General features: G+C 49.5%; 1 protein-coding gene across 2 annotated transcripts; it reads right to left on the bottom strand.

Annotated features, from left to right (window-relative positions):
• Nucleotides 1–44112: 44112 nt before the first annotated feature.
• On the bottom strand, nucleotides 44113–142909 carry BMP7 (bone morphogenetic protein 7). 2 transcript variants are annotated; one of them, XM_055265838.2, is made up of 7 exons: nucleotides 141973–142905; nucleotides 104503–104695; nucleotides 77962–78110; nucleotides 59094–59291; nucleotides 50352–50428; nucleotides 48585–48695; nucleotides 44113–46486 (listed from the first exon to the last, which is right to left on the bottom strand). In XM_055265838.2, the coding sequence occupies exons 1-7, from the start codon at nucleotides 142388–142390 to the stop codon at nucleotides 46337–46339; spliced, it is 1296 nt and encodes a 431-aa protein (XP_055121813.1). In that variant the 5' UTR covers nucleotides 142391–142905; the 3' UTR covers nucleotides 44113–46336. The 2 variants fall into 2 exon arrangements, with proteins under 2 accessions (XP_055121813.1, XP_055121814.1); XM_055265839.2 differs by lacking the exon at nucleotides 48585–48695 and having other exon boundaries at nucleotides 141973–142909.
• Between the last annotated feature and the right edge of the window lie 1270 nt (nucleotides 142910–144179).

The following is a 144179-nucleotide window of genomic DNA, read 5'->3' as shown; positions in this document are numbered from 1 at the left end:
TTTTGTTTTTCAAAAGCAACATCTCTGCTTCAGGGACATATTTAAAGGCCAGCATAGTCCCAGCTGGCCTGAAATCAAATCCCAATTCTTTGCCTATATATAAAATTGTTCCTGTGCCAACCTAAGGCCCCTGTACAGTAAGTGAGACACAAGGACTGTCTTCTCCAGCTGCTGGGGATGTCAGTGACCAAGGCCCTTGGCTGACAAAAGCCGTATCCCCAACATCACACCCTGTCCCAGGAGGCGACCTTGTGCCCAGTGACAGGTTATGGGGTAGGGAGGCCTGGTCTCTTGCTCAAGGTGGGACGCCTCTGCAGGAGCACAGGACCCGGTTGAGGCCCTTGTGGCCACCACATCCCCATCCGTCCCCATCCGCATCCTCTGTCCACCTTGCTGACATCCCCACCCCACTGATCCCGAAGCTCTTCCCCCAGCAACCTCTGCAGCAAATCTCCCTCTGATTTGCCGGGACACCCAACCTAAGATGCCTGCCCAAGATGAGTTCTGCTGTCAAGTTCTACAGCAGTGGTTTCAACCAGGCAACAATGTCTCCACAAGGGATGGAGCTCCATGAGACATTTTTGTTTATCAGGACTTGGGGTGTGCAGGTGCTACTGGCGTCTAGCAGATAGAGGGTGGGACACAGCTAAATATCCTACAATGCCTAGGACAGCCTCACTGCCACAAAGAACGATCCAGCCCAAAATAGCAGTGGGGAGGTTGAGAAACCCTGCTCTAGGGCAGAAGCTCCTTGAAGACAGGGTTTTTTTTTCTTTTTTCTGTCACGTGTCCAGCACATAGTAGCGGTTCAATTCATACTTGCAGAATAAATGAGTGAGGGACTGAATGTGAAAACCCACCGGGACACCTCCACCTCTCCTCAGGTGACGTTTCCTCAGAACAGACTTCACTGAGGCTTCCATTCTCTGCCTCCTCTTCCCCCGAGGACTTAAGGCTTTCTGTGGTCTGGCTCCTGCCTGCCATTTCGCCTCATTTCTTAGCATCCTCCTCCTTGCTCACAGTCGTACAGTTTCCTTGGCCTTCTTGGGTCCTCAAATACACGAGCTCACTCAGCAACTTAAGGGCATCAATCATGGGGTCCCTGCATCTCAGTTTCTTGCAGGGCAGGCTCCTTAACTGATGGTCTTTCTAAAATAAATCCTGTGCCCCTTCTGGTTGCTCTTACCACATTCTGTTTGTTTCCTGCACAGCCCTTGCTATCACGCAAAACGATCTTCTTTGCTTAGTTGCGCATTGTTTGTTCTCCGTCTTGTCTCCTGGGAAGATACCACAATGCAGTTTCTCTCCGCTTTGCTCTGTGCTGTGGAATTATCTGTTGACTGGATGAATATAGGAATTGGCAGAACAACTGGTACCCTGGACTTGTGATAACGGGGGCCCAGTGAACTGGGCCTCATGGAGGTTCAGGACCCGTTGAAAGAAAGAAGGAAGGGTGGGCCTGCTGGGGAGAGGGGCCGCCACATGCTCACTGGCCTCCGCTAACAAGGGCAAGTGTGGACGAACTCCTGGGGGCTGAGTCATCTCTTTCTCTGTAGCTGTGTGGGAGGCCGATGCCTCTAGGCTGGGCAGGAGAGAGGAGGCCCAAGATTTTGTGTTGGGAAGTTCAAGGCAGAGCACGGGCAGGATTTGTTTTCACAGGGAGATGTCAGCCCCATGCCCCCATGTCAAAGGACTCTTAATTACACTGCCAAAAGCAAGGCTCAGTGCTAACCTGTGACCCCAAAGGTGTTTATATTTCCCTCCAACATTCTCTTTTGATCATCCCCCTAAAGTCAAAAGTATCCCTAGGCTTGAAGATAAACTGTTAGTTTTATGGGGTCACTTTTACTCCTACCAGAAAATAAAACAAATGCACCGCATGGTGTTCGGGGGAAGCCATTTGCATTTCCATGCCTCTCGCCTGCTTTGTCCGCTACCTTCTGCACTGGAGGAGGCTCCTCTCGCCACCTGCACAAGGCTGTCCTGCTCTTTGCTGCCTGCTTCTTATCCAGATTTTACCCAAACTGAAACAAAAGGAAGCAAGATGAGATCTGCGTGCAGTCACCCTCACCTGCTGGCAGGGGAGAGAAGCAAACAGTGCTTTTCAAGTTAACAATGAACTTTCAGAAATCTGTAAGATGTGGCTCTCAAAAAAGGTACTGGTGAAAAATCTCCTCTTAATTAACAGAGATGAAAACCTGATATAACTGAATGTGGAACGGCAGGGGATGGTACCATCTCCCGGTATCATCCATTATGAGGCCCCGCTCTGCAGCTGTTAACAATGGATACTAGGAAAGTGTACTCATTGATCAGGAAAAAGGTTGGTTTTCCATCCAAAGGGAGGTGGCAGATAAATTAGTGAACAGGGCTCTAGCAGATGCTGTGGGGGACCTGTCCTTACCCCCTTGGCCTTCACTTTTCCTGGGTATTGGAACCCAACAGCTCCCAGTGCCAGGACATGTTAGTGCTCCCCAGAAGTACTCGGGGCAGAGGGGTTAACACTCTCCTGGGAGCAGCCCTCAGGCAATGATTAATGGGAGGAGTGAATGCACTGTTCATCTCCTCAAGGGCTAACTCCCAGGCACCTCCTGAGCCGCCTATGGGAAGCCCCCAGTGAAACTGACCCCCACGTGCCCACAGCAGAAACCTGCTCCCTTCTGTCTGCCCAGCTAATCCTTCCTGGAATCAGTTCCCAATTCACTCACTTGCCACCCTGGGGGTTAGAGGCTATAGAAAGGGGCAGGAGTTTGCCATTCCTGATACAGGAATGATAAGCACAGAGAGGACATGGGGCGTTACACGTGGGCTGCCAGGCACACAGTGGAGGCAGTGCCTGTGCCTAGGAATCTGAATATTAAATACGCACTCCTGCCCGGAGAGATTCCTATGCTCAGCCAGCAATGGAGCCTCCGCCTAGCCCACACCACCGAGACCACGGAGCTCAGACATCAGCCTGCTGCAAAGTCATCTGGGGAGCATGTTAGGAGGCTTGGATCTGGACCTTACCCAGAAAGTGGGACCCAGCAGGTATGCAGTGGGCCCAGGAATGGGCATATCACACAAGGACCCCGAGCAGTTCTGAGTTACAGGGTGAGAAACGCTGGGCTGGCAGAGTGGCAGTGTCTAGAGTCCACTAGACAGAGGCTGCTATCTAAAGAGAGAATGTGCTTGTATTCCTGACGGTGGCCAAGGATTACCCGTGTGATCTCCCCTCGGCTGCCCAGAGCAGGGGAAGGAGAAATGCTGCCTGTGTTTGTTTCCCAATGCTGCTGAAAGAGACTATTACCAATGTGATGGACTTAAACCCACAGCCATTTATTGCTGATAAGCTGATGCCCCTTCTGCAGGTGAGAAGTCCCAGTGGGCTCAGTGAGGTCTCGGCCTTGGGTCTCACAAGGCTGAGATTTAGGTGTCGGCAGGGCTGAGCTCCTTCCTGGAGGCTCCTGGGAGGAATCCAGAGCTGGAATTCCAGGCTCATTCAGTGGCTGGACGGATTCAGTTCCTTGTGTGTGAAGGACTGAGGTCCCCGCTCCTCGATGGCTGTGAGCCCGGACAGGTTCCGAGAGGCTGCTGCGGTCCTGCCTACGCTTTACATGTGCCTCCTCCAGCAAAGGTGAGTTGAGTCCCTCTCACGCCGTGAATGTGACGTCTCCTGCCACATCTAACTTTGGCCAGAGAAAGTTCTCTGCTTTTAAGGGCTCATGGGATTACATTGGGCTTACCTGGAAAATCCAAGATAATCCCCTACTGCAACATCCCCAGCCTTAGTCACATCTGCAGAGTCCCTTTTGTTATGTAAAATTACGTACTCTCGGGTTCCAAGGATGAGGGTGCAGACATTTGTCAGGGGACATTCCGCCTACAACAATGCGGTATCACAAACAAAGCCACCAGATTTCTGGTCTTCTTGCAAATGATTCTTTGCTTCAGGGACTGTGTATCTGTAGGCCTGAGATGGAGGAGGCAGGAGGCAGAAGAGTTGGGCCTGCATGGAATTGAGAGCAAAGATCTTCCTCCATAAGAACAAGGTGTGGGAGGAGAAGGGCCTTCCTTGTTTTTCTGCTCAGAATGTTGTCATTTAAGGATGCTCAACTCACAGCCTTGGCAGTCATCTGGCCACCACAAGACAGGGCCAAGCACAAAGGATGGCAGGCCAGGAGTCCAGGGGGAAGTCATTGCTGAATTAGTTAAGGTTGCCGGGTGTGGTGGCTCATGCCTGTAATCCCAGCACTTTGAGAGGCCAAGGCAGGCGGATCGCCAGAGGGCAGGAGTTTGAGACCAGCCTGGCCAACATGGTGAAACCCCATCTCTACTAAACACACACACACATACACACACACACACACACACACAAACACAAAATTAGCCAGGCATAGTGGCACATGCCTGTAATCCCAGCTACTCAGGAGGCTGAGGCAGGAGAATCTCTGGAACCTGGGACGCGGAGATTGCAGTGAGCCAAGGTCTCGTCTCGCCACTGCACGCCAGCCTGGGTGACAGAGCGAGACTGCATCTCCAGCAAAAAAAAAAAAAAAAAAAAGTCCTGGAACCATCTATCTCCACTATCTCCAGACTTCTTGTTGGTGAGATTATCAAATCTCTACTATTTAAGCTAAGTTTAGATGAATGTTCTGTTCCTCACTGATGGAAGCATTCCTAACAGATTCGTGTGATGTTTGCAATAGTTTGGAATATTGTTCAACACACAGTCACTCCCCTCTCCTTTGCATAATGGGAAGAATATGCCTCTTATCCTGCTTATGGTGGGCTTGGCGAAGTGACTTGCTTTGGCCAATGAACAGCAATGGATGTGACACATGCAGAGGCCTTCAAAGTCCTTGCAGATTTGGGCTCGGGTCTTGTGCCCCAGTGATCTGCCACGAGGAGAATACACCCAGGATAAGTTGCTGCCCCTTCAGCCTGGGCCCCAGAACAAACACATGTGCAGCTGTGTGAGCCCAACCTGTGTCCTATAACCAAGGCCAGCGGACCCTCAGCCCGAAGCAGAGACCTCCAGCAGGGCCCAGCTTAGATCACCTGCATCACGATCAACTGCTCTCATTGCTCCAAGAAACTGAGCTTAGTAATGTTGTGTTATGCAACATCAGCATGTCAATAGCTGACTTGCACAATGGTGAAAGTGCAAGAGGTCCACACACTCCTGTTCCCCAAGACCCCAAAGTCATGTGGGGGAGAGTGATAGAACTCTACTCTAGGGATACAACAGCACAGAAAATCTAGGTCAAGCATTCATAGAATACAGGAGCTGGCAAGCTCCCCACATCTCCCCGAGACACAGAGGAAGAGGCACAGAAGAAATGTCTGCCTGGGTGCCTGGAAGCCTCACAGGGTTTCATCGGCTCAGAACGCCCCAATATCCAATGAAATCTTTCCATGGGCTGGGTTCTCAGGCTGCTCTGGCAGTTGCGGCCAAGCACTCCCGGAGAGGTTCTGCTCTCAAGATGCAGAGGGCACAGTTGTGACTGGTGAGAACTGAGGACCACTCCAGAGGGAAGGAAGCAGTTTCCACGGATGTCTGGGTCACCTGGAGAGAATCCAGGCTGACACCACTCACATGCCTGGGCTACTTGGGTCTCCCCCACCCCCCACCACGGGAACTGGAGCAATACTTAGGGAAAGGCAGAACCCAAATCCCTAAAATTAGGTTTCTGCCACTTGGAACAGGGGCTTGAAAGATAAATTAACTTCCGTTAGACTTATATTTCTTGCACGCCATAGACTGCAGACTGAAATTCACGCCCACTGTGGACACAGAGAATGTATTTAGTCGCTGCGTATAGCGGTGAGCTTACTTCAATTCTGGGAGTCTCCATTCTCATTGGACTAAACCAGGGTCAGCAAACCAGGGCTGACGGGTCAAATCTGGCCCACTGCCTGTTTTTGTAAATAAAGTTTCACTGGAATAGCCACTCCCCCTTCGTTCACCGCCACAACGACCGGACTGAGTGGATGCGACAGAGACGGTCTGGCCCACAAAGCTGAAAATATTTATTATCTGGCCCTTTGCAAAAAAGCTTGTCAACCTCTGCACTTTCCCACCCGCTCCAAATCTCAATCTCCCTGCGCTGAGCTCTGCTTTCGTTATAGCAACTCAACCAGCGTTGGAGAACGAGGCACACAGCATTCAAGAAACCCAGCCCTCGAGTGGCCCGGGGAGCTATTCCCCACACACTACAAAATTCTCCAGACTTCCCCCTCCAATGAGCCAAAGAGACGTGACCGCACAGCACTATATCCTCTGGTGCCAGAGATCAATGACTTTTCCTCTTATTGCTCGCATGGCCTCCTCCCTCCTTCCCTGAGACTTCTTCCCAGCTTCCCTCACCCTGGTGCTCCTCAGGAGAGGCCCAAATGAGAAGAGAGGTCTCCGAGTTTGAGTTCCACACAAAACTCTGCTCTGGTCAGACTCCGCCCAGCACCGTGGATGCCAGCAGAAACCCCATGTTTGTCTCCATTAATCACAGGCGGAACCTGCAACTTGAGCCCCATCCACCCAAAATGAGTGGAAAAAGTGCAACCTGACCACAAAAGTATTATTTTATAAATAAGGCCCTTCAGTAGTGGTTAATTGGATACACATTTTGTAAGATTCAGGGAACATGAAAGCTATCATACTCACATTGACTGGCTGCGTTCCTGTTAGACCGCAGTGGCCATTTTCTGTGCAATGTCAGGCCCCAGGCTGAAAGTCCTAGCTTGGAGACTTTATTTTTCCCTTAGGGATATTGCTTCTCCACCCCCACCTTTACAAAAAAAGAGCAAGATTGATTTAGTGTATGTTTAACGGCTCCATAAATCACTCAACATGCCCCAATGTCATCAAAATTCTGCCAGAAATGATTTCCACTGAAGCAGATGGCCTGTATGGGAAACTAATCTGGCATGCTTTTATTTCCACCGAATTTCCATGAGCTCCTACTGTGTGTCAGCACACACCTGGCCCTGGAAGAAGCTGAGGGGAGTGCTCCAATCCACGGCCCTACATCCCAGAAGAGGGAACATGGCAGGAGCTGGAAGGAGATGTTCAAGAATACAGGGAATCAGCCTGGAAAACCGTGGGCGGGAAGGCCTGCCCCTGTTTGTCTGAGGTGGTTTAAACTTCACACCCTTCTTATGAAGACAGAATAAGAAATCCAAGGCTAATTTTGAATGCTCTCTCCTGCTATGCTTGTGCTCTGTGGGTAGTCTGGGGACAGTGATGGGACCTAGCTGTGCCTGCTAGAGAGATGACTGGACAGAGGGATGGCAGGTTGGGGAGGTGGCCTCCCCTCCCCAAGTGGTGCGGGCAAGCTGACAACAGCCAGCTCTGTTGAAGGCTCACCAGGGAAGGCTGAGGGCCTGATCTCCAAATGGAATGGTCAACCTGGACAGCCACAGGAGGCCAAGTGTCTGCATTTGTGTGTGGCGTAAACCAGCACATACACCAGGGAGAGAGAGGAGCGGGGACTGAGAAATCGGGAGAGCTTCAGAGAGGAGCGGGATGGAGTTCAGCCGAAGAGAACGAACAAATGGGAGAAAGTGAGAAATCCCTTGTGCTTTCATGACCCAAACAGCTCTTGGGAGCACCATGGCGTTGTTTCTAAGGAGTAACCATAGTAATAATCACAGCTGAAGTGTACTTAAAGAGTCAGTCCGGCCGGGCGCAGTGGCTCACGCTTGTAATCCCAGCACTTTGGGAGGCCGAGGCGGGCGGATCACGAGGTCAGGAGATCGAGACCACGGTGAAACCCCGTCTCTACTAAAAATACAAAAAAATTAGCCGGGCGTGGTGGCGGGCGCCTGTAGTCCCAGCTACTCGGAGAGGCTGAGGCAGGAGAATGGCGTGAACCCGGGAGGCGGAGCTTGCAGTGAGCCGAGATTGCGCCACTGCACTCCAGCCTGGGCGACAGAGCGAGACTCCGTCTCAAAAAAAAAAAAAAGAGTCAGTCCATGCCAGGAAGTCCGTATGCACTATTATCTCTCTGATCACTCAAAACCATCCTAAGAGGTAGTTACAATTATCACACCTAATTCACAGATGAAAAAACCAAGTCTCTTAAGTTTCTCAACTTTTCCATCAAAATGCTCCAGGAAGCTGAAGAAAAGGAGCCTGTGAGCTGAAGACTCGGAGGGGTTCCCCAAGTCTACCGCTGCCAATGCAAAATTTCTTTGAAGTTCTGTTTTTTATATTCCTTTGTTTTTTTACCCTCTGCTCTATATCTGTTTTAATATCAAAATGATGTGCTTAATTGTCTTTGAGTCAAATTTCACAAACTTTCTCCCCTAAAATGCTTCTAATCAAATTACCCTTCCCAGAGGATGAACCTTATTTCTTCTGAGGCTTTTCCGACTCCTTCACCCACTGACTTGGATCCTGAGGCTAAACATGCTCCAGTTTAAGCAGCTCAGCTGGGGAGCAGGGCTTGGACACAGCTGGCCTCCGGCCCTCTGTTTTTGTTTGGCATGCATAGTGTCTTTCAGTTTTCATACACACACACCCACAAAATCCAGATTTCCAGATTCTCCTAAAATTGGTTCCACTGTGGCCACAATTGTGTGGCTCTGAGTAGTGACATAGGCCAGGTACAAGACACTAGGGAGTGGTGGGGACTGTAGCAAAACTGCCACCACTCCCTAAAGTCTTGTAGCTAGCCTATGTCACTCTATATTTCTCTAGACCCTGGAGGTGTTTGAAAATATGCTCTTGTCTTGGAACTCTTGGTGTTTCAGGTACAAAATGCAGAAAAGCCATGGGGGCTTGGTAAGACAGGAGAGGGCTCCAATCAAAAGAGAGCAAGAAAAGTCCATTCACAAAATGACCCTGCAGAGCCATGTCCGCACGGAGAGGGGAGAAAAAAAACAAAAAACAAAAAAACAATGATGCTCAGTGAAGCCTTTTTATTTTCCACTCTACCTCTGATGCTGCTCAAAGTGATGAATTAGAGAAGCTCATTTCCTTTGGTTAAAAAAAAAAAAAAAATCCCCAGAAAGCAAAAGAAAAAGCCAGTGTTCAATAAAACGTGGAGGAATGACGCAATGGTGTGCAGAACCCTCAGAGCAGAGCTGTTAATTGCTTCCTTCCCGGGACGCTGGCTGGCCCCTTTCTCAGGGACTCGGATGCATTTGTCAAGGAAAGTATCAGCCCCCCATAACTCTCCAAAATGATACAATACATCACTTGAAAGTAAGCTAGGATCAACACGTTGTTAACTGTTTGATCTCGCAAGTCAGAATTAATGATAGGTATTTTGCACAAAGAGAAAAAAATGAATGTTAAAAGCCTATTTACGTTAACTAAAGACATCCCTGCACCATCAGGGTTGAGTTGGAGGCGATTTCCTGCGGCACAGCTGTTCTACGTTTGTTAGTCTGCGGGTGGGTGGCAGCCCAGTAATCAGAGCCAGACTGAGGGTGTGGGGAGCTGAAGAGCTGGGGGCGGAGGTCAGGAATCTTTACACAGAAAATCTCAGTGACCACCTAGAGAAAGAGGATCCGGGTTAGAGCTCAGAGTGCAGTCCTTCAGGGCTTTGGAAAAAGCTGCAGACCAGTTTCTTCATCCGAAAACTAGACTTCATTCATTAATTCTGAAAATGCTTACAGAGTGTGGGCTGAGCACAGGGGGTCCATTGGGGAGCATTAAGGACCAGGTCCTTGCCCTCATGGATCTTACAGTCTAGACAAAAAACTTTAGCCAATAAGGAAACAAATAGATTAACAGACAAAACTTCAGGTCATGATAATACTACAAAGAGAACAAACAGGATGTACCCAAAAGGGACCAGGGATAGGGCCACTTTAGATTGATGGCCAGGGAAGGCCTCTCTAAGGAAGCAACACTGGCCTTGAACCCTGGATGTAGTGAGCCAGGCAAACACTCAGGGGCAGAGTGTTCCAGCAGAGGCTGTGGCCGGTGCAAAGGCCCTGGAGCAGGGACAGGCGTGGAGCGCTCCTGCTACAGCAAGGCAGTCCATGTGCTGGAACCAAGGGACGGAGGAGAGTGGTGGCAAAATAGGGACCACAATGTGTACGGCTCTGGGGCCAAAGAGTCTAGCTATTACTCTGAGTGTGAAGGCGTCCATTTGAAGATTCTGAGTAGGAGAGTAATGAGATTTAATTTGCGTTTTAAAAATCTCTCTGGCTCTGGATGGAAAATAGATGGTGGGCCAGCGTGGGGAGAGGAGTCAAGAGACCAGGTATGGGCTATGGGAGGTGTCCAGGTGGAAAGGAGGATTAAAGTACATGAGGCTGGCAGCCCAGGGCCAGCACACAGTCAGTCAGGGCTGGCAAGAGGACAGAGCAAGTGAAGTGTTCACCTAGAGTGCAAATGTAAGATGGGGAAAAGGAACTGCCAAAAAACTCAGTAATCAAAATAAATAAAGATACAGTTTGTATTACTTATTTTCCCTTTTGCCTCAGGCTCCAATGTGGCTCCACACGCGCTGTGAATGACCCTGTCTTTCTGTTTTTTTTTTTTTTTTTTGAGACGGAGTCTTGCTCTGTCGCCCAGGCTGGAGTGCAGTGGCGCAATCTCGGCTCACTGCAAGCTCCGCCTCCCGGGTTCACGCCATTCTCCTGCCTCAGCCTCTCCGAGTAGCTGGGACTACAGGCGCCCGCCACCACGCCTGGCTAACTTTTTGTATTTTTAGTAGAGACGGGGTTTCACCGTAGTCTCGATCTCCTGACCTCGTGATCCGCCCGCCTCGGCCTCCCAAAGTGCTGGGATTACAAGCGTGAGCCACCGCGCCTGGCCTCTGTCTTTCTTAAAAATGTTTAATTAAAATATTATTTATCTGGATGACTTTTTTGGCACCCCCTTAAATTTTGTGGCTGAGGCAAGTACCTCCCTCGTCATACCCTAATCCCGACTCTGCACTAAGTATTCAGCACCCTACAGCAATTGAGGCCATTGCTGTTGTTTTTTTGGCCTCCGAACCCCTAAGTAAATGTGTAGGTGGACACCAGGGGAGGCAGGTTCAAGGTAGGTTCTGGAACCTTCCCGTGTTCCCAGCTGACCTGATTTATGATGGAGGTGGAAATGAACAAAGCCACCTTAGGAGTTTGTTGGTTGCAGATTCTACTCCCACTGAGCTCAAGCTGATGGGAAATTTGTGGGAAGGAGCCTGAGGTATCTCAGAAAATCTCCAGCCCCAGGCTCTGGGTCTGTCAGGGCAAATTCCCCAGGAAGTGCCTTTGATTGGCCCAATGTGGGTCACATGCTGCCCCTGAGCCAAATCAGCTGTGGCCACCCAGGCAGCGTGGTGATGCACAAACGTGGCTGCCAAGAGGCCCACCCTCTTGGGTAGGACAGTTCTCCCCAAAGAGAGATGTGGGCTGAGGTGGGGAAGGGGTTGTACTCATAATGTTGTTTGTTCGTACAACAGTATTTCCTGCTGCCAGGGAGCTGGAGTTAGGGTTTAGAAAAGGCTGGGGAAGTCAAGAGGAAGCCATAGCTGAGTAGCGAAGGGGGGAGTTGAAGAAGCCCTGAACGACATCTTCCGGTCGTTGCCTTCTTGGAAAAGCAAGCCCGCTTCTCCTGTGTGCGTTGCCCGCTCTGACCGTGAGGGAGGCTCCCTCGAGCACCCTTTAATTTCTCGGATTATTCAAATTTGCCATGCCCACCCAAACAAATGGGAGGTTTTCTAGAGAGAATCAGGGACCATCAGAGGGGGGTCTCAAAACCAGCTCAGCTCTCCAGTGTGGGAAATGAGTTTCTAGGCCACCAGACAGCTTCTTACCAAGCACAGAAGGCCCGTCACCGCCCCACATGCAAGTGACGGAGGCGGAGGAGCAATGAACCACAGCAAAGCAGAACAAGAAGCAACTGGTCTCCTTGCAATGTTCAATGAGAGTTGAACATCAATTCTGTTACCAAGTATTGGTTCAAGCAAATCAAAGTCATGTCTAGCATCTATAATTTTTTTTACATTGCAAAGGATTTTCCCCTGTAAGAGTTTATTTTGATGTTTCACAAAGGGTGTTCTGAACATTCCTGGTAGCACATGAGATGATTTTAGGCAAGACACCAACAAACATTTTTATTTTATTTATTTATGTTTAAACATATTTTAAAAACATAGCAAGCATATCACACATGACAAAGACAATTGCTTAAGTCGGGGCTAAAGTAAGTATTTAAATGAGAAAAAAGGGGTACGGTTGATTTAAACAAAATGTTAAAGAATAATAGTCATTTGGTGGGTGAAGGTAAAAATTGTGAAGGTGAGTGAAGTTTAGGGAACACTTGCTCAGCTGACGGCCACAAGTTCTGGAGAAGCCATTTGATCTGCTGCGATTGTCTCCAGGTGACAGATGACAGAGTGGAGACGGAGAGTGGCACCAAGTATGTGCCTCAAATCACACATATACCCATGTGGGGCCAGGGCAAAAACACTGGATTTTATTTTATGTTATTTTATTTTATTTTTATTTTATTTTATTTTTTGAGACAGAGTCTCACTCTGTGGCCCAGGCTGGAGTGCAGTGGTGCGCTCTCAGCTCACTGCAACCTCTGCCTCCCAGGTTCAAGCAATTCTCCTGCGTCAGCCTCCCAAGTAGCTGGGATTACAGGTGCACGCCCCCACACTTGGCTAATTTTTGTATTTTTAGTAGAGAAGGGGTTTCACCATATTGGCCAGGCTGGTCTCGAACTCCTGACCTCAGTGATCCACCAGCCTTGGCCTCCCAAAGTGCTGGGATTACAGGTGTGAGCCACCATGACCAGCCTGGATTTTAAGCTTAGTTCAAAAGTCTTTTCACTCCCTCAAACTGAGACGTCATCTGTCACTCTAAAATGTGATCTTTGAAAACTCACGCCAATGTAGTATTTCTCAAAACTTCTCTAGAAACAGAGAAAATACAATAAAATGTAATAACTGTCTCCTTTTTTCCATTTGTCTTTCTATAGCAGTGGTTCTCAACCAATGCATATTTTGTTCCCAGGGGACGTTTGGCAAGATCTGGAGACATTTTTGATGTCACATTTGAGGGGTGGGGAGGCAGGTGGTGGATAGAGACCAGGGATGCTGCTAAAAGCTTCCTACAATACCCAAGACGCTACCCTCTCCCCCGCCCAACAAAGAAGTATTCAGCCCCAAATGTCAATAGTGCCCAAATTGAGAAACCCTGGTCTGTAATCACCATGACCCATTTCATTCACAAAATCAAATCTCAGGGCCGAGCGCGGTGGCTCACGCTTGTAATCCCAGCACTTTGGGAGGCCGAGGCGGGCGGATCACAAGGTTAGGAGATCGAGACCACGGTGAAACCCCGTCTCTACTAAAAATACAAAAAAATTAGCCAGGCGTGGTAGCGGGCGCCTGTAGTCCCAGCTACTCGGAGAGGCTGAGGCAGGAGAATGGCGTGAACCCAGGAGGCGGAGCTTGCAGTGAGCCGAGATCGCACCACTGCACTCCAGCCTGGGTGACAGAGCAAGACTCCATCTCAAAAAAAATAAATAAATAAATAAAAATCAAATCTCAGACTGAAGGATCAGAAATCTGTCTCTTGGCTGGACACAGTGGATTACACCTATAATCCCACCACTTTGGGAAGCCAAGGCAGGAGGATCCTTGAGGCCAGGAGTTTGAGACCAGTCTGGGCAACATAGTGAGACTCTGTCTCTAAAACAACAACAACGACAACAACAACAAAGGAAAGCTGTCTCCCTGTTGTGCTCCTGACATTTGCCCAGAAATTAACATTTTGGTGGCTTAAAAAAAATAGGAAATGTTTTCTCAGGAATAGCTGTTGTATAATAATATCTCTAATACACACTAGCATTTATGGAGCCCTCTTGCTGTGCCAGATACCAGCCCAACAACTTTGCATGAAATTCTCACAACCACCCCATGAGGTAGGTACAGATGAGGAAACTGAGGCACAGAGAGGTTAAGCAATTTGCCTGAAGCGCCACAGCCTCTGTTTCAGAGACAGGATTTGACCCCAGGCAGTCTGGCTTTGGAGCCTGCACTGTTATTCAAAACAGTATGTAGTCTATGTTGTAAGATTATATATTTTCTATGGGACACACTTTAACGACTTTCATTATTAAATGGGAAAAAGAATGCCACACATAAGATTTTTATTTTTCCTGAGTCGGTCTTCATGAAGAAAGAGGACTCACCACTGTTTCATATCATTCTCCTTTACTGCAGTTACTTCCCCTGCAATTTCCCTGTTTGGCCTTAATTTCCTTTGAGTCCTCGAGTGCCACGTAAACTAGGATTGGAAGAGTTCATGGAGAGGGCTTCTGTTCAGCTTCCCAGGCCCAGGACGGACTGCCGGCTTCTTGGAGCAAAGCTTTCAGGCTTGGAGTAAAGGGCACACTTTAGAACTGTGCACGTCTTCACTTTTATTTCCCGGGAGCTAAGTTCAGCTGGCACTTCTTCTATGCCAGGGGCTGTGCAAATGCTTCACAGGTGCAACTTCATTTCAGGCCCAACTCTTTTTTTTTTTTTTTTTGAGACGAAGTTTTTGCTCTTGTTGCCCAGGCTGAAGCGCGATGGTGCAATCTCAGCTCACTGCAACCTCCGCCTCCCGAGTTCAAGCAATTCTCCTGCCTCGGCCTCCCGAGTAGCTGGGATTACAGTCGACTGCCACCACGCCTGGCTAATTTTTGTATATTTAGTAGAGATGGGGTTTCAACATGTGGACCAGGCTGGTCTTGAATTTCTGACCTCAGGTGATCCACCCGCCTCGGCTTCCCAAAGTGCTGGGATTATAGGCGTGAGCCACTGCGCCCGGCCTCAGGCCCAACTCTTTACTTTTTTTTTTTATCTTTTGCTTTCTAGTGAGGTAAAATTCATATAACAAAATTCACTGTTTGAAGCATATTAAAATGTACGATTCAGTGGCTTTCCATGCATCTACAAAATTGTGCAACCATCACCATTATTTAATTCCGGAACATTTCATCACCCCAGAGAGAAATCTCATATCCATTGAGAAGTCACTGCCCATTCCCCGCTTCCCCTAGCCCCTAACAGCCACTAATCCTCTTTCTGTCTCTGTGGATTTGCCTGTTCTAGACATTTCCTGTAAATGGAATTGCACAATATGCAGCCTTTTGCATCTGGCTTTTTTCATTCAGCAGAATTATTTCCAGGGTTCATTCATGCTATAGCAGGTAGCTGGACTTCTCTCTTTTTTATGGCTAAAAAATATTCCGTTGTATGGACAGACCACAGTTTGTTTATCCACTTATTAGTTATGGATGTTTGGGTTGCTTTTACCTTTTGGCTATTGGGAATAGTTTTGCTATGAACATTCATGTACAAATTTTTGTTTGAACACCTTTGAAGCATAATTAACACTTTTAATTACCTTGGACATATATTTAGGAGTGGAACTGCTGAGTCATACGGTAACTCTATGTGACACACAGTTGTGGGCCCACTTTACAGATGAGAAATCTGAGTTTCAGTGCAAACTTGTCCAAGATCATTGAGTGGTAAACATTAGGGCTGGAATTTGAACCCAGCCACAAGGCCATAACCACTGGTCTCCCCATCTGTCATCAGTGAGCCTTGGGAGAAATTGTAGATGGAGTTATGGCAAGAAAAAAACTCCTCATTTATCTAATTCAACGTTTATAATTTCTTGATTTAATTTTATTTCACTATGAAAGTAATGTGTGACCAGGTGCAGTGGCTCATGCCTGTAATCTCAACACACTGGGGGGCCGAGGTGGGAGGATTGCTTGAGGCCAGGAGTTTGAGAGTAGCCTGGACAACATGGTGACAACCCATCTCTATTTAAAAACAAACAAACAAAAACTTATAAAAGTAATGTGTGCTCCTTGCAACATGCCAAATAACTTTTTAAAGCGAATATATTAAAACACACACACACACACACCTGGTTCAAGGTCCACATGCACTAAGCAGCTCTTACTTTTGAAGCTGTTCTCTATCCTCAGTAAAGTCAGTGACAGAGCAGCACACGGACAGAGTGACAACTGAGGTTTCATCAAACTAACCCGAGGAAGGGGCCACTGCCCCACAGTGGCCTAGGGCTATGCTGTTCCCACAGACAGGAGTGATGGGGGCATCAAGGGCTGGAGCTGAACCATCCTGGGAAGCTGTTGTTCCCTCTACAGCCACAGAGGCTTGGCCAATAGTAAGGGTGACCCTGAGCCAATAGCATCATCTCGCAGGTGAGGGCAACACTGGCCTACATTTGATTATTAGGGAAACTGCTATTTTCTTCCTCTTTTGCTTTAGATGAGGAAACTGAGATTCCGGGAGGGGAACTGACTTGCTGAAATAACAAGGAAGTGGCTGATCTGGGTTCCAATCTAGCTCCTTCTCACCTTCAATCCAGAGAAGCTTATCGGCTACACACGCTTTGCTTTCACACTCATGGCCACCTTTGATTCACAACGTCCTGGGTAGGTTCTTTTATTATCCCCATTTTGTAGATGGGGCAACCGAAGCTCGGAGACAGGGAGTGATTTAACTGAGGTCATTTAGCTAAAGGTGGAGTGAGGCTTGAACGGAGCCGGTCTGAGCCTGTCTTTACTGCAAGAAAGCATTCTCTAGCAATTTAGGTGTTTACTACATGCATTTGGTTTCTTTATTGTTGTTGTTTTGTTTTGTCTTGTTTTCGTTTTTGTTTTGGCTTTTCGTCCTAATGTTAAAAGTTTCTAGGTTTTCACCTTGATTAGCTCAATGGGCTTTTTTGATTAGCTCAAGGCCATACAGACAGGCGTTGGTCCAAACCCCAGCTCTAACTTAGGTTTTGGTTGTTGTTGTTGTTGTTTTTGGTCCTTCAAGATGCTTGCTCCTCCTCCTTTTCTTTTTACCGCCCTACCTTTATTGTTAGTGGTCACAAAATGACCGTGTATTATGTACTTTGCTATAAATAAAAACTGAACAAAAAATAAAAAGAGAATATAATTAAAAATTTTAAAATTTGCTTGATAAGTCAAACTAAATCATATCTATTCCACAGATAAATAATAAAGGAATAGTCAATTAGAAGGAATTAGAAGGAATCAATTAGAAGGAATAATCAAAGAGAAGGCGTATCTATTCCATGGATAAATAATAAAGGAGTAATCAATCTGTGTAAACATCTCTCATCCTGCCAGAAACAGGGCAAAGCATTTTCTACATATTAACTAATTTAATTCTCACAACAATACTTTGACCTAGGTATGGTTTTTGTTCTCATTTCATAGATGTAGACACTGACACACAGAGAGGTTAAGTGACTTGCCTGAGATCACACAGCTTTCAATTGCCAAAGCTGGTATTTGCAATCCAAGCAGCTTGGCCCCAGAGTCTGTGCTCTCAGCTACCTAGGCTCACAACTGCCCTGTAGAACTACATCCACCAGGATGGCAAATTCTATGAGTTCATGTTTAAAAGCAGGTCACAAGTCAGCATGGCTGTCCCTCTTTGTTTTAAATTTATACATAACACTACTTTTTTGTAATATTGACTGTGTGTTGGGTGCTAAGGCAAACACTTTGAGTATATTGTTTAACTGAATCTTCAAACAGCCCTGCAAGTAGGGCATTGCCATGGACATATTCAAATGCAGAATGAAGGTTCAGAGGGGCTCGGTCACTCAGCCTGGAGACACTCGGCCTGCAGAATGCCCACGTGTGGATGCGCTCACTGGCCGATGTCACACAGCTGCTTGTGGGAGCTTCACCACGGGCTCCAGGAAACAGCGAGAGGCCCTAGCTGCAGACTGCGACCCGTGGATGGGTGGTGTGTGGCCTATTCTAGCCTAGAGACTCACCCCACCAACCCTTGCCCATTGCTTTGCAAGGATGTTTTACAAAATATTTAGCAAGGCATGGATGGAGCAGGTGTTTGAAAGTCCCCACTGTGTGGGTGCTGCTTTTTTAGATGCTGGATGGGGGGAGCATCTAGGGCAATGGCGGGAGGCATCCAGCGGGCTCAGGGCCAGCGTTGCCAACTTGCAGTTTTTCATTGCAGCCACAGTGAACACCAGCCCTGTTCTTTTGCCTGGAGAAGAGGCTGGATGCCAGGGTTTCCTGTCTCCCCTGGGAAGCCTCCTCCAAGCTCTGACTCTCACTCCCACCCCCAAATACAGAGCTCCCAATGGGAAGACTGAGTCTGGAGGATACTGGGATCATGAGCAGCTGTGGAGAAGTGGCAGAAGGGACATTGTGGGGACAGGCTCAGATGCCTGCCCTGCCATGTGCATGCCAGATGCAGGACAGGGAACAGGAACTACATCAAAGGGGCTGGAGCGGGAGGGGACCGAGGAAGTGTATGGCACGGTGACAAAAACCAAAGCCCTGCAGAACTGGGGACAGCAGGGACGGTGGTCTGAGTGGGTCCAGGTCCAGGATGGTCTAAGAATTTGGGGGAACTCATGCTTCCTGCATCTCCTGGCCTGAGGGGATGGGCCAGGCTCATGGGTCAGTGGGGCCACAGCAGGGTGGCAGCGCCAGCATTGCAGGAGGGAGTGTGTGTGGCCAGGCCATGCAGAGGGCGGCAGCACAGGCTCTGGACCAGAAGGCCTGGGCTGGAAGCCTAGCCTCACAAATAACTGGGAGGTGTAGCCTCTCCGGCTCTCTGGGTCTCAGTTTCCCTGTCTACAAAGTAGGAGCAATAGTGCCTACCATACGGTGTTGCTGGGAAGCGAGGGTGTGTTTAGCACAACATGTGGTGCATAGCAGCACTCTTTAAATGTTATTCAAGTACTGAGAGTCGCCCTTGACTATGATGGACAGAGTTCTGGATAAATACCTCAGCCACCATGCTGCTTGGAAGGGCCACACTCTTCCCCAGAGTTCCCCAGCAAGAGGGAAGCTCCGCTCCCCACAGCCATGGCCTGTCCCCGAGTGCACCCTTGATGGATTCCTCCCTTTCTTGCCTCAATTCCCTCCTCTCCTGCCTCCCACATGCACTCCTCATTGCAGACTCAGGATCAGCTGAGCCTCATAGATGGCTCAGACTGCGCTAACAGCATCAGCCCTCGATGCTGTTGGTCAGATCTCAGCGGGATCCCCACTCTGCCACTTGTACCTGCAACCTTGGGCAAGCAAGGCAATGCCTCTGAGCCTCGTTTCTCGTCTGCATGATGCAGACTAGAGTGGCAGCCACCCCGTAGGTCAGGTGTAAAGACTCACTACATTCTATAGGTCATGTCTAGCACAGATCCTGGCACACAGTAACCACTCCACAAAGATTATCTATTAATATTTCGATTACAGGAGATTAGACCCAGGGGCTGCTCTATGAGCCAGAGCGCTCTGCAGCCACTCAGGGCTTCCGTGCCTGGTTTAGTGCTCTCCTTTCGCTGTCTTGAAATGCTTAACGATTTTTTAATTAAAGGCTCTGCATTTCCACTTTGCACTGGGCCCTGCAAATGATGCAGCTGGTCCTGGTGAGTGCTCTCTGGGCCTCAGTTTCTTTAACTGTAAGATGAGAGTGATAACACAGTCAGCCGACCCTGCAGGAGCATCATGGGGCAGAATAGTGTGCGGCTTTAAAAATGCTTCGCTAATAAAAGACACACAACCCAATTAAAACACTGGCAAAGGGTCTGAATAGACATTGCTCCAAAGGAGATGTACGAATGGCCAATAGGCACATGAAAAGACACTTGACATGTTTAGCCATTATGGAAATGCAAATCAAAACCACACCAACTACAATGGCTATGGTCAAAATAGCCAGCGTTGGCCAGGATGTGGAGAAACCAGAACCCTTATACAATGCTGGTGGGAATGGAAAACAATGCCAGCCCCTTTGGAAAAGTCTAGCAAGTCCCCAAGAATAGTTACCATCTGATCCAGCAAGTCCATTTCTAGGTACACACCCAGGAGAAATGAAAACATATATCCACACACAAAAACTCATACACAAATATGTACAACAGCATTATTCATAATAGCCAAAAAGTGGCAACAGCTCAAATGTCCATCAACTGATGAGAGGATAAACAAAGTGTAGTCTTTCCGTACGATGGATTATTATTCATCCATAAAAACAAAGGCAGTACTGATGCCTGCTGCAACATGGATAAGCCCTGAAAACACAATGCTAAGTGAAAGCAGCCAGACACAAGACTGTATAAGTTTCCACTTATACGAAATGTCTAGAATTAGAAAATCTATAGACACAGAAAGTAGATTAGTGGTTGCCAGGAGCTGAGGGTAAAGTGGGTAGAAATAGGGAATGTCTTCATCAGTTCGGGCTGCTCTAACAAAATACTGTGGACTGGGTGGCTTGGAAACAACAGAAATTTATTTCTTGCAGTTCTGCAGGCTGGGAAGCCCAAGATCGAGGGCCAGCTGGGTCGAGTTGTGGTGGGAGCCATCTTCTCGCTACATCCTCACGCAAAAGGCCAGGGGTCTCTCCCCAGCCTCTTTGATGAGGGCACACTAATCCCATTGAATCACCTCCCAAAGGCCCCACCTCCTAAGACTATCACACTGGGAGTTAGGATTTCGACAGATACATTTTAGAGGGACACAAACATTCAGTCATAACACAGAGTGACTGCTAATAGATACAAGATTTCTTCTGGAGTGATAAAAATATTCTAAAAGCGAATGTGGTCGTGGTTGCCAACTCTGGATATACTAAAAATACTCAATTGTTCACTTTCAGTGGGTGAGATGTGTGGTATGTGAATTATCTCTCAACAAAGTGAGAGAGAGCAGCTTTATATATCTATACATATGACATGCACATATATGTAAATAGAGACATGTGTAAGTTTAAAAGTGCTTTGCAAACTCTAAGGTGCAGACACCTGTAATAATGCATGATCACAGCACACTCCTGTGCCCACACCATGCAGACACACATTTGCACACTTCACATGCACACACACAACACACACACACAGACACGCATACATACATCCACATACACACAGACACACACTCATGTGCCCTGGCCGCTAGAGTGCCCAACCTGACTGCTCTCCTGCTGGGTTCACTGTGTCTAGTCCTCATTCTTGGGAAAACACGTTCACTGCCAACTCCTGCGGGGAGAGATCCCAAATAAATACACCAGCAAGGAGCGATCAGGGGCCCTGCTGGGGCATCTTCCTTGCTGCTTACTGCACCCTGCATGAAACAGAGGTCAGAAAGAGCACCCAGTGGGACAACATGTGACATGGCCCTTCCTCAGGGCAGAATCAAATTTCTGACTGTGCCAGAGGCAAAGAGTCGTCATGTCTTGGTTCAGAATATGGATGATAGAGGGCTCAGGACAGCGGTGGCCAGATGGAGGGCTTCCCAGGACAGTCAACATTCAAATAAATTTGTGGTGACTCCTGTGGCATGGTCTTCACCTCCCTTTTCACCCCCCACCCCAGTGTTAAGGTGTGTCCCTCTCTGATCTTCTGATTCTCTCCTCATAGCTTCAAGATGGCAGCTGTGCCTCCAGACATTACATCCACGTTCCAAATAGGAAAGAAAGATTGAAGGAACATTAATCCATGCCTCAAAATATCTTTCCAGATATTTGTGACAGGGACAAAAATCTGACAAATGTTTGAATGCTCCTTCTTCTGCTTACGCACTCCACAGCTACCACATCCAAAGAGAATTTTCTATTTCACCTGCCCAATTTTCTGCTCTCTTCTGTGCTCCATAAACAGCCCAGCCTGTTTCTGGGCCTTTGAGAAATATGAGTGAGAATTGATGGATAGGGACAGAGAGACTGGTGAGGTGAGAGTCACAGGAAATGAGGAACTAACTCAGCTTGCAGAATCTTTGAGGTTGTGTTTGTTCTGGTCCTCTGGGCTTCCACCAAACCTGTACTTATTCTACCATATCAAGTATTTGATTTCTTCTATTCATTCATTCATTCATTCATTCATTCATTCATTCAAACATTCCTTCCTTCATTCCCCTTGGTTCATACATTAATTCATACATTCATTCATTCATACATTTATTCATTTATACATTCATTCTACATTCATTTATACATTCATACATTCATTCATTCATGCATTCATTCATTCATACATTTATACATTCATTCATGCATTCATACATACATTCATTCACGCATTCATTCATACATTCATTAACTCACAGATGTGCTCATTTATTTATTCCCTTTTCGATGTCAACAAAAACCAAGGGGCTTTACCTCATCAGCTGCAGTGTGATTGCCTTATACTTGTCAGTGTCCTCCATGAGACTTGAGCTCCTTGAGTCTCTCAAGGACCAGGCGGCTGGTGTGCTGCATGTTTGTTAGACAAAGGAACAGATGCAGGGACCACGTCATGATGCTTCTCCGGGAAGGACCCTGGCTGGGCAAAGCTCAACTAACCAGAAATCTCTGGATCAGAGGAAATGGGGATAGTGAACATTCCAGTCACATTTCTCCATGATCCCTTGATGGTGGATATCTTGCTGAGATACCTTGACTTCTCTCTCTGCCATGGTCAAGATCCATGAACTTGATTGACTTGATTGGATCTCTCTTTAGCACCTGTGGCTCTTACAAGGCTTAGCACATCACCTTGAGAGTGGCTGCAGATGGAGAGGCTTCTAGGAGATTGGCTGGACTCTGTCCTCTCCCAGGACCTGCTGGCCCTCAGCTTGTTCTCCATGTGTTGTGAAGAGTAGATGTGGCAGTGCAGGGCAGGTGCAGAGCAGAATCTGTTCAATGGGTAGGCTGATGAATTGAATGCCAATTTAATTGTGGTCTCTGCTATGGTCTGAACATGGTTTGTCCCTGCCAAAACTCAGGTTGAAATTTGGCCATGTTGGGAGGTGGGGTCTGGTGGGAGGTGTTTAGGGCATGGGGATGGATCCCTTGTGAATAGAATAACACCCTCCCTCAAAGGTGAGTGAGTTCTCAATCTCCCGGAATGGATTCACTCCCATGAGAGCAGGTGGTTAAAAACAGCCTGGCTTTCTCAGTCTCACTTTCTTGCTTCCTCTCGCATCGTGTGGTCTCTTTGCACACACCTTCTCTCTTCCTCTTTCTGCCATGAACGGAAGCAGCATGAGGCCCTCACCAGATGCAGCTGCCCAGTCTTGAACCCTCCAGCCACTAGAATCTTGAGCCAAATAAACCTCTTTTCTTTAGAAATGACCCAGCCTCTCGTATTCTTTTACAGCAACACATATGGACTAAGACAGTCTTGCTTAGCTGAAGGTTGACTGGCGGTCTGCTCTTTCCTGCACCTCCCAAATCAGACAGCGGCCACCTACAGCAGAGCAGGGATAAGTCCCACTGACACACAGTCGATTATGTTTCTTGAAGAATAACAAAATAAACATGGTAATAATAATAAGAGCCATAATAATACCAGTCACCATGTACTTTAATTATGTGCATATTATCACAATATGCTAAGTACATGACATTTATTTCTCTTTTACATCTTCACAACAGCCCTATGGAGTAGGTGCTATAATTACATCCATTTTATAGATGAGGAAACTGAGGCTCAGGGAGGCCAAATAACACAGGCAATGAGTGGGTGGATGTGGGAGCTAAGCATCAAGCCACACACCAGATGGTCCTTTTTCCCCACCAGCCCCTCCTCTGCCATGTCGCCCTCCTGCCTGCCCTCCAGCAACTGCCTTGCACTGGACTTTCCTTCATCTCTGTGTAAATTAATTTATTCTAACATGTGAGTGACTGCTAAGTTCAAGTCATCCTAAAGATATTTGCCTTTTTAAGTCCTAATCCAAATGTGTGCTTTATTCGTAGAATGTGGAGAAGCACCAACCGAATAAAAGGGCATCTCCTGATGCCATCCTCATGGCATGGGGTGGACAGGGTTCCTGAGAAAGGTCAGCTGCCTCCCACTTCCAGCTACAAACCCCACTGCAGCAGAGACGGCGAGAACACCACCTCCAGCCCTGCCCTTGGCCATGAGTAAGTCCTCCCAGGCTTTTCCATGGTGGTTGTTAATCTTCAGCCCTAACGACCAGCCTGCTGTCTGCACTTCCAGGTCTTGTTTGGACTGGAACCATTTGAAATGCTGTCTTATAATTACAGAGGTTGGGCGGGCGGGGGCTGTGCTGCCAGGCGGCCGTTGGACTTGCACGTCTCTGCTGCAGCCAGCAATTTCAGTAATGATAGTCATGCACACCGTTTATCTTTGGGGTTTCCAGAAATACAGGGACTTTTCCAGACACTCACGGGTGTCTGATGTGAGTGATTCCGTCTGCATCGTTCTCTGAGGGCGCGCTTCCTGAATGAGCTGGGATGATGGCAGGGGCTGTTTGGGGAACACTGAACGTGAACAGGTTCAGAAATCCATGGAGCATGGATTGAAGAAAGGGTCTCCCCTGGACTGAGGGGTTTCCTGGGAGGTAGAACTTCCGGTTTTAAAACCAGCGAGTCCTGGGCAAACCTGGACAATGGATCACCATGTTCGCGTTAAACGCAGGGACTGGAACACAGGCATTTTTCTTTGCTCCATCCAGAGACCTTTCTATAAAGGGAACAAATTGTTAAGCAAAGGTATAAGCCTGACGAGCAATAAACAGGAAAAGAGGAGGCAACAGCAGCAGCTGAAGGGCCCCACCAAATGCGGGAAGGTGGAAAGCAGGTGGGAGGGGACCTCCCATAGCCCCACGGAAAAGCTGACCGTTAAGAAGCATGGGCTGGGGGACAACAGCAGGAGGCCCAGATAATCAGGCCCCCAGTACTATTGCTTTCCCAGAAGGAGCTGGGAGGACTGCCCCGCAGAGGCATTGAACCTGAGACTCCAAAGACTGAGATGCGGGCACAGAGAAGGGTGGGGGCCACCCTGCAGTGAAAACAGGACCTGGGGTGTGCGGAGGACTCCAGCCTCCCATCACACAGAACCAGAAGCTGAAACCCACAAGCAGAAAATGAGGGAAGGCGCAGGAAGCAATGATGCAGGGAAAGGAAAAGCTAGAAACATTTGTCAATGAAAAGAGTCAAACTCTGTACAATATTTGAAGAGATTTATTCTGAGCCAAACATGAGTGACCAATAGCCCAAGGCACAGTCTCAAGAGGTGCCGAGAACATGCGCCTCCAGGTCGTGGGGCTACAGCTTGGATTTATCCAATTTAGGGAGACGTAAGACACCAATCAACACACGTAAGCTGTACATTGGTTCCGTCCAGAAAGGCAGGACAACTCCAAGTGGAGGAAAGTGCCCTCCAGGTCATAGGTGGATTTAAGAATTTTTTAGATGGCAACTGGTTGAAAGAGTTAAGTTATTGCCTAAAGACCTAGAATCAATAGAAAGGAGGCTCTGGGTTAAAATAAGGGGTTGTGGAGACCAAGGTTCCCATTATGCAGATGGAGCCTCCAGGTAGCAAGATTCAGAATCGATTGTAAATGTTCGTTATCAGACTTAAAAAGAAAACGTGCCAGACTCTTAGTTGATTCTCTCCTGGATCAGGAAAAAGACCTGGAAAGGGAAGGGGATTCTCTACACAAGGCAGATTTTCCCCACAAGAGACAGCCTTGCAGGGCTATTTCAAGATAGGGCAAATAAATGTATTTGGGGTTATAATATTTAGATTTCCTTCTTTATCTGTCATGTGAGGTTATGCCAGCGTCAGGTTGGAAAGTGAGCCACGTTACACAGGGTTAAACAAGACAGCTCTGATGAGACTTTATGGTTTGCTGAGGGGGACTCCCCAGGCCTCTTAGATAGAAATCTGGGCAAGAGAAGAAAAAGGTCAGAGTTTAGGCCGCACATTGTTAATACCCTCACAGAGACGACAGAAGATTGAATTCATGAAACAAGAAGGAAATGCTATTTTTTAAAAAGAAGATCCTTCAGAGAAGCAAGTGTTCACTCTCATAAAATTATTAGTCAATAGGATAGTCAGAAGGTAAAGGTGAAGGAATATTCCAAAATTTTGCAAAAGACCATGGAAATAGAAAACAAGAAGTAAGAGGTAAGAAAATTAGAGGATCCATCCTGGAACCCAACTTCCAACTTGTAGGAGTTTCGGAAAAAGAAAACAGATTGAATGGAGGGAGAAATTATCCTAATATTAAAATTCTTCAGAAAACTGAAAACAAAGAAGATACTACAGGTTTTTAAAGGGAAATAAGGGAGAAAGTTTACATGCAAATTAACAGAAATTAGAATAGCCCTGAATTTCTTAACAGCAATGCTAGAAATATTGCAACGGTGAACAGTGTAGAGCCAAACCTTGTTAGCCTTCTAAAGGAAAATTACCCTCAAACTAGAATTGGGTTGACAAAGTATGAGATAAAATAACGAAGTTTTCTGATTTTAAATGCTTCACAAGTTTGCCTCCCTTGTATCTCTTTGCGGACATCTCCTGGAGAACTTGTGAGCCATGAAAGAGGAAGGCACAGGATCCGGGAATGGGGACCTGTCATAGGAGGGAAGTGACAGCAAGTTCCATGAGAATTTGAAGAGAAGTCCTGTTACAGGTTGGGGTCCTGATCCAGACCCCAAGGGAGGGTTCTTGGATCTCACACAAGAAAGAATTCAGGGCGATTCCACAGGGCAAAGTAAAAGCAAGTTTATTAAGAAATTGAAGGAATAAAAGAATGGCTACTCTATAGACAGAGCAGCCCCAAGGGCTTCTGGTTGCCCATTTTTGTGGTTATTTCTTGATGATATGCTAAACAAGGGGTGGATTATTCATGCCTCTCCTTTTTAGACCATATGGGATAACTTCCTGACATTGCCAGGCTATTTGTAAACTGTCCTGGTGCTGGTGAGAGTGTAGTAGTGAAGACAACCAGAGGTCAGTCTCGTGGCCATCTTGGTTTTGGTGGGTTTTGGCCGGCTCCTTTACTGCAACCTGTTTTATCAGCAAGGTCTTTATGACCTGTATTTTGTGCTGATCTCCTATCTCATCCTGTGACCTTGAGTGCCTTCACCGTCTGGAAATGCAGCACAGTAGGCTTCAGCCTCATTTTACCCAGCTCTCTTTTAAGATGGAATTGCTCTGGTTCACATGCCTCTGACAGTCCCAGTGGTACAGCCAGCCCGGGAGCCACGGAGAGAGAACCACAAGAAATAACTTAAAAAACTAAAACAAAAAGAAAATTACTCAGTAGGTTACCTGATGTGTTTGTGCAGAGAAAAGTTTTAGGGTACTTTTGGATAGTTGGGGGAAGAGATAATGATGGATACGAAGAAAACTAAGCAGATTGTTTTCGAAAGCAATTATAAACTCCAGGAAAAACAAAAGCTTGTGCAAGAAAGGAAATGATGCCATAAAATACTATATGGTATAGAGATAAACATTATTTATGCGACCATAATTATGTAAATACTGAAAAATCACTTTACAAAAAATTATGATCAGTATATCAAGAGCACGTGGGAAAAGTCTATGTATGGAGGTGGTGTAAGGTTTTCGGTCATCATTTTTCACAGGAGTGGTCAATAAATATTTCAGTCTCTTCAGGCTGCTATAACAGAATACCACATTCTTGGTGATTTATAAAAATCACCAAGAAATTTACTGCTCGCAATTCTGGAGGCTGGGAATTCCAAGACCGAAGCTCCAGCAGATTTGATGTGTGGTGAAAGTCTACTTTCTGGTTCATAGATAGGGCCTTTTTGATGTGTCCTCACATGGTAGATGGGATGAGGGGTCTCACTCAAGAAAAGCATTAATCTTACTCATGCCCTCATTCCTCAATTAGTCTCCAAAGTCCCCCCACCTTTTAATCTTTTTTTTTTTTTGAGATGGAGTCTCACTCTGTTGCCCAGGCTAGAGTCCAGTGGTGTAATCTTGGCTCACTGCAACCTCCACTTCCCAGGTTCAAGCGATCCTCCTGCCTCAGCCTCCCAAGTAGCTGGGACTACAGGCCCGTGCCACCATGCCTGGTTAATTTTTGTATTTTTAATAGGCGACCAGTACCTCAAGGTGATGGTATTAAAAGGTAGGGGGACTGGCCAGGACAGTGGCTCATGCCTGTAATCCCAGCACTTTGGGGTACTGAGGTGGATGGATCATTTGAGGTCAGGAGTTTGAGATCAGCCTGGCCAACACGGTGAAACCCCGTCTCTACTAATAATACAAAAATTATCCAGGTGTGGTGGCGCTCGCCTGTAATCCCAGCTACTCAGGAGGCTGAGGCAGTAGAATCGCTTGAGCCTGGGAGGCGGAGGTTGTGGTGAGGCAAGGTCGCGCCATTGCACTCCAGTCTGAGTGACAGAGTGAGACCCTGTCTAAAAAAAAAAAAAAAAAGAAAAGAAAAGAAAGAAAAAGAAAAGAAAAAAGAAAGAGATAAAAGAGTAAAAATAAAAAGGAGTTACTTCTGGAGGATATGAGTCCAGATTCAAAGATTCCATCAAGTGTCTAGTATAATAAATTGCAAAATGATAGATACCAGTTTGTATCCCCACTGGGAGGAGGAACCAGCTGCTTTTTATTATCAATCTTGTATTAAAGTTGAACTTTTTATTTACTGTTGTACACATATAAATTCAATTTAAAAAGTAACAAAAGGACAGTTTGCTACAGGGAAAAAAAGCATCGAAAGGCATTCACTGGTATACACACCCCAAAACCCTGGAGTGGCCTGCTTTCAGGTACAGCTGGATTCAGCAGCTCAAATGATGTCACCAAGACCTAGGGTGGCCAACTCAATGCCATTTGCCTGGGACTTTCTCAGTTTTAACACTTAAATTTCTGCAGCTTGTGAAAACCCATAGCATATCTTGTCTGAATATTCATGTCCCCTCACCCCCTGCAAATTCGTATGTGGAAATGTTAACTGCCAAGGTGATGGTATTAAAAGGTGGGGGGACTCTGGGGAGTGATTAGGGTGTGAGGACAGAGCCCCCATGAATGAGATTAGTGCTCTTATTTTAAAAAGGCTCAAGCAAGTCCCCTCACCCCATCTACCATGTGAAGACACACCAAAAAGGAGCTGTCTATGAACCAGTCCCAGGCAAACCACAGTGCCAGTCTCCTCGTCAGGGCCCCGTTTTCCTTTCTCTGATCTGCTTTCTCAGCATCAGCAGCATTGTGCTCAGATCCCCCGCAAGGTGGCCCTTCAGCAACATGGTGTGACTCTCCTATCCCGATACTGACCACCACCGACTTCTCTGCTCCCTTTAAAAAGCATCTTACTCCAATTTCATTTTCAACCTCCTGCTTTTCACGTTTAAGTTTTGTAGTAAGTCTTCCTCAAAACCATTTTTTGGAAACAGGCCATCTATAAATCCTAAATAAATAAACGCCTCCCTCTCCTTCCCACAGCTGTCATGGTGTGGGAAGGGGGCAGGGCAAGCTGGCAGGCTCCCTGATCGGTGGGGACCACCAGAGCACAGTGAATTTTTTAGCCTAAATGATCAGGTTTGCTCATCTAGAGTGGCCAGAGAGCAGGAAAACGGCCAGATCTCCTCCTCATGCTGCGCTCAGTGGATTACCAGTAAAGTCACTTGTTTTTATTTTAATTCATCCACATCCAGACTTGGGCACGAGGCTCTTGCCTGGGTTCCAGTTCAAGTTCTCTGATCAAGAGGCCCCACGTTTGTGATGTTCAAGGCCTGGAGCAGAAGCCAAGAGGAGAAAAACAAATTGCTGGTCTGTGGGAGTAGAATCCAGGTTCTCTCTTACCTGGGCAGGGGAACCATTCCAACAGATGGAATAGTGCAGGAGTTAGCAGCAGGAGTTGGGGTGGGACAAATCTGGCCTCAGACCCTGCACTGGGCTGTGAGCCCCTGGCAAGTTACTGTCTCTGGGCCAATCCACTTTTCTCCTGGGCCGTCGATAAGCCCATCCCGTGCCTTTGTGTGGGAGGAGGAAGGGTCCTACATTTCTGGGTAGATGTGACCCCACACACACCTTGGGAGTGGAGCTGGGCTGGGTTTCAGCCCCCACTGTCAGTTGGGGCCAATAACAGCATCTTCCCTTGCAGGCTGGACTGTGATAAAGGATGGAAGTGCTCAGGCCACACCTGGCTCACGGAAGGTTTGCAATGCACGGCAGCAAACTACTAGCAGAGAGCTTGCCCCTTTTCTGTCTCTAGTCTTGACCGTATCCTCATATACTTACGTGTGTTTGTGAAGCCCCCCAAACAAATTCAAATCAGTAAATGCAAAATTCAATAAAATAGCTCACCAGAAAATGTAAAATGAAAAAGACAGTATCGCATGGTGGCAAGGATGTTGAGCAAATGTGTCTTCCACATGCTGCTAGTAAGGGTGTAAAAGTTTCAACCACCTTGGAAAATAGTTAATGGGCAGATTCAACTAAAGTGGATCATTTACATATCCTATGGTCCAGCTATGCTATTCCACTTCTAGGATTAGACCCAACAGAATCACAGACATATGTTCACCAAAAGATGTGTTCAAGAATGTTCATGGTAGCATTTTCTCATTAGCAAGAAGCTAGAAACTACTAAATGCCCATCAACAGTAGAATGGAGAAACCAATTTGCTCCATTCACATAATGGAATATTATACAGGAATGAAAATGAATGAACTACAGGAAACACAACCGCATTGGTAAACCTCACACAAACACACCATTGAGAAAAATTTCAGCCACACAAGAGCATATATTATGTTATTTTGTTAACATAACTTCCTAAAACAGGCAAAACCCATTTGCAGGGTGAGAATTCAGGGTAGTGGTTACCCTTGCAGAGGAGGGGACGAAAGCTGTGGGGGGCACAAAAGCACCTCTGGGGACTGCGATGCTGTTTGCTCATCTCTCTCAGGTGTGGAGGGCTCACTTTGGGAGTATTCATTCTTATAATGTTGTGCTCTTTTGTAGGGGTATCACATTTCAATAGAAAATTAAAAATAAAATACAATCACATAAACAGGGATCATGGCTCCCCTGTGAACAGGGGTTGTGGGGACTTGGTTAACGGTGACTTCCCTTGTTGCTCTGGTCTCAGCTGAAATGTCACCTTCTCAGAGGAGCCACCTCTGAAAACTGTCCCCAAGCATTGTCACAATCGCCACTCCTCTGTAAATATATGAGAGGGCTTGTTTCTCCTGAGCGGCACTTCCTTTGTGGTGGGCTGTCTTGGGCTTGTCTGGTTGTGTTGGCAGATGGTGTCTCCTCTGTCTCACCTCCCAGACGGCGAGCCCTGAGAGCGGGGCCTTGTCTGTCTTGCATCCTGCTGCATGCTAGTTTCTAGAACAGTCCCTGGCACAGAGTAAGGAGCTAAGTGAGTCCTTGTGAGTGTGGATGTTGAAAGGGCTAGTCACACGTTGATCAACAGAACAGAGGCGTGGAAAGGCACATGCCCAAGTCAGGTTCTGGGGCCAAGCAAGCCCTGAACAGACAGGAGCGTCAGAGGCCTGGGAGATGAGGCCGCGCGGTGGGTGGATGAGGCTAGACCATGGTGTGAGAGGCCCCGGGGTCTCCGGGCCATTTGAGACCCCACCATGAAGGCAATAGGAGGCCACCAAATTGTCTTTGTGCTGAAAATATATTTTCAATTTTTACATATTTTTTACTTTATATATTTATATTTCATGTATATGTATTTTTCTGGTGCTATAAGTATGTACTCATTGGAGAGTCTTAAAACCACAGAAAATCATAAAGAAGGAAATAAACACTTATAATCCCACCAACCTAATATAATCAATATTAACATTTCATGTGTTTTTCTTCCATTGTATTTACTTATTTATTTCTATCCAAAACCCAGCTGTGACCAAGGTCATGAATCCCAGGCACTGAGGCAGAAGGAGATGCCGTGCCAGGTGGATCTGGAAGATGCAGCTGCACGGAGGACTGGAGAGTAGCTGGGGGACCGCCAAGGAAGAGGCTGGGATGGAGTCTGAGGAGTGGGCTGGGGGCAGTGAGGCCGGAGAAGAGGGTCCACTTGGACTTCTCAATGAGGAGCTGATTGGATGGGATTGAGGTTGGGGTAAAGGGAGAAGCCAGGGGCCAGTCTCAAGAGACTAGGAGATGGTGGTGCCTGAAACTTGGGGAGGGGAGAGGATGGCTGCAGCTTCATGCCTGTTGATGTCAAGGGGCCAGCAGGACCCTGCAATGAAGACGTCCACGTGTCCAGAAGGGCAGGCTCTGCTGGCCAAGCGAGGAGAGAGTGCTCACGATTCGTTATAAAAGTGAGGAAGTGTCCTCTGAGCTCGCCTCCAAGGTGGTTCTGCACAGCTCCTGCTGGGGCAGCTGGGAGTGAACGATGTGCTGAGTGAACTCCTGAGATTCAGCAAATCTGCACAAAGGTTCCAGGGACCCATCTTCTGAGGGGCTTCTCCTGCAGGTGGTCCAGGCAGCCATCAAAGACGGGGCTGCAGGGGGGTCTGGGGCCCAGGACAACATTTGTGATTCAGTAAGTGAAGAGAGAAGGCTACAAAAATTGAGTATAATCCCTTTTATATTAAAACAACAGCAAAACAATGTAAGTATGGATAGAAAAAAAGTCTAGAAATAAGTATAGCTAATATCTAGTGGAAGGAGAGGTCAGATTTAAGGACAACTTTTTTTTTTTTTTTTTTTTTTTTACCTTTTCCTGTGTGCTGTTCTTTATTTCCAAATCTAGGACCAAGAATAATAAATGTGAACAAAAGAAGCATTCTGATGATGAACTGTGGGCAGCCAGAGAAATGCTTAAGGCACGATATTGAAGGTGAGCACCCTTCAATATCCCTGTCCCTGAAACACGGACAAGGAGGTCACAGCTGGTTAAGGCTGGGAGGAGGAGTTCACAGGGCCCACTCTGGCTGAGGACATGGTGGCAGAGGCAGCAGCAGGTGTCTGTGCACCGTGGCTTTGGTTGGGTGTCACATACCAGGTGTGCCAGGCTCCGCCACTGCCGCCATGCCTGCACAGTCAGACGTGGAGCCCATCGGACTATTTATACCCCTCGGAACATCAGCAGGCCAGCCAGGAGGCAAAGACCTTCACAACACGTCCAAGGCCCACAGCTGCTACCCCTCCTCACCCAGGGCTTCCGTGAGGACCTGCTCAGTGTTATCAGTGCACCCACTCCACAGATAAGAAGCTGTGCCTGGCCCCACTAATGGTATTATTTTAGGGACCACTCAAAGGACAGGCCAGGATTGGGGCCTGAGTCATCTGTCATTCCTTCCTTCATCGACACGCTAAATAAGGGTCAAACAGAGACCAGCACTTGTTTGCAGGGCTGGAGGAGCTCTGCCAAGCTGGAATATTATCCTCCCCAGAGACTGCTGGGAAAGGCATTTGCTCAGAGCAGCTATTTCTGTCCCACTCACAGCACCTCTGGGTGACCCACCCACAGGTCGGGGTGACCTTGCAAGGTGGAAGGACAAAGACATTGCTGCCTAACTCTTGGTGAGAGGGAATGTGTAAGAGGCTAAAACCTCCCACAATAGAGATGCCACAGATCTGGATTCTGTTAGGAAGGGTCAGAGCTCAAATATGTAATTTCTCTGCTGGCTTTAGCATTCAAAACCGTTTTTATTCAGCATTTCTTTTTTCTTTCTATTTTTTTTTTTTTTTCGAGACGGAATTTCACTCTTGTTGCCCAGGCTGGAGTGCAACGGTGCAATCTTGGCTCACCGCAACCCTTCCACCTCCCGGGTTCAAGCGATTCTGCTGCCCCTGCCTCCTGAGTAGTTGGCATTACAGGCATGTGCCACCATGCCCGGCTGATTTTGTGTTTTTAGTAGAGATGGGGGTTCTCCATGTTGGTCAGGCTGGTCTCCTCCAACTCCCAACCTCAGGTGATCAGCCCACCTCGGCCTCCTAAAGTGCTGGGATTACAGGTGTGAGCCACCACACCCGGCCCAGCATTTCTATAATTTGATTGTGTTAGATATGCACCACCGAGGGTCAAGTACAAGGGTGTGGACCTTGGAGCAAATTGTGGCCAAAGTCACCACCCACCATCCATCTCCACCTTCATCCCCACAGATACCCCCTGCCAACACACACACATGCACGCACACACACACACATATATAAACTTTTCTTGGGAATTATTTAGTCTGTTACTCAGTGACTTGCTTGTGGCATTAAACAATGATGTGAGTTTGAGCAAACATGCATCTAAGGTCAGATTCATCACACGTAATTTCCTTCCTAAAGCCACTTCCTTTTCTAGAACAAAAAAAGAGCAGAGGAAACAGCTACAGGGTTTGGGATGAGGGTCAGCAGGTAAGGTCACTGCTCTGTGGGGGCACGTGCTCCTGGGCACACCTGAGAACGCTTTCACTGATGACCCAAAGATGCCGCCCAGCACTACCGAAGGGGCCAATCAGATGAAGCCCACCCACAGGCCCCTGACTGTAACCTTGACCTGAAAGTGGGAGGCCCAGAAGACCAGGGTTAAGGCCCTTCCCAGGGTCACTCAACTGTGAGGGGCAGAGCCCACGTGTCCTGATTTCCAGCCTGTTGGTAACAAGAATGACATTTATTCATCAAAACATGTCAAATAAGCTCTGCTGTGTGCTAAACACTATGCTGGGAACTGGGGACACACAGTGACCAAAATGGACAAAGTTGCTGCTCTCCAGTCTTCTGTAAGGCATTCCATCGTTGGGTGACAATCAGTATTAAGGAGAGAAAGCAAGTGACATGGGAAAAGAGATGGTCAGGAGGAGACTCAGGGGTCAACAGGGGTCAGAAGACTCTGGGCAAGGTGACTTTGGACAAAGACCTCAAGAAGCCGAGGGAATAGCCCTGCAGCTGTCTGCAGAAACAGCATTCCTGGTCCCAGAACCAACCTGCATTCACCAACCTGGAAGCTCTCTGAACCCCTTCTTTCAGGGAGGGGTATACATGACTGATTAAATCTTTTGCCATTGGTGATTAGATCAACCTTCAGCCTCTCTCCCCTCCCCAGGGTCAGGAGGTGGGGCTGAAAGTTCTAACCCTCTAATCACAGGGTTGATTCCATTGGCCATTCAAGTGTTACCTAATTAGCATAAACTCAGGTATGGTCAGGAGAGGATTGGTCTGAGTGACAATCGATGCTCCCATCACCCCTCTGAGGAAATTCCAGGGGTTTTAGAAACTCTGTGCCAGGACCAAATATTTATTTTTTATTATATCACACCTTGCACAAAAGACTTTGCAGGTGCAATGGAGTTCAAGATCTTGAGATGAGCAGACTATCCTGAAATATGTGGGTGAGCCCCATGTCATCACAGGGTTCCCGTAAGACGGTCAGAGAGAGATGACAAGACTGTCGGGAGCACAGGTCTGAATGTGAACGAGAGGGGAATGCTTCAGTGCTGGCTGTGAAGATGGAGGGAGGGGCTGTGAGCCAAAGAGTGGGGGTGCCCAGAAGGCTGGACAAGGCAAGGTTCCTGGGAGCTTCCCGAAGAAGCCAGCTCTTCCGAGATGTCTGACCTTAAAAAAATAAATATGTGTCATTCTAAGGCACTAAGTCTGCAGTCATGTATTACAGCAGTCATAGGAAATGAAGACTGGGTTGGAGGAGGCAGAACCAATGCCAGCGGGGAGCGGGGGTGTGTCCTGTATGGCCTTTCTGGTGATTTTACCTGAGTGAGGGGGGAGCCCTTGGAGGACTTTGAGCAGAGGACCCTAGTGTCATCAGATCACGGTGGCAGCTTCAATAAGCCAGCTCTGTGATAAATGCTCTGCTGACATCACCTTAATGAATGACCCCAGCAACCTAGAAGGTTATTATGACTGTGCCCATTTTGCAGAAGAGGAAACTAAGGCTTCAAGGAACTACGTGATGTGCCTGTGGTCACGCAGCTCACAAAAGGCTCCAAATTGTTCCTTTAAAAAGACACACAAGGTCCTTTGTCCAGTGGCCTTGTTTGTTATAGGAGTTTCCCTTCAATAAATTTGCAGCTCTCCATGCCCCTTCCCAGCCTCCTGTAGGTCCCTGCAGCTCTCATGAGGAGGCAGATGCTGGCACACACAGGCTCCCGATGGCCAGCCCAGCAAGCTGGATGTCACTGGGGTCTCCAGGAGGCAGGACAGGGTTCAACCCCAGCTCCTTCACTTGTCCACCTGAAGATCCTTGAGTAAGTGGACCCCAACCATCGAAACCCCGGGCTTCGCCCCAGGCCTCAGGCTCCAGCCTTATCGTGTGACTCCGGCTTTTCTGCTGCAGTGGTTCTCAACTGGGGGTAATTGTGTCCCCCAGGGGACACATGGCAATGTCTGGGGGATGTTACTGGTATCTGGTAGGTAGAAGCCAGGGCTGCTGCTAAACACTTTACAATGCACACGATGGCCCCACACAAACAGTGCTCCAAACCCTAACGTCACTAGTGACAAGGCTGACTTCTCTTCTCCAGCTTTACTGCCTTTCCCCAGGAAGGGTCTCCTCTGGTTCTTTCCCTCGGGGTCTCCCTCATCCCTTTAGGCTTGGGGGCATTTTACATGGATTCCGTGCACTCCGCCTTACACAACTTTGTACACGTCCCAGCCCCTTCTCTTCCACCTTCCGCCTTCGGTTGGTCCTAATTTGAGCCAATTTTATTTCCTACAGGGATTCTTTGTTAATCCTTTTGTTTTTGTTTTTTTGAGACAGGGTCTTACCCTGTTGCCCAGGCTGGAGTGCAGTGGCATAATCACGGTTCACTGCAGCCTTAAGGACCAATGATCCTTACCTCTCAGCCTCCCACGTGGCTGGGATTACAGATACATGCCACCACACTTGGCTAACCTTTGTATTTTTGGTAGAATGGGGTTTCACTATGTTGCCCAGGCGACTTTTTTTGTTTTTGGTTTTGTTTTTGAGACAGTTTCGCTCTTGTTACCCAGGCTGGAGTGCAATGGTACAATCTTGGCTCATTGCAACCTCCACCTCCCGGATTCAAGAGATTCTTGTGCCTCATCCTCCCGAGTAGCTGGGATTATAGGCGTGCACCACAACACCCAGCTAATTTTTATATTTTTAGTAGAGACTGGGTTTCACCATGTTGGCCAGGCTGGTCTCAAACTCCTGACCTCAGGTGATCTGCCCACCTCAGCCTCCCAAAGTGCTGGGATTACTGGCGTGAGCCACCGCGCCCGGCCCACTTTGTCACACACCTGCCGCTGCCTGAGGGTTTCCTTGACGATGCACTCAGGAGCCTGTCCAGGCAGGGGGACACGTCACCCCAGAGCCCGGAGCCTCCTCCCTCCTGACCCCAGAGCCTGGGCTTCCTCCCCACTGACTCCAGAGCCCGGGTACCCCCTTCCTCCTGACCCCAGCCTATCCCTCTGCCCAGAACACTGCCTGCAGCTCGCAGGTGCTCAAGACGGACTTGTTGAATGATGAACGTGGCAGACGCCGAATTGGACTCTGAGTCCTTGCTCTGTCCTTTGGGCACAGGACCAGCTAGAGAATCTGCATGGCCCAGGGCAACATGAAAATGCGGGGCCCTTGTTCAGAAGGTATGAATAAATTCAAGGCAGCTAGAACAAAAGCATGAAACCCAACCCCAGGCCCTCTTGAGCACAGAACCTGAGGGACTCTTGGCCGGTTCGTACCTGTCTTCCAACTCGGGCTGCCGGTGTGGGCTGGTGATCTGTGGACACCCTCAGTCCTTACACCAGTCTCCAAGCCACTCAGAGCTAGGCAAGCTCTGGGCCTTGCATTCTGCAGAGTCCCGGGCCTAAGATCTGGCCCCATCTCGTCTACCATGAGAGCCGTGTCTGAGAGGGGCTGGGAGAAGCACTGAGACTCAGTCAAGGGACCGTGGCTCTTCCAGCCCAGGTGCATGCTGCCTCCATCCAGATGGCTGCAGCCACTCCAAATCTTTGGAGAGTTCTGTGTTTTTCCTCTTCTATTTTTATCTCCTCAAATCTGAGACCAAGAGAGATCAGCACCAGAGTCCTGGAGGGGTCTAAGCCAGGAGGAATTGATCCACAGGCAAGAAGAAAAACATGTCCGAAGGAGGTCACCGTGAGTGTCCTTGTTAGGGATAGATGGGCACCAACCCCAGTGTGGGCTGGGCCCTGACAAGGGCTGGGTCCCGTGCGAGAGGGTCCGTCCTGCCATCAGATGCCCCGGCCTAGGGCTGCCCAGGACCCCGTCTGCACCGCCCCACCTTGGAGGAGCTGTTTCCACTGACGCTTGTGTGAACAGCTCCCCCTGGGGTTGTGAGGACACAGCCCAGCAAACATTTAAAGGTCCTGTTTGGTCCACAGGGGTGCAAAGGCAGTTTGTGGCACAGCTTTCAGGTTTGTGAGCGTTCAGTGAGTGAGATCAAGTGTGAAGCACTTGTTATGCCTCGAGCAGGGTCCTTGGCCCAGAGGGGAGGCTCAGAAGCTTTTACTGTGTTTTGCAAAGATTCAGACCAGTCATCCCCATCCTCCTTCCCAGGCACATGTAGGATAACTGGGGTGACAGTTGACTCTATAAAGAATTGGGGGCCTACAGATAATAACGCCAAGCACATAAAACTCAGGCCTCAAATTGTTGAAATCATCGGATGGGGTGGGGGGATGCTTAGTGGGAGGCCCCTGGATTCCACTGCAGTCCCTGTTGTTTTATTTTGCACCTCCTCTCTACCAGGTACTTTATTCTTAGTGCAACCTGCAGTGTGTAGTGTAGCTTAGGTACTGTGGGAAGCAGAATTCTAAGAGGGCCTCAAAGATTTCTGCCCTCCATATAATCTCCACCGTTTGAATGAATACAGTGGGTATTGCTCCCCAAAGTGAAGGGATTCTGCCCATGTAATTAAGGTCCCTAATCAACTGACTTGGAGTTAAACAATGGGAGATGATCCTGGGTGGGTCTGACCTCATCAGGTGAGCCCTTACAAGAAGTAAGAGATATTCTCCCACTGGCTTTGAAGGATTCGCTGCCAAGTTGCAAGAGGGCCACATGGAAAGGACCTGAGAGAAGCCTCAGGAGCTGGAAATGACTTGGCTGACAGCCAGCATGAAGATGGCCTCAGTCCTTCAATTCCAAGAGACTGAGTTTGGCCAAAACCTGAATGAGCTTGGACAAAGACCCTGAGCTGCAGATAAGAACACAGTGCTGACACCTTGCACTTAGCTTTTGTGGGATCCTGAGCAGAGAACCCAGGGAGGCCACACCTGCACTCCCAACCCATGGAAATTGTGAGAATAAATGGGTGATGTTTTAAACCACTTAAGTCCATTGTAACTGTTACAATCATGGGAAACTAATACAGATAGGTAATTGCCAAAGTCTTTAAAATTCTGCTGGCAATAGGACTTGGATTTCTGATTTTTGGCTGTGCCTAGTGTCACCCAGAATAAAAACCTATAGTTCCTAGTCTCCCTTGCAGCTTAGTGTGACTGCATTTGTGCTAAATGAAAGGTAAGTGGACCTTTTGCGTCTGATCTTTGGGTTGGCTGCTTAAAGAAAGCACATAAATCTAGAACACAGATGATATGGTCTGGCTGTGTCCCCACCCAAATCTCATCTTCAGTTGTAACTCCCACAATTCCCACGTGTTGTGGGAGGGACTCGGTGGGAGGTGATTGAATTACGGGAGTGGGTCTATCCTGCACTGTTCTTATGATAGTGAATGAGTCTCATGAGATCCAGTGGTTTTAAAAACGTGAGTTTCCCTGAACAAGCTCTCTCTGCTGCCATTCATATAAGATGTGACTTGCTCCTCCTTGCCTCCTGCCATGATTTTGAGGCCTTCCCAGCCATATGGAGCTGAAAGTCCATTAAATCTCTTTCTTTTGTAAATTTCCCAGGCTCGGGTATGTCTTTATCAGCAGCACGAGAGCAGACTAATACAACAGATCTGACTGGTGCTCCAGCAGCAATCTTGGACCATGAGGTGGGTTGTGAGGATGAAGCCATGAATTAAGATGGCAGAGCAGAAAATTAGAAGCCGAGATCCTTAGGGGCAGAGTAAGACAACTACCATCCTGTCTTTGGATGGCTGACCTTCAGACTTCTTTTAGATGAGAGAAAAACTTTTATCTTCTTTAAGCCACTATTATTTGGGGTTTTTCTGTTATATGCAGCTGCTCTTAAATATCCTAAGTATAGGTAGGCACCATACCCATGTCACAGATGAAGGAACTGAGGCACAGAGAAGGTGATAAGGTGCCCAAGACCAAGGTCCCACAGCTGACTAAGTAACTGGGTTGGGCTCTGAGCTGGAGCCAACCCTGGCCCCTCTGCCCAGCACATGCTGCCTCTTGCCTGGTGGCATGAGAATTCTCCTTTGTCCCAGATAATAAGAAGGCAGCAGATGTCTTCCCCAGGGGAAGTCAGTGTTTGCCCTCTCAGCCGCCTCCACATACAACCTTGACTGGGTGCCACTTCCCACTCTAAACACTGGACAGAGTGGGCTTGTGCACCCATCCCACAGCCAGTCTCTGGAGAGCAAACTCCCAGGACGAGGAGGAGGAAGGGGGAGCAGCTTGATTGGTGCAAGGTGGGATTGGAACCCTGCTTCCTCCGGGTACCCTTAACCCTCCCCACCATGGCTTCCCCTGGTCTCTGCATTTCCAATGGCCCCCAGTGCACTTTAGATGAAACCCAGGGTCCCTCTGTGGTCCTCAATGCCATGCACAACCAGCCTGCTTCTTCTCTGCTAACGTCCTGCCTGCCTCCCTGTTTGGAAGCCACATGGCCTTCTCACTGTTCCTCCCGCCTACCACCCCAGGGCCTTTGCACACACTCCTCCCTTAGGTGGAAGAGCTCTTCCCTGCAGTACCTCTGCCCCTGTCACAGCCCACGTGGCCTGCATTCAGGTCTCAGCTGAAAGGGCCTTTCTCAGGGTCTGTCACTGACCACCCTGTCCTCCCTGTCCCCCTACATGCTGTGGCTTCCCGACACATGTCATTCCTTGGCATTAAATGGCTCGATCAGGTCTGGCTTCTCCACTAAACACGGTAGACACAGTGCCTGGGTCCATGGGACTTTCAGGGGCCCACAAACATATTTTAATGTCTTTTAAAGTCAGAACAAATGAATATAACTATTCCTGGTTGATATTCATCTTTATGCCAACACAGTCAAAAATAACAATTTGTCTTATTTCTGGATGGAGGAGGGGCCACAGCCATCCTGGCGTGGGGCTGGGTCCTGTTTGTTTGCTGTATGCCCTGATCAGGACCCACTCCCCTAAACGCAGACACCTGTTACCTGTACCCACTGCCCTCCATGGTGCCTGGTGCACGGTGGACACACAATGAATTAGTGAGTGAGCAGATGAAGAATGAACACTTCCGGCCAAAGAGGAAGCTTGTGCTGTCCCCAGATCCCACCCTGCTCCTAGAAAGGGCATCACATTGCAGTTTGGCTGCCCCAAGCCACCGTGGTTATCCTTATTTATGGCCACCTGCTCCTGGATGGGGGACACTGGCCTGGAGCCCCCGTCCAGCTGCCAGCCCCCTCGCAGAGAGTGCCCCCCAGCAGTGCACGTCAGAAGGGTTGGAGCTAGTGGGAAGCTGAGGTTGGGCTCCAGCCGTGGGAGCTCCAGAGTTCACTCTGCCCAGCATGGGCAGCAGCAGTGGCACCAACCAGGAACAGTGAGGACCAACTGAGGCTGGACGGAGAAGCTCTGTGAGGCCTGAGAACCCTGTGGTGGGAAAGGGAGAGGGTCTTGTGGTGGATTGAATGGTGGCCTCAAAAAAGATATGCCCACGTCTGAATTCCAGCAACCTGTGAATGTGCCCTTACTTGGAGAGAGGGTCTTCACAGATATCATTAAGTATCTAGATCTTCACAGATATTATAAAGTATCTAGAGGAGGAGGTCATCCTGGGTTATCTGGGTGGACCCTAAATCCAATGACAGGTGTCCTTATCAAAGCCAAACAGAGGGCCAGGTGCAGTGGCGCATGCCTGTAATCCCAGCCCTTTGGGAGGCCGAGGCGGGTGGATGGCAAGGTCAGGAGATTGAGACCATCCTGGCTAACACGGTGAAACTCCATTTCTACTAAAAGTACAAAAAATTAGCCGGGCGTCATGGCAGGAGACTATAGTCCCAGCTACTCAGGAGGCTGAGGCAGGAGAATGGCCTGAACCCAGGAGGCGGAGCTTGCAGTGAGCCGAGATCGCGCCACTGCACTCCAGCCTGGGCGACAGAGCGAGACTCCGGCTCAAAAGGAAAAAAAAAAAAAAAAAAAAAGGCACACAGAGGAGCGATGGAGAAGGCCATGTGTAGACAGAGGCAGAGACTGGGATGATGCAGCCACGGGCCCAGGAACACCTGGAGCCACTAGAGGCTGGAAGAGGCTGGGAAGGGTCCTCCCTGAGAGCCTCCAGAGGGGGCACAGCCCTGCTGACACCTGGATTTTGGACACCTGCCCTCCAGAGCCACAGGAAGGAATCTGTGCTGTTTTCAGCCAGCAGTTTGTAGTGATTTGTTATGGCAGCCCCAGGAAACTCACATGCTCACTGTCTCCAAAAGATCTGAACAGAGGGCAGGACTCAAAACATGCCTGTGAGAATCCACTCTGTAGATGGCCCCGGTGACCACTGCTAACCCTCCCAGCCCCCCAGCATGGTCCACACACTATTGTCACCAGGCGATGGAGGAGAAGACAGAGGGAAAGGACTACCCATGTGCAGCGTCCACGGTACAGCAGGCTGGCCACTGGCCCCACCCACCAGGGAAGCTAACACTCAGCATTGGTGCGCACGGAGGAAGGCCCTCGGGCAGTTTGGAAGCGGGAGGGAGACCGAGCCCTGAGTAATGGTCCAGGAACTCAGTCGTCAGGGCCCGACACACAGGACTGCGGACGGACACTGGCAGGCTTGGAGCTGCGGGCCAGGAATCCCCATGTTTCTCCAGCAGCCCCGAGAGATTCCAGCTTAGGAAAGTCTGGGGTTGAGCCCAGGTTTTGAGGTTTAAATTTCAGTTCCAGTAACTATTAGCTGGGGGACTTTGAGTAAATTCCTTCACCTCTCTGTGCCTGACAGTGAGCGGGACTGAAAAGAGAGGCAACGAGAAAACGCTCCAGGGGGAAAATGAGCAAGAGAGGCGGAAACCATGATGGGGGAAGATTAGGAGGAAAGGTGAGGCCATTGGTGGTGCTACAGCCACAGACGCACATGCCTGTAGGGCCTGCCCAGAGGGCCAAAGGGGAAGTGGGACAGCGGTAACAAAAGAATGTCCTTTCCAAAGTGCCCAGCTCTCCCAGGCTAGCCTTTACTTTCCTGATCTTAATAGGGACATTAGGGACATGGATGCACATAAATAGGCATCTACAATTTTAAAAACAGCAACTGACATTCACCCTTTTGTAAGAGAGGCAATAGGGAGCAGTGGAGACTGGGCACCAGCTGTCCCTCTGCAGCCACCCAGAGCGGCCGTGTGTGTGGGGCCCGGAGTGGCCAGGCCTGCCGATTCTCAAGAGAAGCCAGATTTGGGGAGTTTTTCTTCACCCCCATCTTCTGATATTCGAAAACATGTTGGCAGTGAATCCACATTTTAAGACATGGATAAACACCACCATGCTGGGGGAGTCAGACCTGTGTGCAGGCCACATCTAGACCTCCAGTGTGTGGCTTTGGCCTTCAGCCTGGAAAACGGAACAAATGCTAAACTGCTCATCCGGACAATGGCGGGAGGGTCTGGAAATCACAAGGACTGGGACTTGTTAGGAGCAGCCGCTTTATTCCGGGCAACAGGGGAAGAATGGGTGGCCTGTCCAAGTATCAGGCGGGGATCCCAACAACAGCCATCAGGTGACCTGAGTGTGCACTTCAAAGCGGAAAGGCGTCCAAAATGCTGCTCCACGCGACACGGCCAAGTGCTGCTCCATGCTCGGCGAGACACTGGGCCCTGGCCGCCTTCGCCAGGCCTGCTGGGGGCCATCCACGTCCACAGCCGCGCTCCAGCAGCTGCCCCCAACTGCCCCAATCATTTGCACTGGACAGTGTCAGCTCTGGGGCCGGCACCGCTTTAAAGTTTTGGGCGTGCACCTTCTGCCCTTTTTCTCTCTGTGGTGCCTCTATTTTATTGGGATGACTAAATCTTTCAACTATGTTAGCAGTAAACACAGCTAATTTACCCCCTGCTTCTTTGAAACAGCTGCTGACAGCTGCACTGTAATTCAATCAAGGACCTTTGTAGTCGAACCTACCAAATTCACATGTGTTGCTTGGTTCCATCTCTCTTGCCCAGAGCCCCACACAGCTGCACCAGATATTGACGAGCGGCCACTTCCCCCCAAGGCCTGGACGCTAAACAGAGCGTTCACGGTGGAGGTGAAGGCAGGGAGCTCTTAGCAGTGTGAGAGAACTTCAGTGTCCAAGAACTGAGAGAAAAACACAACACACACAGACAGACACAGGCCAAAGAACCAGAACCAAACGTCTCCTTTTATTGCAAAGTCAAACCCTTTTTATTTTGTCTATTTATACAGAATTTTCACTAAGGACTGCTCGACGCAACAGCCGTGAGTACATTGGTCCAACCATTAATAAATAGTCTTAAATAAGAAAACAAACAGGTTGAAGGAAAGCAAGCTCGTCGTCCTGAACGAGGGATTAAAAGGGGGGGGGGGTTCAAAAGAGCTTTGGATGGAAATAAATAATCTCTTTGCTTTGTAACAACTATTTACAGGTTTAAATGTACAAATGATGCTAACCAGAGGCTGGTTGGGTCAGTAAGTGGTGAGAAAACTCGCACCAAGAGGGATCACACAGAAAGCCCCAGCTCTGCCAGCAAATGAAACCAAACATAACAAAAAATACTCCTCCCCAGTGACTAGAGAGTGGAGGCTGCAGCCCAAGCTACTAAAGAAGAAAAACATCAAAGAAAATAAAAACAGAGCCCCAGCGTTTCCAGGAACCGTCTGAGTCAAGATGGAGAAACAGTCTCCCACAAGACCGGGTTCCACATGGCCACAGTCTCGGATCACCTTGTTTTCTTTACAGAAGCAGAAAAGTCTAGCCCTCCCCGAGGGCTGCAAACTGTCTGTCTGCAGACAGTCTAGCCCTCCCCGAGGCCTTGTGTTTGTGGCGGGAGGCTGGGTGCATACTATTTATGGGACTCACCAGCCAAGGCAAGGCAGGCTTACACCAAGAGCCACGTCAGAAACGCCACCTCCAAATTGGGACACTTGGTTAGGATGTTACCCTCAACAAGGCTTCTGTTTGCAATGTGAGTCCAGCACATCCTGCACCCATCAGACCTCCTATTATGCCATCTCCCCCTTACTTCAAGGAGCAAATTTGTTTGCAGAGACTTCTGATCAAGGTCTGCAAATGAAGAGACAGCCACAGATGCCCTTGCTGGGGCCCAGCCTTGGAATGCCACTGCAGACAAAGACCAGAGGGTCCACTGGGGGGATGTGCAATGCTCCCGCTCACCCCACTCCCGTGGAGAACTAGGCTTCATTGGTGCTGTTTTTTTTTTTCTTTTGAGATGGAGTCTCGTTTTGTCACCCAAGCTGGAGTGCAGTGGGGTGATCTCGGCTCACTGCAACCTCCGCCTCCCGGGTTCAAGCAATTATCCTACCTCAGCCTCCAGAGCAGCTGGGATTACAGATGCGCGCCACCACGCCCGGCTAATTTTTGTATTTTTAGTAGAGATGGGGTTTCACCATGTTGGCCAGGCAGGTCTCGAACTCCTGACCTCAAATGATCCGCCCACCTCAGCCTCCCAAAGTGCTGGGATTACAGGTGAGAGCCACCATTCCCAGCCCATTGGTGCTTCTTAACAACAGGGTCAAGTTGCAAGTTCCATCCTACTTGCTGTCCTTGTCCCCTCTGCAATTTCACATGAATTTACTACCACTGGGGCGAGCTGAAAAGCCAATCCTAAATGCCTGCGGGTATTTCACACACCTAGTTTCATTTCTGCCACTGCAAATCCAGCTGAACAACAGAACATATTTTTCCTCCAAAGATCAACACACCGCCCTCCTCCAAGCAGACATTTGCTCTTTCCCCTCCCACTAGATCTTGGATTTGGGCAAACCTCGGTAAACACTGGGCCTCTGCAAGCCGCAGAATGAAAACTGTAGGGAATGGAGAGGGACCTCCCCGCCCTCCACATGACACAGCTTCTGTTTACGCATCAGGATAAACCGAGAAATGGGGATAAATTGTTTAGGAAAATATATCTGTAACGTCCTAACCATTTTCAGTCATTCGTTTTATTGTGACATTTATTACAGGAACTTCCGGGTCAATTTTCCTTTCGCACAGACACCAATGTGCCCACCCCTTGCCACGCCCCCTTCCTCCCACAGCTGGGTGGCCTGGCTGGCGGGCGCTCATAATTACCTCTGGAAACGAGTCCATGCATGGCTGAGACTTCCCAGCCAATGACCTGGCCCGGCCATTTTTATGCATGTTTCTTTTCCTGCTAGGTTTTGCCTGCACAGCTTGTAGGATCTTGTTCATTGGATGCTGCCACTGAAAAACTGATCAAAAGCCATATGCTGCTCATGTTTCCTAATACTCTTACACCTTTAAAGTTGGGGATAGGGAGGGGAAGGTCTCACAAAAGGCAGGTGGTCTGCTGGTTCCTGGCCAAGGCGAGCAATGGAGGATCCAGAAAAACTTGGCCCCGAAGGGTCTGAATTCTCGGAGGGGCTAGTGGCAGCCACAGGCCCGGACCACCATGTTTCTGTATTTCTTCAGGATGACATTGGAGCTGTCATCGAAGTAGAGGACGGAGATGGCATTGAGCTGCGTGGGCGCACAGCAGGGCTTGGGCACCGTTTCCGGGTTGATGAAGTGGACCTGAAACACACACCAAAACATGGGCAGTGGTGAGAAGTGGTGAGTCCTTCTAACTCGCTTCCACGTTTCTATAAAGAAACATCCTGTCTGGGCATAATGAATGACTGCAGGTGACACTCCCCAAGCCAAGCACTCCCTGTTCTAAGCACTTTACATGGACAACTCAGTTCTGGGATTATCCCTGTTTTGCAGACAAGGGAACCAAAGCATAGAGGTTTTCACACTATACAGCTGGGAAGGAAGGGGCCAGATCCAACATTCAGGACCAGGTAATCCTCTGTTGGGGAACTGCCCTGTGCACTGTAGAATGCTGAATAGTGTCCCTGACTTGGACCCACTAGAAGTGCTCCATCTTGCTCATGGACTTCTCTGCACCTTACAGAGCATGTGGGACAGGGACACACAGACTCAAATGCCTGTGAGTGCCACAGGAGTGCCACTGATGAGCAAAGTAGACCGAGGTAAGACAATAGGGAATAGTGGGGACTAAGGCAAACTAAGGGAAGAGGCCGCCACTCAATCTAAGTTGATGGCAGCCAACCAAGATCAGTGTTAGCAGATCTGCCACGTGTTCAAGACAGGCCAGAGATTCCACTGTCCTGTTGTTTTTAATGTGAAACTTCTGGGTTTCTAGCAACTGTAGGTGCCAGGCAAGAGCATCAGTGACTGGCACTCTGTTCACAGCCTCCAGGCTGTGGCTGCTGACATAGGCCAGCATGCTTTTTACACGTTTTATGATGGACAATTTCAAACTCTTACACATCCATACCCTTCCCCACCTGCTCCACCTTGAATGATTTTAAAGCAAATTCCAGCCATCAGCTCATTTCATCTGGAAGCATTTCATCAGGACTCTCTAGAAGACAGTTGCCCCCTTTTAAACATGACCACAATCGCATCATTTCACAATCCCTGGAGAATCACTTGATCCTGCAGATCTCTGGTGAAATACTGATGGAAGCAGGTGCGCACAGGGCGATGGCGCTCCTGTTCCATGGGTCATGAAGGCAGGGGTTGGAGAAGGATAGAGATGTGTCCCCTGGCAGCTGGGGAGACATGCCTGGCACCTTCCAGGGGATACTGGCACAGCAAAGCACATCCAGGCCAGGGAATAGGTTGGGGAGGACTCTTCTGTTTCCAGCCTAATGACCTTCAATCCCAAGTAGGGCTTTGGAGCTTACAACTGAGGAGGGGAGAGAGGGCTTTGGAAAATCAATGCTTAAAAAAACAAACAAAGAAACAAAAACCCCTGCCCTCAAACAGCAGAACCAAATGAAAGGGATAGATGAGATTTTTCTTCAGGACTTAACACACAGGACAGGGACAAGAAAAGAAGGAGACAGATTACTAAATGAAAGGAGGGAGTAGTCCCGGTAGTGAGCTCTCTGTCACTAGAAGCATTCAAGGCAGGGTGGATGATCAGGTGGCAGGGAAGGTTCAGATGATGTTCTTGGCAGGGAGCTACATAAGCAAGGTCCTTGAACCTTGGATTCTAAGCAAAAGAACAAAATCCCTATAGCTCTTATCATTATGGTTGCTGTTGGCAGAGCAGGAATAACACCTACTGAGCATTGCCACGTGCTGGGCGCATTAATCTCATTATCACATGGAATCTTCCCGGTGACCCCACTGAAATTTAACTTGAAATGGCCCCATGGGTCCCCACTCATCTCTCCATCCCGTTATCCTGCTGGCCAGCTTCTGATCACTCTGCCTCTCACTGAAATTTCTCATCTGTTTACCTGTTTCCTCTGTTGGAAAATGAAGCAGGGCCCAGTGCTGTGTTAGGCACAGTAACCAGCACCCACAATACTACAAGCATCCTCAAAGGAGCCCATAAAACTTTTAGTTACTTTTAAAATTAGGAGAAAGAAATGAACTTCAGGGTCGAAGATTATACTCCTCTTTATACCAAACCAGTCATAAAACACAATTTTTGAATTTTTTTTTTTTTTTAATGGGGCAAGGGGCCCTTGAAAGTCATGACATGGCAATGGGCTGACATCTACTCAGGCCCCAGCTTGGAGGCAGCAGGATCTGGTGACCCCGCAGCCTGCCCAGCCCAGGTGACCACACCCCAAGATGGCGTGACACCCACCAGCGTCTGCACGATGGCATGGTTGGTGGCATTCATGTAGGAGTTCAGAGGGAAGGCACACTCCCCCTCACAGTAGTAGGCGGCGTAGCCTTCAGGCGCGATGATCCAGTCCTGAGGAGGAGAAGACAGTGTGGGAAACCATGCAGAAGGCCTGAGCCACAGCATCCCAACCCCCATGCTGGCCAGAAGCCACCACGCCAGGCTCACAACCCAAGGTCGAAGGCTCAGACCATGCCTTCTGAGCAGCAGGAGGCCCAGCAGGGGCAGGAAACATGGGTGGCCTCTCATGGGCCCAAAAGAATGGAAAGGAGGACCATTCTATAGTCTTGGCCTATAGTCCAAGCTACTTAGGAGACTGAGTGGGAAGACGGCTCAAAGCTGCAGTGAGCTATGATCACACCACTGCACCCCAGCCTGGGTGACAGAGCAAGACCCCATTTCTAAAAAAACATAAAAATGAAGGAAAGCCCATGGGGCTTGGCCGATCCTAAAATGGACATCCATGGCTGTGTCTTCTGGACAGAAGGTGGCACAGGAAGGAGCCTCTGGTGTGAGGCAATCATCAGTTCTACCCCCACTAGGTGGTCACACACTGGCAGTTCACCTTAAACAAACCTCCATGCCTCGGTGTTCCCACCTGCCAGAGGCTAATAACTCATAATGGCATCCCCATGCGGGCTCCGGGTGAGAATTCAGTGACAGTGTAGATAGGTATGTGCACTGTCAGTAAGGCATCCATGCGCCATCCTTGCCTCTAGGGTCTGGGTGGCACAGAAATGTTGCCCAATAATCAATATACTCCTCAGTGATGCTTAAGCACATGGAATCTTCCAGCAGAGTCCCCTGGAGTTTGGGTTCTGTCCAAGCAGCAGGTAGATGTGGTCATCAGTCCCGAGGGCAGGCTCGCAGGAGGGCTCAGAGCTGGCTGTGCGCATGTACGCCCTGAATGTGTCTGGGCATAATCTCCAGGGAAGATTCTGGACTCTCCCACTGAACTACAAGCTCCCTGAGGGTAGAATACCACCAGTTGCCCTGATGACCTCATGACAATACCCTCTCCAGGGATATTTGAGCCCCACGGGGCAGACACATTGCAATGTTCATCGCTGCATCTCCAATCCAGTACCTAGAACAGGGCCCAGAACGCTGCAGATGCTGCACCACTGCTGAATGAGAATCACACCAGAGCTCACGGCAGACACATGGTGGATCACATGACCCTCACTCCTCTCCTAGGATTCATCCCCCACCTTTTGCCTCACTCCAAGCAAATGGCTCCAGAGGGGGCAGCCATGTGCCAGTAACATAACCCCACCCCTAAAACAGTTGACTGGTTCAGGAACAAGCGCCTGAACCAAGCTGGGCAGATCTGTCCCTCCCGTGGAGATGGGAATGGGGTAAGTGAGGACAGAGGGCAGAGGGGGAGATGGCTCCCCAGGTATCTGGATTCAACCACACAGCCCGGCATCATCTTGAGAGGCAGCCAGCCAAGGGAAGGGAATGAATGAGGTGCATGCAGAGAATGGGGATTCAGAGTCCAAAGTGTTTGGGTTCCTGGTTCGAGTTCAAGTCCCAACCACATTTCTGCTCTTGGATTTCATGAGGCCTCCCTGTATCCTTAGCCCAAGTCTCCTTCCCTAGCAAGGCCACTTGATACTGGAGTCTTAACTGGCAGAGATGAGAAACAGGACCGAGCACAGACCCGCTGCCTCGTGGGAGCCCACGCCAGAGGCCCCACGCCCAAGACAGACCCAGCCAGCCTCTTACCTGCCAGCCCAGGTCTCGGAAGCTGACATACAGCTCGTGCTTCTTACAGGCCTGCCTCTGGTCGCTGCTGCTGTTCTCTGCGTTGACAAGGAAGTGAAGAAGCAGAGCCCAGTGAGGAGAAAGAAACACACACATATCAAAGTTCCCTCCGTCTTAGGCAGTGATGTGAACAGCAATGAAGCAGATGGCTGGGGGGTAAATTTCCTGATTCAAAAGCCAGTTCAGGGTCTAACTGCCTTAAAACTCATTTCTACCCCAGCAAAGGCCCTACTAAGGGAGGTGCCAATGCCCCCATTCCTCTCTCACGCAGTCTTATCCCATAATACTTTCTGGAACCTTCTGCAGACACTGGTTTCTTTTATACACGTGTATTGTTTAAATGCTGACATCTGCCTGGATTCCATAAGGGAATCAAACCCCATCCACCTCACACGAGGCCACTGCAGGGGCCCTGCTCAAAGAGATCTGCTTATGAACAACCTCAACTTGTGAGGCCCCAACACACTCATCCCTCTGCAGGGGCAAAAGGATGCGGGACAGGGCCTGGGACAAGCACCCATCACCACCACCAGCAAGAAGAAATGAGACAGCAGAGAGTCAAAACCTGATGACCTTTCAGAAAAAAAACACTCCCGAAGTTTCTCTGAGTAGTGAAAATTATACACTGGGGTTTTCCAGAACTATGTAAGTTTGTAAGCATTTGGGTCAGGGCCTGAGCACTTGTAAACACTGCAGAAGTTTCTGTCTGTCTGTCTGTCTCTCTCTCACACACACTGCAACCTTCCTTCCACCCCACAACAGAGGGATTGCTTTTTTCTTAGTCATGACCTGTCTTTCCTCCACCTACAACTTCCCAGGAGCTGTCATACTCAGAGCAGGGCCCAGGCTGTGCCTGTGGCCCACAGAGCCCGGTGTGCTCTGACAACCGATTGACCAAACACCAAGCTCACTCCCACCGCAGCCTTTGCATGTGCCGTTTTCTCCACCTGCAATGCCCCATCCTGCAATCTTTGCTGTGTCTGGCTCAAGCCTCGGTTCCAATGTCACCTCCTCAAAGAGGCTTTGTAAAGTCACTGTTAGAACCCCAAAGCTAAGCTCATCAGTGCACATGCTGTCCAGGAGTCAGGAAGCGGTTCGGGAAGGGCAAGTGACCAACACAAACTAAAAGACAGGGACTTCTGGAAAAAGTGTCCACGTTCCTAAGAAAGACCCATGGAGAGACATTCATTCTCTTCCTCCTACAGCGCAGAAGCAAAAAATAATGAAGCCCCCCTGGCTGTCCCCATGGCCAACTACAGCTGTGGCCTTGAGAGGAAGCAGCACTGAAGATGGTGGGGTGGGGGCAGAAGGAGATGGGGCTCAGAGGACACTGTTGAGCTCCTGGATCAACCAACTGAAATGTCCACCCAACCTCGGCTCTGCGGGCTGATGAATTTTCTACTGGTTGAAGCGCATTTGACTTGGGTTTCTGATATCTGCAGCCAACCCTCAACCCATCCCAACTGGCTGCCCTGTGAAGGTTCGTCCCACATAGAAAACGGCGGTCCACTTGAGCCCAGGTGTCGCCCTTAGAGGTGTAGACCCTGGAGCACAGTCAGCCTCTGAGGGGAGCCTAACTCGTGAGTCAAGACCAGGTCCTGGGGACTGCTCCAGCTCTGGAGTCAAACCCCAGCTCTCCTAGATCTTGGACTCCTGGTTTGCAAAATGAAGAGAGCTCCTATACCTCCTGTGGTAGCCTTAAGTGTTCATGGCAGTTTCACATTTTATTCTTCTTCTGCTAGCCCACTTATTAGGGAAATTTGAAACTACGCACATTCTCCATTCACACACACACACACCTGTTAACGGTTTGAACGCATGGCTCTTTCCTCCGCACCCACTACGTGCCAGTAGGGTATATGTCAAAGAGTGGAACACCACTCAATTTTTGGCTTTTCTCTGATTCACAAGAATTCTATCTGCATGGCTTCTAGGATAATGAGAAATGGTAAGATAAGGACATTGTTGAACTCCCTTCCCTGAGCCTCACTTTCCTCATCTGTAAAATGGGTGGGACAGGAGTGGTGCAGTAAGCTAGCCTCCCACGGACCACACACTGCAAATTAGGACACCTCCTCAGACACAGACTGGACATTCTGTTGGTCCTGGAAACCTTCAGTGTGCCTTAGCTACCGCATGGCTGAGAACAATTCTGGAATGAAATGGGCTAGAGGCAGCGAGCCAAGAGTGGAAAGCAGAAAGAAGGAGAATGAAGAGGGTTGAGGAGGAAGGAGGCAGGAGAGAAGGGAACAGCATGGAGAGCACAGAAGGAGTCAGGAACCGGCCTCCAAGGCTCAGGCTGAGACAGGAGCACCATGCTCCCTGCTGGGGACTGAAAAGCAGGCTGCTTCTGTTTTCATCAGCAAATTTTTTTTTTTTTTTGAGACAGAGTCTTGCTCTGTTGCCCAGGCTGGAGTACAGTGATGCAATCTTGGCTCACTGCAACCTCTGCCTCCTGGGTTCAAGGGATTCTCCTGCCTCAGCCTCCTGAGTAGCTGGGACTATAGGCACTCATCACCATGCCCAGCTAACTTTTGTATTTTTAGTAGAGACGGGGTTTCACCATGTTGGCCAGGCTGGTCACAAACTCCTGACCTCAGGTGATCCACCCACCTTGGCCTCCCAAAATGCCATTTTTGGATATATCTATTTATACAGATATAAAACTTATCTATAGTTCAGAAAAGCAATGTGGAAAGATATGCACACCAATAAGGAAATTACATTTAATTGATTATAACCGAATCACGTGTGTTTAGACCTGGTCCTGAGGAGACACTCGAGACTCTCTTTGAAGTGAACTCGGTGAAGGCTGGGGCGGGGCCGGTGGCCTCCAGGCTGTGGGACAGGAGCGCTTGCCCCTGGGTGCCCTGCCCTCGCGGCCTGCATGCCTTGTGGAGTCACTCATTCATTCAGCCATTGCTAGGGGCTGCTTCCTGGTGTGCAGGCATGAGATGAGTTCCGGGTGTAAGACAGCAAAGCCCTGCCACTCAGGGGCTTTTCCAGAACGAGAGGCGAGTCATAGACAGGTAAGTGCACATGACTTACACAGAGATGAGGGCTACAGAGGAAAACAAGGCAGGAGAGGCTGCAGCGAGTGGGCGTGCTGCTGGGGGTGCCAGCAGGCGCTCTTCTGAGGAGGTGACATGTGGGTAAGAACCAAAAGGAAGTGAGATAGGAGGGTGGGGAGGCATCCAAGGGCGAGGCATTCCTGGATGAGGATGCTGAGCAGTGGGGACGAGGTGCCCTCCATGCCTGAGGCTGCTGGAGTAGCATCGGACAGAGGATCAGAGGCAGGCACTAAGCCCGGCAAGGAATGAGAAAGCTGGGGCCTGGGTCAGCAGACAGCGTGGCTGGAACCAGCCCCAAGGCTCAGTGGTGCAAGGGGGTGCTCAGAGTGGATGGAGGCAGCCAAGAGGAGCCCAGAGGCCCCTCGTCCCCACCCTCAGTAGGAGAGTAGCAGGGCTGGGAGAGAGAGAACCAGCTCTGGGGCAGCAGGAACCTCCCCAGGGCCAGGGTGTCCTCAACACGAGAAGGTCAAGGGCAAGGAACCATCAGGGAGGAGCCCAAACAGCTGGACTCTACAGCCTGCCCTCTAGAGCACACCATGCCAAGCAGAAACCTAACATGGCCTCCATGGCTGTGGCAATGCCCAGGGCCACAGGTAGCCATGCCACTCCACGAGCCTCCTCCCTCTTCCCTTGGGAAGGCAGAAGGCAGGACAGAGGAGAAGGAACATCCCCTCAGCTCAGGGATGTGTCAGGTGAAGCTGCTAGCTCGAGCCAGGGACATTGCTGACTCCTTGGTGTCCTGAGTCAAGGGGGATTCTGAAGCTGTGTTCAGGCTCCGTCAGAAGGAAGTCCCATGATCTATTAGCAATGTCTGTCATGAGCACAGGAGAGGCCATGATCTATTAGCAATGTCTGTCATGAGCACAGGAGGGGCAAGGAGTGGCCTGAGTGCTACTTTCCCCAACCCTGTCTTAAAGTAAAGCCACGACATTTGGCGTAACTTAGTTCAAACCTAAGGCCAAACAGACCAAGGCCGAGCACAGCTCATGAAGCTACTTGTGGTGTACAAGTGAGGCATGGGCACTGGCACTGCCACCAGGGACCCCAGACCCTGCTCTGTACTTCCAGGGCTCTTTGATCATGGCTGTCCCAGCAGAAAGTGGCTGGAGCTCCTATGTATCCTTAGGACTTATTAGCAGGAAAGCAAGGAAAGGAAACGAAGGAAAGACTCCCAGCTCCCCTGTCCCTCCAAGCCTGCCCCACCCACCCCCAAGCAACAGAAAGTGAGCAGGAGAGGGACGCCAGCACCGGGATTAATTCACCTCCTCAACCCCCTGCCTGGGCCGCAGACAAGTCAGGACTGGTGCTCAGGCTCAGCTCCCGCCCCCACGGGTCATCTGGCAAAGGCGGCTGCTTACCAGGGAGCTGGGTCCAAACGTGGGTGAGGAGAAGGAAGTGCAGGGACCCAGTTTCTCAACCCCAAACCACACCATCTGAAGAGCACGTGAAGCCCCGGGGGAGGAGGGGGCTGGCGGGCAGGAAAGCAAGCTCCGCGTGGGGTAGCGTGCCGGAGCATGTGCCCCCGCCCCAGCACACACAGGGCTGCCGAGAGATTCAACTTGTGTGGCCCCACGGCAGGGCTCCAGCCCATCACGGAGGGGGCGGGGGACGAGCGATTCAAAGGAGAAGGCACACACGCGTACACACTCACACTCACACTCAAGGACTCTGGCCTAAGCCGAGGGTGGGGCCCGGGCCTTGGTATTTTTATTTTATTTTTTTCTTAACTTCCAGGCAGGTTTTAGAACTTCAAACAGGGCCAGGAGTGATCCGCGGGAAGGAGACAGGTTCCCAGCAATGAATTTCTGCCACGGGAAACAGTGAGAGCCCCGTCCTGGGGGCTGTGTAAATGGAAGACTTGGTGTGGCTTTGATGAGGAGGCGGTGGGGAAAATCAGATTGAATTCTAAGCCTGCGAGGCCTACTTCCTCTCCCCCTCATTACCCAGGTGCACCCGATGGAGCTCCAAGACACGGAAGTCTTTGCTGGGATGCAGTTTGCCTACACTTCCTGCCTGGATGATCTGTAACATCCTCTAAGGTGTCTCCGGGCGCTGAGCACCCCCTCGGCACCCACCCTGTTCCTCACCTTTCTCAGAGCAGCCAGAATGATCTTACCACCTGCAGGCCACACCATAGCTTGAATCTCTGCAAAGACTTCTGAACATGCTTGGCATGAAGTTCAAACTCAAGACGTGGCTCCCAAGAGAATGCCTGACCCACGCACCCTCACTCCCCTCCCCTGCTTCAGCCCCCACAGCATCCTCCCCACTCCCCAAAGGTGCCAGGAAACCCCACAGCACAGGCCTCTGCCCCTGCAAGTCCCATAGCCCAGAGCATCCTCTCTGGACCAGCCTGGCCTCATGGGCACCCACTGGGCCCAGAGCTCTCAGCTCGCTCGCCACGAAATCTTGTCTGCAGCCCTCGGGACGGGCTGCGTTCCCTAGGCACCACCCTGACTCTGGGCCTGTTACTATGTATGGATGTGAATGGCAACCCCCTCCTTCCTGTCCTAAATTAACACCCCCAAGGGCAGCCTTTGTGTGGGTGTTCGGCATTGAACCCCAGCCTTCAAGAGTCCAGCATAAAAGAGGCTTCAAATACAAATGAAGGAATTCGGTTGGTTTTTGATTTGGGAGATTACAGACCCCTTTGAGAAACCTGGAAAAATGGATCCACTGACAGAAAAGAAAACACAGAGAATCCCTACACACTCTGGGCCACACAGACCCACTGAGGTCCATCTGGGCGCCCCAGGACACCCGCCAGGGGTCAGGAAGCCTTGTCTTAAAAAGGCCACCAACCCCGCTGACCTGCCTTCTCCCTTGAAAAGTAAAATGAACATAAATTTCAAGCTAGGCTAGGTGAGGAGGAAGAAGCTATTGGCACTAGAGGGTTAATTTGGGGGTGGGGCTGCTGCTGTCCCCTCACCAGGACCTTTCTCAATAGCCCCCTGCTCCCCTTGGGTGCTTCCTGGGACCGCAGGCCCCAGAGCTGATAAGCAGCTAATAGCTTCCCACATGGTGGCAGGGCAGGTTTGCACCTCAGACCTTTTTCTGCCTTGTGATCAACCTGGAGCCAAGAAGGCTGCAGCTCCTGAGCCAGCCCCGAGACGGTTGTGTCCCAGCTCCTTAGCAGGAGGGGAGAAGCACTCTGAGGAGGCCGAGGGCAGTAGCTCATGCCTATAATCTCAGTACTTTGGGAGGCCAAAGTGGAAGGATAGCTTGAGCCCAAGAGCTCAAGACCAGCCTAGGCAATATAGGGAGGCCCCATCTCTACAAAAAATAGCCAGGTGTGGTGGCGTGCATCTATAGTCCCAGCTACCTGGGAGGCTCAGGCGGGAGGATTGCTCGAGCCCAGGAGGTCAAGGCTGCAGTAAGCCATACTCATACCACTGCATGCCAGCCTGGGCAACGGTGTGAGACCCTGTCTCTAAAAAAAAAAAAGGAAAGAAAAAGAAAATCACTTTGCCAACAAAGATGTATTCTTTCCTATCGCTGCTTTAACAAATTAACCAAACAAATTATCAAAACAATACAAACGGATTATAGCTCTGTGGCTCTGAAGTCCAACACCAGTCTCAGCAGGTAAATGCAACTGGGGGCTCTAGGGGAGGATCCCTTCCTTGCCTTGTGCAGCTTCTCCAGGCCACCCGCATCCCAGGGCTGGTGGCCCCACTCATCTCCACCCCTCTGTCCTCTGTGCTCACATGGCTCCAACCACAGCTCACAAAGGCTGTCTCCTATAAGGACTGACGGGACCACCCTGCTACACAGAGCCTGCATATTGGAAGGCCAGCTGATTAGCACCTGTGATTCCAAGGGCAGCCGTATCCCCCTTGCCCTGGAGGGTGACACATTCACAGGTTCCAGAGATTAAGACACTGGCATCTTGGAGAGGCTGTTGCCCTGCTCATTGCAAATGGCTTCCTGAAGAGCCAGAGAAACGGCACCCCCAGGCAGCAGCTCCCCTGGCCACAGTGATGGGATTGGGGATAGGGAGCAAACTGGGCTCCTTGGATCTGGGGGGATGTCACCCCTCCAGTCCACTGGAAAATGGTTTGTCGTGAGGTTCATTGATTCGAAGCTTTGGTTTTAGTCTGGGAGGAGTCCAGATGAATCTTCTGGCAGACTTGACACTGCATGTGCAGGGGGCATGAGCCAGGCAAGGGGTGTGGGAGGGCTGTCCACAGATGCCCACGGTGCCAGCAGGGCTGCTCCAGGCCAGCCCACCTCCAAAGCTCAAAACCAGAATGCACCTTCTTGGGATCCCAGCACCCCCAGGCCACCAGAGGCTGTCAATGTCGGTTTCCCAATCAGCCTATGGGGAAAGGGATTGCACCCCAGCCACAACCCCAGTGTCCGGGACAAAGCCAGGCTCCTGTGGGAGCTCCACAAATGCCTGGTGAATTGTCAAACAGCACCCAATGGGATTGCTGGGGACACCGAATCTCATCCAGGCCAGGCAGATGGCCCCGGCAATGCCCAACAGGGAAGAGGGCCTGGGGCAAGGGACAACCCAGACCCCAGGGACCCAATCCCAGGGCTGCTAGTTACCTACACTGTGCCCTTAGATGAGCGACTTACCCTCTTTGAGCCTCAGTTTTCCCCTCTGTGAAGTGGGAGGCCATCTACCTCAGAGCTTCAAGAACCACACCACGTGATGGGCTAAAAGCTGTCTGCTCTAGAGGACCTGCAGAGCGGGGCCTCCTGGAAGTCTCCTTCGCATAATGTGTTAACTTTACTTATATTTACTGTTAATGTTTGATTTGCTTGCAATAAAAGTATTACCTTTATTTTTTTAAAAACTTATCGTAAATAAACATTTCAAACAAACTGAAAAGTATTGCAAATCATACATTCTTAAAAAACTTACCACCTGGCCGGGTGCAGTGGCTCACACCTGTAATCCCAGCACTTTGGGAGGCCAAGGCAGGTGGATCACTTGAGGTCAGTTTGAGACCAGCCTGACTGACATGGTGAAACCCCATCTCTACTAAAAATACAAAAAATAGCTGGACACAGTGGTGCACACCTGTAGTCCCAGCTACTCAGGAGGGTGAGGCTGAAGAATCACTTGAACCTGAGAGGCAGAAGTTGCAGTAAGCCGAGATCACACCACTGCACTGCAGTCTGGGTGACAGAGTGAGACTTCGTCTCAAAAAAAAAAAAATGTATATATATATATATCTCAAGTATTAAAGTTTGCCATGAATTTAAAATATTTTTCATTTATGAAATAAAGAGACAGCAAACTCTTCTACCTCCCCATTTCTTCCTCCCCCTCCTTCCATGGGGTAAGCCCCCCGGGGGTCTTCCCATCCATGTTTCAGTGTCTTCCTTCATCTCTGTGTAGCTGCAAGTGCCGCCATTGTTCTGTCTATTTAAATAACTACATGCTCGCCGTTGTGTTATACGAATGTTTTGCTACTTGCGTTTCTAGGCTAGTTTATTACTTTTACAGAATTAAGATGTGCTGTGTAGGGGGAGATTTTGGGGTTTTCTTCCTGCTATATTTGTTCCTGAGCCATCTGGTGAGCACCTGAATGGATTTGGAGTCAGTCCCCTGCTGGGTCCCGCTGGGGCCCTGCTGGGTTCCTGTGGTGGATCTGTGATCCCTCCCACCTGGGCGTACCTGCCACGTTGGCCATCCGCAGGGCTTCCTGGTTCTTGGGAGTCTTGGAGCGGTTCTGGCTGCGCTGTTTGCTCCCCGTGGACCGGATGCTGCGGAAGTGGACCTCTGTGGCCTTGAAGAAAGCCACCATGAAGGGCTGCTTGTTCTGGGGCCCGTGCCGCCCAATCAGGCCCGCCAGCTTGGGGTTGATGCTCTGTCCTGGACAGGAAGCAGCCAAGTGCACAGAAGAGTAGTTACAGGAGGGCCACGAGCGGGACAGGGCTGCAGAGACGCTGTGCCTCCCAGTTCATTCATGAACTCCTTATTCCTCCATCCAGTAAGTATTTACTGAGTACTCACTCTAGGCCAGGTACTGTTTTAGGAACTTGGAACACAACTGCGAAAGCAGCCAAGAAAACATCCTGTTCTCTGGGTTTCCATGCAAGTGGGGAAGGCAGGCAGGAAATATAACGGGTGTGGAACCAGGCTGAGGGCTGTGGAAGGTGGCAAGCTGGCGAACCCCATAAGTGCCACTCACATTCCATTGGCTAAAGCAGGTCGTGGTATCTGCCTAATTTCAGGGAGTTGGGGGGCAATCTTGCTCTGTGCCAGGGAAGGTGGGAACAACTGCAAACAACCCTAATGACTACAGGGGCCATCTGAGCAGAGATCTGGGTAACAGTGAGTAAGGGGGCCCAATGGATGTTTGGGAAGAGTGTATTTCAGGAAGAGGGAACTGCAGAGGTGAATGCCTGGAGGCAGGAGCAAGGAGGGTGTGTTCAAGGGGCAGGGGCGAGTAGCAGGGACAACTGGGAGGAGCAGTAGGGACATGAGTCAGGTCGGGTCCTATGGGCAACACGAGCACCTGCCTCAGCCCAGTGTCCTGCGATGCTGGTGTCCCCTAAAATTCACACCCACACAGAACCTCAGGATGTGACCTCATTTGGAAGCAGCGTCTTTGCAGTCGTCAGTTAAAATAAGCTCATACTGGATTAGGATGAGCCTTAATCCAGTGACTAGTGTCCCCATAAGAAGGCCACGTAAAGACACAGATGCAGACAGCCTGGGGAAGACAAAGGCCATGAAACGCCAAAGATTGCCAGGAGCCTCTGAAGCCAGAAGAAGCAAGGAGGGATTCCTGCCTAGAGCCTTTGTAGGAGGACAACCCTGTGGCACCTTTTGCCTTTAGACTTCTCGCCTCCAGACTGTGAGACAATAAAGCCCTGTTGTTTCAAGCCACCCAGTGAGTGGACCTTCGCATCCAGGGCCCTGGTCAGGACACCAAGGTGCTCTGCAAGAAGTGAGAACCACTAGGGTGGGACTTTCAGTGGTTTTTATAAGGCCACTCAGGCTGCCTCTGGAGAGCCAACTGCAGGGGTCAACCTGGAAGCAGGGAGACCAGGTGGAGGCAACAGAATGGTCCATGTGGGAGGTGATGTGAGACTGGACCCAGCGCCGTGGGGAGGGAGGCTGGTGAGAAACGGCCAGATCCTCAAGAGTTCATTTTTAAAATCCATCTTTAGAATTTATTTTGGTTTTAACTTTTTGTTGTGAAACGATTATAGATTCACAGGAAGTTGAAAGACGATGTACAGGGAAGTCCCAAGTGCCCTTCATCCAGTTTCCCCCAAAGGTGATGTCTCAAATAACAAGAACATAGCCTCCAAACCAGGAAAGTGGCAGATTTAGGACTGAATTTGGGAAGAGATTATAAAAGGTGTGAGAAAAAGGGGAGTCTCATGAGGCTGGCATGCTCTTGGCCCAGGCCCCTGGAAGAAGGGGCTGTTTACCAAGGTAGGGAAACTGAGGCAATGGAGCATAAGCTGGGAAATAGAGGGTGGAAGACAAAATGCAGTTTGGTTTAGCAGATATTGTCTGAAATCCCTACTTGACACCAAAACGAAGGTGTCAGGTGGGCAGCAGAGGTCTGGCCTAGGCTTGATCAATTGATCAATTGGAAGAGATGAGCTCTGGGCTAGTGAGGGAGGCAGCCGGGCCCAGGCAGGTTCAAAGCCCTGCCTCTGTCACTTAATGCACAGCTGGGGCTCAGGGCAGAGTTTTGCACACCCTAAGTGCTCAATAAATACTAGCTCAGGGCAGAGCTTTGCACACCCTAAGTGCTCAATAAATGCTAGCTCAGGGCAGAGCTTTGCATACCCTAAGGGCTCAATAAATGCTAGCTCAGGGCAGTGGTCCAGACGGTAATGTAAGCTTGGGCATCCCCAGCATAGAGATGGCATTTAAAGCCAGAAGACTGGATGAGCTCGTCTGGGGGAAGTGTGTACAGCCCGACAAGCAATGTGAAGGTGGCCTCTGTCTTCCACTGAGAGGTCAGGGGAATGCAACAGAGACTGTGCAGGAGTACCCGGTAAGGAAGGATCTGGAAGACACTTGGGCAGGAAGAATGGGGACACCAACAGGGTATGGGGTCCCAGAAAACAGGGGAGTAAAGTAGAGGGAGCAAACTCCATGTCCTGTGCTCTGCAGATGGACCTAAGAACACACTATCCACTGGCTTTGACAATCATGAGGTCATTGGCAAATATATATGTAATACCACGTCTGGGGGTGATGAGTATTTCAAAGCCAAAAATAAAGCATCCAGTGGAAACAAAGCCTGTTTTACTCATGACAGCACAAGCTCAGAGAGGCTGAATAACCCGCCCAGGGATACCCGGCTTGGAAGCAACAAAGCAGAATCTGAACCCAGATGAGGATGACAGGGAGTTGGGAGGCTGAACCTCTGCAGATACGGTGCCCCCAAGTTAGGTGGGAGAGGTCAGAGGCCAGCAAAAGCGATGGGCCTGTTCACATCTGGAATTAACTTCACCTGGAGTCCCCCAGACGGGCCAGAAGTCAAGAAACCCAGCCTCCCAAGACCAGACCGGCACCAGGGGGTTCACTTTGGTTTTTTAACAACTAGTGTTTAAAAGAACAAATTTCCCCCCACCCGCCGCTATTTTACCTTAACCCCCTTTAACGTTCGGCTTTCCTGCATTCTTGAGCGGGGTTTCCCGGAGTTCACCCATCTATAATTTGAATGGTTCTATAAAAGAAACCATTAAAGCTGAGCCCCTAGGAATTGTGTTTCCCCCCCTAGAAGGCTTTTAGGGCAAAATAAAAATGCCTGGCATGAAAAGCTGATGCTGTTCCAGATACCTTAAATCCACGCGCTGCAAAAAGTCTCTGCACCTCTGAGCGAAGGTGTCTGGCTTGCCTTGGGCGGCTGTCAGGACAGCCACATCCAGGGAGCCACAGCCTCAGCTGAGAAACGTCAGGACAGAGGGGCAAGAAGTGGGTCTCAAGGGTGTTTAAACCCGCATCTGCCACTAACCAGCCTGTGTGGGCTGAGAGAGGCAAGTTGTATGCTGGGGCCTGAATTTCCTCATCTGTACAATGGGGATGATGCCATGACTCATCTGTCCCCACCTTTCCGTGGTAGCCAACCAGATTTTCATTGAGGCAGTTGTGCCTTACGTAGCCTTCACCCTGGCCTTAGAGGTGGGGCCTGTGGTTTAATAAAAGGTAACTAATCCTCTGGCTACAGTGATTAGTTCAGGGATGAGCACATGACCCATTTTGGCCAATAAATGAAGGAGAAGTATCCTGGAGGTTTCTGGAAAAGAAGCCTCCCACTCTAGTGTCCAGAAGGAAGCCTGCCTTCTCTCTCTCTCTCTCTCCCTTTCTCTCTCTCTCTCAACAGGATTGAGGGAGGAGGGATAGATGGAGCCACAGAAACAGCCACCATCTGGCAACCACAGGTGACCATGTTTCCAAAGAGGCCACCCTGGTAGAAGGCAGAACAGAGAGACCGGGTCTCTCCTGACATTGCTAAGTCACTGGATCAAGCCAGCCCTGAAGCCCGCATTCTCACCCCAGCCACTAAGATGAAAAACCCTTCGATTGCTTAGTCTGAACTGGTATTTTGGGTTGTTCTTGCCCCTTTCCTAGAGACCTGGGGACAGGGAGCATGGTGCCAGCCATCTGGGACCTGACATGGAACAGGTGCTCTAAGGGCAGGTATGGAATCTTCCCCTTTGTCACCAAGTTTGGGAAAAGGTTCAGGTTTTTAACCTAAAGGCTGAACAACACCACAGCAGACACTTATTCACCTTCAACAACGACAACAAAGGGATATAGAAAATACACTGGCAATTCCTAAAAAAAGTTTAATATGTAGTCTCCACATGACCCAGCAATTCCACTCCTAGGCATGTGCCCATGAGAACTGAAAACATGGGTTCACACGAAAAACTTGTACACGAGAGTTGGCAGCAGCATTATTTATGATGGCCAAAAAGTGGAGACAACCCGATGTCCATTAACTAACAAATGGATAAACAAACTATGGTGAATCCATATAGTGGAATATTGTTTGCCATAAAAAGGAGTCATCTTCTGATCCATGCTTCAACATGGACAAACCTTAAACTCGTTACACGAAATGGAAGAAGCCAGATATAAAAGCCACACATTGAATGATCCTATTTCTGCGAAATGTCCGGAACAGGTAAATCCATAGAAACAGAAAGTAGCTTACTGGTTGCCTAGAGCTAGGGGTTGGGGGAGCAGGGAGTGGCAGTTAAGGGATATTTCGGAGTGACGGAAACGTTCTAGAATCAGACAATGGGATGGCTGCACAACAATGAGAATATACTTAAAAAAAAAAAATCACCAAATTGTACTCTTTGAAATGGTGAGTCTTATGTTAGGAAAATTAGATCTCACATTTTTAAAAAAACTAAAAAGCAAAACAGGGGTGGCAATGACCCACTCGGTGTGCCTTAGAGGGACAGTTTGTATGAATAAACAGTAAGATGCCTACTGCAGTGTCTGGCTGTTTACCCAGCGAATAAATGCCTTCCTCGCCTCACCAGCAACAGACTGGGAGCTCACGGCCCACCCCGTCCTCAACAAAGCCCCAGGGCAGATGCCGCAACCTCACTTTGCAAAGGAGGAACAAGACTCTGAGTGAGGAAGGCCTTTGAGCTGGTCCATGGCAAGGCCAAGATTCGAACCCCGGTCTGTCAAAACCAAAGCCTGCATTCTCTGCCACGACAACCACAAGCCCTCATGCTGCAAACACACCCAAGGCCTCCCTTCCGTCTGGGTTTACAGTCAGTACTCAACTAGGGTCAAGGCTCCCCAGAAGGGGGTGGGGCCTACACATGAGCTTGGAGGTCAGCACCCCAGGGGTGGGGAGGGGACAACTTCTTCCAACAGCTAGGTCTTTTTGTCCCTGTTATTCCTTGAAATGTCAAATGCCTGACTATAGTCATTTGGAAGAAACTGGACTGAAAGACTCTGAACCCAGTTATCTGACTTTTTCTTAGGGTACAGGGGGCTCTGAAAACAATACCTGATGACTGCAAACAGAGGAAATCGCAGAGAAGAACGTAGGCCCTGGAACATCTTGCTCAGAGCTCATTTGCGGGCAGTGACCTCCCATCCACCCCCAGGCACCAGCACCAGCTATACAATTTGCAAGGCCCGGTGCAAAATGAAAACGCGGGACCTCTTGTTCAAAAGTGATTCATCATTTCAAAGTGGGGACAACAGAAGCAAACCCAGCACAGGGCCCTTCTAAGTTCACCCACACCCGTGAGGCTGGCCCCATCACACACGCGTGACACAGAGACAGGGTGCAATTCCATGTGATTGGGACTGCACCGTCATTTCTGTTTCATATCACTCTGCCCTTTACGTAATATATTGCAGACATATTTCCACGTCGATGAAACACACACTGACCTCCTCCCTGGTGGCCACAGAGGAGCTTCGCATCTGGAAGCACTGAGATAGAAGCATCCTTTGCCTCGTCTTCTTCTCCTAATGTAGGTTTTATGTCCCAGGCTTGAACAACTAACTTGTTTTTTCATTGATTAATTCATTCAGCAACTATTTATTGAGCACCTACTGTGTGCCAGGGGCTGGGGCACATTGGTGAATGAGAATGCGACCACCCTGGGAGCTGACTGGCAAGGGAGATCAGCTCAGGGGTGTACAGTGCTGTGTCTGATGGTGGCAAGGACTAGGAAGAACCTAGGACAGGGTGGCAGGGACACGACAGTGGGGCACAGTGTAAAGGGCGGAGTGAGCCATGGAGGCTTTGGGGAGGGAATGTTCCTGGCAGAGGGAATGGCACATGCCAGGTTCATGAGAAATACACGGTGTGTTTCAGCACAGTGAAGAGGCCAGTGAGGCTGGAGAAGTGAGCCAGGAACCAGAGGAGGTGAGGCCAGAGAGAGTGAGCGAGGAGCCCGATGGGGTGAGGCTGGAGAGAGTGAGTGAGGAGCTCGAGGGGGTGAGGCTGGAGAGAGTGAGCGAGGAATCAGAGGGGGTGAGGCTGGAGAGAGTGAGTGAGGAGCCCGATGGGGTGAGGCTGGAGAGAGTGAGTGAGGAGCCCAATGGGGTGAGGCTTACGTGGGTAGGGGCTGGGTCACATGGGTTCTCCCAGCCCAGCGGGGGATTTGGGCAAGGGGCGACGTGGCCAGGGTTCTGTGGTGGGAGACCCATTCTGAATGCCGTGTAGGGAACCAACAGGGCTGGGAGAGAGAGTGGTGGTCCAGAAGCACGTCCCCTCCTGCCCGCCCCTCCTCCCGGCCCCACCACGCTCAGGGCCAGCCTCCCTGGGACCCTCACACATACTACCCTCCTCCTCCAACAAGCTCAACAACTCAGGGGAAGGATGGTCTCCTGCACCCACTGCTCCTGCAGAGAAGTCAGCTTTAACGCTGGCTCCAAAGCTTGTTCACCAGACAGGCTACAGCCAGCATGGTGGGCCTGCCCACTCCAGTGCAGTGGGCATCTGGGCTGCCTCGGGCATGGTGGGATGTTTAGCAGCACGCTTGGCCTCTTCTCACTAATGCCAGTAGCACCTCTCCATATCATGACAACCAAAAATGTCTCCAGACATTGCTACATGTCCCCTGGGAGGAAAACCATCCGTGGTCAAGAGCCATGGCTGTACAAACACACTCCCTCAACAAGCCAAGAAAGGAAGAGGGGTAAAGGTGAGTCATCACAGCCGAGTCTGATCTACAAAACCCAAGAGAGAATGTAGTGCTTTATCAAGATGAGATTAATGAACTTAGAAGGCGCATCAAGAAGCATCAACCAGTGCCTGAAGATTCATTTACTGAACACGTGCTCATGCCTGGGGTACTGAGCCCAGCACTACCGTGTGCTCTGGGGTGCTCCAGCGGCAAGACAGGCCCAGGCTCTGGTGGGGCCAACAGAAGGAAAGTTCCCTCCCATGAGCCACTAAATGAGGAGCAGCACGCAAATTAGCCTGATTACACCTAGGAAGAAAGAAATGTAGGCCAGGTGAGGTGGCTCACACCTATAATCCCAGCACTTTGGGAGGCTGAGGCGGGCAGATCACTTGAGGTCGGGAGTTTGAGACCAGCCTGGCCAACATAGAGAAACCCCATCTCTACTAAAAACACACAAAAAAATTAGCCAGGCGTCATGGTGCACGCCTGTAATCCCAGCTACTTGGGAGGCTGAGGCACGAAAATCGCTTGAACCTGGGATGCAGAGGTTGCAGTGAGCTGGAGATCGTGTCACTGCACTCCAGCCTGGGTGACAGAGACTCTACCTAAAAAAAAAATATATAAAAAATATATTATAATATAAAATATATATATTATATATAGTATATTATATATTATATATTATAGTATGTATTATATTTATAATGTAGTATATACCATATAATATAGTATATACTATTATATAATTGTATATTATTGTATATATAATATATATTATATATTTTATATATATTATATATATTTTATATAGAATATATTTTATATATATTATATATATTTTATATATATTATACATATTTTATATATATTATACATATTTTATATATAATATATTATATATAATATAAATATATACTCTATAATATAATATATATTATATATAATATAAATTTATATAATATATAATATATAATAATATTATATATTTAATTTATATATTATATATTTAATTATATATGATATATAATATATTATATATCTAATTATATATGATATATAATAAATATTTAATTATATATGATATATAATATTATATATTATATATCATATATAATATATTATATATTTAATTATATATAATATATTATATATTTAATTATATAATATATTATATATTTAATTATATATATTATATATTATGTTATATATAATATATAGTATATTTATATATTATATAATGTAATATATATTATATATTTAAATATTATATATAATATATATTATATAATATATTTTATATTTATATATAATGTAATATATTATATAATATAATATATATTATATAATATAACATATAATATATATTTCTATTTATATATATTATATAAATATAAATATATGTAATATATTATATATAATATATGTAATATATAAATATAAATATATTATATTATATATATTATATATAATTATATATAATATATAATTATATATTTATATATGTACAATTATATATAATATATACAATATATTATACTATATATTATAGCATATAATTATATATAATATATTCTATATATTAAATATACATTATATATAATATATTCTATATATTAAATATACATTATATATAATATATTCTATATATTAAATATACATTATATATAATATATTCTATATATTAAATATACATTATATATAATATATATTATATATAATATATTCTATATAATATATATTATATATAATATATTCTATATATTAAATATACATTATATATAATATATAGAATATATTATATATAAAATCTACAAGATCTATTAATATATATTATGTATTTTATATATATATATAAAGCACATACTAACATAAGTGCTTGTGTACAGATGTAACATCTATTTTGTTCTAATACCCCAGGAAGGGCTGAGAAAGGTTATTTTGCAGGAGAACAATTCCTTTTTTATTTTATGTTATAAAATATCAGATTTAGTCAGTGCGTGTAACTATTTACTTTGATTATTTGTATTTAAATGTCCTGAACAAGTCACGCTGGCTAGGGAGCCAGCCCGCATCTGTAAGGCATAGGGGCGAGGTGGATGAACAAACAGATGTAGGCAGGGAGGCAGGACCTGCATCATATTTTAATCATAAAATCTGTATCTTTGAGAAAGTTGGAAAATATATTTTAGCAGAGGTTTAATAGGTTTTTTTTTTTTAAAGCCTGCAGATTTGCCCAATAGCAGATTTTGCAAATAAAAAAAAAAAAAACACGGTGCCTGATTGAATTTGAATTTCAGATAAACACATAATGTTTGCAATACGGGGGACATGCCGAACTAAGCGATTCTTTGTTGTTCGTCTAAATTCAAATTTAACTGGGCATCTTGTATTCTATCTGCCAAGAGATTCTCCTTAAGGTTGGGATAGAAAGGCTTTCCCGTGGTGTAATAACTGAGCCCTCTGCAGGCTGCAGAAGCCAGGTGGGAAAGGGGCCCGGCCTACCTGACAGGCAGGAAGAGGGGCCCCGAGGTCATGGCTTTGCTGGTTTCTTCATTGGGATTCAGTGCTTGTCTCTCTGTGATGTGTTCTGTTGCTTTTGGAAGTCTCAGTTTTTAAGTTACCGTACAGTAAAATTGACCCCTTTTGGTATGCCCATCTGTAAGCACTAGCGCGTGTACAGATGCTGGTACCCAGCTTCAATCGGGATACAAAACAGCTCCACGCCACAAAGAACTCTCCAAGCTGCCTTTTAGCTCAGTGGCTCCCAAATGGGGTGATGCTGCTCCCCAAGGGACATGTGGCAATGTTTGAGACATTTTTGGTTGTCGTAACTGAGTAGTTGCTACTGGCATTGAGTAGGTGGAGGCCAGGGAAGCTGTCAGCATCCTACGATGCACAGGATGGCCCCACAACTGAGAACTACCCAATAGTGCCAAGGCTGGGAAACTCCCCTTTGTAGTCACATGGTTCCCACCACTGGCCTTTGGCAAACACTGACCCACTCACATCCCTATAACTGCATTTTCTAGATATTTCATACCAATGGACTCCTGCACCCTTTTGCATTAGCTTATTCCAACCTGCACAATGCCTTTGAGATCATCCACGTAGCTGCGTGTTTCAATAGTTCATTCCTTTTTGCTGTATGTAAGTAGCATAATTTGTTTATCCATCCATCTGGTGGCTTCCAGCTTTGGCGATTACGCATATAATGAGAGACATCGTGTGCAGGTTTTGGGGTGAACTTACTTAGCATTTTTCCAACATAAAGCAGAAATTGAGTCTTTACATTGCCAAAACTTCAGCCCTTTGCACACTGTAGGCACCCTCTGTTCACAAAGCATCACAGCTACTATTGTCTGAAGAGGCCAGGAAAGCTGTCTGACCAGACCTTTGCTCCGATGGTCCAGAGCAGAGTGGAGAAGGCCCAATCATTGCAGGGAGGTGAGGCAGAAGCGGCTGGTGTGGACCCCACAGCCATGCCCAGCCCCCTCGTGCCTGGCCTTCCTCCATCCATGGAGGCTGCACATTAGACCCTTTCCAGCCTCCCCTGCAGCTCCTGCTGGGGATGGATGCTGCAGGCTTCTCAGAAGTGTCTTCTTCCCAAAAAAGGCAGGCACGTGATGAGATAAACATCCTTCCTCCTTGCCTACTGCATTTTTCTTCCATGCCTGGGGACATGGAGGCAGCCACATTGCCAACCATGATGAGAGAGCCTCAGGACAAAATGTCAACACTGTCAAGGTGATGGGGCTGGAAGGGAAAAAGTCTTGAGTCTGTTGATACTCTAGCCCAGGGGCCAACAAACGACAGCCTGCAGGCCATATCCAGCCCACTGCCTCTTCTTGCAAATAAAGTTTTATTGGAACACAGTCAATGCACAGTCTGGAACACATGATCTGTGGCTACTGTCACACTAAACAGCAGGCAAAAACAAACATCTGACCCTCAAAGCCTAAAATATCTACTCTCTGGTACTTTACCGAAAATGAAAACCTTTGCTGACCCTGACTCTAACCAACCCTAGATCCACTTACTTCCAGACTTGTAGGGAAAACCATCAGTGGCCTCATGAGATAAGACATAATTATTTTCTATTATTTGCCAGTATGAGTATTCTGGGTACAGTTGATTCCATCGTTGCTTCTCAACAAAAATGAAAATCCACCAATGTATACCAAGCACCATGCTAAGCCCGTTCCTCACATCGCTCCTCGCTGGAATCTCACAAGGTAGAATTGTGACCCCACATGTACAAAGGAGGAAAGCAAGGTCACAGGTGCAAAGTCACCTACCAGGGACCCAATGCTAGGGAGTGCAGAGATGGAGTCCACACCCTGGCCCAGCCGACTGGAGCCTGCGAGCTTGACCCCTGCACCACCTGCCAATGAGTCCAGGCGACGGCAGGGAAAAGGATCCCCCAAAATTCAGAGAGACTGCCCAGGCATGGATGTAGGTGACCTACGGGGACCCCAAAGGTAGGAAAGATTCACTGAGGCATAGAGGGAAAGGCCTTCTAAGAGGAACCTGGTGGAGACAGGACTCAGAGTGAGCCGAGGACAGGGCCCAGCCAGTGCATCCTGGCACTGCTGGCAAACCCCAGGCGACTTGAGCAAAATCGGCATGGCCAGCCCGAGGGACCCGCAAACTCTGCGGCAAGACCCTGGAGAGCAGGCAGGGAGCACAGTGAGGCTCCTCGGTAAAGGAGAGGATGCAGCCCACCCACACCACACAGGGGTGGCATCCGGGTCAGTGAGGCCCCTCGGTAAAGGAGGGGATGCAGCCCACCCACACTGCACAGGGGTGGCATCTCGGTTTCCTTGTGGCTTGTTTTCCAGGCCCAGGGCTACAGGCTACCCTTCCAAGGCCCACAGCTCAAGAATGTTTCTCATTAATTGTGAAAAACACATTCACTCCAGCCATTTCTCTCGGTGGACCAAGGACCAAGTGACAAGTGAGAACTTAGTTAACGCTTGTGACATCTGCCTGGCCCCAATTACCCAATTCCGCCCTCCCCATTCCTGCCATCCCAGCCCTGGAAGGACCGATCCCAGCCACTGGGTCATCAGGTCTTCTCTTTTTCTCTCCCTCTCCGGCTTCTGGACAAACAGGATGTGAAGCAATCACATGGAGCGAAGGCACCTTGGAGCCAGCTGCGCTGTGGACGGCATCGCTCACCAGCCTTGGCTTTGTGGGGCTTAGTTTCTGCAGCCGCCGCAGGCGAGTGGCTCACCTCCTGGCTCCTTCCTCAGCTGCCACAGCTGAGCGTCACACTAGGACAGCACATGCCCTTCAATCCTTTAAATGCTCTGCAATCCCATCCAATTCAATCTGGAATGAGCAGGAAGTGGGACACGTGCTCTCGTGTGTCACAGGAGAGACGCTTGAGGCTCTCTGCATGCAGATAGCCAAAATGCACATGCTCCTGACCCCCAGCAGACTTCAGGAAGCAAAGATGGGATGCAGGAGGGAGAGAGGTGCCCTATGGCCTTGGAGCTCAGGGGATGGAGAGCCAGCGCTCACAGGAGCTGGAGAAATGGGTCCCCAACGAGGGAGTATAACAGGAGGCAGACAAGGGCTCCCCGATCATCTTCTTGGGTCTGAGAGGCAGGGCTGATTGACATGGCCCTCCCGAGTCTCGAGTGATTTCTTCTGCAAACAAGGAAGAGGAGGGGGACACCATGAACCAGGACAAAAGGCTGCAGTCCCTTATTTGGGACAAATGACCTGGTGCTTCCATGTCTGCAAGGATGACAGTCTCCCCAGCCCAAACCGGTCTTCATCTCTCTGCAGCAGGCTTTGCGGGTAGAAGACGGCACAAGGAAAATGGGCATATTGATTTGTAGAGCAGCAGGAAGCCCTTCTGAGCCATACTCAGAGCCTCAGACCTCATCTGCATGGCTTCACCCCTGCCCTTCAGTACATGGTCTCTCGTTCCTGGTCGGCCTCCTCCTAGAAGAATGTGAGTAACACAACAGCCAAATCTTCATTTTCTTCAGGCTGTGCCCCTGCTGCCTCGAACAGTCCTTGGCTCATTGTAGGGGCACGGAAATGTTTGTTGAGTGAATAACTGTGCTTCCAACATAGGTGGAGAGGCTGTTTGCTATAGGAAACTTGTTCTAACAACCAGATGCGGGGCTGGGGGAAGACCATCATTCATCATTCACTCCCCATGCTGGGATGCAGGGCCCATGAAAACGCTATAATGTCTCTTAAAATCAGAAGATAAAACATGAACTTTTAGTATCTAAGAAAGTTTTGGTTTTTAATTCAAAACTGGGCACCTGCAATTGCAGCTACTCAGGAGGCTGGGGCTAGAGGATTGCTTGAGCCTGGACAGCCTGGGCAACATAGCAAGACCCCATCTCAAAAATAATATTTAATTTTTAATTCACCCAGAATTATAATATTCATCTTGATAGCAACATGGCCATAAAACATACTTTTTAATTAATTTTTTTTTTTTTTTTGAGACAGAGTCCCACTCTGTTGCCCAGGCTGGAGTGTGGTGGTATGATCTCGGTTCACTGCAACCTCCACCTCCCGGGTTCAAGTGATTCTCCTGCCTCAGCCTCCCGAGTAGCTGGGACTACAGGCGTGCACCACCACACCTGGCTAATTGCTGTATTTTTAGTAAAGACAGGGTTTCACCATGTTGCCCAGGCTGGTCTCAAACTCCCGACCTCGTGATCTGCCAGCCTCAGTCTCCCAAAGTGTTGGGATTATAGGCATGAGCCACCGTGCCCGGCCCTAATTTTATTTTTTTGTAATGGAGGGAGGGGCCCATGGAAGTCAAGTGCAGCCCTGGTCACTTCTGCAAAGGGGGCTCCTACAGTGAGTCCTGCAAGAAGCCTACTGGCTTCTGAGTGCTTTTTAGAAACACTTTCCTTCCCAGGTGAAAAGCCAGGTAAGACCTAACATGTTAGAGGGTCCTGGGGTCTCTACCTCCAGACGGCCAGGCTGGATCCCCTGCAGGGGCCCATCTGCCCCTCCAAACCCCATCCTGAGGCTGCAGCCTGGTGAACACATTCCTTGGAAGATTTTCCAGCAAAGAGGAAGGGGGTTGGAGTCACAATCCTCTGGCCAAAGCCCAGGTCTACACCTGGGAGTCATGAGAAAGTTCCCCAGCCTTCTCAGCTTCTATTTCCTCATCTATAAAATGTTGGTGATACCAATTGTGCTACCTGGGCAGGATTATTGTGAGAACTAAATAAATCAACAATTAGAACATCTAACATTCATGAGCACAGACAGGGTGCTGGGCCCGGGATTCAGCATGTTCTGTGAACTCACTTTCTCCTTCCAGCCGCCTACAGAATCCGTGATGTTATTATGTTCATGGAACAGACAGAGGAACAAGACCCCAAGAAGTTGGAGTAGCTGCTGAGACCACACAAAGGTGACTGAGGAGCTGTGCTATGACAGGGCCAAGGGTGCCAGAGTATGTATGTGCAGGGGCTGCTAGTCCATCCTGCTTCTAAAAGCTGCACCCACACTGCCAGCTCAGGGCCTGGCCTGCAGGGAGGGCTCCTCTGCCTTAAGGCCACAAGGTGGGAGGAGCCCTGAGCTGCAGGATTCCCTCCAGTCAAGGGTGCCTCTCCTCTCCCCTGCCCTCCCCTCCTCTCCTCTCACTCTCCTCTCTATCCTCTCCTCTCGCTCTCCTCTCTATCCTCTCCATTCTCACAGGGCTCTGGGCAGTGCTAGATTCACCCCAGGTCCCTGACACCAGCATCCAGCATGGGCTGTAGGACACAGCCAGTCCATGGGTGGGAAGCACAGCCTGGGGGCTGGAACAAGTGGAGAGGCTGCCTCTCCTCTCTTCTGTACTAAGGGAAATACAAACAGACTCCAGCCCTCATTCCTGCAGCGCCAGCCCATCCCTAGGGAGATGAGACCAGGCTCCCCACTCGGCCTCCTCCTGATGAGCTGCAGGTGCCTGGGAGTTTATAGGCTTCTCCCCGCGAGGGCACGCTGGCCTGGAGCAGAACCCCAGCTGCGGCTGCTCCACATGGTGACTCACAGGAGGGCCCAGCTGGGAGGAAGAGGGAACAGACACACGCTTCCTGGGTGGTCTCAGAAGGGCACCTCCGCACTTTGACCTCGAGACCCCCCACCACCCGTGGCCAGATGGGAGGGAAGGAGGGCGCCATTTGGGCTTTGGAGTTTTGGAGACCACTGGCAGGCAGGGGCTCACGTGGGGTTTAACAGCAGCCTTCTGAAAGAAGGTCTGTGATGGCTGCGCTCCACTAGAATGGAAGCACGCTGTCCTGTGGCCCAAATTACTATACTCCACATGCCCATTGTGTGCATGACAAAAGTAAGGCCCTAGGAGGTGTCCAGCCTCCAAATTCCAGCAGCTGCTGGGGGCCCCTCTCCATCCAGGCACAGTGTAACTGCCTAGTGGTTGCAAGGTTCAGGTGACCCTGTCTCTACCCCTTCTGGATGATGACATGGGCACTGCTGCCTGGGCACCTGTATTCTCTGGGTGCTGGTGCAGGCAGGATATCCTCTGAGTCAATATCAGTAAGAGTCCCCAGGGTAGGGGCCAGGGTCTCTGCAGCCAGCTCGGGGCCAGGCACAAAGCAGGTGTGCACTGATTTGTCGGATGCACACCGCCTCCCACAGGCCCTGCTGCCCTTCCCCGTGCAGGATCTGGCAGGGGAGGGTTGAGACCCAGAACCCGAGGGGCACCTGTCAGCCCAGGCACTATCTCATAAACAGGCTGCCCCAAGCACCGTGCATGACTTTGCCAGAGTGTCGTCACTGGGCCAGGCCTCAAGTTACCCAAGTCTTATTTTAAAAGGTGGCTAAGGAATAAAAAACTACATATTGAGTGCAGTGTACACTACTTGGCTGACAGGAGCACTGGAATCTCAGACTTTATGATTTGTCCATGGAACCAAAACCACATGTACCCCTAAAGCTACTGGGGAAAAAGGGCATATTCCTGGGTGCATCATCAGAGATCCCCCACGGTGGGTCTGAAATGGAGCTCAGGCACCCGCATGTGCAGTTTGCCCCCTAGGGTGACCCTGATGGACGCCAGGCTTGAGATCCTCCACGGTAGGGAAAACAAAGCATTTTCACAGCCATGATGTCTCGAAAATCCTGGACTCACGTGCTCTTTAGCTCACCCCCAAGAGGTCCAAAGCTCCACACAGCCAACTGGCCATTATACACTTTGCCCCTCCCTGACAATCTGAGTGGGTGACCCTCCCCTGACTTGGGCAACCACACAAAACTCACTGCCTGGGCGCGCACAGCACCTGGACAAGCCAAGTCCCTGGGCGGTGGCACCACACCTGGCCCCCAGGGCCCTGCCCAGGAGGAGCAAAGATGGTGTCTCGGAGTCAGAGGGGGTCAGGGACACGGCATCTAATCCTTGATCTGACTTTAGATGGCAACTTGCGGCCGCTAGGCTGCAAGGAATGGAGAGGGTGTCAGGTGGGCTGCTGAAATATGGAGCCCCGGTGGGTTCTCAGGAGCCTCCATTTCCTGCCTGCACCACGGGGATGTGAGCCATAGCATCTACCTTGCTGGGTAATTGTGATGATCACAAGAGACAGTGGTGCTTCGTAGCAACCACACACTGAGCAATTAAACTCTTCACTTGCATGAGCTCATCTAATCCCTCACAACCACCCTTGGAGATGGAAACTATTATTAACACCATTTTCCAGATGAGACACATTAAATGACTCACCCTGGGTCACAAGGCCGGAAATAGCAGGGCTAGGATTTGAACCTGGGGAGCCTGGCTCGGGAGCCCGAGCTCTAACCATCAGGCAGCACTGCCTCCAACAATGCTGAGCCTTTCTCCATAACCTGGACAATGGGGGAGTAGGTGCTGGAGGTGAAAGGGGCAAAAGGACTCTGACTGTGTCTGGGGGGAATGGTGAGGGCAGGACTGGTAGTAGGAGGAGCTGGCCACGCTGGCGTAAACTAAGAGAAAATCACCTGAGCCAGCAGAACAGGCAAGACAGAGAAGCACAGAGCCCACTGGGGCCCAGTTGGAAGGTTTCCCTAACATCTATAAGTCCACAGAAATGTGTTACTAAAAACAGAAAAATTAGCTGGGTGTGGTGGCAGGCGCCTGTAGTCCCAGCTACTCAAGCAGCTGAAGCAGGAGAATCACTTGAACCTGGGAGGCGGAGGTTATAGTGAACCGAGATCGTGCCATTACACTCCACCCTGGGTGACAGAGACTCCATCTCAAAAAAAATAAAACTACAAATAGACAATGCCACCTCAGGAAATGGTCCTAGAGCTACATTCAAATGAAAAATGACCTATACACCAAGGTTTCCCACTGCAGCCCTGTTTGTGAGACCAAAAGACGAGAAAACACCTAGGCATCCATCCCAGGAGAGCTGGTTTAGTCAGTTTTGGTGATGATGATGATGGTGATGACTGCTCTCCTTTACATGTGTATTACAATTAGTTCCTGTTCTAAGCCTCATTATTCAAAGCACGGTCCAGGGACCAGCAGCTTCTGTCACCTGGTGGCTGTCTGAAAACACAGACTCCTCTGCCCCAGGCCAGCTGAATCAGAATCTGCATTTTACCAAGATGCCAGGAAAATCCTATGTACATTAAGGCACTATTTTTAAAAACTCTTCCCATAATAACCCATTACAACTTGTAACAACCCAGTGGCCCAAACCCTCTCATCACCTGCATGCTGGAGATGAGAAAGCCCAGGCTCTGACAGGTTAGGGAGATTGTCCAACGTCACACAGTGTGTGGGTGGCAGAGCTACATGGACACAAAACACATGGAACAAGGAAGCTCTTTCATGGCTGACAGGACCAATCTCTGAGATAAGTCAGCTGGAGAACACTGTGTATGCCAGGCCACCATTTATGGGAGAGGGGAAAAACAGAAAGCTGAATCTCCATGTAATTGCTGAAATACCCAGAGAGCATCTCTGAAAAGACAGAAACAGCAGTTGTCCCTGGGAAGTGGAACTCAGCAGCTGGAGAAGAAAGTGGGAGGGAAACTATTTAGTGTTACACATGTATTGCTCATAGCTCCAAAGGCAAACATTGTGAAGGTGTTTATTCAAAAATAAATGAAAAAAATTTTTTGTTCATAAAACTGGTGGAAGGAAGAAGCTACACAGCTGGAAACCATCACCACTGAATTTTAAGCAAAGTCAAGCTACAAGATATCATTTGTTATCTGTTTGGGGTGGGGAAAAATTAGCATAGAGAAGCCCATTCCCACTTCTCCACTCACCATCCTTCCTTCTTCCCTTCTCAAAGGAGGCAGAACTGTGGTGGGAATGAGAGGTGTGGGGGAGGGCAGACTCATAATGGATTCTCCAGGAATTGGGGAGTCAGACCCACATTCAGGTTCTAATGTGGAAGGGACTAATGCCTTGCACAAGGGCAATTTTGTCCCACAGGGCACAATCTGGCGATGTCTGGAGACATTTTTCGGTGTCACAACTGGGAGATGCTACTAGCATCTGGTGAGTAAGAGACCGGGGATGCTGCTAAACACCCTGCAGTGCACAGAACAGTCCAGAATGTCCTGTGTCCTGTGGTGTCACCTTGGGGCTCTAGTTAAAGTTTAGGTTCTGATGCAGCAGGTCTGGGGTGGGCCCAGGATTCTGCATTTCTCATAAGAGGGCTGCCCTCACCCCTGCTGATATGGGACCACTCTTTCTGTAATGAAGCCTTACCCAATTCTGCTATGACCAATCATGTAATCTTCTCGTGAAAAGAGGGGAAGGGGCTGCTTCTGGTTTGGATCAAAAGGCTGAACATGGAGTACTGGTTGGGAGGGGCAGGGAAGCCTGTTTGTAGTGAAGCAAGCATGAGCACTGCTGAGATCCCCCTGAAGTCAGGAGCACAGGCTGCGTTAGGACTGGCAGGGGCCGGGGGACTCACCATCCAGCGTCTCCACCGAGAGCTGCAGGCCCAGGTTGTGCCGTGGATTGACCACCCAGTGGTTGCTGGTGGCTGTGATGTCAAACACCAGCCAGCCCTCCTCCGAGGCCCAGAGGGTGCGGCTGTCGAGCAGGAAGAGATCCGATTCCCTGCGAGAGAGGAGGAGAGACACAGGCTTTGCGTTAGCCAGGTCACAGCTCCGCTACCCCAACAGATGGGAAGCAGAGCCTCATGGGGTGGGAGGGAAGGGAAAGAGTCCACTGGTTCCCCACAAGTGGGAACATCAGACCAAGATCCAGGCACAAAGACCCCTCAGTAGCTGTGGTGAGGAAAGAGAGTGCAGAAGAGCTACAAAGAGATACACGCAGGGAAAAGGCAGCTGTTACAAGGCAATCTCACCCTACAAATTGTTAGGGGCATCCCAGCGGGACAGAGTACAGGAAGACAGGGATTATGCAGCCTCCGTGTTGCTGGAAGAGTCTCAGAGAGCAGAAGTTGATAGTGACTGAACTATTCACCATGTGCCAGATACTGTCCCACGGGCTAAACACTACACTATCTCATTCAATTCCCACAACCCGAAGTCGTGGGAATATCATTTCCACTCAATTTATGCTAAAGCCATGATTTGCCAAGGTCATTTAACCGGGAAGTTGCCAAGCTGGGGTTTCAGCCCAGTTACCTGTGTACCAGGGCAGATACTCTTCATTTCCAAGACATGCACCATCTTCATGAGCCCACCAAGAGTTAGGAGGTGAATCTCTGGACTGATGGTATTCATAGTGAAAATCCTTTCATTCTCTCTTCCTCATTTTTTACAGTAGCAAAATGGGTAAAATCATAATTAACTTGATAGGGGATGGAGGGTGAATGGGTGGTTGGATGGATGGGTGAGTGAATGGATGGGTACGTGGGTGAATGAGTGGATGGATGGATGGATGGATGGACAGATGGATGGTTGGATGGATAAGTGAATGGATGGGTAGATGAGTGGGTGGGTGGGTGGGTGGATGGATGGATGAGTAGATGGGTGGGCAGGTAGGTGAATGAGTGGATGGGTAAATGGGTAGATGGATGGATGAATGGGTAGATGAATAGATGAATAAGAGGGTAAATAAGTGGATTGTTACATTTCTGGATAGTAGAATTCTAGTATGAAAGATCTTCATAACATTTCTTGCACACTTTTAATAAGGATTCAGTTTCAATTCTTTGAGTCCTTTAATAGTCAACTAGAATATTTATACCTCTGTGTTGTACCAGAAACCAAGGCATAATGATGAACAACATGACACTGGTCCCTGCCCCAGGGCAACAACAGTCTCTATCATACCTGGAGTTATCTAATCTTCCTGGTGATTATAGTGAATCTTCTCTGCTCACACGTAAAGATGTCAGGCATACCCTTTATGGAGCACTTACCATGTGCCAGGCTCCAGGTTGAAATGCCTGACCAGTCTCATGTCACTTAGTTCTTACAATACTCTGTAGGGTAGATAATATTCCCCATGTCATTGTGCAGAACTCAAAACTGAGGCTCTGAAAGGTCAAGTTGTTTGCCCAGGGTTATGCCACTAGGACAGTCCAGGCAGGACTGGAAACCAACCAGGCTACCTGCAAGCCCAAGCTTGCAACTGTACACAAAGACAGTTCTTCCAGACACTGCTTTTTCAGAGCCTTTCACCAGTCAACCTCGTTGGAATGTAACCCACTAAGCCACGGGCAGGAGCCGAGCCACCCATGTCCCTTTGATGAGGCACACATCTCCGGTTGGCTCCAGCCCCCAGCTCTCCCTACTAACACTGCAGACAGCCACCCCTATTTATCTTCCTGTCTGACCTGGACAACTCTAGGTTTGTGAGGTCTGCTAGATCATCCTTCTGCTGCATGCCATAATATGTTAGACATTCGTCAGGCACATCAAGGTGAACAAGGCTCAGAGAAGACACACAGGAAACAGATCTGTAATGTTAGCAAGTATTGGGAGATTAACAGACCCGGAGAAGCCTACACAGGGAAGAAGAACCAGGGTCAGAAACAGACAGGAACCGAGGCAGGTGTGAGGGCACAGGGCAATCTTCTCAGGCACAAGCACAGAAGGAACGAATCAGAGCTGCTTTTCCCTCTGGGCCTCTCTCCATCCAAAACTCTGGGGGACAGAATCCAGTTGGCCTAGTCAATCTATGTGCCCACTCCTAGCCATGGGAGGGTGGGCACCCCACAGCAATGGACAGCATCACCAGGACCACAGATGGGCACAGGAGTCACTTCATCCCATGCCACCTCAAACTCTCCTTTTTAAGTAATATTCAATGACCCCCAGAACCTGATTCAGAAAATGCTTAATTCTGTTATTGCTGTGGTTTCAATGTTTTGTCCTTCCCAAGACTCATGTTGAAAATCCCCAATTCATCATTATTAAGAGGCGGGCCCTTTAGGAGGCGATTAGGCCATTGGAGATGGATTGATGTCTTTATGAATGGGTTTGAGGGAGTAAGTCTGGTCCCTTTTTGCTTTTCCATCTTTGGCCACATGAGGACATGGCAACAAGGTGTCACCTTGAAGCAGAGGGCAGCCTTCACCAGACACTGACCCTGCTGGCACCTAGATCTTGGACTTCCCAGTCTCCAGGACTATAAGGAATGAGGTGTTTTTTGTTTTTTGTTTTTTTTAAAGATTGTAAAGGGCTCATTCCTCTCTCAAGCACAGAGAGATGACAGAAGCAAGAAAGTCTTTTTAGAGCCACACAGGACTTTGAAGACCCTAAGTTTACCTTTCACATCCAAACTGAATTAAAATCATGAGATGATTTTTCATAACTCATTTACTTCTTCTTCCCCATGCTCTTTTAGAGGTAGTTTCAGGCTGGCTTCAGGGATGTCTACACAGATTTTAAACATATAAACAAGAATTTCCTGCTGTCTTATCTCCAGTTTGCCTGGATGACTTTCCTGGCTTTGAAAAGCTACCAAGGTTGTCAATGAACCATTAGCTATTCTCAACAATTAACAGATGAGACAAGAAGTACCACTCCAAGTTGAAACAACTTCTCCACTGAATCAGGCTCCCAAGGCCCCTGTAGGAAATATCCACACCTCAGCACAGAAGTCACAAATCCAGGTGGTGATTTTCCTGGAAAATTGTTATTAGTAGGAAAATGTGACCAGATATCTGGACAAGCCCTCGAGGACAGTAAAACAATGAATGGTAACCAGGGGAACAGAGTGAGACCTTTAAACAGAGAACGCCTCGCCAAACGATACTGAGCATTCTCTTATTGCAGGCTATGACACTGAGGCCAGATGCTACAGGCCAGCGCTGACTCATCCATGAATCAACGTGAACGCGTCAACTCCCCTCCTTCAAGTCATAGTTTGCAATTTGTCCCAGGCACGCTTAGGAGAGTCAAATCTTCATCAGAAGGCACCGGGAGAAGGGAGCCTTGCTGAGATGGGTCGAGTGTGAGATGCTGACACGGGCTTTGCTTTCAGACTGAGAGCCCAGGCATGAGGCTGGACCTCATGGAAAGGACGAGGAAGGAATTACTCAGCAGCCAGGTCCAGTCTGACAGCTCGGAGAGGGGGAATTTCTAGCTGCCACCTTGAGCATCATAAAAGAACACTGGTTCTTACAACCAGGAGAATACTGAAGGAGCCCTTTGTAACATTTTTATTTACCTTGAACACACTGGCCTCCCCGGCCCAGCCCAGGTGAGAGAAGAGGTAGGGAAGGCTCAGGGTGAAAGGCCTTGAGGAACCTAAATGCGTTCTTTCACCTTCGCCACTGCTGAGAATCTCGGTGCTTTCCACACTTTGGTTCTCTGAATCTCCCCACCGGCCCTATGAAATGATCAAAGTCCTGTTACTGTTTTACAGATGAGAAAAGTTGGGGTCAGTGAAATAAAGCCAATTGTCTGCAGTGGCACGCCTGATAAGTGGCAGAACCAGGTGACAGCGCAGGTAACCTGACTTAAGAGCCTGAGTGCTTAAACCCTGCCACCTCCTTCACTCACCTGGGGATGAGACACATAGGAAGATGTTGAATCCTGTATGATACGTGTTGTCATCACAGCATTGTGTGGGGCAGAGAAAATACTAGAGGGGGATGAAACCAGGTGATGGAGAAGGAATAAGGCAAGGTTATGCCAGATAATTCCTGTGTCTTGGTTTCCTCTTAAGTAAAATGAGAATAATGCCATCTTCTTCAATGATTAGGAAGAGCCAAGTTAAGACCAGCCTGGCAGCAAACTCCAAGACGCTCCTGGAAGAGCATCTATAGTTATTACAAGGTATGTCAGCGTTGGTGTCTATTCTCTGCTAAACTTCAGGAAATCCTAGGATGGGGACTTTACATGTCTTGGCCCCAGAGGTTACATGACTTGCCTGTGATTCTCCAGTCAACAGACCACTTGTCTATTCCAAGAATGTTTACCGTGGACTCCAAAATTTGTAAGAAAAGTGTACTATGTTCACAGTAGTGTTAGATTTTCTGCAAATATGGCCACCAACAATTCCTTGTCTCTATATGCACATGCTGCTGTCCCATAAACTTGTGGAGTCTGTTCTCCACCTCTGAAGTCTGGACTGACCATGTGATCTGCTGTGACCAGTAGGACCCAGTGGAACCGAAGCCCTGCCAGGCTCAGGACTGGGACTTAAGAAGCCTATCATTTCTATTTTTGCCCTCTGGGAAGCACACCACTGAATCAAGAAATCTGACTACACTCCTGAAGGAAGAGACCACATGGAGGGGAAGGAGGCACAGGTCCATGGAGGAAAAGGGTCTATAAACCAGAGAGAGAGAGAAAAACCAAGCCAGTCCCCAGTGAGGCGCCATCTCGGGCCTTCCAGACCTAGTCAAGCTCCTAGCTCCATCAGTGACTACAGCAGATACCAGGAAGAGTAGAAGAACCACCCAGCTAAGCCCTGCCTAAATTCCTGAGCAATAAAACGATGTTGTTTTAAGCCACTACATGTGAGTGGTTAGTTTCAGAGATAGATAACCCAAACAACAGTCACATTGTTTATAACGGAAAAACTGAGAACTAACCATCCAGTGAGAGGGACTGGTAAAAACATTACGGCATGTCCAAGGCAACAGAGCCCTGCACAGCCACTTCAAAGGACCATATAAATCTACACTTGTTGACAAGGTGGAAATATGATAGGAAGGTGTTAAGAAACAGAATTTGTAGGATGTAAACTTCTGGGAAAATGCAAAATGCAAAAATTGATGCAAAAAGAAATGAAAATTTTGATTTGCCCAAAAGAAATTGAAATAGGAAAGTCTTTCCCATCCCCATACCCCAGTTGGTTTTATAACCACAGATTTTGCAAATTATCAACAGATAATTCTTTCTTATACAATTTGATCAAGAACATGGAAGAGGGAGAGTTTGAAACCCATATTGTAAAGCTAGCACACCACTGACTCCCAAAATAGAGAAGGCTAATTTGAACAGACATTTTCCTAAAGAAGATGTGCAAATAGCCAGTGAGCCATGAAAAGATGCTAAACATCATCAGCAACCAGGAAATGCAAATTGAAACCACGGTGAGACAGCACTTCACACCCACTAGGATGACTACAGCCAAAACCACAGACGATAACTAGTGTTACTGGCAAGGATGTGGAGAAAGCGGAACTCTCATACACTAATGGTAGGATTGGAAAATGGGGCAGCCACTCTGGAAAACAGTATGGTGGTGTCTCAAAAGGTCAAATGTAGAATTACCATGTGACCCAGCAATTCGACTACCCACAGAAGCAATTAAAATATATGTCCACCCAAAATCTTACACACCAATGTTCATAGCAGGATTATTCACAGCCAAAAAGGTAGAAACAACCAAAGTGTCCATCAACTCATGAACAGATAAACAAAATAGTCAATTGATACAACAGAATATTATCTGGCATTAAAAAATGAAGTTCTGATAAAGGCTACAACACAGATGAATCTTGAAATCATTATGCGAAGAAAAAGGAGTCAGACTTAAAAGATTGCATAGTGTATGAGTCCATTTCTATGAAATGTCCCAAACAGGCAAATCCACAAAGACAGAAAGTAGGGCCAGGTGTGGTGGCTCACACCTGTAATCCTAGCACTTTGGGAGGTAGAGGTAGGCAGATTGCTTGAGCCCAGGAGTTCAAGACCAGACTGGGCAAGACGGCAAAACCCCATCTCTACAATAAATATAAAAATTGGCCAGGCGTGATGGCTCACGCCTATAATCCCAGCACTTTGGGAGGCTGAGGCGCGTGGATCACCTGAAGTCGGGAGTTCGAGACCAGCCTGACCAACATGGAGAAACCCCGTCTCTACTAAATCGCGCCATTGTACTCCAGCCTGGGCAGCAACGGCAAAATTCCGTCTCAAAAATAAATAAATAAACAAATATATATATATATATATGTATATATATATATATATACATATATATATACACACACACATATATACATATATATGTATATATATATATACACACACACATATATATACATATATATATGTGTATATATATGTATATACATATATATATATATATATAAAAATTAACCAGGCCTGGTGGCACATGCCTGTAGTCCCAGCTACTCGAGAGGCTGAGGCAGGAGAATCGCTTGAGCCCAGGAGGCGGAGGTTGCAGTGAGCTGTGATCACGCTACTGCACTCCAGCCTGAGTGACAGAGTGAGACCCTGTCTCAAAAAAAAATGAAAGTAGTGTTTGCCAACAGCTAGAGAGGTAGGGAAAATGGGGGTAACTGTTAGTGGGTATGGAGTTTCCTTTTGGGGTGCTGAAAACATTCTAACATTAGACAGTGGTGTTGGTTGTACAACACTGAATGTACCAAAAACCACTGAATTATTCACTTCATGTCTTAATAAAGCTATTTTTTGAAAATGGATAAGGCCAATCTAAGCCCCAAATATAGAGTATGGTGCCATTATGCTAATAATTGTTTTAAAGTATACACACATCTGCATGAAACATTTATATGCATACAGACCAGAGTGGTAGCAACAATTCACTGTGAAGTATTTTGCTTCCCTTTACAAGCTAACACATGTACATCAATATTGTCTCAATTTAGTAAGCATGCCCTATTTCTGGAAAAAGCTAGATCTGTATGGTGCAACATATTTCCACGTTATACTTGATCAGCAGAACAAACATAGGTGAGGGGGCAAGCCTGGCTCTCACCTTCTTTCCTGGGTTCGGACAGTTTTTCCCACTCCTCTAATCTCAGAGAAAGGCAGCAGAGCCAGGGGACAGGCCACACGTCTGTTGTCTATAAACTTGATGATCCTTCCACTTTCTCAGGCTGTTTCTGATTAAAGAAACAGCAAGACCCCAAAAGTCGTCTTCTCTTCTGAAACTGGGTTCTCCCATAGCCCTGCTCTGCAAGGCATGAACCGCTGGTGACCCCAGTGCTGCAGCACTGAGAGGCGTTAATATTTAACCACCAGACTGGGGACAGCGCGTTGCTGGGCTTTCGGGTGCCTCCTCCCAAGGACACCCAGGTGAACTGGCTGAAATCTAATTCTAGAGGGAGCAGGACGAGGAACCACACATCCCCAGGCACGTTTCCAGTGTCTCCCAGCCCACCTTCCCCTGGAAAGTTCTACCACAATGGAAAAGGGGATATTTTAAAATCTCAAACGTGGGAAGGCAGGAAGTCCTTTTTTTGGCCTCTGGCTACCTACCTAGAGGCTATTTAAAGACTGATCCTCATGGGCCTTCACCCACCACCCCCCTCCCAGGGGAGTAAGACTCCCTTGTGGGATGCAGGACCCGGCCTCAGTGCAAACACAGATCCAGGAAAGACAGCCCTGAAACTGCCCCAGGGCAAAACACAGCGGAGTTGGGAGTCTGAGGATCTCTCTGGCCCTGAGGCACCCAGGCAGGCGTTGGAGCCACAGGAAACACGAATTTCAACATGGCCACGCAGTGCACACTGTCTCGTTACCTGGGACAGTCCCCATCCTGTCTGTGCCCACCGTCAGGGCTCCTTCAGCCTCCTGCCCCTGGGCCCAGCCATCCAGGGTCTTAGGAGCAGAACAGGCCCTTGGAAATCCATTCTGGTCATTTTAATTTTCAGCTTGGAAGATGAGAGAGTTTCTGTCTTGCGCATGGGCAGCTGGTGGCTGAATGAGGATTAGACACCAGTTCTGGGCCATAATTTAGGGCAGTGTAATGAAAAATGTTCTCGCCATCACAGCCTGAGAGCCAGCCTGATCTCCCCCTCTGCTACCTTCAGACACAGCCCCCCACCACCTTCAGGGAGCAGGTGCAAGCCAGGGTTGGAAGGGCCACATTTGGAATCACCTGGCTGGCGGCCGGGGGCCCTCAGCACCCTGACACCTCGTCCTGGGCACCCACTGCACACTAGGCTCTTAAGGGACACTCTCCCACCTCCTCCTCCCTCCTCCAGTGAGGTCAGTACAATCGCATCCCCACTTAATATCACCTTAATACCAGCTATTACATGGGGATGGGGATTGTACCAAAAACTGAGGGGCAGGGAGGCTCAGGACACGCCTCCGCTGGGAGCAACAGGCCCCAGGCCAGAGGTTACTTGAAGCACAGAAAGCCATCTCCAGGAGCCCCACCCAAGTTAGAGGAGGCAGGGCAGGAGAGGATGGGGCTGGCCCAGGCCCACCATCAAAAAAAGGAAAACACACTTCAGATGATGTGGTAGGCAGAATAACACCCCCTCAGACACATCCAGGTCCTGACCCCGGAAGCTGTGGGTATGCCACCTTCCAGGTCCTGATCCCGGAAGCTGTGGGTATGCCACCTTCCAGGTCCTGATCCCGGAAGCTGTGGGTATGCCACCTTCCAGGTCCTGATCTCCAGAAGCTGTGGGTATGTCACCTTCCAGGTCCTGATCCCGGAAGCTGTGGATATGCCACCTTCCAGGTCCTGATCCCGGAAGCTGTGGGTATGCCACCTTCCAGGTCCTGATCTCCAGAAGCTGTGGGTATGTCACCTTCCAGGTCCTGATCCCGGAAGCTGTGGGTATGCCACCTTCCAGGTCCTGATCCCGGAAGCTGTGGGTATGCCACCTTCCAGGTCCTGATCCCGGATGCTGTGGGTATGCCACCTTCCAGGTCCTGATCCCGGATGCTGTGGGTATGCCATCTTCCAGGTCCTGATCTCCAGAAGCTGTGGGTATGTCACCTTCCAGGTCCTGATCCCGGAAGCTGTGGGTATGCCACCTTCCAGGTCCTGATCCCGGAAGCTGTGGGTATGCCACCTTCCAGGTCCTGATCCCGGAAGCTGTGGGTATGCCACCTTCCAGGTCCTGATCCCGGAAGCTGTGGGTATGCCACCTTCCATGTTCTGATCCCGGAAGCTATAGGTATGTCACCTTTCACAGCAGCAGGGACTTTGTGGATGCGATGAAAGATTTTTGAGTTGGGAGATTATCCTGGATTATCCTCGTGGGCCCAAAGGAATCATAAGGGTCCTGATAACAGGGGAGGCAGGAGGCCAGAGAATAAGCTGTGACAGCGAAAGCAGGGGTCAGGGTGGTGTGACTGCATCTGGGGACCTTGAGCCAAGAAAGGGGGCTCTGTCCCCTAGAAGCCAGAAACGGCAAGGAAACAGATCCTCCCCCAGCCCCTCCAGAAAAGATGCAGCCCTATGGACCCCCTGATTTGGGCCTAGTAAAACCCATTTCAGACTTTAGACCTCCCAAACTCTAAGAGAATAAATGTGTGTTGTCTTAAGCCACTAAGTTGGCGGTCACTTGGTACAGCAGCTAGAGGAACGAATACAATTTCTCTCCTGGGATCCACACTGAAACGCCTCCTCTCCACAGGTGCTCTGCTCGGAGCCAGAGACACAACAGCAGCCAGAGATGGAGCTCTGGGTCCAGAGGCTGGGCGTGTGTAGCACAAAAGAGTGTCATTCAAACCCTAATTAAGTGGCGTGAAGGAGGGAAGAGTCCTCTTGGGTCAGCAAGACAAAAGAAAAGGCCTAGATGTGAGGTGTGAGGGTGTACGGGGAGGACATTCCACAGAAACATCTCCCGAAGGGGGCCAGAGGATGAGCAGAACTAACACAGCTAAAAGGGCAGGGAAAAGCGCTCCTGGCAGAGAGAACCGAATGCAGAAGTCATGATGAGAAAGTAGTGAGGAGAGGGCACAGGCGCACGATGTCCCCTCCAGGGCCTCTGGCCCCGGGAGGTCAGGTCTTGCTGAGCGCTGGGAAGCCGGGAGGAGTTCTAAGCAGGAGTGGAGATTACGGGCTCTGCCACTCGCAGACCCAGCTGACTCGCTCCCCGACCTCTAGTCTGACCCTCACCCTCGCCTCACCCAGCTGCTCTTTGGAAAACTGCAGGCCGGACATTCTGAAGGCCTGCATGTTGTGAACAGTTGCTGGGCTGCAAGGATATTCCTCAGAAGAAAAGGAGCAAGAGAGCGAGCCAGAGAGCACGGCCAGAGCATTCCCAGGCTAGCATGATGTCATGGAGGGAGCACAGGCTTGCGGCTGCGGTGAGTCAGGCTGGGAAACTGCAACCCGCCGTGCACCTGGATACAGCCCAGCAGCAACCCCAGCCTGCAGGGAAGCCCGGGAAGGAGATCAAAGGAGCCCAGAAGGAAGCCAGCCCCACCCTGGCAGCCAGCTCCCGGGTCCAAGGGGTGCCCCTTCTGAGCTACAGCCTGGGGAGGACCCAGCCCGGGCCCCAGGCTCCCCCACCTTGGCTTCAGGGAATGCCCTGCTTTCCTGCCAAATCATAGAACAGTCCCTGGCATCCCCCAGATGGGAAGATGAAGTCAGGGAGGTCCAAAGCTTTTTTAAAATACACTTTCTTGAAGACGGTGTATACCCAGGAAGACTAAAATTAAAGCTTTGGGGAGTAAGGTAGAAAAACACACAAAGAGGCACAATATCCTCCTGCCCCAGACAGAGCTCGGGTGGCCACCCATGGCCCTCTCACCCACCCCAGCTGTCTGTCTCCCTCTGGGCAGGGCCAGCTGACTGCAGACAGCACCAACCCAGCCACTCATGGGAAGGTCAGGAAGATGCCCGTCCAGCGTCCGGAGGCCAGCATTCTCACAGTCAGAAAGCGAGTCAGTGGCCCTTATGTTCTAGCCCTCAGTTTCTCCATCCACATGACAAAGGGTTTGGAGTTTATCAAGGTCTGAAAAACTGCAACTTATTAAGAGGATAGCTAAGAGAGGAAAATGGGAGGGTCAAAATCCAAAATGCTCTGTGGTGAAATAAGGTTGGGAAGCGCCACACAACACATTGCTCCTTAGAGATGTCATAATGCACCTTAGCTCTTTAAAGGCTCTGAGAAGTCCTGCTGCAAAGAAATGTCTGCTCCGGCAATGGAGCACAGTAATGAGCCATTCAAACTTGTGTCAAGGTGTGGATCACAGAGGCAGGGGGTCAAGAGGGAAGAGAAATACGGCGACAAGTGGAAGGCTCTCCCTCATTAGAGACACAGCCACCAGCAGAGACAATCAGGGGGTCAGAGGCCCAGAATCCTCTCTGTGATGAAATCCCCAGGGTGGTCCTCAGGTCCCACAATGGGTGCTCAGGGATGTAGGCTGTACGGCTCCAGGCTCTGGGTTGAGGAAAATTGGAATTAAATCTCAGTGAAGTAACCTTGAGCAAGTCAGCCTCTGTCCATCAGGTTCTTTTGTTTGTAAAATGGAGGTAGCCATGAGGATTATTCTGAGAATGAGTTAAATGGAAAGATATGCTCGAGATGCCAGCGCATGGCCAGAGACTCAAGGCTCCCAGCTGGTTGGAGCAAAGCTCAATGTCAGTGTGAATCTCCCACCATGGGATTCAAGCTGCCTTGGCTTTAAAGCAAGATCACAGCTGCAGCGAGCTGACCCCAGCTCAAGATGGAACCATCTTAGAACAAGGCGTGGAGCGAGCCCACTGAACCCTATGGTACCTGAGAGGCAAGCACTGTTGTCCCCTCTCACAGTGGGAGACTGAGGCTCAGAGAAATGCAGGTAGTGAATGGAGCCAGCCCAGAGCCCTGTTCCAGCAAAGTGTCAGCCCTGCACGGTGATGTTTGATGGTGGAGGGAGAGCTACCACCCAGAGAACCCCGGGGTTCCACTTCCACTCTTCTCACCCCGCACTCCCCCTGCCCCAGCAGCTTGCAGGGGCTGAGCAATTAACTTCCCTGCCTCAAACCCTTTATCAGCTCTTAGGATAAAAAGCCAAAGCTCTCTAATGTGTTCCGTGATAAAGAAGACTATGGAACTGACAGTCCAAACCGAGAAACCGGGGAGAGAGAGGAGGCATTATTGTCAACTTCAGGTCATCCAACCTGTAAGGCCCTGGATGGTCCGGCCCCTGTCTCCACAGTCTCCTCCCACCCAGCCCTCCTCATCTGTGCCAGTCTCCAGCCCACCACAGCCCTTCACACATGCTGGTCCCGCTGCCTGCAACACTGTTCCCTGCCTCTTCACCTCCCCCACACCTGCCTGTTCTTGAGCATCCCAGGGAAGCGTCCACTGATGCCCTAAAGGCGCGTCCACGTCAGACACCCTCCAAGCCCAAGTCCTCTCCCCTGTGCCATCTGGGCTGGAGTTTCAGTTTGTTTGTATAGTTTTTTGGGTTTTCCTCTTTCCCTGCCAGGTTTTAAGCTTTTTGTCAGCAAGAACCAGCCCTATTTTGTTCAGCCCTGGAGCAGCCTCTGCACCGAGCACACAGCTTAGTACAAAGCAGGCCTCAGATGTATGCTGGACAAATGGGCTGGTATCCTCTGCATCCTTACGGCCAGTAAGGTTTTCTGGTTTCACTTCCAATAGTTTATATTATTAAAAGAGAAATGGTACTTTTTCAGATTATTCAGATAGCTCCAGAAATGGCTGTGACTCACAGTTCACTGGGGCCGTAGCCCACCCAGCCTACCCTATGCCCTACTGGTCGCCCACTCCCAGGCCATGGGTACCCAGCTGCACATGTTAGTTGAAGGGAGACCCTCGTCAGCCCCTGGGCACCTCCATACCCTCCACCTTCACAGGCCTGGCTATGGAACCAGGGGGCTGTCAAATTACCTCAAATTGACCCCTCGCTGGAAACTGCCAGGCTGCATGGGCTTCTGGTTTAGTGCCCCCATTTCCTGTCCCCGTCACCTCTTCAGAGCCACGTCCTTTCCCCACATCAGGCAAAAATCAAGAGGGCTCAGGCGGGCAGAGAGCAACAGCTGGGAAGAAAGCACATCTCACATTTCCTTTTGGACCTGACTCTTGTCCCTCTTTGCTTAAGATACCAGGGTTTGAGCCCCAGAATTTCTGGAAAACGGGAGGCTCTACCATTCCATTCAACCCAGGCATGATCCATCCAGAAATCCAGTGGAACTGAGCCACGAGCTGGATTCCGGCTCACAGAACACACCAAGAACTCTGGTGAAACATCAAGAACTCTGGGGGGGTCCCCCCAGAAAAACCTGGGGGGCACTGCAGAGCTTCTGACACGGCTCTGGGGGAAATCCCACACGGATGGGCAGCTCCCTGCGTCTGGCACTGTGGAGGTGGGCGGGCAGCCATGGAGGATGGGGAGACTTATCCTTCTAGACTTCCCCTGGGGACCGCATTTCCTCCAGCCTCCAGGTCCAGACCAAAATAGAATGAGGTAAATTCAGCCCCTTTCATGCAGCACACTCAAGGAATAAACAAGCACCACAAATACAGTCTTCGGGCTGGGTCATCTTTCCAACCTCATATTTTTTTTTTTAAGAGAACCACAGGCTGTTTTAAGATTCCAAACCCAGAGACAGAAAGAGTGCAGCAAAGCAGGGCGACAAGGGGAAAGAAATTTGACAGTGCTTTGCAGACAGAAACAAGTGACGCAATTTCCAAATTCAAGATTCTCAAAAACAGAGGCTGGGTGAGAACATCTAGAGAAGGCCAGAGCGGGGTGTTCTAAGACTTATTCTCATGGTAGCATCCTTAAGCCAGGGGGGTCGAGGAAGGGGGCAGGCTGAGGACATCAGCTTGCACTTAGTAGACCCTCACCAGGTCCCAGGAGCTGTGCCCGTGCCAAAGCTGCCCCTTGCCAGAGAGCCCTCCCGGCTGCCCTGTGTGGTTGACACTCGGCCTCTGTCATGCTTCAGTGACTCCAGAGGCAGATCCTGAGTCAAGGACTTGAATGCAAGTAGTCTGAGAGGTGACCCCAGGAACCACCTGGAGAGGGCGGGGAAGTAAGGCAGGCTTGGAGATCATCAAAACAGAACACTGTGGGCCTGGGACTTAAGCCCGTCAGAACCTCTTGGAGCAGCTTCAGAGGGATGCACCTGAGGACGAGGCGGCTGTCTCCTCAGGGTGAGGGGCTGTCTCCTCAGGGCGAGGGGCTGTCTCCTCAGGGTGAGGGGCTGTCTCCTCAGGGCGAGGGGACTGTCTCCTGAGGGTGAGGCGGCTGTTTCCTGAGGGCCAGGGGGCTGTTTCCTGAGGGTGAGGGGGTTGTCTCCTGAGGGTGAGGGCCTGTCTCCTGAGGGTGAGGGGACTGTCTCCTGAGGGCAAGGGGACTGTCTCCTGAGGGTGAGGGCCTGTCTCCTGAGGGCAAGGGGACTGTCTCCTGAGGGTGAGGGCCTGTCTCCTGAGGGCAAGGGGACTGTCTCCTGAGGGTGAGGGCCTGTCTCCTGAGGGTGAGGGGACTATCTCCTGAGGGTGAGGGGCTGTCTCCTGAGGGTGAGGGCCTATCTCCTGAGGGCCAGGGAACTGTCTCCTGAGGGCAAGGGGACTGTCTCCTGAGGGTGAGGGGCTGTCTCCTGAGGGTGAGGGGCTGTCTCCTGAGGGCGAGGGGACTGTCTCCTGAGGGCGAGGGGACTGTCTCCTGAGGGCGAGGGGACTGTCTCCTGAGGGTGAAGGACTATCTCTTGAGGGTGAGGGACTGTCTCCTGAGGGTGAGGGGCTGTCTCCTGAGGGTGAGGGGCTGTCTCCTGAGGGTGAGGGACTGTCTCCTGAGGGTGAGGGACTGTCTCCTGAGGGCGAGGGGACTGTCTCCTGAGGGTGACGGACTGTCTCCTGAGGGTGAGGGGCTGTCTCCTGAGGGCGAGGGGACTGTCTCCTGAGGGTGAAGGACTATCTCTTGAGGGTGAGGGACTGTCTCCTGAGGGTGAGGGACTGTCTCCTGAGGGTGAGGGGACTGTCTCCTGAGGGCGAGGGGACTGTCTCCTGAGGGTGAGGGACTGTCTCCTGAGGGTGAGGGGCTGTCTCCTGAGGGTGAGGGACTGTCTCCTGAGGGCAAGGGGACTGTCTCCTGAGGGTGAGGGACTATCTCTTGAGGGTGAGGGACTGTCTCCTGAGGGTGAGGGACTGTCTCCTGAGGGTGAGGGGCTGGGGAATTCTCCACAGACCTCGACTCGGACTCCTCAGTGGGTCAGAGAAAGCTCCTAGCAGAGCTCCCGCACAGGGGAAGGTGTGTGGAGAGGGGAAGCCTCAAGGTCTGCGGCTCAGCGGGTCCATCTCTCCGAGGAGGAGTGGAGGCCCTGTCCAAGGTGGCAGTTGGTGAGGCTGATGTGCTGGGAGTCACTGCCTGAGCAGCCAGACATGGGCTGGAGGAGAAATGCTGTCTACATTCACGGCAGCGACCCCCGCCAGGACATGTGGTGGCATCTGCAGAGAAAAGACTCAAACACCTGTGATGCTGGGGAAGCTGGAGGATCCCTCTTATGTCCAGGAGCAAGACTAGGGCCTCAGAGATGCTTTTCCTACTGCACCGTGAGCCCCTGCATGTAGAACACCCAAGGGGAAAGGGATGGAGGCAGGACTCAGCTGGAGAAAGCTTTCCAAGGAGAATGGCCATGACAGGTTTGTTGGGAGGCTCCTGGTTCCAGCCCTCAATCCCACTTGCAAACCTGACTCCCAAACCACCCCACCCACCCTCTCCCACTTCCGGGACCTGTGGGTTCAACCCCAGAGCAAGAGGCTGAGCCCACTCCCTAAGCCCACAGCATGGAGGGGAAAGAGCATGCTTTTGAGGACACCTTAAGTGCCATCTTTAAAGCGCCCCTAACTAGGCCCTGGGGAAGAGTTAGGAGACAAAGAACCCTTACCCCAAAAAGGCTCTTATAATCTAGTTTCCACTCAAGAAGCAAAGCCACATGGAGTGCTCTGTGCCAGGCACTGGGGTCGCCATAGCTGAAAGCCCAGGGGTTACAAGGACTCCAGTCTGGGGACCCCGTGTGGCTGTGACCCAGGTCACTCAAGTTCAGAAGACATCAAGCCACAGCCAGAGCATAAGGATTCAGGTTGAATTTTAAAATAGGTGGGGCTGAGATAGACCGAGCGATAGTGGGAGAGGACTCTGCATCAACTCCCTCCAAACGCTGGGTGACTGTCACCTTCAGAAACAAGCAAAGCCAGAGAAACACATAGGCAGGAGGAGCCCCAGGGAATGTGGCCACTGAAGGGTAGGTGGCGTCCTGGACAGGACAGGACAAGAAGTAAAAGCAAAGGGGTCCGGAATAAATGATTGACTTTCATTAATAAAAATGCAGATGCTGGGTCCTTAATTATGAAAACTGTACCCTATTGATGTAAGGTGTTAAAATAGGGGAAACCAGGCATGTCTGCACGTCCGTGTGCTGTGTCTGTGTCTGTGTTTCTGTGGATCTGTGTTTCCACGTGTGTACGTGTACAGGAGACAGCTGGAAATGAGGCTGGGGCTGAAAGGTATCTGTATAAAGATATCTATCAACACAGATATCAATAGACATCTATATCCAGGGAGATGGCAAGGCCAGGGCCGGCTTCATGGGCATGTGACCCATGCAGTCACACAGGGCCCGACACACAGAAGAACTCTGAGCTTGGTTTCATGCTCTGCTGTTGCTGTCTTGAAATCTTTTATACATTTTTGACACATTTTCATTTTGCACTGGGCCCTGAAAGTGACACAGCCAGTCCTGGGAGCTTATTTTTAAACATTAATGATGAAAACTCCTAGCCCCTACACATGACTAGTTGGGGTTAAACATGGGAACCTGTATTTTTCTCTTCCAATGTATTTCCAGGAGGTTCTGACAACAGGTGGATTTGAGCACCACCCCAGACAGATGTGTGTGAGGAGCTGCACAGCTGGTGTTTGGCGGTAGCTGGTGTTTGGTGGTAGCTGGTGTGTGTTTGGTGGTAGCCGGTGTGTGTTCGGTGGTAGCTGGTGTTCGTTTGGTGGTAGCTGGTGTTTTGTAGTAGCTGGTGTTCGGTGGTAGCTGGTGTTTGTTCAGTGGTAGCTGGTGTTCGGTGGTAGCTGGTGTTTGTTCGGTGGTAGCTGGTGTTTGTTCGGTGGTAGCTGGTGTTGGTTTGGTGGTAGCTAGTGTTTGGTGGTAGCTGGTGTTTGGTGGTAGCTGGTGTTTGTTCGGTGGTAGCTGGTGTTCAGTGGTAGCTGTTTGTTCGGTGGTAGCTGGCGTTTGGTGGTAGCTGGCGTTTGGTGGTAGCTGGCGTTTGGTGGTAGCTGGTGTTTGTTCGGTGGTAGCTGGTGTTTGTTCAGTGGTAGCTAGTGTTTGTTCAGTGGTAGCTGGTGTTTGTTCGGTGGTAGCTGGTGTTTGTTCAGTGGTAGCTAGTGTTTGTTCAGTGGTAGCTGGTGTTTGGTGGTAGCTGTGTTTGTTTGGTGGTAGCTATGTTTGTTTGGTGGTAGCTGGTGTTTACTGGTAGCTAGTGTTTGCTGGTAGGTGGTGTTTGGTGGTAGGTAGCAGTGAGCAAGGTGAATGGGAAGGTGGGAAGAAGACAGGGTGGGTGAGGGACTTCCCACTTCAGTATGTTCAACTTCGGCTGTGTCACCTAGAGGTACTTGACATCCCTCCCTCCACCCTGTGCTTCTCAGTCAGGGCCATTCTGCCCCCGTCTCCTAACTCTTCCCCAGGGCCTAGTTAGAGGCCCTTTTAAAGATGGGACCCTGACAATGTCTGGTGACATTTTTGGTTTCATAACTGAGTGTGGGGATGTGTCATTGGCATCTGGTGGGCAGAAGCCAGGGCTGCTACTGAATGCCCTACAATGCCCAGGATGGCCCTTAACCCCATAGAATGAGCCACCCCCAAAGGTCACTACTACAGAGGCTGGGAAACCAAAACCCTGCCTCAAATGACAGGGTATAAACACTTCAGCTCTCTTGACGGGACTAGGGTGAGGGTGCAACTTTGTCTCCAGAACCTCTAGCAGGAAGAGTGAGCCAATGTCCCCCTTCAGGGTGCTCTGCGCAGCACTGCTCCCTCACCTGGCCTCCCCATCTCCCCACTGCCCGATGCTCCTAAAGGCCTTTCCTGGAAACATTTTCTAATCCTTCACTCTCACAGCCACACAATCCTCAGCTGAAGGTGAGCTTCGGAGAAACCTGACCTGAAACCAGTGGCCAACAGGTTTCACTTGATGGCAGCTTCACTCAACTGGCAGTGGCTGCCTTATTTAGAGACCTGTACCAAGGATCCAGGGAAAGGGAGGGCTGGGATCCATTGGCAATGCCTGCCTTGGTCCCGGGAGGAGAAGGGTGGCATGAGTGCTGGAATGCAAGACCGGGTGTCAGCTTTCCTTCTTCTTTTCTTGGGGTGGCAAAATGGGAAGCCATGGGCATTGCTGAGGAAAAAGAAGAATATGGCACCGACGGATGTTGCAATAGGAAGACAAAGGAAGAAGCAGGGTTTGGAAGAACCTTGAGTATTTACCCACATGCCTACTTCCAATCTGAACTTGAACTAGCTTCATTAACTGTGGTTGTCTCCTTTAAAACATCATTTTCCTGGTAAGCCTGTATTCCCCACCCTTAGAGTTAATATTTGAGCAGACACTTTTCTTCCCAGCTACAGATGACTGCTTATGACCAAATTGAAAAATATTAATTCTCTTTGTCTCCTGCCAAAAAGGCTAAAGCAATTACAGATCCTGATTCGAAACACAGATGTTAATACATTTGCTTCTATAGGCAAGCAGAGGCCCAGGGCCAAGCATGAAGTGCTTTTGGAATCAAAGTGCCAAATCAAGTTATCCAGAGAGCTGCCTCCATGAAAGCCCATTCTCCCCAAATGCATTCCAGTGTAAAGAACCCCAGGTGGCAGCACACACGCTGATGTCTCCCCTATTTGCAAACAAGAACCGACCTACCCCTTGGGCACCCACTGGCACACAGCTCTAAATAACGTAATTATAATCATCACAGGGAAACATCCATAGGATCAAAAAGTATCATAATTACAGGCAATTTTCACTTTTTGGAAATTGGGCTCAGATGCTGAAGAAAGATTGCAAGCAAGGCATTCTCGAGTTTCAGTTCTGGAAGAGAAAGCACGTTGGAGCATTTGCTAGGACGGACTAGCCCCAGGGCAAAGATACTGTGGCCGGCACTCACTCACCCAGCAGGCATCTGTTGTGCATGCGCTCAGGCACACGGGACCAGACCATGCGGTCTGGGAATTCAGAGAGCCCATATCTTCAAAGGGGAGGCAGGGTCGTGCTTTCATCCTTTCACGCATTTGGCATCTTACTGAGCACCTACTATGTGCCAGGCTCTAGGCAAAATGGATACCACAGTAAGCAAAACAAACAAAACTGCTCCCCTTGTGGAGCCCCTGTCACTGTCTCTGCTGGGCCCACTCAGATCCCGCTCAGATCTTCACTATGCAGCCCCACACGGTTCAGCAAGGGTCCACGTGCTGTCCAAGTCCGTGCAACTTCCGAGGGGTGGAACGAGAGGCGGCTCCAGGTGTGTCTGCAAAGCCTCACTACACACTGCTGGGGCAGGCAGGGCAGGTCACTGGTCTCTGCCTCAATTTCCTGGTGTGGAAAATACGAATTGCCCCACCATTTCCCAATTTACAGGACTGGACTGCCATGAGGAGAAAGAAAAAAGTGTATCCACCAGCCAAGGAAGAAAAACATATGTGACTGGGGAAAGATGCAAGCTTCTCATCCTTAATCCCCAACCCAGTATTGTGCCTTCATTTCCTTGTCTGTGAAAAAGGGTGTGGGAGCAGGCACGGTGGTTCATGCCTGTAATCACAACACCCTGGGAGGCCAAGGCAGGAGAATAACTTGAGGCAAAGAGTTTGAGATCAGCCTGGACAACATAGCGAGACCTCATCTCTACAAAAGTAAAAACCTAGCCAGACATAGTGGTGTGTTCCTGTGGTCCTAGCTACTTGAGAGGCTCAGGCGGGACGATTGCTCCACCCCAGGAGGTCAAGGCTGCAGTGAGCTGTGATCACTCCACTGCACTCCAGCAGAGCAACAGAGCAAGACCCTGTCTATCTCTAAAAAAAAAAAAAAAAAAAGAGGGGTGGGCAGGGATAAGGGTGTCTCCATAGGGGGTTGTTGTGGGAAGCAGTAAAGAGTCCCCGTTGCATGCAATTAGCTTTTGTCATCATGACTGTTCCCAAAGACAGCCATCCCTTCTCCCAGCATAGACAAGCGTCATGGGAGAGAGGGGTCTCCAGGATCGCATTGTGGACCCGGCTAAATCGATAGAAACATAAAGGGAGCAGATCTTTCCCACAGGCGGTCTACAAGAGGGGCAGGACCGACCACTTCATGGGGACACCCGCTCAGCTTCACTGCACACGATATAACACCTACTGGGAATCAGGGAAAATGCGGGCAACCTGCTGGGCCCCCGCCCGCCGCAAACACTCAGCGAACGGAATCTGTTGCCATTGATTCCCAGCCACCACCTGTATGCTCCCTGTGAAGCCAGGCTTGGGATGAATTATGGGAAGAAATAACAGGGACAGAGATCAAAAAAAGCCACCAAGGCCCACCAGATGGCCTCAGGCCACAGGACAGGAAGCCAACAGGCATTTGGCCCCGGGATGCTGGCCGTGTCTCTGGCATTAACTGGATTGAACACAGTGGTTTGCCATCTCTGCCCAGCTGGGTGGCTTTTTCCAGAGGGATCCTTACAGATCCATGAGAGGACCCCAAGTGGAACCAAAGGCATTAAGGGCCTGCCACTCCTGCTCAGGCAGCTTCAGTCTGGGTTCTGGAGTGGGTCCCAGAGAACCAAGGCTCCTTGATGAGGGCTGCTCTCCTCTGACCTTCCAGGACATCCTGGAAGTTCCCAGCAGCCAGAAGGAATCCTCCTTGCCCTCTGAAAAGGCTACTCAAGAAGCTGACCTGGCACATCCTGAGAAGGCAGCTCAAAACCAGAGCTCATGCCCTGGGGCTGAGGTGTAGTGGCAAGGGGTAGAAGCCAGGAGATGAGGAAACAGGCACGTAGCCTTCAGGAGCAGCAAGAAGCTCCAGAGTCCAAAGGGATCTTCACCCTTAGCCAGTCCCTTTCCTGTGCCATTGAGACTGACAATTGTGGTCTGGACTACACTTTGGGCTCAGTCTTATGGGAAGAAAAAGTCTTCTCTGAGACACAAAGCTGAAGGGAACATGGAATGTGTCACAGAAGGCCAACACATGGTGAAACCCCATCTCTACTAAAAATAAAAAAATCAGCCAGGCGTAGTGGTACATACTTGTAATCCCAGCTACTTGGGAGGCTGAGGCAGGAGAATCACTTGAACTTGGGAGGTGAAGGTTGCAGTGAGCTGAGATCGTGCCACTGCACTGCAGCCTGGGCAACACAGTGAGACTCCATCTCAAAAAAAAAAAAAAAAGGAATCTCTTTCCTTCCTCTTGGGCATGTAAGACAGCTCATGGGTGAGAAATTAGAGAGATCTTAGCCACCTGTTCACACCTCAGCACACAGGGAATCACCTGGGAGCTTTTAAAGCACACCAATGACAGTTCAACCCCTACAGATCAGGAGTTTTAAAAGCCTCTGTGATTCTAATGCACAGCCAAGACTGAAAACCAGCTCAAGACTCATCAATGGACCCATCTGAGCCCCAGGTGAGGGAATCAGCACTATGGGAATCACTGAGGCACAGCCATGGCTAAGATGGTGAGTGCTGGAATCTAAGAGCCTGGGTTCGAGTCCCACCTCTGCCACTTTATGGCTGTGTGCTCTTGGGCAAGCTACTTCCCACCTCTGAGCCAGGCTCTGCACCTGTAAAATGGGGATGATACATCTTCATAGGAACCTTTCCAAGGCATGAAACAAAGCTGAAGTGTCCAGCACAGTCATAAACAGTAAGCACCACGCAACGAGAAGCCTCAACCACAGGGTGGAGACGTGCTCTGGAACGTGACCATGGCTCTCTGCCCAAACACGCTCATGGGGGCTAACGGCAGGGCAAAACCCGCCCAGAGTCTTGCTACCAAGTCATGAATCTGCACATAACAAGTTGCCGCCACCCCAGCATCTCCAGGGGAGGACTGGGCAAGGAGCCCTTGGCCCACTGCCCGAGGGCCGCCCTGTGAGGGGGCTGCATCGTTCCTCCTACCACATCCAGCCCCATCTACCTTCTCAGGTTTATGGACCAAAATCATCAGGGCATCCTCAGGGAGCTTCTCAGAAAGGCAGAAACTCAGAACCCCCATCCCAGGGCTAGTCGAGGGCAAGAGCCTCTGCCTGGGCTGAAGGGACCCAGGAAGCTGAGCCCAGGCCTCCTCTGCCAATCCATCCTGTGTGGTGGGGACAGGCAGCGGGCAGCTCCCTCTTCCTCAGAGTGACTCAGGCTGCAGCTGATCCAAATCTTGGCCCTGGAGACCACGCTGAGGTCACCCTCCTGGCAGCCAAAATCACTGAGATGAACCCAGGGACATTTCCATCCAGCTGCCGACATCATCTCGACCTTGGTGGCGGCCGACTCCCTTGGAGCAGATTCTGCTGCCCTGGCTGGCCTTGGCCTCCCAGGGAGGTTCTCAGAGGCCAGCTCCCAAAGCAGAAGTGTGTCGCCTACATGTGGGGCAGCGCTGCGGAGTGGGGCAAGCCTGGGACATGCTCAGGGAGAGACGGGGAAGGCTGGGATGGAAGATGCCGGGTCCCAGCTCCACAGCAGAAACAGGGCAAACAGCACGACCCCTACCCCAAATATCCTCACCTTCACCTGGAACCAAAGTCTGCACCAACGGGGACAGGAGCGAGTCCAGCTCCTGGAAGCCAGGCCCCAGCTGGCCTGGCCTCAGGCCTGGGTTTCAGAAAATGAGGATAAGACTCCGATCCTTTAGCAGCCCCTTCTCGCCCCAGCAAGGCCTCTGGAGCCAAGGCCACTGTCCCCAGATCTGCCTCTGCGCCCCTACTCGCTCCACAGCCTGCCAAGGGCGGCTCCAACGTGTCTTTCCAGCTGTCTGAGGCCGCGCTTTAAGCAGAGCCGCAGGGCTATGGAAGGCCTCCAGCTCGGCTCATTATCGGAATTTAATCTGGATTCCGAGAGATCAAGAGGACTCAGTGGAAAGTGACTCCCACAATGGGACAGACGCTGAGGCCGACCGAAAGCCAGCTAATCCCCGGCACCCCCAGGGCTTTCCTGGAGCTCAGGCCCAGCTCGTCAGATGTCCCAGCCCTGCACAGCTGGGCAGCTGGCGGCACAGAGACAGAGGCAGCCACATGGCGGGGGCAGCAGGGAAGGCTCTGGGTTCCCCCGGGCTGAGGTCTGCAGGAGGCCTTCAGCTGGAAGAAGCTGTGTGGGGCCAGGTTGGGGACATGCAAAGAAGAGCCCCATCTCTGAACAGGCGAGCTGGAGGAAGCAGGGGGGATTTGAAGAGCATTTTCAAGCTCAGGGCTTTGTTCCCACTGGGAGATTGCAGAATTAGGGGAATTGGCTGGATGGACATACACGGGAAGGCAGTGCCACAGCCACCACCCAGGGCTCTTGTCTTCCTAAAGAGGTCTTGCTCCACTTCCTGCTGTGATGACGATGATACTAATGCAGGTGACCATTTATTGAGCACTTCCGGTGTGTAAGACACTGTTGTAAGTATGTCACCCTCTTTCATCCACAGCACAACTCTGGGAGGGAGATTCAATTATTATCCCCATTTTACAGAGGAAAAAACTGAGGCTCTGAGAAATGACTCTTTCCCAAGGCCACACGGGTACCTGGTGGCAGGATTTGAATCTATGCTCTTAATAGCTGGGGAATTACATAATAGGGGTATCTTGGTTCTAGGTTCAAAAACAAAACAACCTGTCCAGAAAAATGAATAAATAATATATATTTTTTAATTTAACCATTTAACTTCTGAAGAATGGTGGCTTTGCTGCAGGAGGCACAGGAAGAACATGTAGAAACCTAAAGAAAGTGAGTGGCTCCGTCTTTCCCTCCACTGCTTCTCACCCTATACCCTTCCCTGCTCAATGCTCCCACCTGCCACGTCCTCTCCTTTGCTGGAATGTGAGCTTCCAGAGGGCAGAGACTCATATCTAGTTCGTTCTGGTCGATGCCCTCAGGCATGGCATGCAGCAGGTACCTATGCTGTGGGGGGACTCAGTCACCCAGCAGCCCAGAAGCCCCCAGGAGCAGGACCCCAGCACTAGAATGGGCACTCCCAGCCCAAGTTGCTTGTTGCCGGCAGCCTGGCAGGAAGGACACCTGGAACGCCCACCCCTCCTCCAAACACAGTGCTCAGGCCTGCTTCCCAACCCTGCAGCCCTCAGGATCCACCCCATGGATTTCAGGCAAGACAGCAGAGGCACCTCAGACCATGATGGGACCAGGTGCCCACGAAGCCAGCAGGAAGGACCAAGAGCTGCCGGAGCTGAGTGGAGAATCCAGATAATAGCCTGGACACAGAGGCTGCGGTTTCATCCTAAGCAAGAAACTCCCTGGCTGCTGGGAGTAGATGTCGATGTCACCTCCCAGCAGAGCTGCTCAGCAGTGGCTACCAAAGCCACCCATGTGTGGGCCCTCTGACCCCACAATTCTATCTCTAGAACTTTACCTGACTGATAGACATGAACAGGTATGTCAGTGAGGGTATCTGCCCTGCGGCACCGTCCATCATAGAACAGAGGAGCCAGCGTGCACACATTAAACGCAGCACAACCTATGCCGTGCAACAGTGAGGTGACTCAGAGAACGAGGGCACCCTGTGTGAACCACTGGAAAGGGCTGGCAAGGTTCATCATCCAACGATGAAAGCCAGGGGCAGGAGTGAGTGCGCTGTGGGGTTCCACAGGTGAAAACAGCAACACAGATTCCTTCGCTGATTTCAGGAGACTCAAGAAACTGGCAGCAGGGGCTGCCTCAGCAGGGGCTGGGAGCCTTCATTTTCACTGTGGTTCCTTTTCTTTCCTTTTGATTTTATACCATGAACATGTCTTGCCTACTCAAAAACTTTTTTTTTTTTTTTTTTTTTTTTGAGACAGAGTCTCACTCTGTCACCCAGGCTGGAGTGCAGTGGCACCATCTCGGCTCACTGCAACCTTCTCTTCCTGGGTTCAAGCAATTTTCCTGCCTCAGCCTCCCAAGTAGCTGGGATTACAGGCACACACCACCATGCCTGGCTAATTTTTATACTTTTAGTAGAGACGGGGTTTCACCATGTTGGCCAGGCTGGTCTCGAACTCCTGACCTCAAATGATCCACCCGCCTTGGCCTTCCGAAGTGCTGGGATTACAGGCGTGAGCTACCACACCCGGCCTAAAAACAAATTTTTGAAATAAATATCTTTCATAAGCATGGGCTCCAGCTTTGCAAACCTGGGCTCACATCCTAATGTGGCCACGTTCTCTCTGGGTAGCCTCATTCTTTGGCTTCAGGTCACTTTAGTTCTCCTCATTTTACAGATGAGCCACCACTTCTGAAGGCTACTGTGAATATGAAACAAGATATCGAGTACAAAACACTCTGGAAACGCTCAAGAGCAGTTTTGTTTTCTTGGTCCTTAGATGACCCCCCCCCCCGCCCCCACCAAATAGCAGTGCTTGGCAAACGTAGCTGTGATGGTTCTTCTGTCCCTGTCTATGGTAACAAGTCCCCTTTCTAGCTAAAGACGCTAGGCCTGCACATCACAAGGAGGTGCCCACACCACCTTTCTTCCATTAATTTCCCTGCCCAGTGGGGACGGTAGACGTCTGACAGCCTGAGGGGTCCAGCAACCCAGCCACTGAGTAACAGGACCTTGGTCATTCCCGCCTCGGGACTGTCTGAATAGAATGCACCTGCTAAATGTCCCAGCCCTTTTTCTTAGCCTCCTTACCTCTCACAAGACCTTGAAATTAATGGATCTCGATAAATTAAAGACTTTCAACACACACATTTGGTTTCTGACCTAGTGATTCTTGGAAGGCTAAAAGTTCTCTGTTTATTTTTGGTTTGGGTTTTTTCTTCCCCTAACATTTTACTTTAGATGGCCACCTTAATTGGTTGCCTGACATCGTGCACTGGGTTTCAGAGTGAGGAACGGGAGAGAGGTAGCCCTTCAAAAATGTTTCTTCCCCGTCCCCTTTTCTTCTATGTCCCTTAGATCCACCCAGCCAGATCTAGACTGCCTATAAAAACCCACAAGGCACCACGCATCCCGGGGCTCCCTGGCCTTCTACTATTCCTGAATTTGTTGTTGGTCATGGTTCTAAGGAAGTGACATACACCACACACCTTCTTTAGAAGGGATAATCTGGTACAGGGCCTGGCACGTGGTTGCGCCAATCTGGCTCATCCTCCGGCTGTCACCACCCCCTTCTTCCTCTGCCCCCAGAGGAAACTCAGCACCTCTCCCAGATACCCGTACAGCACCCACCTGCCCAAGTGCTCCTGGAGCACCTGAAAAACGCTGATCCGGAACGTCTCGTTGTCGAAGCGTTCCCGGATGTAGTCCTTGTAGATCCGGAATTCGGCTGCCGTGACAGCTTCCCCTTCTGGGATCTTGGAAAGATCAAACCGGAACTCTCGATGGTGGTAGCGTGGGTGGAAGAATTCCTTGTCATGTTCCACTGGAAGAGGAAGAGAACACACACCAACACCGACAGCTCATTAGTGTCTAGGTTTCACTCTCTGGCTCTGAGTCCAAGCATCTTGCCTAAGCTAGATGGAGGCATGCCCATTGCCAGTGACCCCAGTGACAACTGCTCCTTCTGCACCGACACACTGCAGACTGGAGGGTCACAGGCTCAGACCCCATGGTCCCCATGGTCATCCTGAACAAGAGCATGATTCTGCGTCCAACCTGCTGGGAAAAGTAGGGCACTAACCACAGCCATCCAAGAGGTCCTGGCCAGACTCAGGTCCCAGGGGCTCAGGCCTGGGTTGGAATCTGGCCTCAGCCACTAACCAACAGAGTGGCCCTAGAGAAGGTAACAGAAAACCTCTATGGAACCTGATTTCATCATCTAAAAAATGGGGATTGTAATCCTCCTTCATGGGTTATGGTCAGGGTTGAATGATCTCATTCACACGAATAGTTTAACATCTGCTAGGGTTGGATAACTGTTAGCTATTGTTGGTAAGCATAAACCTTACTGTGCCTAGTATGAGACATCTCTAGGACCAGGGGTTCTCAGCCCTGAATGCACATGAAAATCACTGTGGAAACTTTTAGAAAACATTGATGTCCTGGCCCAGGTGTGGGCTGGTAAACATTTAACAACCGACTCTCAGGGACCTGATCTGAAGCGCCTGCTGACTCCACCGTGTAAATACTGCCATCTTGGCAGATTTCAAGCTACCAACGTGAGGTTGCTGGACATGGATGGGAAGAGAAGCACACAGTGGGCTCCAGCACACAGCTACTCCGACCCCCTCCTGAACCAAGGGAATCCATATTTCTTTAAAGCACCCCCAGATATTTCTAATGAGGTGCCAAGGTTTACAGTCACAGCAGCAGACTAACAGCAGTAAAAGGAGTGAATGGCAGAGTTGGGGTGGGGGTTGAAAGTGACTTCAGGACAAAATAAGGCAAAAGGCCTCCACCTTTCTCCCTTTTCATGGCAGCAATATTAGACTAAGATGTCATGTCCATTTCACACATGATAAGCACCAAGATGAAAGCCCAGGAATGGTGCTGCTGGGTGGGGACCTGTGGCTCCTGTGGGCCATGCCCCCTCTGGACCAACATGGAGCAGGAATGACACTGGGAGCCACAGAGTGCTGGAAGGGGCAGAATGACCACACTCGGGATAGTGAGAAGAACCTCCAGACACCTTTCATCTGCAGGAAAATACAAGCCCATCTCCACTTCCTGTCTGGGGTAGGGAACTGGAGAGAGAGGGAGAAAGAGCAGAACCAGTTTGGCCAGCAGATTGGTCAGAAGAAAGGAGAAATACGATCAACAAGCTTCAGCTCTCAGGCTGGGTTATGGCTGCCTGGTTCCAAGTGGGACAGCAGGATGGGAACACCATTGAGGAAGAAGTTCACAGCACTGGCAGCCCCAAGACCCTGGCTGCACAGCTCCGTTAAAAACAATCTGGTTTAAACCTTAACAATAGCCCAAAAAGAGAGCAAGGTGAGGGCAGGGAGCATGGGGGAATTACCCGTTCAGGTTGTTCCCTCTCAGGAAGAAGGGGCAGATGAATTCCCTGAGGCTGGGGTCTCTGGCTGGGCACAGGAGCATCCCTGTATTTGGAGAGACCTCGGGAAGACGACCTCTGAACCACAGCTGCTAGAATCCTGGGCCCTATATGGAGAGCTGGCAGGAGGGAAGGACTCTCCAGAAACTGTGGGTGGGTCCCTCCAGATGACAGCTCTGCCTGTCACAACACGCCCCTCACGCCCACAAGGAACCCTTCTCTCCTGACCCAATCTATGGGACAGGCCAGATGAATGGGAGAGAGGGCCATGGGGACATCACCAATCCCCCGCTTTGATTTACAGAGAAGGCAGGAGTCTCTGTAAAGGGCAGCCACTTGGGAACCAAGTGAGCCTCGGGAGGTGACCCCAGGTGGGAAGGCGGGGCAAAGGGCCTGACTGTGTCACCGTGGGACTGCCCCGGGCCAGTCCTCTGTCACCTTTCCAGCTCAGTCGACCCTCATGCCAGCCCTAAAAGGTGAGCAGCCTGAGGAAGTCAGTACAATCCCGCATAGGTAGGTGAGGCATGCACCTGAGACCCACGAGGTGTCCAGTGACCTCCCCAGGGCCAAAGACCTGGGATTCAAGCCCAGGTCCTGCCCAAACCAGAGGCCTGAACCACCACGCATCTCTGTGGCTGCATGAACAGCTGAACAGCTCAGCAAGGCCGTTTCTCTGCTTGTTTGTAGTTTTTTGTTGTTGTTGTTGTTTTGTTGTTGTTGTTGTTGTTGTTTTTTGAGACAGAGTCTCGCTCTGTCGCCCAGGCTGGAGTGCAGTGGCGCAAACTTGGCTCACTACAAGCTCTGCCTCCCAGGCCCACACCGTTCTCCTGCCTCAGCCTCCCGAGCAGCTGGGACTACAAGCTCCCGTCACCATGCCCAGCTAATTTTTCGTATTTTTAGTAGAGATGGGGTTTTCAACCTGTTAACTAGGATGGTCTCAATCTCCTGACCTCGTGATCCACCCACCTCGGCCTCCCAAAGCACTGGGATCACAGGCGTGAGCCACCATGCCTGGCCGTTTGCTAGAACTTTTTAACTGCACTGTTGCATACGTGTAGCGTGTGTGTAAACCAAAGTAAACCCAGTCATGGAGATTCCTCCAGGTCAAGAGACAGAACATTACCAACCCCCTTTCCCTCCCTGGACTTCCCAAACTATAGGTTAGCTTCACCTGTTTTTGAGCAGCCCCTGCAAGGCCTCATACACTATATCATCTTTTGTATCTGGCTTCTTCCATTTAACAGTGCTTGTGTAATTCATCCATGTCACCGTGCATGTTCGTTCATCCTCACTGTCATATGATAGTCCATCAATGTATTACAGCACAATTCATGTATCCATTCTACAGTTCATAGGCATTCAGGGAGTTTCCAAATTGGGGCTCTGAAAGCAGTGCTGCTATGAACATCACAGGACATGTGTTTCATGCCTTGAAGTGGAATTGTGCATGTGTAGCTTTAGTCACCCTGGAAGCTGTTCTCCCAAAGCATTGCATCTGAGAGGTTTTCAAGAGTGTGCTAGGAGAGAGGTGGAAGAGGCCAGGTCTACCCCATGAAGAAGGTGGCACAGTCTTGGGACAACTCATGGCTTCTCAAATGCTTTTCTCCAGGGGACCAGGAGAGGTGAAGCACAGATGAAGTCTTGTTCCAAACATCTCTGTTCTCCACCGCAGCACTGCCAGACCTCCAAAGACCAGGAAGAGCCCTTGTGCCATGATTCAACTTTCAGCAGAGAGGGTTGCTCCCACAATCACGCACAGGAGCAAAGTCCAATGCCTTGAACACAGTGGGTCCCCAGCAGACCTCAGTTCCCTGCTCCCAGCACTGGATGAACCCAGCTTCACAACAGCCCCACTGGCAGATACGCAATCAGCCTGAGCAGAGAAAGGGGGTGGGGAACATCTGAGGATGTACAACTGAGGATGGCTGAAGAGCCCGGAAGTGCAAAGTGCATGTTTGCTGAGTGCTTACTCTGTGAGCCCTGCACTGAGCATTCTTTGCCATCATCTGAGGGAACCCCATGAGGCAAGACTGATCCCCATTTTACAGATAAGGAAACTGAGGCTCAGGGAGGCCGGGAAACCTTCAAAGTTCACAAGTCAGGTGAGTGGCTGAACTCCAAAGCTCACCCTCTTGACCTTCACACTCTCTAGAGCCAGGTGGCCTGAGTTTGATCTTGGCTGTGCCACTTACCAGCTGTGTGACCTTCCCCAAGCTACTTAATCCCTGTGTGTTCCCCTCCCCCAGGGGATAGTAACAATGGCCCTTTCTCATGGAGTTGTTGGGAAGATCACAGAAGCCATTTGCTGACAGGAGAAAGCCACAGGTGAGCCATTTGAGTCTGCCATTGTTACAGGGCCTCTAAAACAATGAGCCAGAAGAATGACAACCAATGCAGAAGAAGCAACATGTGCTGTGGGCATTTACACAGTGCACTTATGATTACATTTGAAAAAAAAAAAAGTGCAATAGACCAAACAATAAAGATATGTTTGAATAAGCATGACATAAACACAGGTACAATCATTAGAGTCACGCCCAATGAAGAAAGAAAACACTGACACATAATCACAAACACAAGGTTTGTTACAACAGCTGCAGGTACAACTGTTTTTAATATAGAAGATGAACTGTATCTTAACTGTTAAGGTATCAGTTACAAGGTTCTTTTCTAAAAAGAAACTCAGGGATAAAGTGAGGAACCAAATTTCTTAGAAACGTTTGTGGGCTCTTTGGTATGGCTTTCTGAGAGGATTTCCTTCATTCATTAGTTGGAGACTATGAGAAGCAGGAACTACAATGCTACTCTATTCTCCCTGAAACCCACATTGTCACATGTTCTGAAAATAATTTTGTATCCATTATCAAAGAAAGAACAGTCATGAAGTACACACACACACATACACACACACACACACAAATAAGCAGTGGATAATTCAAAGTCCAAACCAAATTCCAAATCTCATCTTTCCAAGGTTTCCCTTTTCTATGGAAGCCACTCTACAGCGTGAAATCTACACCATTTCAACTCAAGTATCAAGACAATTGAATTGTTACCACTAAAAGAGGTAGAAGCCTGCATGTATTTCAGGTGAAAATATGTCTTTATACTTTCTTCTAAAGTTACTGTATATAGTTGATTACTCAAGACTTGAGTTTTAAACTAAATGTCTAGAGTTGACATCTCCCCATGCCCACAGAGAAAAGCTTCCTAAGGAAGCCCAGAGCCTAGGATTCCAGCTTTTCCTCCCTCTACCTTCAGTTACATCCCAGCCCCCCAAGGGCTGAGAGAGCTTATAGGCATTAACAAAGGACTTTCATCTTCAAAAAATTAAAAGGGCCTAAATCCCCAAGACCAAAAGATAAGTCCAAAGAAAATGGATTCCAGAAAACACCATCGTGACAGCAAGCAGACCCATCACTGTCCCAAAGACAAGTTCAGTGTCTTTCTTTTATAAAAACCCAAAATAGCCCCAAAGCTAGCCCTAAGAGGGGAAATTCTGAGCTGGAGGGTGTCAGTAATGGGTTAGAGCAGGTAGGAACAAGAAGCTGCCCACCTGGGCGCCCCCCCTTCATGATCCTCTGCCATGTCAGGGAAGACTTCTGTCCCAGATGGGAGTCACACCTGCCCCCAGCATCTCTCAGGAGTACCTTGCCTCTCCCTAACATCTGGGGTTCTTCCTCCCACCTACAGTTATGAGAAATATTCAGGCAAACCCCTCACTAAGTTATAGTTGTCTGATACAAAGGGAGGGCCACAACCAAAGAAATTGGCAACCCATTGTGTAGACTTGCAAAGGGCAGCTCATGCTTAAACAGAACCTGCAGTATTCAGAGCCGTGCTTTATGGGACAGTATTTAACACCCTAAAAATTAGGGGTATGAACCCAAATATATGCATATGTACAGTCGTACATCATAATACACAAAACTAAATGAATAAATTGCTACAAACACGAGAAAACAGATACAGAAGATATATTTCTCCTGCTTCCTGAGGGATCATTTTGTGCTGGGCATAGCTCATCAGGATGAGCAAAGTTGGGGCATGGCTCACTGTGATGCACAACTGTTAAGGAGCCTTGCCCATGTCCCCCCACCCCCACCTCCCATCCCTCGTGTGTCTGTCTCTCTTGGAGAGTCCATCATCACTGTCCCAGTTGAGCCATGCGACTCCAAGGGAGCCACCATCTTGTTCCATGACCCTCTTCTCTCCAGTTGAGGGATGGGAGGAAGCCAGCCTTAACCTTGGCCACACATAAGCCTTCTTTTATTTTTATTGGAATCTGGTATGAAAGAGCCCCTGTTCGCTCTCCCTGCCTTGATCTCTAAGGATGTAATCCAGTGCTCTGGGAAACCCCTTGCCAGCGCCCTGCAGGGAAGGCTCGTCTGTGAGAAAGAAGCTTCCAAGCACGGAGGACTGAGGTTGGAATTGAGGAGAGAGACCTGCTGGGTTGATCCCCTGGTCTGGTAGTCTCTGCCCTTCCTGAAGTTTGGGGTTTCAGCTCTTCCAATCTAGGAGTTATGTTGAGATGCTTCAAAGAAGTCCCCTTTAAGCTAACCCTAGTCAGGCTGCTGCCTGACTGCAACCAAGGCAGTTCTGAGCAAAACACACACAAGCCCAATTGTATACACACCCAGAAGTGGAAATGGATGGGCAGGAAACACTCCCAGGTAGCTGTGTTCTCTCCAGATGACCATTCACCATGAAAACTGCTTTCTTCGGACTTGGATCATTCCCACATGTAAGGCATCCCCCTTGACTGAGCTCTGTAAGAACAGGGCCCATGACTGTCTCAGCTCTGGATCCCATGTCCTGCACAGCCTGATGCTTAGCAGGGTCTCATAAATCTCTGCACTGAACACATTACTATTCATGCAATTCCTTTCTAGTTCAAGTAAACTACTTTGTGGATAACGTACACACAGTAAGGCACACAGACAAGCATTCATGAAGTGTAATGAAATTCCACAACGTGAATACACCTAAAGCAGGACACAAAACATTTATTACCAGCTCCGAAGTCGTCCCGATAGGGACCCCTCCCAAACACCAGTCCCTCCTCCTGTAAGGCTGACTGCCTTCCTAACACCCAATACCACGGACTGGCTCTGCCTCCATGACACCTGACTATGGAATCACAAATGTGTTCTCTTCTGTGTCTGTAGCCTTCGACAGCCTCACTCATGCGGTTCTGTGTACCAGTGGTCCATACATTTCCACTGCTGTCTAGAACCCTATCATATGAATATGACACAACTCATTTTTTTATAGTCATTTGGGGAGTTTACAGTTTGAGCCATTGGGGAGTTTACAGTTTGAGACAAACTGTGCTGCAATGCATACTCTTGTGCATGGCTTTTGGTGAACATGTGTCCACTGGGTAAATGTCTTGAAGCAGGATTTCTGGGTCAGAGGGTAGGCACGTTCAGCTTTAGTTCCACATCTGACTGTTTCCATGTCAACAATTTTGGGGAAACAGGGTATGAGGCCAAAGGAGACACGGTACCTAAAGAGATCATTCATTTTCGTTGATTTTGGCAAATCCCAGTGCCTGTGTTCAGGTTTGAGGAAGGTGGGAGGCAGCTCTGCAGGTGGGGGTTCTTCCCAGGAGAGGTGCTGAATGGACTCTTAAGGAAGAACGGAGGCCCACTAGTCCCAGAGGACAAGGAAGGGCACTGTAGGCAGAGGCAACAGCATGATCGAGGGCCCAAGAGACAAGAAACAGGGCATGCTGGGGAGTTTAGGTAAGAAGTTTGCTGAGAACAACAAGAAAAAAGCAACACATTCCTCATTGGGAAAATGCTTGAATGTCAAGCTAAGGGGTTGATCATTGATGTCGTCAACCATGATGGCTTGGTCCCTTGTTAGACACAAAGCAGTACCCTGACCAGATCTATCTTAGGTAGAGGACTGGTGACCCTGTGGAAAGTGGATTATAGGGAGTGAGAACAGAGGCAGGGAGCTCAGAGGAGGCTCTGGATCAGAGATGATGCATACCCAGTACATGCACCCTCCTCCTCCCTCCTGGCACCCGAGGTAGGCATCACTAAACAATGGCAACACTCTTTTCTTAATTCTGGCACCCAGGCAGCCACTATCAATCCTGACTGGCTCAAGAGAAAAGATGTCAGCATTTTCCATCTCTTGTCAGGCCCCCAGAAGTGTAATGGACCAGAAGTGCTCCTCTAGGGGAAGAGACAAGACAGTTAATCACAAGCAAGCATATGAAGAGGGGGAACTAGAGGATGCTGCCCACTGCTGGCCTGGAATGCCATGAGGGCGATAACACCGTCAGTAGATACCAACACAGGAGAGAGCACTCAGGAGGCAAAGTGGTAGGGAAGAAACACGTGTGGTTGCAGACAGGTGAAACTTGAGATGACCTGCAGGAAGTTCAACTGGACAGTTGGAAAAAGAGGTTTGGATAACCCTGGCAAGAATGCTCAAGCTGGGAGCTGTTGAATTGGGTTTATGGATAAAGTTATGCAGGAAAAATGCATTTATGATGAGAAAGACCAGCATGACCTTGGAGCAGTATTTGGGGGCTACCTTGGAGGGGGAGAATGATGCCACCAGGAGGACTTGGTCCAAAGGAAGGGCAGGACCAGAGGACTGGCAGGGCAAGGTGGCCCAACAGTGGCCAGATTCAGAGAAAGGGGGCAGGGAGACCCCTCTTCCGGGGACTATTCACTGGATTTGGCCACTGGTTGCTCAGAGACCTCAGGAAGCAGCTCTCACGGGGACAGCCATGCAGAAAAAAAAAAAAAAAAAACACCTGATGAGCAAGACTGTGGCCAGTTGCATATGAAAGATATTTGTATCCATGAACAGGGGAACCGTCAGCCCAGGCAAAGCCGCCTTCATTTCCTCCTGAAGCCGCTCTCCCAGCCAGGGCTGGAAAGAGTTGATAAATGGATAGTAAATAATCACCCAGTAGCTCCTTCCAAAACTCTATGGTCTTCAGAAAAAATCTGGTTAACCTTCCAGACTATGCGGTCCTCTCACTGCCCCCAAAGATGCCGCTAAACTACGAGGCAGGAACAAATATTTTATGAGCAAAGGGATGCTTTCCAGGCAAAAACCACAAGTCCAGCATTAGAATTCCACGTTCCTCACTCAGAATCTGGTTTCTGTGAGCACAGACTAGTCCAAAGCGTCCTTCGGCTCCAGTTAGGGGCTGGGGATAGACCCCCACACCCCACTTTAATGAGGACGAGGCTCAAAGAGCTAAAAGAACTAATCGAAGTCTACATTATAACCAGAAGTTAGAACTGGGTTTTCACGGACCCAAGGACTGCTTAGGGCCCCATATCCCGGAACTTCCCGGTGCCCGTTTAACTCTAAAACTACCAACCCTGGCTCGCTCTTTCCCTGGAGGGCTACAGCTCATCTGGAAGGTTCTGGCACACACCAGAACTCACTGGAGCTGACTTATCCCGGCTGCTGTTAGGAGGCAGTTTACGGCCCGCAGTTTCAGGGATGTGAAATTTGATGATGGGTCTTCATTCATTCATTCAAAGATTTACATGGCAAGATTAAGGAGCTTGAAAAAGCCGCCAGAGGCATGCAACAAATTGGGAATTCTGGAAAGTGGAACAGACATACCTGATAACTCTAACAGGAAAATGTCGTCTTAATAACATGAGCAGCCTGGGGAGGCCACACTGACACACACAGCTCTTGGGAGAAGGGAGGAGAATGCTCTACGCCCAGAGAAACAGAACATCGCCTAGAAGTCGACAATGATACACGTTGTTCAGATAACACCTCCACTGTACTCATTCCACAAGGACTTTCTGGCTGCCCCAGCATGGACGTGAGAGCCCTCAGGTGTACTGTAGCAGAGTAGTTCATAGAAGCTCGCTTAGATTGCAGCTCTGACAACACATGGAACTCCTAAGCCAGGTAAACAGCCACCATTTTTTAAAACTTTTATTTTTAATTGTGGTAAAATACACAGAATATACAATTTAACATCCTAACCACTTTTATGTGTACAGTTCCGTCATTTTAAACACACAGGATGCCATTCTTGCGCATCCAGTCTCCAGGACTCTTTTCATCTTGCAACGCCGAAACTCCGCCCCCATTAAACACTAACTCCCCTTTCTTCCTCCTTCCTCCAGCCCCAGGCACCCACCCTTCTGCTTTCTGTCTCTGTGAATCTGACTGCTTTGGGCAACACCTGTAAATGGAATCACACAGTATTTGTCCTTTTGTGACCAGCTTATATCACTTAACAAAATGTCTTCAAGTTTCATCCGTGCTGTAGCCTGTCAGAATGTCCTTCCTTTTTAAGACTGAATAATATTCCACTCTATGGATGGGCCACGTTTTGTTTATTCATCCCTGAATGGTATGTGGCTTCCACGTTTTTGTGATTGTGAGTAATGCTGCTATGACTATGGGTGTGCAAATATCTCTTGGAGACCCTGCTTTCAAATCTTTCGGGGACATACCCAGAAGTGAAATCGCTGGGTCATATTGTAGTTCTGTTTTCAATATTTTTGAGGAAGCACTATACTGTTTTCCATAGTGGCTACAGCATTTTACCTTCCCGCCGGCAGTCGGGAAGGGTTCCAATTTCTCCACATGTCCACCACCACTTGTGATTTTCTGTTCTGTTTTGTTTTGTTTGATAGTGACTGTATTAGTCTGTTTTCATGCTGCTGACAAAGGCATACCCGAGACCAGGGAAAAAAAAAAAAAAAAGAGGTTAAATTGGACTTACAGTTCCACATGGCTGGGGAGGCCTCAGAATCATGGCGGGAGGCAAAAGGCACTTCTTACGTGGCAGCAGCAAGAGAAAATGGGGAAGAAGCAAAGCTGAAACCCCTGATAAACCCATCAGATCTTGTGAGACGTATTCACTATCATGAGAATAGCACAGGAAAGACCCACCCCCATGATTCAATTACCTCCCCCGGGTCCCTCCCACAACACATGGGAATTCTGGGAGATACAATTCAAGCTGAGATTTGGTGGGGACACAGCCAAACCCATTTCACCCCTGGCCCCTCCAAATCTCATATCCTCACATTTCAAAGCCACCTATGCCTTCCCAATAGTCCCCCAAATTCTTAACGCATTTCAGCATTAACTCAAAAGTCCACAGTCCAAAGTCTCATCTCAGACAAAGCAAGTCCCTGCTGTCTATGAGCCTATAAAACCTAAAAGCAAGCTAGTTACTTCCTAGATACAATGGAGGTACAGGTATCAGGTAAATACAGCCATTCCAAATGGGAGAAATCGGCCAAAATAAAGGGGTTACAGGGCCCATGCAAGTTTGAAATTCAGCAGGGCAGTCAAACTTTAAAGCTCCAAAATGATCTCCTTTGACTCCAGGTCTCACATCCAGGCCACACTGACGCAAGAGGTGGCTTCCCATGGTCTTAGGCAGCTCCACCCCGGTGGCTTTGCGGGGTACAGCCTCCCTCCCAGCTGCTTTCACGGGCTGGCGTCGAACATTGAGTGACCGTGGCTTTTCCAGGCACACGGTTCAAGCTGTTGGTGGATCTACCATTCTGGGGTCTGGAGGACGGTGGCCCTCTTCTCACAGCTCCACTAGGCTGCACCCCACTAGGGACTCTGTGTGGGAGTTCCGACTCCACATTTCCCTTCCCCACTGCCCTAGCAGAGGTTCTCCATGAGGGCCCCGCTCCTGCAGCAAAGTTTTGCCTGGGCATCCAGGCATTTCCATACATTTTCTGAAATCTAGGTGCAGAATCCCAAACCTCAATTCTTGACTTCTGTGCATCCACAGGCTCAACACCACATGGAAGCTGCTAAGGCTAGGGGCTTCCACCCTCTGAAACCACAGCCCAAGCTGTACATTGACCCCTTTCAGCCATGGCTTGAGTGGCTGGGACAAAGGGCACCAAGTCCCTAGGGTGCACACAGCAGGGGGACCCAGGGCCTCGCCCATGAAACCACTTTTTCCTCCTGGGCCTCCAGGCCTGTGATGGGAGGGGCTGCCATGAAGGTCTCTGACATGGCCTGGAGACATTCTCCCCATGGTCTTGAGGATTAACATTAGGCTCCTTGCTACTTATGCAAATTTCTGTAGCCAGCTTGAATTTCTCCCCCAGAAAATGGGTTTTTCTTTTCTATCGCATAGTCAGGCTGCAAATTTTCTGAACCTTTATGCTTTGTTTCCCTTTTAAAACTGAATGCCTTTAACAGCACCCAAGTCACCTCTTGAATGCTTTGCTGCTTAGAAATTTCTTCTGCCAGGTACCCTAAATCAGCTCTCTCAAATTCAAAGTTCCACAAATCTCTAGGGTGGGGACAAAATGCCACCAGGCTCTTTGCTAAAACATAACAAGAGTCACCTTTGCTCCAGTTCCCAACAAGTTCCTCATCTCTATCTGAGACCACTTCAGCCTGGATTTTATTGTCCATATCACCATCAACGTTTTGGGCAAAGCCATTCAACAAGTCTCTAGGCAATTCCAAACTTTTCCACATTTTCCGGTTTTCTTCTGAGTCTTCCAAACTGTTCCAATCTCTGCCTGTTAGCCAGTTCCAAAGTCACTTCCACATTTTTGGGTATCTTCTCAGCAATGCCCCACTCTACTGGTACCAATTAATGTATTAGTCCATTTTCATGCTGCTGATAAAGATGTACCCAAGACTGGGAAGAAAAAGAGGTTTCATTGGACTTATAGTTCCACATGGCTGGAGAGGCCTCAGAATCATGGCGGGAGGTGAAAGGCACTTCTTACATGACCGCAGCAAGAGAAAATGAAGAAGATGCAAAAGTGGAAACCCCTGATCAAACCATCAGATCTTGTGAGACTTAGTCATTATCATGAAAACAGCATGGGAAAGACTGGCCTCCATGATGATTCAGTTACCTCTCCCTGGGTCCCTCCCATAACACGTGGGAATTCTGGGAGATACAATTCAAGTTGAGATTTGGTAGGGACCCAGCCAAACCATATCAGTGACCATCCTGATGGCTGTGAGGTGAGCAGCCAGGCAGTGGCCTGGCTGCCACTTCACATGTCCTGTACATCATCTCATTGAATCCTTATGAAAACCCCTCTCAGAGGCAGGGGGACACATCGTGCCCACTTTCCAGATGAGGACACTGAGGCTCAGACTGTCTCTTGCCCAGGGTCACACAGCTGATCTGAATCTTCAAAGGCCCATACTCTTCCCCACTCAGCCATACCAACTCTCTTCCTCACATGGGAGCTGCCAGTGACCTCTTAGCTGTGGCAATGATTCGATAAGGACAGCTCTGAGCTGAACTACGCTCTGCTCTTGACACACTCGATGCGCTCACCACATAAATCTCCAAAGCTAAACTCAAAGTGAAGGTTCTGCATCAGACTCAGCTCCCTCTCAGGCTTGTAAATTTTGCTCCTGCCTAATGCCAGTCCTTGAGGGAGGGAGGGAGGCTGACAGCCTGAAGGTTTTGTAGCATTCACCCATCTCCTCGTCACCCCTCCCCAGGCCCCCAGATTGGGGGGCAGGGCCCTGCCTGGCAAAGGGCACACAGGCAGCATTGTCTCCCCTGTCCCTGAACTGCTTCAACTCTCGAACTTTCCACCAAATGCTTCAGCTGCCAGCAGTACCACCTGGAGTCCTACCCTCCTGGCTCTCCAAGAGGGTCTTTGGAGACACTGCCTCCTTGTTAGGTGCTGGGGGGCTGCGTCCAGAGACATGAGACCCGGAGGCGAGACCACAGGCAGCCATCTCCCTGGCCACCCTCTTGTCATGAGCCCCGAGCCTGCAGCCTGCACAGATGTTGGGGTAGGGGCCAGAGGGAATGATTGTACCACAAGATTAAACACTTCAATGTCAACATGTGTGCAGTGCTGCTTGAACAATGTTATCATTGTGAATTGAATGAACCAAAGGGTTTAGGGGATGGGGCAGGGAAAGGGAGAAAAGATGGGTTTAATTATCTCTAGAGCTGAGGCCAGTTCTTTGCCTAAAAAGACCCAGATGCCCGTAGAGCTGAAAAGAAAAATGGGCTGTAAGCACATGTTGCTCTTTCTACTATAGACCCAGGCAGCCCCCTGGCCTACGGCTTCCCACCTCCCAGAGGGAGGAACGCAGTCTCCAGGGATCTCTGGGTTCCAACCCCATCCTCAGCTCATTGAAATTGAGGGAAAAGAACCAGTAATTCTCAGCCAGAGCTGACTTTTTCCTCCCCTCACTCCCATGAAGGCACCTTGGGCAATGTCTGGAGTCATTTTTGGTTGTCATAACTTAGGAGGGGGTGCTCCTGGCATGTAGTGGGTACAGACCAGGGGACACTGCTAAACATTTCACAATGCTCAGGATGGCCCCCCATCCAACCCCAAATGTGACCAGTGCTGAGTTGAGAGTCCTTAATCTGAACAGACAGACAGGCAGAGTTCAAGAGGGTCAAGAAACCTGGGGTTTGGCCTCATCTGAGCTGTGAGCTGGCTGGTATAACCCCAGGCTCACTGGGCCTTGGTTTCCTCCCATAACAAAGGAAAGGACTGAATTTCTCTGAAGTCCCTTTTCTCGCCTATTAGACTGTACCATGTAAAGCTGCTGATACTCTACCAGTTTTGACCTGTATGCGGTTCACCCTAACACCTCGGGGCAGCTTGGAGGCTCTATCTGTGCTGTCTGGTAAGGCACACTGAGACACGCGGGGCTACTGAGCACTTGAAATGTGGCTCCCGTGACTGAGATCTGAATGTTTAATTGTATTTCATTGTCATTAATTTAAATCTAAACAGCTGCCAGGCACAGCGGCTCATGTCTGTAATCCCAGCACTTTGGGAGGGCGAGGCGGGTGGATCACTTGAGGTCAGGAGTTTGAGACCAGCCTGGCCAATATGCTGAAACATCGTCTCTACTAAAAATACAAAAATTAGCCAGGCATGGTGGCACGTGCCTGTAATCCCAGATACTTGGGAGGCTGAGGCACAAGAATCACTTGAACCCAGGAGGTGGAGGTTGCAGTGAGCCAAGATGGTGCCACTGCACTCCAGCCTGGGCAACAGAGCAAAAATTCCATCTCAAAAAAAAAAAAATAAAATCTAAACAGCTGCATGTGGCTTATGGCCTTCCTAGTGGACAGCCCAGATTGCAGGTGTCCCCATCACTGCAGAGGTGCTGTCGCCCACACTGCTTTGTAGCACCAAGGGTTTGCAGGGGGCCACTGCAAATGAGGGTCCCCGACTATGTTCTCAGAGATGTAGGAGAAAGTTTTTCTTTAAAACTGTGGGATTGGTGGTTCACACCTGTAATCCCAGTGCTTTGGGAGGTCGAGGCAGGTGTATCACTTGAGTCCAGGAGACCAGCCTGGCTAACATGCCAAAACCCTGTCTCTACTAACAATACAAAAATTATCTAGGCATGGTGGCGCACTCCTATTGTCCCAGCTACTCAGGAGGCTGAGGCACAAGAATCACTTGAACCTGGGAGGTGGAGGTTGCAGTAAGCTGAGATCGTACCACTGCACTCCGGCCTGGGTGACACAGCAAGACTCTGCCCTAAAAAAAAATTTTTTTTAAAATAATGAAATGGCGTTCCCGGTGTGAGACATTCAGGAATTTAACTCCTGACTTGTGGGTTTGAGGCCTGGGATGGGGGCTGTTCAACAGGTACGAGGATCCTCACTCTGCTCATGGGGTCACCTAGGGAGCAAACATTCCCCACCAAGCACCTGGAGAGTGGTATCCTGCTGGTAATTGTCAGACGTGCCAAGTTCAAGACCGCAGAGGCTTTGCTCCAGGCCTGCCCGGGCACCACGGCCCCTCCCCACGGCTGAGTTGGTCTCACCCCCACTGACACTCTCCCTGGGCCTCCTTCCCTCTCAGCCCCTTTCATTTCCCTCCCATAGCCTAACTACTGGGATTATTTTGGTGAGGGGCCTGCTGACCTGTTTCTCCACTGTCCTCTCTTCTAGATTTTAACTCCAGGAGAGTAAGAACTGGGCAAAGGAGCAGGACTCAGGAGGTTTCCAGAGCAGAGCTGGGCGAGAGGGCGAGTCTCGGCTCTGCCACTTGCTGGGGCACGTCACTCCTCTTCTGTAAAATGCAGGTGGAGCTAGTAATAGCACTGACTCCACTGGGCTGCCAATTAAAGCCCAGGAGTAAAGTAGACCAGGCATGCTCCACCTTCAGGATGCCCAGAGTCACACGCGAGCTTATTAAAGCACAGCCCACTGGGCCCCACTCCCAGCATGTCTAAGGTGGGTGGTCTGGGGTGGGCCCAAGAGCATGAATGTCTAACACATGCCCAGGTGATGGTGATAATGCAGGTCTAGAAACCCCACTTTGAGAACCAGAGGAAAGGAGAGTGTCCGTGGAGTGCCTGGCACATGTAACAGTCTTGGAAGCTATTCGCTCTGATTGCTCTGTTGCTTAGCACTGTTCACACACCATCTCCCACGCTCACTTGCTGGGCACTCAGCAGCTTCTCCGGAGACTTAGTGAAGAGGGTTTTGAAACTCTGTCCGTGAGCAAATCAGGAGGAAGACACCCTCTCCTTAGCCTCACTCAGCCCAGGATGCAGGAGAGAACTGGGGTTGAGCGTGCGCCATGGGGCCTGGAGGTCTGGGTCACATGCAGGCTCTGCCAATCACCAGCAGTGACCCAGGACAAGTTAACCCACCTCTGGAAGGCTCAACTTTTTGTCTCTATAAAATGGGGATGCCCCCAGTCCTGAGGCTGTTGAGAGAATTCAAGGACATGGAGGCTGGCCACCAGGGAGGGCAGCAGAGACCTGTGCCTTGCCTGCTCCCAGCCAGGCCAGGGCAGGCCCCAAGAGCAGCCAGGTGGGGGAAGTGAAGCTGCCGTCCTCCCTCCCTTCCCCAGGACAGGAGGGGCCTGCTCAGACCTTCCCCCCAGAGCAGCCAGAGAGGCTTGGGTCAGCTGGGCAGGCACAGCTGGTTTAAGGTATTTTAGAGGCAAATCAAATCAAATGAGAATTTATAATCCTTCCTGGGGCCTGGGTTCCATCAGCCTAAACTCATTAGGCCCAGGAGATGCAGGTGCAGTGAAGGAAAAGATGGTTCTGCCTTTCCCTCATGCCCAGCCCCTGTCTCCCTTTCAAAATAAGAGTATTCTTTAAAGCCACACTCTGTCCCTGGACCAGAGTAATCAGCTTCATTTCTGAAAACAGGAAGGTGCAGAGACATACAAAAGCCGCCCCAGGGGCTGATAGGGGAGATTTGGTGGAACTGGAAATCTTGGAAAGCCTCACTCATTTCAAATTCACGTTGTAAGAATTCGAACTTAAATTCCTAAGCTAAACGATCAAAACACCCTTCAAATTGCATGGTTGTCCTTTGAACCTCTTTCTGGTGTGGGAAGCAGGAAGATATGAGACCAAAACAAAAAAGTGGTGGGTTTTTTTTAATTTTTATTTTTTATAGAGATAGGGTCTCACTCTGTCACCCCCGACTGGAGTGCAGTGATGTAATTACAGCTCACTGAAGCCTTGGACTCCTGAGGTCAAGTGATCCTCCTGCCTCAGCCTCCCAAAGTGCTGGAATTACAGGCACGAGGCACCCCATGGGGCCCAGAGAATGGTTTTTAAATTACATTTTGTATCCTATGGGAAATGTAACTGGAAGAGTTGCAAACAGACTTCAAAAAGTTCTACTTGGGGTCTTCCTTCCAAATCATTGCTCCTGTGATTAGTGATTTTTTATTTTTTTTTTATTTTTTTTTGAGACGGAGTCTCGCTCTGTTGCCCAGGCTAGAGTGCAGTGGCACGATCTCGGTTCACTGCAACCTCTGCCTCCCAGGTTCACGCCATTCTCCTGCCTCAGCCTCCCGAGTAGCTGGGACTACAGGCACCAGCCACCACGCCCGGCTAATTTTTTGTATTTTTAGTGGGGTTTCGCCGTGTTAGCCAGGATGGTCTCAGTCTCCTGACCTTGTGATCCGCCCGCCTCGGCCTCCCAAAGGGCTGGGATTACAGGCATGAGCCACCGCACCTGGCCGTGGTTAGTGATTTAAAAGTATTATTGTACAATTAAATTTATATAAAGCTTAGAAACAGGCAAGATTAATTTATGCTATTAGAAAACAGGACAAGTTACCCCTAGGTACAAGTACGAGGGGGTTCTGGTCGTTTCTGCTTCTTGATCTACACACTGGTTACCCTGTGTGATTGCCTTGCAAACACTCACAAGTGTTCTTGATTTCTGTGCTGTTCTGCACACGTTACACCTCAATAAGCAGTTTCATTAAAACTCAATTAGCAGTTTTATTCATAATAATTGTTGTTAGCTTTACCCATTGCCAGCTCTACTCAACACATGCTTGTCACCATACTAAGAGGCACAATCAATTCAACAGAAGCTCTTTGGGAAAAGATACCAATATCTTAATCAATTTAAATACATCCTGGTTTTCAGAAACTTCGATAAGCAAAGATACGGGGCATTAGGCCTGACACGCATAACTGTAAAACCCCTATGTGGCTTCCTCCTGCCCTCATGTGAGACTCTCCAATTAGCAATGCTGTTGACTGGCCTGCTCCAACCCATCCTTCAGGCTTGAGAAGCAGTTCAGGATCAAGTGTAAGAGGGAAGGCTCCAGGAACTGGATCTCCAAATCCAATGACACTTAACTGGGTATGTGGTTCTTGGGCCAATTACTGCTCTCTGCTCATTTATCTGCTCTGTAAAATAGGGGTGATAATAACTGCCCCCACCTGAAATGGCTGTCATGAAAATTAAATACGTTAATATTTTTTAACTAAAGAGGACAGGCTGGGTGCGGTGGCTCACGCCTGTAATCCCAGCACTTTGGGAGGCCGAGGTGGGTGGATCACCTGAGGTTGGGAGTTCGAGACCAGTCTGGTCAACGTGGTGAAACTCCATCTCTACTAAAAGTACAAAAATTAGCCGGGCATGGTGCCACGTGCCTGTAGTCCCAGCTACTCAGGAGGCTGAGGCAGGAGAATCACTTGAACCCAGAAGGCAGAAGTTGCAGTGAGCCAAGACTGTACCACTGCATTCCAGCCTGGGTGACAGAGAGAGACTCCATCTCAAAAAACACCAAAAGAGGACAAAGGGTGCTTGGCACATAGTAAGTCTTTGACAAATGTTCGCTACTGGGATGATTACACAATGGCTAACAAGGCTGTAATCAGATAGTAGACATACCTCCACACCCCAGCCCAGGCACAAAGGGCCAGAGGCTGACTCCAGCAAGTGTGTTGATGTAGCCTGGTCTACCCTTTAGACCCAACTGATTCATGAGTGAACATGTGATTAAAACTGCTTAAGAGCCTCTCCCCAAGAATTGTAGTTGAATGTAGTAGTTCAACCATATGACTAAGAGCCCCAATTTCTTCTGTCTTTTTTGCTCCATCATTGTCTGCATGTTGACTTAATTCTTAGGCCTCTTGTCCCATGGTCACAAGATGGCTACTGTGGCTTCAAGCAACATGTCTTCACAAAACCACATTCAAGGCAAGAAAATGGGGAAGAGAACAGAGAGTTCCGTTTGCTCAGCAGCCATTTATTAGAAAGCAAAATATTTTTCAGAACCACCTCTCAGCTTCTCCCTAATCATCTCTTCCAACCAATGGGCTTAAGGAGGCACCCAGACCCTATCACATTAGTCTCCCATGGGAATAAGCAGAAGGAATATAGGTGGCCAGAACCCTTTACTAGAAAACATTTGATCAGGCTCCCAGTGTAAGCATGAGGTTCCACCATTTCACCAGGGCAGGCAGGCGTTTCTTTCAAGCAGCTCTCCACCCTTGGCTAACAAACACTGACACAGATTCTTAAAATGCTTTGAGTCTCTTGCTCTGTTCATCCTCCACTCAGGGGAAACAGGAGCCGCCTGTCCCACAAGCAGAACTCAAACCAAGCTCCACCCCAGCCTCTGCTTCCTCCCAGGGGACAATAATTCCTGACCTCCTCGGGTCATTTTCAAGAAATTTTGCCCCTATCTCAGGAGATCAGGAGGGTTATGTTAATAAAACAAAGCTTGTTTTCAGCAAACAATTGGCTGTTGGCTAGAGTTCTATATAGTCTTCAAAGTTAGAGCTAATGTTGCACCTACTTGTAGGCAGGTTTGAGTTTAAAGAATAACTAAAATCTCTCTATGGGCTACAGAGGGTCTGGTTAAATTAATGTCAATGTGCAACCAACCTTCTGTATATATTCACAGTGGAACACTATCATCTGGAGGCTTTGGAAGCTTGCTTAGGGCCTCTATTTATATGTGCATACAGTGGAGCCACATCACATGTACAAATACCTTTTATAAATCTAACTGTATACAACACAGGAAACAACAAAAAGAGGGAGAGAGAAACCATTTCAATCATTTGAACGTGGCCACCCAACAACCACTTCCAACCCACTTTTCCCTCCCCTGCCTCCCACTATGCTGGCTAGATGCCAGCTGCATACCTTCATACCTTCCTTCGAAGCAACAAGACAGGGGCTTACACACAGTTTAGCCCAAGAGACCTAAGGAGAAGTCTTCCAAGGAACTTCTAGGAAACCAAGAGGTAGGCAGGCAGGCAAGGAGAGCTCTTTGTGCCATTCCCCATCCTCCTGCCCTGAATGTGAGATTGCATGAGGATGAACTGGCTGGGGCAGCAGCAGCAATTTTGTAAGCATGAGGTAAGAGACATGAGGAATTTGAGGATGGTGGTAGGGGGAGGTGGGAAGCTCATGGATGCTTGGACGGTATCACTGAGCTGCCTCTGCAAACGTGAACTCGCCTCCCTGAAGACTTGCTGTTAGGGGAGATAATGACATGTTTTTGTGCTGAAGCCATGCTAGGCAGGTGTTCTGTGAACTGCAGCTGAATGAGTTCTTTTTTGTTTCTGTTTTGTTTTGTTTTTTTCTTTTTTTTCTTTTTGAGACAGAGTCTCATGCTGTCCCCCAGGCTGGAGTGCAGTGGCGCGATCTCGGCTCATTGCAAGCTCTGCCTCCCGGGTTCACACCATTCTCTTGCCACAGCCTCCTGAGTAGCTGGGACTACAGGTGCCTGCCACCACGCCCAGCTAATTTTTTTTTTGTATTTTTAGTAGAGATGGGGTTTCACCGTGTTAGCCAGGATGGTCTTGATCTCCTGACATCGTGATCTGCCCGCCTCGGACTCCCAAAGTGCTAGGATTACAGGCATAAGCCACTGTGCACGGCCGACTGCTGAACGAGTTCTAAATGAAACACCATTCCTCTCCACAGAAGCAGGTAGTGGCCATTAGGATGTGTATCTCTTATAGTATCTGCTGTCCCAGAGGGTGTTATAGATCCTTAAGTGTAAGTATAACACCCAGAGGGTCCTTAAGTGTAGGACCTGTATCATACCAAACTTCTTACCTTCTAGTGTTTGAAGGTAAGTATTTTGGTACGATACAGGTCCTACACTCAAGCAGATTATTTCATCCCATGTGCAACGGAAGAAGCAGCGATCTGCTACAACACTGAAAGAGAAACTGGGAGAAGGGACTCAGCCACACGGAGACACTGCATAATGAAACAGCTTCCCATGGGAATTCAAAGGTATTCCCACTCTGCCCAATGTCTGTCCTACCTGCTGTCTTTAGCCTACCCCTGATGCAGGGGTGACTGCATCACACTTTTTCAAATGCCCCGGATTCTTTTCAAAATCTATGATGAGAGTTGAGTAAATAAGATACATATAATGTTTCAAATGTGAAGGTACTTAGGGAAGTGTATAGTCTTGGATATGAGGGCTGGATTTGGTCACGAACTTCCAGGCATCGCCAATGAATTGCAGCTGCTGAACTAAAACATCATCAGGCCATTGTCATGTTCCCCAATGACATCGGTCTACTGTCATGTTCACAGATGAGCCTAGAAGAGGCTCTGCAGCGAGACTGGAACCCCAAGGCAGCCAGGAGCAGTCCTATTTATTGAGAGTTCCCTGCAGGTGAGGACTGAGCCCCTTCCTGCCACAATCTCATTTGATCCCAGTGTCCTGAGCCTTGAGCCGCCCACCATAGAGGGAAACTGAGGCCCAGAGAACTCCGATCCTTTCAGTAACTTGCCTGAAGACACACACCAGTGACCTGGACCCAAAGACAGACAGACTTGCCATCCCCAAAGCTGGGCAAATGATTGTCATTCCTGATCCCATTTTCACATACATAAAAATAAATGTTGAAATCCTGCTATTTAATGAACATCTGGCATGGGCAGGTCCTCACTTAAAATGAAGAAATGGGCCAGGTGCAGTAACTCACACCTATAATCCCAGCACTTTGGGAGGCCGAGGCAGGAGGACTGCCTGAGCCCAGGAGTTTGAGACCAGCCTAGGCAACATGGTGAAACCCAATTTCTACAAAAAAATATTTTTTATAAATATGTTCATATAAATATAAATATATATTAAAATATAAATATAAAAATATATAATATATAAATATATATATATACACACACACACACACACAAAATTAGCCAGGCATGGTGATACACACCTGTAGTTCCAGCTGCTCAGGAGGCTGAGGTGGGAGGGTCACTTGAGCCCAGGTGGTAGAAGCTGCAGTGAGCCAAGATCGTACCACTGTACTCCAGCCTGGGTGACAGAACCTGTCACCCTCACTCTGACTCAAAAAAAAAAAAAAAAAAAAAAGGAGAAATTCATTTGCCCATATCAAAAAGTGGGCAAAACACAGAAATGCCACCCCACTAAGTCTGACATGAACGGTGTTCAGAGAAATAAAAGAAAAATACACAACTTTACTGTGAAAGTTTTATTTATGTGCTTTTTTTGGAGTAGGCCAGCCCATGGTCAACTGTCTAAACCCAACAGGTTGCCTGTGCCCCCAGCTGGCAAGGGTGGGCAGATCTGGGTGTCTCCTTAAAACTCTGCACCAATAAACACAGATCTTAATCAGCAGGAGGCAATTTTCTAGTATAACAGGATTCATCAAAATACAGCCAGTTTCCTGTTTTGCCTGCGCCCAGTCAACACCGACAAGCCTCCCATTTCAGCTGAGGTATCATTGCAAAGAGAAGGCCAGCTGCCCTGATCCAAGTTCTGTGGAGACACGGCTTGGGGGCCACCGTGCCCACTGCCTGCTCTGGATCCCAGCACAAACCAGCAGCACATCCCACCACGGTGGGTAACAGAGCAGCTGAGCTGAGGGCACAGGCAAGTCCTGTGCACGGTGGGTTCCTGATTGGCTACGGTGTAGCAAATGACAGCATTGCTGCCTACCACTGGCATCCCCAGGCACCAGCTGCAGGCAGCCCGAGGTCAGCCCTCCTCCTGTCTCCCCACATGGGATCTTCACAGCAGCCCAGGTGACAGGCATCCACATTAACCCCAGAATAGGAAACAGGAGACCCAGGGTTTAACAACCTGCCTCAGTCGGGGAAGTGGGGGCAGAGCGGTGGGGGCTCTGCAGTCTGATGGTCTGACTCAGACCCAAACTCTTAACTACCATCTGAGACATTTTAGAATTTTTTCAAAAACAGAACACAGGAGAACAGGGCGCTGGGACTGAGGAAATGCAGGAAAAGCCTCACTGTGTTCGACATCACCCTTGTGGGGACTCACAGCACATGCCTCATGTTAAAGACGCAGAGGGGTCTTCCGAGGGCACATCCTTTAACCCAGAGCTTCCGCAGACTCCGAGGAGCTCCGGTGAACATGGAGGGGGGCAGGAAGTGTGGCTGAGTCCCTGTCTGCAGAAGGACAAAAGGGACAGATAAAAAAACTCAGGCTTTTGGCCGGGCACAGTGGCTCACGCCTGTAATCCCAGTGCTTTGGGAGGCCGAGGCAGGCAGATCGCTTGAGGTCAGGACTTTGAGTCCAGCCTGGCCAACATGTTGAAACCCTGTCTCTACTAAAAATACAAAAATTATCTGGGCATGGTGACACACGCCTGTAATCCCAGCTACTTGGGAGGCTGAGGCAGGAGAATTGCTTGAACCCGGGAGGCAGGGGTTGCAGTGAGCCAGGATCGCGCCACCGCACTCCAGCCTGGGTGACAGAGCAAGGCTCTGTCTCAAAAAAACAAAGCAAAACAAAACAAAACTCAGGCTTTTTTACTTTTTGCACTTTCCCAGGTAGGGGACATAGCCTGTGGAAAGCAGGGATCAACAAACTCCATGAAGAGCCAGACAGAAACTATTGCAGGCTTCGGTCACCATCGTGTCTGTGGAAACTGCTCAACCCTGTTGCAGCGGCAGTAAAGCAGTCAGAGCAAATGCATAAGTGGATGGATGTGTTCCAATAAAACTATTTATAGACCTTGAAATTTGAATTTCATGTCATTTTAGTGTCATGAAATATGATTCTTCTTGAGTATTTATCACACTTCTTAAAAATGTACCAGCCATTCTTAGCCCACGGGCTGTACAAAAACAGGTTATGGGCTGGAGTTGGCCCGTGGGCTGGAGTTGGCCCGTGGGCTGAGGTCTGAAGCAAGCAGGTCTCCCTGCTCCAAGCAGCATTTAAGCTACAGGGAGACACGGGAAAATATAGCTTCTGTGCTCACCCTCCCTCTCCCACCCCTGAGTAAGTTACCTGCCAAGAGAGGGGAACAAGGTAAGAGAGAGATCTGACCTATTCTTCCTGAGGAACGTCTGAAGATAAAAATAAACGAGGGGCCAGTCCTCAATGTGTGTTTAATAAACTTTTAGCATCATCGAGCAAAAGGTGCAGTCAAGTATTTTGGTTCCCAGGAGACAATGCTCGCTCATTAGAGACTTCAGCTCCATTTTAGTCTCCAGGGTGTTTCAAAGCCAGGTAGAGCTGTGTTCCCAGGAGAAGGCTCGAGTTTTGATTGCAATCTGTGCTCCTTTCAGCCAGAAAATAACCCGTCCATCTAGAAATGCAGTTTTTCCCACTCACCACTGTGGGTCAGTGGGTTTGAGGCTAAGGCTCCCAGATGAATTCCCAAGGTTGAGGCAAGTTACCCTAAACCAGTGGTTCTCAACTGGGGGCAGCTTTGCCCCCCAGGGTACAGTTAGCAATGTCTGGAGATACACTTGGTTGTCAGATCCTGGAGGAACGGCTAGGAATGCTGCTAAACATCCTATAATACACAGGACAGCTCCCAGCAGAGGACGATCTGGTTAAACACACCAATAGTGCCCAGGCTGAGAAACTGTACACTAAATGTACTATAAAGGGCACTTCCAAGTTCCAGAGGCGCAGAGATTTCTGGGTCTCCCACCCCCTTCCATCCCCACTTCCCGCCAGTATATTAAGATAATTAGGAGCTCAGGGTCTGAGTAGGCATAAGGTAAGTAGCTTCATTTATTGTTTCCTCCTAAAGGAAATGACCAGCCAGTGCCTCCATCCCATAAACATTTACTAGCCTGGAAGGTTCTGAGGCCCTGCTGCCATTTTTAAGGGCTTCTCTCTCAAGAAATGTTAGGTCAAGTCAGTCAAAAACTGAAACTTGAGAAGGGGGAAGATTGGGGAATGGAGTAGGGGGCATTTTACAAAATTCAGGACCAAGAAGAAAATTGAAAGATCTTCCACATCTCCTCCCACCCTACCCCCTCTTTCTTGACCATAAACTAACAGCTGCTTTATATCGGGCACCTTATGAATGAGGAAAAGAGAGTTTTAAAGTTCTCAGGGCACTGTCCTGTGGGTTTTTGTTTTACTTGCTGAGTCCCTGTCGTGTTAATGGGTCCGTAGATTGATTCGTTATTGGCCTTCAGGGCACCACACTGAACAGGCTCTAGGACTGGCTCTCCTGCCCCCAGCCTAGGAAATGGCAGGACCACCACAAACAGCAGCTGGTGGCTGAGCTCGTGGACATCCATGCACCCATAACAGAGAAATGATGAGAGGTAGCATCATAGTTGCTTACTTTAAAAAAATAAATAAACCTTTTATTTTAGAATAACTTTATAAGAACATTGCAAAGCTAGTACAGAGAATTCTTGGGTACCCTTCACCCAGTCCTCCCAGAGTGAACATCTTCCACAACCACAGGACATTTGACAAAACCGAGATGTTCACATTGCTGTGTAACTGTCAACTCGACTCCAGATTTGTTTCAGACTGTACCAGTATTTCCACAGATGTCCTTGTTCTGGTCTAAGATCCAGTCCAGGATACCACATTGTACTTTCTTTTGGTTTTTTTCTTTTTTTTTTTTTTTTTTTTCCGAGACAGAGTTGCTCTGTCACCCAAGCTGGAGTGCAGTGACGTGATCTCGGCTCACTGCAACCTCTGCCTCCTGGGTTCAAGCGATTCTCTTGCCTCAGCCTCCTCTGTAGCTGGGACTACAGGTGTGTACCACCACACCCCACTAATTTTTGTATTTTTAGTAGAAATGGGGTTTCACCATGTTGGCCAGGCTGGTCTCGAACTCCTGACCTCAGGTGATCCACCCACCTCAGCCTCCCAAAGTGCTGGGATTACAGGCGTGAGCCACTGCGCCCAGCCTCTTTTGGTTTCTTCTTATTAAAAGACAGAAAACTTGATAGAAATAGGTGAGATTTATTTGAAACTGTCATCAAAACTATCCTTTCCCTCCTCCCCAGGGGCAGCTCTCACCCTGAAGGTAGGGAGTCCTTCCTGCCCATGTGTCCACGGTATTACTGCAATGTGTATGAACCCACAAACAATACATTTATGAGTTGGTGCCCTTGTGTGGGAGGTTGGGGGGGTGCCTATATGTGTAATTAACAAATGGTTACATCCTAAACATCCTTCTGCTACTTGCTTTCCCCTTCTGACATTGTTTCCAGTCTACATTGATACAGTAAAAAAAAAAAAGAAAAAAGAAAAAAACGAAAAGAAGTCCCTATGCTGGGGCAACTCTATTCCATATCCCCTCCCAGAGCTATACCTGCTTCTCTCTCGAATCCCCCATTCATGCACATTTTGATTTTGGGGACTTTACAATATTACAAACCATACACAAAGGCATGCTGGGACATATGAAAAAGACTGTTTCTGTGGTCTTTTTTATACAGCATCTTGAGGAATTGCTATTAAAATACCAATCTCTCGCTGGCTCTGGAATTTCCCCATGGAGGGGGTATGGGGTACATGTAGGTGCCCCCCACAGGCACTCAGGGCCCTATGCCCTGACAATTATTTTTAAACCATAAAGACCAAGGAGAGGGGAGGTATCACAAGCAGGGTGCATAACAGAAGAGAAAGGTGTGTGCCTGCTTATCTCTATGTCACTCATCAGAACACAGGACCACAGAGTCAAGGCCATGGGCTCGGCTTCTGTTTTAATGGTCTCAACATCATCTCCTCCACGCTCCCTGCTACTATTCAATACCCCACAGGTTCAGGAGGAAAGAATGGGCAGCTCTGCACCCAGCAAGAGCTGGACAGACACATCGGCCCCATACTTCCTGGCTGTGCATGTTTGGGCCCCTTCAGCATCCTCCTCTCTAAAATGGAAATGACGCTGCTTACCTTGCAGAATGCTGAGAGAACTGCATGAGGGCCCCATAAAGATGGCTACTCTGAATCCATTGCTGCTACACAGAAAGATCTTAGCCCTCTGAGGTGTACAGTCCATTTCAGTGATGCATTTAGATGATGAAGGGGTCTCTGAATTTAATCTCTAGATTCAGCCATGCAAGATCCTGCCTGGACTAAGAAATGTCTCTAAGGGGCCAGTTGCAGTGGCTCACGCCTATAATCTTAACACCTTGGGAGGCTGAGGTGGGTGGATCACTTGAGGTCAGGAGTTTAAGACCAGCCTGGCCAACATGGTGAAACCCCATCTCTACTAAAAATACAAAAATTAGCCAGGTGTGGTGGTGGCAGCCTGTAATCCCTGCTACTCAGGAGGCTGAGGCAGGAGAATTGCTTGAACCTGGGAGGCGGAGGTTGCAGTGAGCAGAGATCATGCCACTACACTCTAGCCTGGGGGACAGCGAGAGACTCCATCTCAAAAAAAAAAAAAAGAAAGAAAGCAAAAGGAATGTCTCTAAGGCCCAGGAGAGAAAGCAAGCAGCTCTTCCATTGTGGACAAGATTTCATGGCAAAGTGATAACCTGCACCTTCCGGGGAAACACCAGCAGTCACCTCATTAGCCAGGAGCAGAGTAACACTCCTTAATTCTCTAGGTAGTGAACTAGACAAAAGCTGAAGCTTGCCTTTGCTGAAAGACAAGTCATAAACAGGGAAGTCACTTTACAAGTGGGAATGGAAAGAGATGCTATTCTTGTTGAACCAATTGAGTACTTCAGTGAGATGGAAGCTTCCAGAACATCAGTCTCCAAAATGGAGTGCAAAAGGGGAGGAGGCAAGAGGAGCCCATTGGGAGTCAGGGAGATATATTACAATTACAATTGTTAAGCAAATTCCAACTGACAATCATGGGAGTTCACTAGCTTCAACAAAAATATCTGCATAATTGACAGGTGGGGTTGAAAAATGAAGCTCTGGTTTCAGTAATGCACCCCACAACTTACTTCTCACATTTCTGCCTTTGAATCTTGTGAGAGATGCTTCAGTCATGACAGTGTGGTGTCATCTGTGCCATTTCCTAGACATTCTCTGGTGCTTTGCCTTTCTGAGCAAGTGGTGGCATTGTCATCTCCTTGCCTACCTTGGGTCAGGTTTGGCCACATGGCTCACTTTGACCTATGAAATGTGAACAGAAGCTCTTTCAGGTGGAAGAGCAAATTTTGGGGTACATACCCTAAATAGAAATAAGTTGTGGCTGGGCAAGGTAGCTCACGCCTGTAATCCCAGCACTTTGGGAGGCTAAGGCGGGTGGATAAAACCTGAGGTCAAGAGTTTGAGACCAGCCTGGCCGACATGGTGAAACCCCATTTCTACTAAAAATAAAAAATAACAAAAAATAACAAAAATTAGCTGGGCGTGGTGGTAGGCACCTATAATCCTAGCAACTTGGGAGGCTGAGGCAGGAGAATCACTTGAACCCGGAAGGCAGAGGTTGCAGTGAGCCAAGATCGGGCCACTGCACTCCAGCCTGGGCAACGAGAGCGAAACTCTGCCTCAAAAAAGAAAGAAAGAAAGAAAAAAAGAAATAAGTTGTATATAACTACTAGTTAGGATCATTTGTACTTCATAAAACAGACAAAAATAGAAATTTCTGAAGTTAGAGAAAGTCACTTCCAAGTAGAAATATTAAAAGCCAATGCACAGTTCAGATTGTCTTTCCTTCTGGCACCTTATTCATGACATTCTGAGGACCTCGGCCTCTCCCAGGGACTCTGCTGCCACCAATGTGCAGAACTCCACGCCTCCACCCTGAACCCACGATACAGCTATAACTTGATACAAATGAAAAACAAACTTCTGGGATTTTTAACCCACCAAGATTGTGAGTTTCTTCATATACAATGACTTCATTTATACTGACCAGATGAAGGGTCATCAAAATTCGGGACCAGACCTTTAGATCAGTGATCCTAAGCTGTTATATCATGATTTTGAAAACATCAAAGAACAGTCCATTGCATTGCAAATTTTCGTGACTGCAAACTTAATTAAATTACATTAAAATTTAATTACGTTTTAATTAAATGTATATTGTTAATTAAAACTGTGTTAACAATTAAAATTAAAACGATTCATTAGTTAAAATTTGTATTAATTAACAAACACCAAAATTTTTTTATTGCTTTTAGCTTTAGTGTCTCCTAAATTTCTATTTTTGTTTACGTTTTATGAAGCACAAGCTATCCTAGCTATCCTGCAGTAGTTATACAACTTATTGCTATGTAGGGTAAGGTAGTAGTGGGAATTAGAGATCAAAAGCATTTAGAAGAGACTGCTTAGAATGTCTTCATGCCATACGTGCACAGAAACAACCAATATCTGAGCACCTTCTATGCCATGAGAATTCTGCAAGGCTGTGCATGGGCAGGAGAATAAGGCTGTCTGAAAAAAAACAGGAAAAGTGTCCTTTATTGAAGGCCAAAACACAAGCCACAAAAAAAAACTTGCCTGCCTCTGTGTACGTTGCCAGGGGGGTGAGCACTTGGACCATTATAGGCCAACTGTCATGCTAAGAGCTTAGCTTTTTCTTTTTTTTCCATGTAGTCCAAACTACATGAAAGCAGAAGAGAGGCTGGAAGCACAAGACAGGGCAGGCCTAAACCCAACGCTTAGAAACACGCAAGTCCTCGATTTTGGAAACGGTGCAAGTTTTTATTCGTGGCCAAATTTAATTAAGCCAGGCAGCAAAAGATTGAAACTTGAAAGCTACTCCAGGGAGATAAAGATGTGATACAACACGTGACCTCAGAGATGCAGGGAAACCTAATACTTGGTAAGTCAGATTTTTCAAACAGAAAGAGCTGAAGGGAATTTACGGAAAGTCTTGAATGAGAAATGCCACCCCTCGGTATCTGGCCCTGAAGACATTCTCTTTCGTCCTCTGGTCTCTAGAGGCTTCTAAACACACTGAATTCACACAGGGCTTTGTTGTTGCAGCCTAACCCCAGCTGCGGGAGCCTTGGGCAGCCTTGCACCTGCTCCAATAAAAAGTGGGGAAGTTGTGCAGTTCTGTTAATGAATGTTTTGGGCTTGTCACTCCCTTGAAGGAAAAGACAATTTGTACTTTGACCGTCTTCCAGAAAGGATTGGGAAGAAATACTTCAGTAATGCAATTTTTTAAATGAAACACTTTATTTTGAAATTAATTTTTAATTCAAAGTTGCAAAGGCACTACAGAGAGTTCCGGTATACCCTCTCACTGAGTTCCAGTTTCCCAAGAAGTAAAATCATTAAATAACCATAGATGCTAAAATTGGGGGAAAGATTCAGCCTTAGACTCTATTCATCCTCAAATAAGTTTGATGTGTTCATTCAAATTCCAGTGATCTCTGAAAGAGGGAGGCGCACACATATTCACGCTCTGGGGACCATTTTCTTGACATTTAAAATAACATGGGCAGTTTAATCTCAGTATTTTAAGATTAAGTACTTAAAAACTGAAATTTGGACTAATATACCAACGTAAATCTTCATTTGGCCAACACAAGAAAAACAAGAGCTACCATTTGTTTTACACCTACTAGGTGATGGCCTCTGCGCATGGGTGACGTGATTTCTATTTCTTTAGAATCTGTTGAGGAAGAGATTCTCTCGTAGCCTTTATAAAATGAGGACAGAAATGCAGAGATGTTAAGTAACTTGCCCAAGGTCACACAGCTAATATGCAGTCATAGTGGAAACAGACACATGGGTTTAGGCTGTGTCTAAAGAGAATCACTGTGGATGCCGTTCCAATCTCCCTTGCCAAGTCACACCCACTGCTGTCACCGGGAACTTCCGTTACACGGCAGTGAAGCCCCCAACCCCCCACTCCATATATCACCCAGAATTAGCTGCAAAGTGTCAGGAGACTTGGCCAGGCAGCCCCAAGCATCAGCGAGGGCTGGAAGCCTTCACTGCGAAGCCCTTTATAGAAAGCCGCGGTTGGCAGCCCCCGCTCCTGCATGGGAACAAATTAACATTGGCATTCCAAACACAGGAAAGGAAGGAAATTGGAAACACAGTTTATACTTGGCCAGCCCTTTGAAATACTGTACCATGCTACCGACATCAATTAATGAAAAGCAGGGTTGTGTGAGAGGCTCTGGTTTGGAAATGCATTAACACACGTTCAACATGTTTGCACAGGAACCGGATTATAAGCACCCTGGCTCCAAAACAATAAAGCAATTACCCTAAAGCTGGTGCTCTCGGAGTTGTCATTAATTCAATCCACTCCACGCGGATCAGCACAGGCTTTGCGCGGCTCCCCACAATGCCTTCCGACACAAATGTTGAAAAGGCGGTATTGCACATGCTTGCCTGAGTTTCGCATAAGTAAGTGTCAAACTTCATGCGCTCTAATATCCCCCCAAATCATAAACACTCTACTTTGGAGAGGGAAAAAATACACAGCAGCAGTCCTGGTATTCCCTGGCATTGCTGTTTCAGTTTGGGTTTGAGCAATTTTTTTTTGCCGGGGAAGCTTAAATGAACTATCTGTTCCATATTAAGAAATACCAAGTCATATTTTTTGTCAAATATTATTTGTCAGATGCCATTTGCTGCAAAACCCGGAATTCAATCCCAGCTTGAACAGACAGCTAATACCAAACGGCTCACATAATAGCCGCGGTTGTACATGGGATCATTTGCAGTGAACAAACCCCCTTCCTCTATAAACTGTTTCAGGGATTGGAAAGAAAAGCATGTGAAGCTCTGGAATAAATAAAGCACCGTGCCTTGAGCTGCCCAGTACAAATGACCCTTGCATGCTGGAAGAACAGGCTCAAAATGACCCAAGAGCAAGCGCCCACTTCGCAATTTTGTAAGAATGCTTCCGAGAAAGGATTTTAGATGATGTAGGTAAATCTCACGGTTTCTGACCTGCAATAGAAAGAACCAGCTCACTTCCTGAAGGACCAGCATCCCCAAGCACTGGCTCTACACACATGTCCACCTGCATCTGGAATTCAGGATCCAGGCAACAGACATCACGGGTGTCTCCGCCCTGCTCCTGGTGACGTCATCTCCTCAGCTCAACTCCACGTTGATCTGGGATCCATCAAGTTGGAGCAATTTGAGTGTGTAAAGCTAAATGTGTTATCATTTTCACCACAAATTAACAGTTTCTATGTAAATATTGGTATTTCCTCACCCCATGAAGGCGAGAGAAGGCAAAATGGCACCGGCGCATTTGATTTAAACTAATTAAAAGCAGAGGGTTGTGCAATTCAATATATTGATTTTACCAGTGGGACTTAAATCTTTTATAATAAGTGTACACAGCTGCAGTGCTCTCCCACCACTATGCTGTAAAGGCTAATCCGCACATTCCTTCTGACAACAACATGACAGGTCCCACACATCCCTGCCTGTGCCCTAACCCCGGTGACAGTGCCAGAGTGCATTAGGGCGAAGCCTTGCAGTGGCTTGCCAAGAAACCAGTGTGCCGACAGCCCCCCCGCTAAGACTGAAGAATGAGTGTGAAAGAATTAATGTGGCCAGAAGCATGGTGCAAAGGGCTCCCCATTCAAAATATTCAGCCTGTTACACGGATGGGCAGACGGGGAAGGGTGGAGACGGGGGAGACTTAGGACACGCTGATTCTTGCAATGGGCCAAATATGACCTTACCAAATGAGGGGGAGATATTAAAGCGATAGGAGTGATCAATCAACTTAGATGGGACTCTCCCTGGAATGAAGTCATCAGTTGTCTCTGAGTTGAGCAGACATGTGATATTCGCTCACATCGCAGGCATTCCGGTGGTCAGGGGATCGCGCACCAGCTGTGTTTATCTCGGCAAAGGCTTGATAGCCTACTATGCCATGGTAAAGCCCCAAACCGTAGCTTGAGAGGGCTGCATCTCAAAAGTGGTTTCTACTCTCTGTGCATTCAGAGAATCATCCCCCTTGCTGCCCTGAAACTGATTTGCAAGTGGGCCATCTCTGTTACCCCTTCCATGGGGACCGCTCCACAACCGAATGACAACCCTGGAACCAAAACCAAAAACAGCCACCCAAGTTGGCATCCAGGGCCCAGCCTTACCCTGCCTTGATTCCAGAAGGAAAATACATAGAAGATGAAAAAAGTTCAAAGCTGGGTCACATACATGCTTGGGAAAAGTGGAGGAAAATCTTTGATTTATATAAGCAGGAAAATGAGGTTTAAAAGAAGTGATTTTGAAAGGGTTACGAAAAACACAGCTGTTTGTTGGTGCACTCCTATAGCAAAGGCGTTCTGCAGAAAGAAAGAAAGAAAGAAAGAAGGGGGGAGCTGTGTGACATCTATATTAACCTTTGGCTGCTCACCAGTGAGGGCCGGCGCTCCGAGTGCTGGAATGTGGAGCAGCCCCTTCCAAATTTTAACACAAGCCAGGTTACAGCTGCAAATGCCTGCAGTCCATGCTCCCCTTTGCGAAGCACTCCCTGAAGGAAATTTTTAAACTGTAACAGAATCTTTTTCTAATACTCTACAGTGGTAGGGCCTGCTCTTGAGGGGCAATGGGAGAGGTCTTAATGCCAAACACTTGTCAACAAAAAGGACAGCCAGATGGCATAAAGCAAAAATCAAACTGCACGGCCTTCTCCCTACTCTTCAGCTACATTAACAAAAGCCACTTTTATAGGCTGACTCCAATAATGTTAGGTTGCCAACTTTCTCTTCTTTTCAATTTAGCTTCAAAGATTACACAAATTTCATGCCTTCATTACCTGGACCAGAGATAAACATGATGACTTCCACTCCCCTAGTGCCAGCCGGCTACTTTAGAAGATTCCTAACAGAGCTGCTGGATCTTCCCAAAGAAACAATGGTAACGGGCTATGGCTAGATTCAGTGTGCAGAACCGCCATTGCCTGGGGATTATTTAAGAGAGGGTAGCTGTTTTGAATTCCAAAATTAAGTCTACACAGAGTCGGGGTTGTTAATCCAAACCAGTTTACAAATCTTGCCATTGAACTTAAGGGGCCCAGGCTGGGAAGATGGGAGTCTCACTCAGGCAGCTCAGTTCACATTGCCTGGGGCTTTATGGTACAGGCTGGGCTTTGTCATAAGGTGCAGCCTTTAGTCCTCATTCCCACCACCTGGTTTTGTCGTAAATTCCCCTCTAGTTTCCCCTGTAGTTTAGATCCCGCTCAGCCTGGCAAAAAACTTGAATTCCAAGAACGACTTATAGGAACAAAAACCAGTTTGGCGGCAGACAGAAAGAAGAATAAATGCACCAGGTCTGCAAAAGCCTTCAGAATTCAGGCAGGGGACCCCCCCGCGCACGCAGGCCGCCTGCCTGCAAGACAGCAGAGCTATGCAGTGCAGGGGGAAGGGGCAGCAGAGGCTGCCAAGATCCTCACCCATGCCCCCCGCCCCCCGCCCCCGCCAAAGTCCCACCATAATAATAAGTAATAGTTTGATATGTGCAAGTGATATTTTCTCACTCTTACGTAAATTGTGAGAATAAACTCGCCTTTACAAAACTTCGAATACTACACATAACATGATTTGCAATCCAAGGAAAAACAGTATAGCAGTGTTCTTTCTCAGCAAACTCAGTGGCCAGACAAGTCTCCTACACCTCCCCCCAACCCTCTCCAACCCTACTGCCACCCCCAAGTCCCTCCTATGGAGAAATTCCAAGCTACAACAGAATAGAAGGGACAGGCAATTTATTCCTGTGCTGCTGCTTAGCAGAAATTAAAGGCCAACATTAGAAGCATCTACAAGAAGCGTCTCGCCAAACTGCAGCCCAGGTCTTCACCTAATGACCTTGAGTTTAGGGACAGAGAGAGAAAGAAAACAAGGTCAGTGCACTCTGTTAAAAGCCACTCTGCCATCTAATTTGGAGTGATGTCCCAGAAAGCTAGACCTGAGAAAGTCAGGGTCCCACAAAGCCCAAAGCCAGCCTGACTGATTAAGAGGCTCAGACAAGCCGGTCTTTGTCCTTTCAAGATGAAAGAAATGGATTGAAAGGTGTGTGTACAGCCAGAGGAGGAAAACCACCCAGCTGTGGCCTTCCCAAACAAGTCCCAGCTTGCTCCTGCCGCCGTGGGGGGAGCAAATAGCCCGCACCAAAGTTCCCAGAGGCACCCTCTGAGCAACCTGGTCTTTCTCTGGGGGACAAGGAGCCCCAGGGCCTAGCCCACACTGCCGGCCCATAAGCACTGGGGGCTTTTTTGCTCTTGGTTTGCAGGGCCTTCTACAAAAGCCAGAGATTACAAATACCTTTTTAATGACCCCAGCCAGGCTCTGAAGGCAGCCACTGGGACCTGCACATCCAGTGGGAGTCCGGGGTACCCAACAGAACGGAAGATGCTATAAATCCCCCACCAGAGAAAGGGCCCTGGCTAACCCCAGGCTTCAGGAGGGCGACAGAGCTCTGCATTCATTATTTATGTGTATGTATTTGGACTTTTCCTTTAGTTTTTGGTATAGTTAATAAATACACATTGTTTAAAAAAAAATCACAAATATACAGAAGTGCAGACAACGAAAAATCAGACCCCAGCTCCCACTCCCTAAGCCCCAGCTGTGCCCCCGCCTCTCTACCCCTCCAGTAAAATCTCTCTCCAGTTCCTGGTGTCTTCCTCCAGGAGGACACGATGATATACAAGCACACATGCAGCCCATGCATCTGCACCTTGCTTCTTTCCACCTCATACGTCTTGGAGATGCTTCTAAATCAGGTCATATGTTGCTGCTTCCTTCTTAACTGGCTGCTTAGTATAATTTAAACTTTCTTGAAGGTATTTTGGCATCTAAACCTCCCACCCCTTGCTCGCTGAAGCTTGGTTCACTAGTTGGATTTAGTTATTATTAAGTACAGACAATGGCCTCCTGGGAACTCCAGGGACCTTATCAGGAGGGGGAAGCATGAAGGCGGATCTGCGCTTCCCCCGCGCCCCCAGTCCACGCCCTGGGTGCCCAGCGTGGGGCTTCAGTATCATTATTTCCACGTTGACACAGCGCCCGTGGGCGTGAGTTTGCTGTCTTGACTTGGTTCGGGTTTTCGCAGCAAGTTACACAAGTAGAATGAAAGCGGCTCAGGAAACAGCGCTATCGGGGTGTGTTATCTCGGAAACCAAATATTTGACCATCAGTCCCGCAGTGCGCTGCCGGGGGGTTAGTTTGAACAAGTCTGGAGAATGTGCGCGCACAGATGGAGGGGAGCTCCCTGGCCCTCGCCGCAGCCCCAGGCTCTTGCCGGGGTCGTCGCGGCTCCAGTCGGAAACCGGGACCCTCAGCCGCCCAGGCGGCGTCAGCTCGGAGATCCCGCGCAACCCAATCGCCAAAACCTGTGGTTTGCGCGCCACACGTGATAAATGCTGAAAATAGATTCTGCCGGCCCGGGACCTACCACTAAATATTTAAAAATACAAGACTAGCGGCAGGGCACAGTGGCTCACGCCTGTAATCCCAGCACTTTGGGAGGCTGAGGCGGGAGGATCACCTGAGATCGGGAGTTCGAGACCAGCCTGACCAACATGGAGAAACACAGTCTCTACCAGAAATACAAACTTCGCCAGGCGTGGTGGCGCATGCCTGTAATCCCAACTACTCGGGAGGCTGAGGCACGAGAATCGCTTGAACCCGGGAGGCAGAGGTTGCGGTGAGCAGAGACCGCGCCATTGCACTCCAGAATGGGCGACAAGAGCGAAACTCCGCCTCGAAAAAAAAAAGAAAAGAAAAAAGAGAAGAAAGAAAGAAAGAAAGAGCAAAACTATCAATGGCACCGTTTCTTCTCCAGCTCCAGCCAAAAGAGAATGGGGCATCCGGCGGCCCGGAGAGTGGCCCCAAGGCGCTCGGAGCGCGCGGTACGCTAAGGCGGGCGCACCACGAGGGGACAGGTAGGGCTTGTCAGGGCGGGTAAGGGAGTGCGACGGCCGCGATGCCAGGGCCAGGCAGGGCTGAGAGGGGCCCAAGAAGGGCGGGAAGTCAGCCCCGCCGGGAAGGGCCCTTTACATCCAGGTAGCGCGAGACGCGCCGGCCCGGGACAGCTCACATGACCGAGCCCCGCGCTTTGAACGGCCCGCGCCTCCAGCCCCAGAGATGCGGCCGGCGGCGTAACATGGAAGGGACTTCGGGGGATCCCTCCTTCCCAGTAACCCCCACAGGCCCACCGAGCCCAGCGCGCCCGACCTGGGGGCTCACACAGCTTGGGAGTCACAGGGCTGTGGGTGGGAGACCCTCGGGCAGGCACTGCGATTTCAGCCAGGAGCGGAAAGCTGGGCGGGCTGTATAGATGAAGCGGCTCCCTCCCTCCCGGTCTCAAAGTGCCCCCGAAAGGAGACGTGTACCCCTGCCTGCCCTTACTCACCGAGGTTGACGAAGCTCATGACCATGTCGGCGTCGGTGAGGAAATGGCTATCTTGCAGGCTGGCCAGAGGGGGGCCCTGGGTACTGAAGACTGCCTTGTAGGGGTAGGAGAAGCCCTGGCCGCCGGGCCCGCCGCCCTCCTCCACCGCCATGGCGTTGTACAGGTCCAGCATGAACATGGGCGCCGAGTTGTGCTTGCCCTGGAGGTGCGGGCGCGGGCGGTGGGGCAAGCCCAAAATGGAGAGGATCTCGCGCTGCATCTCCCGCCTCTCCTGGCTGCGGAGGCGCCGGTGGATGAAGCTCGAGTGCACCTCGTTGTCCAGGCTGAAGTCGGCCAGGGCGGAGCGCAGCAGGAACAGGGGTGCCCAGAGCGCCACGAAGCTGTGCGGCGCCGCAGCGCGCAGTGAGCGCACGTGCATCGCGCCGGCTTTACGCGCTACCCGGGCTCCGGGCTCCGAGCTCCGGGCTCCGGGCCCGCACCGCCCCAGGTGGCAGAGGGGGCAGGCGGCCGTCCGCACCGCTCGGTCACTTGCTGCAGACGGGCCCCGCTGCGCCCGCGCCAGACATGGCCCCTCCCCGGCCGGCCGCGCTCTGCCCGGACCCCCGCCCCCTGCTCGGTGCTGGCCCCAGGCCCCTCGCCCCGCACTCGCCCGGGCGCACCGCAGGGCTTGGAAAGCAGCCCCGGCGAACGAAAAGGCGAGTGAGGAGGCGGGCGCGGGTGGGAGGAGCAGCCAGCAAGCCTAGGAGTCCAGAGAGCCAGCGCCGGGGAGGCAGCGAGGAGGCAGGCGGGCCGGCGAGCGCTCCTTCTTCCCGCTCCTCTGGCGCTCTCGCCCTCGGGCGGCGGCGACCCACCCTCTTCCAACCTCTGGCGCGGATAGCAGGGGCCCCGGGGTGCTCTCCCAGCCTTGCGCGCCCTGGATCGCACAAGAGGCCGCCTCGGGAGCGCCAGAGTGGTACGCGCTGGGGCCTGGGCGGAGGAGGAGGAGGAGGAGGAGGACGGGCTTCAAGGGGCCCCTCCCGCGCCGGCGGCCTCCCACCTGCCCTCGGCCCCGCCCTCCCCCCAGCTGTGCCCAATGGGTTCATTCATTCCCTCTAGAGCGCTCGACAAATGTTTACCGAGTGCCCACGGGGTGCCTAGAGCCTGGCGGGACGTCGCAGGGATGCGGCTGGAGGAATCCGAGCCGGCCCTGCCCTCTCGGCACTCGCGGTCTGGACCAGGAAGGCGGCCCGAGCCGGACGGGTGGGCTGCGGACCGCGGTGGGAAAAGTTGGGGGAGCGCGGAGGTGGCGCGGAAATGGAAATAGAAGGCTTCCTGGAAGCGGTGACCCTTGAGCCGGTCTTGCCCCTCAGTCCCTGTATCCTTTTAAGCCAGCCACGCTGACCCCTCCGCGCCTCCCTGAACCCGTTGCCAGCTTGTCTCTGCGCTAGCCATTCCCTCCGCCTGGACCTCTCCCCGCTCACCACCTCCCGCCGGCCATCACACGCTGCTTTCTCCTCCCAGAGACCTCCAAGACCTGCCAAGCTGAGGTTGTTTCCTCGCCTCACCCCGCGCACATTTGTTTTCTTTCCTGTACTTTCTCTTGCTGTCTGGAATTGCTGTTTGAGTTACTCTGTGCCTTCTTTATTGCCTTCCTACCCTCGCTAGACACCCAGCGCACTGGGGACCGGATCAGCGATCTTCTCCGCACCCCTGGTACCCGCAGTGCCTTGAACCCAGCGCCTTTGTGCCACTGTAGCTGCGCAGTCACGATTTGTTGAGTAAGTGAACTTCGTGTGAGCTGGGGGGGTTCTTCCCACCTCCTCCTCTTCGGGGCCCTGTATCTTTCCAGCCACCCCTCAGCCTGAGACCAGACACCCCAGCCCCACCGCTAGGGCTCCCCATCAGCCCTCCCCGTGGCAGTGCCTGGGGAGCCAGCCGCTGGTCTTCGCATCCTCTTCTCCTCCAAGGGTCTGTGCCTGAGACCTCCCCATCGGCCTCCTCTCCTGTCTCTCCTCATCCATTCATCCCTCAATCAATACCGAGCCATGCACGCTGTCACAGGGAGTCCCCAGACCACTCAGAATCTACCGGTCCCTCTGCCGGTGTGGGATCTCAAGGGAATTACTGCACCCAGGGTGGCAGTGAGGGCAGCAGGGTAACAGTTCATCCTGTCTCCTTCCCCTCCTGGGGCTGGGTGAGTGAGTGGGTCCCCAGAGGGCCTTTGGGAT

The sequence above is a fragment of the Symphalangus syndactylus genome, chromosome 24 (assembly GCF_028878055.3).
Source record: "Symphalangus syndactylus isolate Jambi chromosome 24, NHGRI_mSymSyn1-v2.1_pri, whole genome shotgun sequence".
NCBI lineage: Eukaryota > Metazoa > Chordata > Mammalia > Primates > Hylobatidae > Symphalangus > Symphalangus syndactylus.
This window is presented reverse-complemented; position numbering and strand designations above follow the sequence as displayed.

Coding starts and splice junctions, on each gene's coding strand:
- BMP7 (XM_055265838.2), bottom strand. CDS start 142,390: ATGCACGTGCGCTCACTGCGCGCTGCGGCGCCGCACAGCTTCGTGGCG. Junction 104,696..141,972: donor CATGAGCTTCGTCAACCTCG/GTGAGTAAGGGC, acceptor TTCCTCTTCCAG/TGGAACATGACAAGGAATTC. Junction 78,111..104,502: donor CTCCAGGAGCACTTGGGCAG/GTGGGTGCTGTA, acceptor CCTCTCTCGCAG/GGAATCGGATCTCTTCCTGC.